The sequence below is a fragment of the Homarus americanus genome, unplaced genomic scaffold, assembly GCF_018991925.1.
Source record: "Homarus americanus isolate GMGI-L3 unplaced genomic scaffold, GMGI_Hamer_2.0 scaffold74, whole genome shotgun sequence".
NCBI lineage: Eukaryota > Metazoa > Arthropoda > Malacostraca > Decapoda > Nephropidae > Homarus > Homarus americanus.
This window is the reverse complement of record NW_024716951.1, coordinates 3,532,271-3,676,144: the sequence shown is the minus strand read 5'-3', so window position 1 is coordinate 3,676,144 and position 143,874 is coordinate 3,532,271. Positions and strand designations below refer to the sequence as shown.

General features: G+C 37.9%; 3 protein-coding genes across 7 annotated transcripts; 1 reads left to right on the top strand and 2 right to left on the bottom strand.

Annotated features, from left to right (window-relative positions):
- Positions 1-16,587: 16,587 nt before the first annotated feature.
- LOC121858645 (transducin beta-like protein 2) lies at positions 16,588-43,176 on the bottom strand. Of its 3 annotated transcripts, XM_042355182.1 has the most exons (9): positions 43,062-43,171; positions 42,302-42,506; positions 40,922-41,128; positions 28,837-29,060; positions 27,511-27,700; positions 26,792-26,977; positions 25,188-25,373; positions 21,464-21,573; positions 16,588-17,745 (listed from the first exon to the last, which is right to left on the bottom strand). In XM_042355182.1, exons 2-9 carry the CDS (start codon positions 42,438-42,440, stop codon positions 17,620-17,622), a joined length of 1,368 nt encoding a protein of 455 aa, XP_042211116.1. In that variant the 5' UTR covers positions 42,441-42,506; positions 43,062-43,171; the 3' UTR covers positions 16,588-17,619. The 3 variants fall into 3 exon arrangements, with proteins under 3 accessions (XP_042211116.1, XP_042211115.1, XP_042211114.1); XM_042355181.1 differs by lacking the exons at positions 16,588-17,745; positions 21,464-21,573; positions 25,188-25,373; ... (1 more) ...; positions 27,511-27,700; positions 28,837-29,060 and adding an exon at positions 33,172-36,465 and having other exon boundaries at positions 43,078-43,176; XM_042355180.1 differs by lacking the exons at positions 16,588-17,745; positions 21,464-21,573; positions 25,188-25,373; ... (1 more) ...; positions 27,511-27,700; positions 28,837-29,060 and adding an exon at positions 33,172-36,465 and having other exon boundaries at positions 43,062-43,173.
- Positions 43,177-76,419: 33,243 nt separating this feature from the next.
- LOC121858644 lies at positions 76,420-92,001 on the top strand. Its single transcript, XM_042355179.1, has 9 exons — positions 76,420-76,578; positions 81,143-81,316; positions 82,044-82,120; positions 84,057-84,179; positions 84,476-84,629; positions 85,380-85,488; positions 85,732-85,888; positions 87,545-87,760; positions 90,203-92,001. Exons 1-9 carry the CDS (start codon positions 76,542-76,544, stop codon positions 90,260-90,262), a joined length of 1,107 nt encoding a protein of 368 aa, XP_042211113.1. The 5' UTR covers positions 76,420-76,541; the 3' UTR covers positions 90,263-92,001.
- Positions 92,002-100,361: 8,360 nt separating this feature from the next.
- LOC121858643 (nuclear valosin-containing protein-like) lies at positions 100,362-132,921 on the bottom strand. Of its 3 annotated transcripts, none has more exons than XM_042355178.1 (17): positions 132,821-132,921; positions 127,692-127,806; positions 126,962-127,086; positions 122,902-122,981; positions 121,175-121,241; positions 120,266-120,406; positions 117,985-118,107; positions 117,299-117,515; positions 116,536-116,684; positions 115,752-115,873; positions 112,853-113,003; positions 112,525-112,635; positions 110,798-110,965; positions 108,732-108,854; positions 107,165-107,371; positions 104,206-104,463; positions 100,362-100,526 (listed from the first exon to the last, which is right to left on the bottom strand). In XM_042355178.1, the coding sequence occupies exons 2-17, from the start codon at positions 127,768-127,770 to the stop codon at positions 100,377-100,379; spliced, it is 2,271 nt and encodes a 756-aa protein (XP_042211112.1). In that variant the 5' UTR covers positions 127,771-127,806; positions 132,821-132,921; the 3' UTR covers positions 100,362-100,376. The 3 variants fall into 3 exon arrangements, with proteins under 3 accessions (XP_042211112.1, XP_042211111.1, XP_042211110.1); XM_042355177.1 differs by lacking the exon at positions 132,821-132,921 and adding an exon at positions 129,928-130,067; XM_042355176.1 differs by lacking the exon at positions 132,821-132,921 and adding an exon at positions 129,493-129,643.
- Positions 132,922-143,874: the final 10,953 nt, after the last annotated feature.

Sequence of the window (143,874 nt, the reverse complement as noted above, 5' to 3'; positions counted from 1 at the left end):
GAATTTTGAAATATTACCTAATTTTGCAGTAGATTATCATAAAACAGGAAATTTGTATCATAAAAATGGAAATATCTGCTTTCGGGAAAGTTGGTTATCTGCCCGAAAGTGAATAGATTTTTCTTTCGGGAAAAGTAGATTATCGACTTTCAGAATGATTTTTCGAATTTGGAAATATTACCTAATTTTTGCGAAGTAGATTATCATAGAAAACGAAATTTGTATCATAAAAATTGAAATATCTGCTTCGGGAAGTTGGTTATCTACTTTCGAAAAGTAGATGAATCTACTTTCAGGAAAGTATGTTATCGACTTTCGGAAGTAGATTTTCGAATTTTGGGAAATATTACCTAATTTTGCAGTAGATTATCATAGAAACGAAATTTGTATCATAAAAAGGAAATATCTACTTTCCGGGAAAGTTGATTTATCTACTTTCGGAAAGTAGATGAATTTTCTACTTTTTCGAAAGTAGATTATCGACTTTCGGGAAGTAGATTTTCGAATTTTGGGGAAATATTACCTAATTTTGCGAAATGTATCATGAAAACGGGAAATTTGTATCATAAAAAATGGGAAATATCTACTTTCCGGGAAGGATTGGTTATCTACTTTCGGAAGAATGAATATATTCTACTTTTCGGGAAAGTGAATTATCGACTTTCGGGGGAAGTAGATTTTCGAATTACAGAAATATTACCTAATTTTGCAGAAGTAGATTATCATAGAAAACGGGAAATTTGTATCATAAAAATAGGGAAATATCTACTTTCGAGAAAGTTGGTTATCTACTTTCCCGAAAAATGAACAAATATCTACTTTTCAGGGAAGTAGATTATCGACTTTTTCGAGAGTAGATTTTCGAATTTTGGAAATATTACCTAATTTTGCAGTAGATTATCATAGAAAACAGGAAATTTGTATCCATAAAAATTGGAAATATCTACTTTCGGGAAAGTTGGTTATCTCTTTCTGAAAAATGAATTAACCACTAGGAAGTGATTTTTTTTCGGTAAAATATTACCTAATTTTGCAAGTAGATTATCATAGAAAACGGGAAATTTGTATCATAAAACTGGAAATATCTACTTTCCGGGAAGTTGAGTTATCTACCGGAAAGTAGATGATTTCTACTTTAAGAGAAGTAGATTATCGACTTTTCGAGTAGATTTTCGAATTTTGAAATATTACTGAATTTGCAGGTAGATTATCGAAAACAGGAAATTTGTATCATAAAAAAATGGAAATATCTACTTTCGGGAAAGTTGGTTATCTACTTTCCCGGAAAATGGGCTTCTACTTTCGGGAAATAGATTATCGACTTTCGGGAAGTAGATTTTCGAATTACAGGAAATATACCTAATTTTTGCGAGTAGATTATCATAGAACGGAAATTTGTATCATAAAATAGGAAATATCTACTTTCCGGAAAGTTGGTTATCTACTTTGGAAAATGAATAGGCTTATTACTTTTCGAAAGTAGATTATCGACTTTTCGGAAATGAATTTTCTAAAATTTGGAAATATAATTTGCAAGTAGTTATCATAGAAAACGGAAATTTGTATCATAAATGGGAAATATACCTTCGGGAAAGTTGGTTATCTACTTTCAGAATCAAACAGACCTACTTTTCGGGAAGTAGATTATCGACTTTTGAAGTAGATTTTCGAATTTTGGGGAAATATTACCTAATTTTGCAGAAGAATTATCATAGAAAACGGAAATTTGTATCATAAATGGGAAATATCTGCTTTCCGGGAAAGTTGGTTATCTACTTTCGAAAGTGAATAGATTTTCTACTTTTCGGAAGTAGATTTTTTCTGGGAATTTTGGAAATATTACCTAATTTTGAAGTAGATTATCATAGAAAACGGAAATTTGTATCATAAAACTGAAATATCTACTTTCGGGAAAGTTGGTTATCTACTTTCGGAAAATGATAAACTCTACTTCTTGGAAAAGTAGATTATCGACTTTTCAGGGAAGTAGATTTTCTAATTTTGCGAAGTGAATTATCATAGAAGCAGGAAATTTGTATCATAAAAACTTTAGAAATATCTACTTTCCGGGAAAGTTGGTTATCTACTTTCGGAAGAAATGAAGTAGATTTTCTACTAAAAGTGATTATTATATAGAAGTGATTTTTAAATTTAGGAAATATTATAATTTTGCGAAGTAAGTGTATCATAGAAAACAGGAAATTTGTATCGCAAAAATGGGAAATATCTTCCGGGAAAGTTGGTTATCTACTTTCTAGTGAATAGACCTACTGAATAGATTATCAAACTTTCAGGAAGTAATTTTGGTGAAATATTTAGTAGATTCATCATGGCAATTTAATGGGAAATATCTACTTTCCGGAAGGTGGTTATATAGAAAAGTGATGATTTTCTCACTTTTTAGGAAAGTAATTGTCAGGCTTTCAGGGAAGCAGATTTTCAATTGCAGGAAATATTACTAATTTTGCAGTAAGTTATATATGAAAACAGGAAATTTTATCATAAAAACGGGAAATATCACTTTCCGGGGGTGGTGCCATCTACTTTCCCGAAAAAGTGAATAGATTTTCTGCTTTTTCGGAAGTAGATTATCGACTTTCGGGGAAGCTGCGTTTTTAATTTGAAATATTACTATATTTTTGCGAAGTAGAAATATTACCTAATTTTGCGAAGTAGATTATCATAGAAAACGGGAAATTTGTATCATAAAAAATGGGAAATATCTACTTTCCGGGAAAGTTGGTTATCTACTTTCCCGAAAAGTAGATAGATTTTCTACTTTTCGGGAAAGTAGATTATCGACTTTTCGGGGAAGCTGATTTTCGAATTTGGGGGGAAATATTACCTAATTTTGCGAAGTAGATTATCATAGAAAACGGGAAATTTGTATCATAAAAAATGGGAAATATCTACTTTCCGGGAAAGTTGGTTATCTACTTTCCCGAAAAGTAGATTATCTACTTTTCAGGAAAGTAGATTATCGATTTTTTGGAGAACTAGATTATCGACTTTTTGAGAAATATTACCTAATTTTCAGAAGTAGATCATAAAAGAAAACGGGAACTTTGTATCACTGAAAATGGGAAATATCTACTTTCTGGGAAAGTTGGTTATCTACTTATCATAGAAAACGGGAAATTTGAATTATAGAAAATGGGAAATAATCTACTTTCCGGGAAAGTTGGTTATCTACTTTCCCGAAAAGTAGATTATCTACTTTTCGGGAAAGTAGATTATCGACTTTTTGGGGAAGTAGATTATCGACTGTTTGAGAAATATAACCTAATTTTCAGAAGTAGATCATCATAGAAAACGGGAAATTGTATCACTGAAAATGGGAAATATCTACTTTCTGGGAAAGTTGGTTATCTACTTATCATAGAAAGCGGGAAATTTGAATTATAGAAAATGGGAAATAATCTACTTTCCAGGAAAGTTGGTTATCTACTTTCCCGAAAAGTAGATTATCTACTTTTCAGGAAAGTAGATTATCGATTTTTTGGAGAACTAGATTATCGACTTTTTGAGAAATATTACCTAATTTTCAGAAGTAGATCATCATAGAAAACGGGAAATTTGTATCACTGAAAATGGGAAATATCTACTTTCTGAGAAAGTTGGTTATCTACTTATCAAAGAAAACTGGAAATTTTAATCATAGAAAATGGGAAATAATCTACTCTCCTGGAAAGAAGATTTCCTAATTTTCGGGAAAGTAGATTATCGACTTTTTGGGAAGCATTGTGGGGTATGGGATGTTTGTGTTCACACTCAGGATGGGATGGAGAAAGGAAACTCACAATGTGCTCTCGGTATACATATTGTATTGGATGTACAGTGCAGCTTGGTGCTGGGAAGTGGCAGCGTGGTTACAAGCGTGATGTAGAGAGAACTGGTTGGTGAGGATGCTCAGAGGAGGACAGTTTGTGGGTTGCCATGCTCGCCGGCGGGAGCGAGGGCCGCCAGGCAGCGGCGGAGGAGGAGGTGTAGCTTGCTGCGGCTGTAGCTAGAAGAAGAGAGAGCTGGTTGGTGAGGATGCTCAGAGGAGGACCAGCTTGTGGGTCGCCATGCTCTCCGGCGGGAGCGAGGACCGCCAGGCAGGCGGAGGAGGAGGAGGAGGAGGTGTTGCTGGCTGGTTGGTGTAGGTAGAAAGAGAGAGATCACCACGAGGTCAGGTCTTAAATAGCAGGGGGTAGGCGTGGCTTAGTAGTTGACCTCCGTGATGTATGGCGGCGCTGATTGACCCAGACCACGAGGCATACACTGGGGAATTCACAGGGTCGACTAATCAGCGACAAACGGCGTTTGTAGGGGAGAAATCCACTACAGTATTACCTAATTTTGTGAAGTAGATTAGCATAGAAAACGGGAAATTTGTATCACAGATAGACATTTCCCATTTTCTGTGATACAAATTTCCCATTTTCTATAATAAGTATTTTTTGCCAAAAATCCTGTAAGGGGTAAGCCTTACAATTTTTGGCATTTCGTCCATAAAAATAGATTTTTTCAAAATCTCAGTATAGATACTCCTGAACATGCTGCTTAAGGATCTGTTAACCAAAATTTGATATCTGGATTATTGATTGTTCAAATGATTTTTAGAAAATTTTAATTACTTTTGCAATGCTAATTACTCGCCACTTATGGGTTTTCGAGGTCATTTCTTGGTGCTTGTGTATTATTCTGGATGCACTTAAATAGTTAGGCACATTAAATTTTAGTTCTGATAGAAAAAGTATTTTTGGCCAAAAATCCTGTAAGGGGTAAGCCTTACAATTTTGGTCATTTCGTCCAAAAAATCTAAGCTTAGGTACTCCTAAAGATGCTGCTTAAGGATCTGTTAACCAAAATTTGATATCTGGATTATTGCTTGTTCAAATGATTTTTAGAAAATTGTAATTACTTTGGCAATGCTAATTACTCGCCACTTATGGGTTTTCGAGAATCCTACCGTATTTTGGAAGGAATCCTATCCTATTCTGGGGTGGAATCCTACCCTATTCTGGGGCAGAATCTTACCTTATTCTGGAGCAATAACCTACCGTCTCCTTGGGCAGAATCCTAGCTTATTCTGTGACGGAATCCTACCCTATTCTGGGACGGAATCCTACCCTATTCTGGGGCGGAATCCTACCCTATTCTGGGGCGGAATCCTACCTTCTTCTGGGGTGGGATCCTACCGTATTCTGGGACAGTTGCTACTGTCTTCTGGGGCGGATTCCTTCCATCTTCTAGGGCGAAATCCTACCGTATTCTGGCGGAGAATCCTACCGTCTTTTGGGGCAGATTCCGACTGTATTCTGGGGCACAATCCTTCCATCTTCTATGGCGAACTACTACCGTTTTCTCGGGCGGAATTCTACTGTCTTTGGGGACGAAATCCTATCGTCTTCTCGGCGGATTCCAACTGTCTTCTGGGGCGAAATCCTACCGTTTTAGGGGTGCTGCTGTATAGGGCGAAATCATACCGTATTAAGGCGCAGAATCCTACCGTCTTCTGGCGCAGAATCCTACCGTCTTCTGGGGTGGAATCATACCTTATTCTCATGCGGAATCCTACAGTATCCTGTGACAGATTCCTACCATACTTTAGGCAGAATTCTACCTTATTCTGGGGCGGAATTCTACCCTATTCTGGGACGGAATCCTACCGTATTTTGGGCGGAATCATATCCAATTCTGGTGCGGAATCCTAACCTATTCTGGGGCGGAATCCTACCCTATTCTGGGGCAGAATCCTACCGTCTTCTGGGGAGGATTCCTACCATCTTCGAGGGTGGAATCCTACCGTATTCTGGCGCAGAATCCTACCTTATTCAAGGGCAGAATTCTACCGTATTCTGGAGCGGTTTCCATCCGTATTGTGAGCGGAATCCGACCATTTTCTGGGGCACAATCTTACCGTCTTTGGGGACAGAATCCTAGCGTGTGCTGGAGCAGAATCCTACCGTTTTCTGGAGCGATATCCTACCGTCTCCTTGGACAGAACCCTTGCGTATTCTGGGGCTGAATCCTACCTTTTTCTGAGGCGGAATCTTCCTGTTTCTTGGGGCAGAATCCTACCGTATTTTGGGCGGAATCCTACCCTATTATGGGGCAGGATCCTACCGTATTCTGGGGCAGAATCTTACCATCTTCTGGGGCGCATTTCTTCCATATTCTAGGGCGGAATCCTACCGTATTCTGGCGCAGAATCCTACCGTATTCTGGGGCAGAATTCTACCGTATTCTGGAGCAGAATCCTACTTTATTGTGGGTGGAATTTGACCGTTTTCTGGGGTATAATCTTACTGTCTTTGGGGACAGAATACTATCGTTATCTGGAGCGATATCCTACTGTCTCCTTTCATGTCCCTTTTCTGCTACCCTTTCCCATAGACATAAGAGAGGTCAGGAAGTTAACGGAGGACATCGTACCAGGTGGGTGGGGAGTCCAGGGGGAAAGCTGCTTCCCGAACTTCTCTCTGCTTGAGGCTAATTTGGGTCCTTAGCTGTAAAAGTGTTCGAGGAACAACGTAGTCAGGTGTGGCCTTGTTACAGCCAGTCTTGGCAAGGCCATCTGCTGCCTCATTCCCCAAGATACCGACATGATAGGTATCCATAGGAATGTCACAGGACGGCCTGAATCCTGACGTGTGGATGTTAACCCTCGTATTCGGAGGATGAGGTCCTTATTTTCCTCTGATCCAAATGCGATCCCGTCGAGAGCAGACCTGGAATCGCAGCAGACAAGCAAGGGGCAGAAACTATCGGCTTCTTCCTCAGCGAGAAGGGCTATCAGTTCAGCCAAAGTGGAGGATGCCCCGTCAAAAACTCTGAGAGAAAGTTTGATAGGCTCATGGGCATCAGGATGGGAGATGTAGACACCAGGCTATATAAGATTTCTAGGAGAGATGGTTGGTGATAGTTCCATACAGCAGGAGTGAGGTGCTCAAGTAAATTTTTCCTCTCATTTCATTGACAATCTTGCTACCATTTTTAGTATAATTAAGTACAGGTACCACATTTGAGATAATGACTTTACATATTACACTATTACAGGGTTCTTTGGTAATTTGAAAGGGAACAGAAAACACGATGTGGACACTCCCCCAACTGACGCAAGCATGTGCATGCACACACGCATGCATGCACACACACACAGAGTTTAAGTGTTACTTTGGGAGTTTGCTCTACATTCCAATTGGTAAAATTGGTTCAAGTAAACTATATAAATATTTGGAGAAGTAAAAATGTTTCACACGAGGATAGGAAGAAAACATGTTACCTCTAAAGTAAAAAATATATAGCTAGACAGTGGTCCCTCGGTTAACGAAAACAATTCGTTCCAGAAGGTCGTTCGTTAACCGAAACCATTGTTTCACTGGGATTTTGGGTAATTAGTTCCAGCTCACCGAAAATTACATACAAAGTAAAAAAAAATGCAGTTAAGTACACTTACTTTGAGGTGTGTATATAGAAGGCTCCTGGTTGATGATGATGATGATGATGATGGGAATTAGAAGTGGGGGTGGAGGAGAAGGGAGAAGAGAAGGAAGTGGGGGTCGAAGAGAAATCACCCCATGCTTCATGCCGTCATTTCACCAATAAAATTTTAAGTTCACTTGGTGTAATTCAAGATTATTTTCTTTAAATCAACACTGTACTGCACTATATATTGTCAATATGTTAATTAATTTCAGAAAGACCAATAATTGTACTGTAAAAGCGCAAAAATGCTCTGTGTTCAAGAGATCCACAAGCAAGATGTTTCCTCTACTGAACAGAGACAAACTGAGGCCTTGGTGGGTGAGTGAAGTGGCTGATGGGTGCACCAAAAACTAGTTCCCTGTACTGCAATTATGTTAAATAAGTGTTAAAATGACTAAAAATTTTAATATAAAACTTGGAAAATTATTGAATAGTACAACCTTCTTGATATTTACTCCAATTTTAATAAATGTAAGCCCTAGAACAGATTTCTGTATTGGCGGACTAATCTTCCAGCTGGTGAACAAGCCAAAGCATGTCTAAACATTTTCGTACGAATTTCATTTAACCGAATTTTTGTTCGTTAACCGAAATGAAGATTCTTATGGAAGGTAATTCGTCAACCGAAATTTCTTTAACCGACGGACCACTGTATATTAATAACACAAACAGAAGGAAAAACATATTATCTTCGCCAACTCGACCACACTGTTGAGATTGATCCAGCCCCACACATTTACGGTGACATGGCTGCTCCTGGTTTCTTGACAAACATACTGCCAGTTGTGAAGGCGGCCATAGTTGCCCAGAAGTCCAGGTCCTCTCCCACATACTGCTCAGGGAACTGTAGTCCCCCAACCCGGTGTTGTTCTTCAAACCTTTCCTTGATAGCAGAGACCCTGTGGTGGATCCCAATTCCATGGAGTCATCACCTAACCGTCCTATAGCCGAGATCTCCAAGTGCAGCAGCTCCATCATGGCCACCGCATTGGTGAAAGGATGGTTGCGAATGTCTGCCACAATATTCGCGTTGTCTGCTGCGCTGGTCAGTCTAGGCCGTCTTGATCTGGGAAGATCTGTTAAATTACCAGACTCTTCAACCACTGTAACCAACACCGCATTGTCGATCTCAAAATTTCCATCTGCCTTGTGATCTTGCTGATACTTAACCCAGCGTTACGCACGCCGATGAATTTCCCTCTCTGGGAGATATAGTGGTGTTGGTCTCCCATGGTTGTAGTTGGTGGAATGACCGAACGGTTGCTGTATGACCAAGTCATAACCTCGGATAAGTTAAAGGTTGTGGTAAATGGAATAAATTATCCCTAGAATCGTCATTTCCATATTAAAACAATCTATCAAGTGCAATGAGACTGGCATCATTAATAACATCAGTAAAAGCAATAAGAGAGGGATAATATACCCACCACCAGTCTCCATTATGATCCTCTCTACCATGAATATAGTGTTTCATAAAATATCTGTTCTCCTGGCACTCACATAAGAGAAATATTATCAGTGGTGAAGTTCAAAGTGGAGGAGCACATAAACACACTCTAAAATGGATTGTTTCCATAATTCAGGTGTCTAGCAGAAAAAGTGTGTTTGTAACATAAGAAATAAATTTTTCCTCAAACATAATATTTTATATTCCTATTATCATACTGTCCTTATGTAATATGACATGAAACAGTAAGAGTTCACCGCAAACATTTCATGTCCTTTCTTTATGCACGGCAGCATGGGTGTCTTACGTGGTTACAAGTTTTACATTAAAACTCGAAGTATGGTGTGGTAGACATGAGTGGCCAATATCACTGATAATGTTATATTAAAAATAATACAGTATAAAATATACTACCATTTTACCATTGATCATCAGTAAATTGTGTAGTTCATAAACGATTGCCATACAGTATACTGGATTGTTCACATATTCAGGATTTCTGGCACACGCCATGTGTGTGTGTTCGTGCGTGCGTGTCTCTGACCGGGTTAGCCAAAACTGGCTAGCACAAGGCTTTTGGCTGGGACTGTACAGTCAACCCTCGCTTTACGCGGTCCCACATTCCGCGTTTCCACGTTTACGTGGTACCCTGCCGAAACAGGAATGCTCACATTCCGCGGTGCGTGTACCCCTTTACGTGGAGAGCGGCTGGCGAGCCGCGCCATTTTTGGATCCAAACCTCCCGCCATGTTGTGTAAGCGGCGCGAGCAGGGTGCGCACACGGTCGCCCAGTCATCAAAACATTACCGAGTTCTTCACCCGCCACCCACCACAGCCGGCCCAAGTCAGTGATAGTGATAATTATAGTGAGGATATGGACTTATATGGACTTTGAGGGGTTTGACAAAGAGGCCCTGCAAGCCTCTGTGGTGGATAGTGATACAATTGATACAAGTGATACAGGCGAGGGCCAATAATCTGCCCTCTGCCTCGGAACCAACCCCCCATCCCCGTGTGCCCAGCCATCTTTTCTACTGATGTAAGTGTTAAAAAAACTAATATTATTGATATTTCTCTTAATTATTAATTGTGTGTGCATACCATCATAAAGTTAAGATAATATTTTTACTACAACATAGTTGTGTGTCGTCAAAACGTGGAGTTTGGGGGTCGGCCCGGTCTCTATTTCAATTAATCCCATATGTTATGTTGTTCACTTTACGCGTTTCTCACTTTCCGCGGTACCCTGTGGGTTGTTTAACCGCGTAAAGTGAGGGTTGACTGTACATACAAAAAATCTTTTCATATCATTGTACTTTTACCATCTTCAGTGTGTTTTACAATCCAAAGCTTAAAACTTCTGTACTGTATACATTATTACAGTACAGTACACGATTACTGTCTTCCTGACTTGGAATTTTACCTTAAAACAAACACGTTATTTAAAGCATTTATTCTCCTTGAGAAATGGTGTCTCTCCATACAATACCAGAGGAAAATTCTGTAGATGAGCCAGTAAAGCAGTTTGCATGTGTAATACTCCCACAATCAAACAAATATATTTTGTGAGCATCAATGAACAACAATCACTACAAAGAACACCCACAGTATGAGCTGAATGCCAGCAATCACACTAACACTGGCTCATTACCACCATAACCAGTATCATTTTACAAACAATATTTAATACAATAGTCTCATTTAGTCATAGTACCTAGGGCGATGTACTGTACATTATGGATATTAATAATACTACGTTAATTTCATTATTCCTACTGACACAGTATACAGTACTGTACTGTACTATCATCCACTTTGCTCAAGAGTTGCTGACACCCTTTTCTTTGCAATCTTGACCACCTTCCTGCGCAGCAAAAAATATGTCAAACTGTTTCCAAAATATCAATGACTTATTCCAAATTATTAAACAGAACAATAAATTCCTCATTGGCTATGTGATTATTTCTACTTAAATGTCATCAGAAAAGATCCATCATTCACAATAAATGAGATACTATGTATGTTCCTTCATTCATTTATAGATATGATTTGTTGCTGAAATCCCATTTAAGAGGCCAACATGGACTGGGCAAGTCAAATACATGTATACTGTGTCACTAAGCTTGTGGACTGCCTCTCCAAGGTTTCCAGGAAACATTTCACCTGTGTAACTTGGCTACACTTCAGAAATCTAGTAAAAATATAGGAAACTATAAACAGAATCTTTACTGACTCACCAGTAACTCCAGAAGGAGAAGGTAGCACTGGTGAGTCAGTTGCCCGAAGGAGAGAGACAAGAATCTAACTGAGGAGGGGTTTCTACACATGCACTCCACATCCACACAGGTCCCATGCTAAACTAGATTTCAATTGTCAGTTGCTCCTTCTCTTAATTACTTTGCCTCTCCTTTTATATGGTGGGACGTGTATTTGAAGATATACTTTAAATACAGTCCCAGGTGTTAATATTATACATAAATGTACAGTATTTATCATGTAACAAAAGCCTTCATTTTTGTTGAATGACTTCGTTGGTAGTTAGCTAACAGGCAAACAATTGGATGTCTGCACTACCCAGTGTTGTTGTCAACTGGGTTTGTTTTTACCAGTCCAAGGATCTGGTGTAAGATTCTAAGAGGATTTTCTAGTTCCCTCAGGTTTCCTGAAATGGAGAGCAAGAAAACTTCCGTATTGAGAGTACACTACCCCTGTAAATTACAAACTTGTCAAATTACCCAGTGTCCAAATATGGTTGGTGAATTTGGACAATTTGTCAACTCAAGTGAATAACTTGCACAGTACAAAAAAGCAAACCCAACTATGATTTTAATTTTTTTTTTTTAGTCTGATGTGTTGGAGGGGGGCTTATTCATAATATTGCCACTTCACCTATTTTGGTTTTTAGGGTACCTATGATAATAACTTTTTTATAATGGTAGTTGTATTCAAATACATATAAATAATATAAAAATACGATTGTTATACTGTATAGCTAAATACAAATAAAATAAAAATAATTTTTTTTTAATTTCCTTGGTATGAATACAGGGACAATTAGTATGTATATACAGTGCCTGTCTACTGTATAACAAATAGAACACTCCATTTACCAATGTTATGTATAGATTTATACAGTAATGTACAGTATTGAGATATCTTATTGTCTGGTAGGTATGTACCCAAATAAGTAATTTATGAAATACAGATATGTACCAATAGTTTTCTAATAAAATGTGCTTAGAGGGCATAGTAGTACTGTACTTTACGTGTAACTTATGGGCTATGCCTGAGGCAATGTTCTGCTGCACAGGACCACAAGTTTCAACTTATTGGACACTTGGGTAAATTTGACAAGTGCTGTGTAATATGGACATTTGGATCTCAATGTCAAAAGCTTGCTCAGTAATTCAACTTAACTAAAAATATCTGAATTAACACAAAGTCCAAAGTAAAGAAGAGTGAATTAGAGGGCTCTGTATGTATATACAGTAATCCCAACTATGGGCAAGTCATTACCGGATATGATAACTCTCGTCATGAAATTATTCTGTGCTCCTTTGAGATTAATCATAAAAATTATAGGAATCCTTCAGAGGACTAATAGCTGGTTAACTTTGACTGGGTGGTTCAGTGGGAACAATAGTGTTGATTCAACCAATTTCCTGATAAATTTTAAGTTACCCATCACTAACACTGTCTGTTTCAACTGTCAGCTAGGTAGAAAAATTTATTCCCAAGTAAGTCACCAATGAAGGATTCATTGTAGCTGGTTTCTCATTCATTTATATATATATATATATATATATATATATATATATATATATATATATATATATATATATATATATATATATATATATATATATATATATATATATATATATATATATATAGGCAGACAACCTGGTTTTTACTAAGTACAGTACTATAAATGAAACTACAAAATCTAGAGTATCCCAAAATTATGACATGCAGTTTATAATCATTATTAATCACAAAGAATTTGTACCTATTGTTGGCTCTACCTGAGTGTATTTTAGGTACCTGTACTGTATATTCAAAGTAAATATACAAGAAGAAATACCTTGTATTCATGGGAATGTTAACTACTAAAGACTGGAATCGAGGCTTAAACATTTCATATTAAGTGTCAAATATTATTCAGACGAGGATGTTTACTTTTGTCAATACTATAAATATGAAAAATACAAATATACTTAAGGAACACAACCACTGAATGCATTTTTATAAGAATTCAATGCTCACAAAACACTGTAGGTTGGTAGGAAGAAGACATTTTGAGCGCTAACTTCATAGTCGGTATTACATTATTTAGCTGCACTACTTCCTATCATTTCTAAACCCAATATCATGTTACAACCAAACAAAAGCTATAAAGCTGTTCTATCTTTGTTAGTCTCTATACTGCCGTCTTTGTTAGTCTCTATACTGCCTGTCATTGTTAGTCATTATACTGCCTGTCTTGTTATTCTCTATACTGCCGTCTTTGTTAGTCTCTATACTGCCTGTCTTTGTTTGTCATTATACTGCCTGTCTTTGTTAGTCATTATACTGCCTGTCTTTGTTTGTCATTATACTGCCTGTCTTTGTTAGTCATTATACTGCCTGTCTTGTTATTCTCTATACTGCCTGTCTTTGTTAGTCATTATACTGCCTGTTATTGTATAGTGTCTGCAAAAGATATTGATCCCTGTCACATTTTTTATGACTTTTAACAAAAATACAAATTATATTATGGATAAATAAGATACAATAATTCCCATGCAAACTTTTATATTACATTCCAGTATTTAATATTTTGTCATGTTTCCCACTGACTTAAGCACCAGTTGAAATTGATTTGGTATGGGTTCAGCGGATGTTTGAAAATAATCGCAACCCATATCCATTGTCCTGATCCGTTTGGTGTTCTCCTACAAGCGAGGTACTGATGATTTGTTTCATGTTGACAACTTGTGTTTCATCCGATTCCATGTATTCTGTATCAGGTTTAGGTCCGGTGAGTTTCTAGGCCACTCCAGCACTTGAATATTCTTGCATACGCTTTGTAAGGAGTGGTTTTTTGATGGCAAGACAGTGTTGAATCATTTGTTTTGACATCTTAAAGGAGGATGTGGTGGGCTTTCTTTGTTTCTGTTGAAGATTTTGTCCTATAAACATGTCAGTGGCCTTAGAAGACAATTTCTGAGATGAAACAGAATTGTATGTCTAATTCAATATGATCAGTAGTAACCATGCTCTAATTTTAGTGTAGATATGCCTCTAATTAAGTACTGTACTGTACATAACTGGGATCACCTTTTTTTTTTTGCCACTTCATATCAGGTCATTTTAAGTCTTCTACAATGCCTGTCATTACTCGTTTTTTATACTGCTTGTTATTATATACAATTATTTCCGAGCTACACCCAGAGCGGCCTTGAGCCAGGTAACTAACTGGTGACTTTATATAAGTCTTATATGCTTTACTGTACTCTGTGACATTGTAAATGTTTTTTATTGTCTTAAATAATCCCTACATTCAATATATATATATATATATATATATATATATATATATATATATATATATATATATATATATATATATATATATATATTTATATTTATATATATATATATATATATATATATATATATATATATATATATATATATATATATATATATATATACAAGGAAGAGAAAACCTAGTTCCCAAAGCTAATACGCTGATTTAAAGATTAGTAGGTCATTACCTATCCTGACCATGTGGACCTGGTCTCACCTCCTCTGTATAAATACACCTTGTACTCTAACATTCTGTACTCACCCTGAAGATGTGAATTACGAAAGCATTTGGGAACTAGGTCTTCTTTTCCTTGTGGTTATATATATATATATATATATATATATATATATATATATATATATATATATATATATGATTATATAAGATATATATATATATATATATATATATATATATATATATATATATATATATATATATATATATAAATCACACAGAAAAGGAAACAACGGGCACCTTAGCTTTCCGTCTTTATTCAGAATCTTCCAGCAACCTAGATTACATGGACAGAGAGCAAATATACAGTGACATCAAAAACATGAAGCGGTCATAATGATGTGTCCACTAATACTCACACCAACACACACGTGAGGAGCTTAAGAAGGGGGTGTGTGTTGGTGTGAGGATAGTGGATGTGACCTCCAATTGCCTAATTGTTCCTTTTCCGTGCAGTTTGTGTACGTTTTCACATTGTGGATATATATATATATGTATGTATATATATATATATATATATATATATATATATATATATATACATACAGTATATATATATATATATATATATATATATATATATATATATATATATATATATATATATATATATATATATATATATATATATATACACACACACACACACACACACACACACACACAGTGGTCCCTCGGTAAACGAACACAATTCGTTCCAGAAGGTCGTTCGTTAACTGAAAATTTTGTTAACCGAAACCATTGTTTCAATGGGATTTTGGGTAATTGGTTCCAGCTCACCGAAAATTACATACAAACTAAAAATAAATGCAGTAAAGTACACTTACTTTGAGGTGTGCATGTACAAGGCTCCTGGTTGATGATGATGGGAATTAGAAGTGGGGGTGGAGGAGAAGGGAGAAGAGAAGGCAGTAGAGGTGGAAGAGAAGTCACCCCATGCTTCATGCCGTCATTTCACCTATAAAATTTTAAGTTCACTAGGTGTAATTCAAGATTATTTTCTTTAAATCAACACTGCACGGCACTATATATTGTCAATATGTAAAATAAATTTCAGAATGACCAATAATTGTACTGTAAAAAAACGTAAAAATAGTTTAAGTTCAAGAGTCTCAAGCAAGATGCTTCCTCCACTGAACAGAGACACAAACTGACGCCACTCTGGGTGAGTCAAGTGGCTGTTTGGCGTGCTAAAAACTAGTTCCCTGTAACTCAATTATGTTAAATAATTGTTAAAATTACTAAAAAATTTAATATAAGACTTGGAAAATTATTAAATAGTACAACCTTCTTGATATTTACTCAAATGGTAACGAATTTAAGCCCTAAAACCGATTACTGTATTGGCAGACTAATACTACAGCTGGTGAGCAGGCGAAAACATGTTGGGAAAAATTCGTAAGGAATTCGTTAACCGAATTGAATATTCTTATGGAAGGTAATTCGTTAACCGAGGCGTTCGTTAACAGAGGGATCACTGTGTGTATATATATATATATATATATATATATATATATATATATATATATATATATATATATATATATATATATATATATATATATATATATATATATATATATATATATATATATATATATATATATATATATATATATATATATATATATATATATATATATATATATATATATATATATATATATATATATATACACAGTTACCTCCTTGTGAATACACAAGGAAGGAATTAGATGCGATGAGACAAGAAGACTGCAAAAGAAAGATACAATGAAGAACAATAATAATAAAAAAAAGTAATTTCCAGTTACAATGCTCACCTCCACCATGGGTGCAGATGTAAAATTTAACCTGAGTGTGGATAAGGACACTAATGTTGACACCAACATCTTGGGGTGGTAGATTATCTGTCTATTTGCAGAGGCACAAGAAAACGGTAATTCATTATCAAAGGATAACACTACAGTACTCTGAACACACGTGACAGACCACAAACTGATTCTACAGTATTCTCCCTGTATGTCATCCTTCAACAGGCAACTGAGGTCAACTGATAATGCTTAAGAAAATATTTCCTGGCAGAAGAAAGAAAAAATAAAGAACAAGAGCTTATTCACAATACTTCCACAAATAAAACCCAAAATATTACAGACAGTCATACCCAAGGAGACATTACATCCCCTACTAAACAAAAAGAAACGAGGTAAATAAAATATAACAGGATGACCCATAACCATTCAGTGCTTAGCACATGACAGGTAAAAATATCTAGCACAAGTAATCAACAAAAACATACCTGTTTTTATCTGGCTTGATTCAGTAGGAAAACCTGCACTCTTTATCATACAGTTGATAAAGTGAAATGCTACCAAAAAAAATTCTCATCTTTAACCTTCCTCATCAGTGCACCATATTCATTTCATTGCAGTAATTAGCTTCACTATACTTAGCATCAATAATAATCACAACTGGCTATTTTTTAATATTCATGCACCTTGTTCCAGCTCTCACAGGGTAATATGAGAGTTGCCAGAGAGAGCATCCCAAGCAACCAAATGTTCTATAGTTATACAGTACATATTGTCTATAATGTGTGTTTCCATTATAATGCTTGGAGAGATAATGATTAATTAAACCACATTGACAAGAAAATGAATAAAAGAGACTATTGTTTTTCTCAGAATTCATATAGGCATCTGGTTAATTCTTACTAAACATGAAGAAGTACCTGGCAGTGCTTGGCTTCAACTTAGCAAATCTTAAAAAAATATGACTGCCAAATGCTGGAATGACAATGAACAAAACAAAATGGTAACTTATGAAATTTTAAGAACCTCTAGTGTTGTAAAATGTTGTACATGGTCAGGCATTGCACAGTATATGAAACAGTTGCTGCTGCTGCAATGTTTCACTTGGTTTTCTGGTTAGTAACTTTCTTGATATTTTCCAATGCTTTTTTTGCATCCTTGATCTGTTGAGTGATGCGCTCCCTCATGGTTGAGTTTGTTGCTTTACGTTGACTCTGCTCAAGATCCTGGAAATTAAAAGATTATTTACTGCCCAAACCATTTCCTGTGTCTTCTATGAGAAAACACAACACAGTAAGCTCTAAGGCTATAATTAATATTAATTAGACTTTAGAGTAGCTGATGTAAAAATGACTCAGGTTGATCAAAAGTTAAACCATGCTATTTGTCACTCACTTTTTCCAATGACTTGTAATACCACTTGGTAGTTATTGTAAATAAATTATTTTTATATCCAAATTGCTCAGCTGTTTCTGACCATTAATAATGAAAGTTCACTGCTCACACTATCCCTTCAAGACAATCAACTGTGTGGACCATTATATACCACAGTAAAACCATATTATCCAAGCCTATTGCAGTAATTACCCACACCAAAGGATTAAGGGCATGTATCAGGCATTTACTGCCATCAGTCTATCTGTATCTGTGTGTCTGCACAATAACCTAACCTAACCTAACCTAACCTAACCTAACCAAATCCGCACTAAATTTTAATTTAAAGCGAATCTTTCCTATTTTGCGCAGTCAATCTGGCGCACCATATTTAAAATTTTGAGCCTAATGTTTCTCTGGGCACGCTACACTGTCCTAAGGGCAAAGCTGTACTGTACATGTACTCAAAATAATGTACTAAATGATTACTAAAATTTTTGTCTTGTGCAAACTATAGCTTGATTACATTTAAATTAATCACTATCTTATAAGAATTCCAGCAATGTAAATTATATTCTCCCCGGTCACTTCTGTGACATTTTATAAGCATAAAACATAAACCCAAGCTAAAGGACATAAATAAACAAATAAATACTTCACTAGACCTTGGCACCAACTGTCAAACATGTCACTGTCACTTCCCTCCCTACCCCCCTCTTCCTACCCAGGGTTTGGTGGTTATAGACTTACAGTTTTTATCTTATATAATGTCCCAGACTAAAGTTAGGAGAATATAATTTGTATTGCTGGAATCCTTGCAAGACAGCGTATAATTTGAATATAAACGTCATATATTTTGCACAAAAGAAACAATTTTGCTCTTTGTAATAAAATTATTAAATTAAAACTAAAATTTGTATGTCTAATGCGAGCTATTGCATGTTTACATTCAAATTAATCACTATCTTATAAGAATTACAGCAATGTTAATTATATTCTCCCATGTCAGTTCAGTGACATTTTATAAGAGAAAAACTTAAAGTCACTCTTAAGGATAGATAAATAAATAAGCACTAGACCTTGGCATCAATTGTCAAACATATCACCCCACCTCCCTCCCTCCCCCCCATCTTCCCAGCCAGTAAACAGACCATTTTGCATCCCTTAATTTTAGCTGTGATGATTTATGAGTGTTTGTTTTAACACAATACTGTACTACAAAAAACAATGTTTTGTTTATTCTAGGAGATGGGCTGAGGTGAATCTGGGTAGACTCTCAGTCTTTTTAGTATTTTGTGTTTCTCTCAAGTACCAAACTAAATTATTCCATTTAAACAACACTTTGATTTAGTGCGAATTCGGTTTAAAACGACCTCTCTTGGAACGTATTGTTATAGCGACGTTCTACTGTATTAAATTCCTAGTTCTTTGTTGACAAAGTTGGTGTATTCTTTGATATATTATGCATAATGTTTAGTGGTTATTAAAGCAGTTTTGAAACAGTTATGGGTATTTCTTGGCCTCTGGAAAAACTAATTATTTCCATTTAAATTAATTAAACTGTAATTTTCGAATTGTTAATTCTCAATGTCTGCTGGTACCAAACCCACAATTTATCAAGCTACAATAAACTTTTAATGTGTCATCATTCTCCAACAATCATATAACTTACTCCTCAAACTCACACAGTCCCTCGGTTAGTTGCCCGATTGTCTAATTTCTCCTCTTATATTCTCATGTGATGTGTGGAAAATCAAATAAAAGAAAATTTTTCTATACAGTAAACCTGTTACTCACGGGTTTATCATTCACGGTTTCAACTATCCGCGATAATGAGATAGTGCCTAGCTCACAAGCCTCTGCTGGAGCACTGTGAGTCACCCCCAGACACCTACTGCATCTCCTTTCCTTTGTTTGTGCTCAACCATTGTCTGTGCTGCAGGATCTCTCATGTTGTGCTCAAAATTTTAGTGTTTTTAGTGCAAAATGGACCCTAAAAGACTGCCTAGTGAAACATAAAAGGCAAAAGTCAGTGATGACCCTTACCAAGGAAGTTAAATTATTAGATAAGTTAAAAGAAGGAATGAGCGCTGCCATGGTTGGCCAGTTGTTTTGGTGTGAGTGAATCCACGGTGCGTTACATTACCAAGAACAAGTGATTCATGACTGTTGCAGTGAGTGCTCCTACAAGTGCTAAAGTGGTGCAGACTGTTTGTGATAAAAACACAGAGAAAACAGGAAGGCATTTAACATTTGGATTGAAGACGAGCACCACAAAAATGTGCTGATCAACAACAACAATCAAGTTCCAAATTTCCACAAACGAATGTAAATAGTATGGATGACTTAAGTTTCTCATACAGTAGTATACTATAGTAGCACAAGTTGCTATTAGCACCATTCCTTGGAACCTAACCCCTGCAAATACCAAGGGTTACTGCATTCTTAAATTTCATATGCTAACTAAGTAGGATAACGGTGTAGTGTTATAAAGGAAAGAGTGGAATTTGGAAGCAAATAAAAGCTTGAAGGTGTGGAAACTGCTGACAACACACAACAGATGACACAATATCTCATCAGGAGTCAAGTGTGGGAGAACACAGAATGAACATCTAGACTGCTCAAATTTTCCATAAGATGGATTATTTCCCAAAGTAGATTTTCAGTGGACAGATACTTTACTGTAATACCTATATGTAAATGTAAGAGATCACTTTTTACTAGCAACGAGATTTTTTACTGACTGCCTAAGGTCAAGCAAAGTTCATCAAAATTTACCATGCTCTGGCATCAACAATTCTGATCTGATCTTCATCTCAATTTTACAGTTAGTCAATAAGCTAACACAAGTTACTTACTGGGGGCCTAGCATCGACATTCTGTCCCCCATAATGCAAGCTGATGTGAATGATCAAGACATTTGTTTATGCCAGTCATCCCTCCCTCCTTTTCATTTTGTTCATCTCAAATTAGGAAGCTAAGTCTGTCAAATAAGCAAATCCCACACTAAGGATCCAAACCAACTCTAGGATTCAGGACTAATCCTCGCCCACTTCACAACTCCACTCCAGCTGACTAATCCACTAACTCAAGGTAGGAGGGAAGTATCCAATCTATGAGACTGGCAGCCCTGTTGGTTTATTCTGAGTTCTCAAGATAACATCCCGAATATGCATTGCTATTGGATGAAGAACATATGGCTGAAACTTTGTAAAATCCTTACCTGAAGTTGTCTGAACATGGATTATTCAATGCCAGCAATTTAAGCTCTGGCTTTCCACCTGCCAGCAACCCCTACAGGAGGTACAACTTGGCTTATAACCAGGAGTTGGTGTCAAGGTTTGCAAGTTGTGAATCCGTCAAGCAGTACCTGACAGTGCAGGATGATGCTCACTTTCAGAAACTATATTCCAGGTAGGAAACCTTCTTCCAGGAAACAATTAGATGGGAAAATTGCAGCATCACCTATTGGTCTGTATACAATACCATCCCACTTTATGAGTGATATGCATTCTTGAAAAATTACTGAAAAGGTTAAATAAATACTAATAAAACAAAAGTTTAACCAACCTGAATGGTGGCTGTGTAGCCGGCCACATTATGAAACACTCTCACATGCTTATCTCCCAGTGTAAGCACTAGTTTGTTGCTCGGATCAAAAATGGCATCTTTAATGTTACCTGAAAAAAAAAATCATGTTTGATCATGTTTTTATTATATTAACTTTAATTATTTAATCTACTACTCTCAGAAATAATTGTTTCTCAACAATCATACTTTGTTTTACTTATATAACTAGGCAAGAATAACTTGTCATGACTTTAGATCACCCAAAATTTTTCTTATAAAATTCAAATAAGAAAACTTGAGACATTTAACAAAATACAGTAAACCCTCAAGTTTATATCGAGTTGTATTCCCAAAGGGGTCATGCTGTCACTAAATCACACTTTTGTGAAACCACTGAATAATTAAATGAGAAAATAAGGGTTAGGAAGTAGAAACCACTAATATTATATATCCATTACTGCAGCTCTTTTAATATCACATACTGTAAGGTCTCACTTAATGAGTGATGTGTGTTCTTGAAAAAGTGTTCATTAGGTTAATTTTCACTAAACAGGACTTGTTTTCCCATAGAAGCCCATGTTAAAAGTTGAGATGCACTCTAACTCTCAAATTTTGAACCCCAAAATGCTATACTGTTCAGTATATGAACCAAGATGCGCTCCAACCCAAAGAATTTTTACCCCAAAACACCCTTTGTTGTTTAACGATCTGCAATTTTCAGTTTAGCAATCTTCAACTCACTGGGAAAAATTCGGGAGGAAAGTTGGGAACTGGGGATTGTCTGCTCCAAGTGTGCATATCTATTGTCATTTGTTTACACTACCCGCACACCACCCATGCTGTGTACTACTAGTGTTTACCACCTGTCGTTTGATCGTTGTCTTTCATGTTTCGCTGTTATCGATGAGTACATTATTGATCGATGTGCATCGCTGTTATTGTTGAGACCTTTATGGGTTACCAAGTACTGTACAGACTGTTCATATACCCTGTACTATTGTGATATTGTGTAAAGTGAGTGAACTTTGTGATAACGTCGGGTGCCCATCACCAAGTTCTTCAAGCGAAAGCAAGAGTCAATGACGGCACAGCCATTACTCTCGCACCCAGCACCTTCCACCTTGGGCGTCACCCACTTCAGCCTAAAGCTCTCATCCTGCCACCCAACCATGAGAGTGCAGACTATTCCAGCCTCGTTTTCCAACTCTGAGTGATGTCTTCCAGCCACGGAGAAGAAACATGATGACTTTGCTTCTGACATGGACTTGGCGAATGTTAATTAACTGTATTGTACTGTAGTTCATTATTACAGTATTTTCTTGATTTAATGAACTAATTCGAGCCAACCCCATTCATTAAATCAAAATTTCCACTGAATCAAGGTTTTAAAACAGGAGGAGGAGCCACCCGCCGGGTCTCAGTGACTCACCACCCTCCCCCTCCACTCCACTACCCACCACACACTCACTCCACCACCTCCGTCCATCAGTGAGTACAATACAAAATGATTTAGTTTATATATACCGTATATATATATTATATATACTATTTTCTATAAAAATGTCATTTAATTTCTGTATATGTAATGTATTTCATGGGGTAAAGGGAGACTCAGGAACGTAATTCCAGTATTTTATCTATTTCTTATGGGGAAAATTGATACGCTTAACGTTGTTTCGTATAATGTTGCATTTTCAGGAACGTAACCCCGATGTTAAGCGAGGACTTACTGTATTCAATAAATGTGGTCTATTGTCATGGTCACATTGCACGGCAAGTTTTCATTTCAACAGTTACTGTATTCATATTATGCTCCGACGTCCACAAAATATGTGTGAAACTAATGAGTTGCCCCTCGAGAGAGACTTGTTTCCTCTAGTGAGATGTACCGTCCATTTTCTTTTGTTTCCTGAAGAGCTCTCTGTAGTGTAAATTTTAATGTACATTCCTCTGCACTAGTGTGTTTACAGGGGCTCGTCAGGTTTTGTGCAGTATGGCAGAGCTGTGATTGTTTACATTCAACAGAAGGAAACTCGCAATAGTAAGCATACCATGGAATCAAATTAAAACAAAAAACAAATATCTGAAACATAATATGTGGAATGTTTATATGACGAGCCCCTGTAAAAACACTAGCGAAGGGGACTGTACCTGTAACCTCTATGAGTAGCCATAAGACAGATATACCTACTGTAACCTGAAGCATTCAAGATGTATTGAGTATATGTTGAAGACTTCATCTATCTTTGTGTGTAATGTAAATAGTATTAAGACGATATGTTTTGAGTGCCACACCAACATCTGTTATCAGTGTTGTGTCTCTCGTGAAGTTATGAGATAACAATTCAAGACTGAAGTTGTATTTTCTTGATTTACAGACCCCAAGAAATCCAATGAGTGTATTGAAATTAGTGTCAGTTTTGTATTAAAGAATCTCATTAATCTTGAGGGCAGAAACTATCTAACCTCTAAAGTGTAACACATGTACAATACAGGTACAGTAGAACGTCGATTTAAAGCGATTCAATTTAAGATTATTGATTTAAAGCGACACCCACAATTGGGGACAATATTTTAATTTAAAGTGAATCTTTCCAATTTTGCGCGAGTCAATCTGGCGCATCATATTTAAAATTTTGCACCTAATGTTTCCCATCAGAGGCGTCTCTGGGCACGCTACAAGGCTACCCATCACCCTCCCACATCCTCAGTTCTCACACTGACGCTCAAGTGAACAGACATATTGTGTGACACTATCTCCTCCTACCACGTGCATCAACCATCGCCACTATGTCCAAGAGACCAGCCACTATATCATTAACTACCCCAAAGACCAAGAAATCAAGGCATGCAATTACACTGTAGCATAAAAACAAGGTGCTGGAAGCGCTGCAGCGTGGAAATGGTGTTCCCCACGTGTCAGATGCGTCCACAGCCACAGCACTAGACAGTGATGTGGATGATGAGCTGGTCGAGTTGGGCTCTGCATCTTCAGAGGATGAATTGCCTAACTAAAGTTGAGTGAAAATCTATTTTTGATAGCATAAAGTAATTAAATAATAAGTTGAGAGGAAAGTGAGTGCTGGGTGAGTCAGGCGGGTGGTGAGTGGCCCCAGCATGACCACCCTCTCACATCAGCTGATCGCTAGTAAACAGACCATTTCACATCCCTTAATTTTAGCTGTGTTGATTTATGAGTGTTTGTTTTAACATAATACTACAAAAAACAATGTTTAGTTTATTCTAAGAGATGGGCTGAGGTGCATCTGGGGAGACTCAGTCTTTTTAGTATTTTGTGTTTCTCTCAAGTACCAAACTAAATTATTCTATTGAAACAACACTTTGATTAGTGCGAATTTGGTTTAAAGCGACCTCTCTTGGAACGTATCTCGTGTTATATCGACGTTCTACTGTAAAAGAAATAATTGTCCTCAGGGCAAACACATAAAAATAATATGCATTTCTTTGCACACGAGTAAAAATGTACCCCCACCCCCGTCAGCAAATGATATTCGCGGATTTGGCTATTCACCGCCATTTTCAGACCCAAACCCTCATGAAATATAAGGGCACGTTGTACTTTGAGAAGTTGAAGTAGAAAATAAAACATAGAAACAAATATAAAGAAATAAAGAAAAGAAAGAATAAAAAAATAAGAATTAAAGAAAAGTAAAATAAATAACACCCTCCCCTACAATGATGTACAAGGCACGGACACTATTACCTGCATAAATGTCTTCAATGGTGTTGAGCTTATCTCCAGTTATGGCTGAGAAGAATGTTAATGTTGCCATAGAAGCTATCACAACAGTTCTTCCATCAGGGGAGAGCTTGATCTTTCCAGGATAGTCCTTCTTATCATAAATTCCTGTGTGTAGCAAGTATACTAGTTGTCCCTTCTCATATTCAACTGAAAGGGAAGAAATTTTTTTTAATTTTACTCAAAAGCTTTTAAAGTGTCAATTATGAGGCAATGAAAGATTAACAGTCTGCAGTCTTGCCATAACAAGTGCCAGCTAAGATCAAACCATAACAAATAATGCCCATTAATTTTCTGTTGTCTAACCTGCTTCCTTTTTTGACACAATGGTATCCACTAAGCTGAGTGAGGACCTTCACTAAAGATCCTCCCTACTATATTTAAAAGCATAATGAACTAGTTTTCTTCTTGTACATAAACTTCCTTCTGTCCTTTCACATTTTTGCCGTTCTTTACATCTGCTCACAATACCTCATACAGATAAATTCCTATTATCATGCCTTATTTATTCATTCTCTGTAGCTAAGCAGCAACACCCATTCTAAGAAATCAACGTCCTACATCTAGATTTTTACTACATATTAAGGCAGCATGCCATTATTCAAACACATTTCTATAGAATCCACTTTCAATGCATTTCTTATAAAGAAGACCTCATACCTAACCGAAACTAAATTAATTTTTTCACTTATCTTTCACTATAATGACACACACACACACGCATGCACGCAGGTGTGTATGTAGAAGGCTCCTGGTTGATGATGATGATGATGGGAATTAGATGTGGGGGTAGAGGAGAAGGGAGAAGAGAAGGAAGTGGGGGTGGAAGAGAAATCACCCCATGCTTCATGCCGTCATTTCACCCATAAAATTTTAAGTTCACTAGGTGTAATTCAAGATTATTTTCTTTAAATCAACACTGCAATGCACTATATATTGTCAATATGTAAAATAAATTTCAGAATGACCAATAATTGTACTGTAAAAATAGATTATGTTCAAGAGAGTCTCAAGCAAGATGTTACCTCTACTGACCAGAGATACAAACTGACGCCTGTTTGGCGCACTAAAACTAGTTTCCTGTACTTCAATTATGTTAAATAATTGTTAAAAAGACTAAAAAAGTTAATAAAAAACTTGGAAAATTATTGAATAGTACAACCTTGATATTTACTCAAATGGGAACGAATTTAAGCCCTAGAACCGATTACTGTATTGGCGGACTAATATTCCAGCTGGTGAGCAAGCGAAAACATGTTGAGAGGAATTCGTTAACCGAATTGAATATTCTTATGGAAGGTAATTCGTTAACCGAAATTTCGTTAACCGAGGGACCACTGTACTGTAATTAGTTTATATTTAATGTTTTGTTAATTCTATTACTGGTATACAGTACTTTATATGTATACTTTTTCTGTGAGTTGGAACCAATTACCCAATATCCCACTGAAACGATAGATTCGGTTAACAAAATTTTCGTTTAACGAACGACTCTGTGGAACGAATTGTGTTCGTTAACCAAAGGACCACTGTATATAGAAAATATTTTGGAAAAAAAAAAGACTTACTGTTGGTGTCAAAGAGCTTCCAGGTACCATCTTTGGAGACAGAAACCATACGGGTGGAATCACTATTGATGCTACAGTTGTAAATACCAGCCTTGTGACCTGTCAGGTCATATGCCCGCTTCACTCCCTCAAAATTGCTAGTCTTGCTAAACTTGACTTCCCACACCTTCACATCAGGTGTAAATCCTGGAAATAGTATTTTTTTTATAATTTTGTACCATTTACTCATATACATACCAGTACAGAATTAACCACATATCCATGTACAGTAATCCTATAATATAACAGTGTTGTATTCAAGTGAACAATGTGTCCGAGAAAAACCATGTCCTATCGAGATATAAAACAGAAAAACACATATTTCTTTATAACTTGTTGTTTAGTAAAATTACAAAAAATAATAGGCATCATTTAAAGTAGTTTTCATCAACATCTAAAATATATAATAAAAGAAATTCATCTACAACAGCCATTTATATATAAATCAACACTGTTGTTCATAACGGAAGATAAATTATACCTAAATATATAGTAAAGATTACTGATAATATATGACTAAAGGCAAACATCCATATACGTATTGATGGTAGTGATCAAGCTGCCCAAAATAGTTTAGTACAGTATGTACTGGTTATATACATAAAAAACAAAAAACAAACCCTGTATGCAGTTTTATTTACAAAATGAAAGTAAGAAAGTAATATTAATACTGTACATACCAGTAGTGGCAATAAAGCGTCCACATGGAGACAGAGTGGCTGAGTAAGTGTCACCATGGCGAGTATCAATGGTCTCTAATATATCTCCCTTTAGGCTCCATATAAGAAGTTGGTTTTTGTTGTTGCACGTCATGATGAATTTACCTGACACAGCCACTTCCATTGCGAGTATATCTGCTACTTCATTATGCTGGAAAAAAAAAAAACTGTCACCAGATATAAGAAAACATGTTGGCAAAAGATTTACTCTACATGGTATACACTGTATCAAAGTTAAGGATATGAGCAAAGCAAATTTAATCACTCATAAAATTGTCCCAGTTAGGCTGAATGGAAGGAATCTTACCATAATCATAAAACTGGAACAATAATTAATTTGAAAGCTACCAAATCAAGACCTACACAATTCATCAATTACCTGAATAATGACAAGATTGGTGTCTCCACAACAAGGAATACAGAAGTACATCCTTTACTGGAATAATTATTGCAGAGGATGATCCAGAAAAATGCAAGTTTTAAACCCAAACAGAGGTTTTGCTTCAGCAGTCCACACCCAGGACACTATAACCTTGTATGTACTGTACACTGAACTAAAGAAACAGACATGTTTAAAAACCAAACAAAAGTTCACCAACCTGCAAATGATATATCTGTTTAGTAGAAGTTTTATCCAGTGATACACAACTGTTAACTTCAATTTCCTGACAATAATCAAATACGGTATTTGTTATACAGGTACAGTACTGTATGTAAATACCACAAATCATTTACCAAAATAATATATGAAGATTATAAACATAAAAAAAAACCCTCCCCCACAAAAAAAAAAAAAAATTGATGTACTGGTGATTCCACCTACCTTCACCTAACTTATATACGCTAATAATCTTTAAATATTTTTCTGGCAAGGTGATTATTCGTGCAACTTTTGTAAGAAAATTCTACTTGATAGATGTGCAACAATAGAGTGAACATGTATAGACCCAGAGCTACTGCATTATAACCTCTCAGGCTAAAGGGAGACACCAGCCATTAAGCTTACATTATTTTTATTGTACTGTAGTGGTAATAAGAATATTACAGCATTACCACACTCACTAGTCTGGTCTTGTAACATTCCAAAAGGAGTATAAGTGTCAGATAATTGAACTTATTGCTGTATTAATGTAATTTTATCTCATTTTGGGGGGATCAAACTCTTGCAGCAATTACTAGTAATTTTGATAGGTTATATTTCCCGAGATAACAAGACATCTCCCTACACATTAATGTCGATAATATGACCCAACAGAGATACTGTATAAACATTGAAAGTCATCTTACCTGTGGGAATGTAAGAGCCACCTGTGAATTTCCTAAAGTACCATCAGGTCTTTTTGTCACCTTGTACACCTCCATGGCATTAGCAAGGGCCTTGTGCACAATGAAAGCCTTGCCATCTGGGCTCCAGCACACCCTAGTTGCATAGTCAAACTCAATATTTCCTCTTACACTCTTGTGCTCCTTTTGGCTAAAATCTTTGGTAGACCAAATCAACACTGTTCGATCTGTGGAAAATATTTGATGTTATTTACTCATTAACAACACTCATATACAGTACATTACTGTACAGTACTGTAAAACTTAGAAAAATTCAAATTTTAAAAAATAGTATACAGTGTGTGTTGTATCTAAACTTCTAGAGAGAGCAGTGTACAGTACAGCTGCTCCCCGACTTACGACGAAGTTAGGGACCCAAATCCAGGTCGTAAGTCGGAAATGCAAAAAATAATACATATAAAATCTAAAATGAAATACAGTACCGTAAAAGTAATAAATAATGAAGAATGGATACAGTGTTACTGTGCACTTACCTTTAATGTAGTCGGCTGAATGCACACGATGCCCCCATAATTTTCTATTTACAGGTATACAAGGAGACTATATTAATTGGATGAAGCAGAGGAGACAGGGCTGGGTGGGTCATCAATGTAGCTTTATTCAGATAGGTTTATGTACAGGGGAAACTTGCTGGTTGAAGGTATTGAATCATCTTTAGGGAGTGACGAGGCAGCAATGGGGGACTTCTTAAAATAGATGTCCTATTTAGACTGCACAGTTTGCTTTTTCTTTTCGTTATAAATCTCCCTGTAGCAAGCAAGTGCATCTTGGACCATTCTGTCAACTTTGGCAAAACGCTCAACATTTTGATCCATTCCGTCAAACATTTGCATCCCCTTATTAATTGTAGAAAATGCCTCTGCCATTTGTTCCACTGAAAATTTTTGGGGGGTGCAGGTTCTTCTTCTACATTTAGACTCTCTTCTTCCTCAGCATTTTTCTGTGCTTCCAGTTCGATAAGATCTTCGTTACTTAGCTCTTCTGCAACACTTTCAACCAACTGTTCAACATCTTCATTATAAATTTCTAACTCAAGCTGTTTACCCAACTCCACTATTTTGTTACTAATCTCAGCAATTACTTCATCTTCATTAAATCCTCTGAAACTGTTCACATATCTTTTCAGGACTTTCTTCCATATTCCATTCATGCACTATCCTGTAACCTCATCCCATGCTGCACTAATGTTCTTTATACATTTCAAAATGTTCTAGTCCTTCCAAAACTCTGGGCATTTTCTCACCTTCAGTAGCAGCAACATCCTGAGCGAAGGTCGCACATCATCCATCATCACTACAATCGGTAAAGTAGTTTCCGAGATTCTCGTGCGGACACACAAACAAATAAACAAACAGACAGACTTCTTTGTTTTATATACATATAGATTACATTCCCCAGCCCTGATGTACAGGTCAGTAACCTGTGCCTGGGTGGGCTAATCCCCACAAAAAAAAAGAAAAAAAAAGCACTGGATCTGTCAGAAATATCTCCTCATACCAGGCAAGATTTACTGTGGTGCTTGGTAGGTTACCAGGTTAACCAATGGTACTTGTACAGTATACCTGTTGAGGAGTCTTTCCTTGCATTAGCCTTGGTTTTACAATATAAACTGGACTGTACAGTATTGTAATTGCAGTTTGGTGACCATTATGCCAAAAAAGAGCATAAATGAGTGAAGCCATACTGTTCACAAGCAGCTAAGTGAAAGTTTTTGTGGCAACATTATGTTCTCATGAATGGATAAAATGAATTTTCCTCATAGGACAGTTTCATTTCATTCATTATGTTGGTTATGCCGCATTTCCCTGAGAATTTAGGTTTCTCGGTACCTCAAAACCCTGATACTCAATAATTATCATAGTTGATTTGTTACATATGAAAACAACGTGAAGTGCAAATCATTAAAAAAATGTGATCAAACCTAGTGTTAAGTGTACTTTTTGTGGGAATATTTGTTTTATGGCCCCAAGATACCCAGTACAGTAGCCTATAAAGACAGCTTATTTCAGCACATGGTATATCAGTAGTTTAAATTGACAGGGTAAAATTGTGAGTGGAGTTTTTGGATTATACAAAGTATTTTGTTGAGACAATGTGAAGAGTTTATGGTTTGTGAGGGAGGGCACTGGTTGGTCTCATTGACCTGGCACATTATTAATTTTTTCTCATCATTTAATGGAATCATAGCATAACTGCTAGAACTGATGTCAAATGTTTACCTCTTGCCATTGTGCATTCAAGTTGTTTAGCATGAATCTCATAAGTTTTTGCCATTTCAGGGAGTGTTTAACTTCCACCTTTGGATACTTCATTCTTTTAGCTTAAATCATGGACTTTGATCAAATACTGATTGGGTAACTAGCAGTCTTGATTTATGCAAAGAACTGTTTCTACAGGCAATGAAGAATTAAAATCATCAGGGAATTTTCAAATGTTTATCACATTGAAAGAAAGGGGGAGTGGGCATAATACAAATGTGTCACTAACATCATTTTAAGTTACCAGAAATCACTTGGTTCCTCATTCCTAAAGTCTGATTTGTCATTAGATGAAGGCGAGTCTCACCCTCAATGCCATTTTAGGTTATCAGGCACAAACAGGTCAGATTACAATCTTGCTAAAACATGCACAGATCCTTTGACACAAAGGATTAGTTGTTATTTCATCTCAAGGATTGGGTCTGGGTATCCTGAGTCTTATTATTACTGTACAGTACTAGGAAGACTTGGAAGCACCAAAAAGTTCCTTCGCAGTACATTTAGACCATCTATTTCAAGATGTTAAGAGTACATACACATGCTCATACCCATGATCAATTGATTGATTAATTTATGGAATTTAGTCTGAAAGTTAAGCACTGGAGCCAATAGGCCATTCAGTGCTGTATGACAACTCGGGAATATCCCTTATATATATAAAAAAAAACCACATCCAATTAAAACCAGCTGATGCTTCACCCCTTCCGACAAACGGATTAAAAAACTTGGCTCAGTTTGCACCATCGGACCACTGGGCACAGGAGCAAGCAAGGCTACATAGCACATGCCTTTGATTAAAACTATTTCCATATTACAATTTGTAATATAACTGAATTTATTAAAAAAAAATTAACAACCTTAATCTCATCTCCATCATTTAAAATTTTGGTAAGGAATTTGTTTAACCCTTAGGCCCCGGGTGATGTTCCAGAACGTCAGCCTATTTTCTTTAACTATTTTTTGGAACAGTAAATTTTTTTCTCGATTTATCCCCAGGGAGGGGAGGGTGGTTACTGCCAGCAGCACCCTAACCCGGGGCTTAAGGAAGTCTCTCCTTTGAAGATCAAGATTAAAAGACCTGCAGTCAACTAGGATATGGTTAGGTGTCAGGTCAGTGTGACAGTAATTGCAGCGAGGAGCCTGTAAACATTAAACAAAGTACAGTATATAACTCGACTAATAGAACAATATTCCCTCTCGACCCTTACGCCCCGGATGACGTTCCAGAACGCGCACCTTGTCCTGCCACTGTTTAAATGCCCAGCGCAGGTTATCAGCTTCGTGTGACTATTTGCCTGTCACGCCACACCTCAGCCACAGGGAAGCTTCCTGAATGTAATTACCTACTTTTGTTTGTTTCATTTTCATTGTTTGTCCATTTTATCATGTTGTATCAAAGTAATATTGCTAATTGTAGTGTACTGTAGTTGTATTGTAGTGTAGTATTACTGGAAATTAATGTTATGATTATGTTATAAATGTATTTATTTGTGGAATTATTATAATTTTAAGCATTATAGTACTTGCTCTACCAAACACAAATATTCAAAATGAATTATTTATAGGAAATAAGTATTATGATTAGTAAATAGATGCATTACTGGCCATCCCAGACACAAAGGCAGGCAGAAAATGGCCGCCAAGTGCGTAGTGACCACGAGCGTCAGCCGTCAAAACAACACTGTCCCCTTATCTCCCTCGCCACCGCTGCAACAGGGAAGTTTCTAAAGAGTCAACATATAGTGTTTCTTACTTCTTCTTGATTGTTTTATCAGTTAAAAAGGTTAAAATTATTTTTGGTAAAATCGATTTTTCTCGATTTACCCCGTGTGGGGGATATGGCCAGCGGCACACTAGCCCAGGGAGTAGGGTTAAACCTGAGCCAGATACAAATACATCCCCTAAAATTGTGTTCCAAGGAGAAGAAGACATCAGTCTGCCACCTAGCATAGAACTGATTTCTTATACCTGTACTGTATATTAACTAAAATTAAAGTAAAAAGGATCCAATAAATATTCGAGGAATTAAAACTTTATTAACGGCAATACTGTATATAATGTTTACTTCAAAGGAATTCACCGAGTCATAGTAATCTAAGTATTATCTTATGCATAACAATTTTTTAATTTTCAGTTTTTGTTTCTAAATAGCTGCAGAGACATTGTTTAGTGACTGACTATAAATGTTCAAATTACCCTAAATTAATGACTGAAACATTAAACCTGTTTAATAAAAGCTAACTGATTGAAGAACATGATGAGATGGGACTATTCTCATGCATTTAGACCTATTAAAAGATGTATAATTTTGTCCCATAAAAGGAAAGATTAAAAGTGAAGAGATTAAGTAGAGAAAGATGATAAAAATAAAAATACAATTCAAGTTCATCCAAACCATTGCCTAGCCTTCAAACAGTGTACACTTCTCCACCTTTAGGCCACCATAAACAAAAAGAAAATTAATGATACAGTATAAAAATATAGAAACTGCGCCTATGTTGCCACGTCCGACACCAAATCCACCGAATAACCAATAGAAATTTTATGATACAATAATTAATCTATTTACTGACAAAATAGAAAAGACAATTATGATTTAAACTACGAGATCAAGAAATATAAAAAAAAAATTTCTAGGACAATACAAGTTCAAGTTACAAAGTGTCGTTTCCAAAATAAAAATTAGCTTCAAACCATCACAACACTACAGAAATTGTCAGGTAATCACATTCAACTAAAATTAAACTTACATCACATTAAAAACAAACCAAGGGAATTCCATTTTGAATGCTATTAAAACAAAAGGCGCACACAGTACTACTCGAAGTAAGTGTAGAGCATTTTGATAACTACTGAATAGAGAAATACAGCAGTCATTGATGGCTACACGCTCAGCTGGCTTGGAGTAACTTTTAATACTTTAACTAAGAAATCCACATGAAAGCCAAGTACAGTAACTGGCCATTCCATGCATTTTCTGGCACTAAAATATGTTAAGTTGATAAGCCAGACAAAGTAGACAGGCCATGCCCACACCTCAGCCACCTGATTTGCACACACAAGTCCAATTGGCATGGAACAGCATTTTCAATAAATCCTCCAAAACTGGAATGCTAATTATCACAGCTATAACTACATGTTCAACAGCTATGCCTGTTGCCAAGACACTGTCTCTGCTTAAACACAATTAGTATCAAAATGTAGCAAACTATACACTATAAAAGACTAACCACTACCTACCTATCTTCACAAATCACAACCACTTAAAAAAAAAATATCTACCAGTAACCCTAAATATAAAAGCTGCCACATGGTCCTATCCTATGTAAGATAAATAACTAAAATTATGAGTTTCACACTATTACACCATTCATTCCATCTCACACTTTGGTTAAAAAACGAAATAACTTATTTCCAATTGTACCAACCTTTGTTCCACATTACAAGTACAATTTTTTTCCTGTTAGGAATATATTACAGTAAATGCCTTTTAAAACTGCTATGCACTCAATGCATTCATAAACTAATAAAAATTAAGAAAAAAGCTTTGAGCAAAAACAGAGCATTCAACATGTATTAAGCAAACAAAATCCCAACAGGCAACTTTTGAGTACATAATTAAGGCACAATATGTGATATGATCAATTACATGATTCCCAGAGCATAAACACTCATCTGTATGAAAAGTACAGTACTGTACTGTATGCTAAAATTAAAAAACTTATACACGAATCACATCACATATTCTGAAGTGCAACTGGTAACGGTGCAACTTTAAAAACTTTACGAGATTCAATAAAACGATTAAGAACTAAATCCAAGACAGCAGAAGCATCCTCTAGACTGTCATGGCCCTTACTACCACCTTTCTGAATATCCCGAGAAAGATGCCTCTTGGCCAATGACTTTAATGATTGCTTATTTACTACCGACTGAGAATTTTGGGGGGCCTTTAAGAGTAAGGCAGTATCTATAACAATGCGATGAACCATTCGAAGTGATGAAAGGTCACCCTCTAAGCTGTGACCAATAAGGATGGTGGAACTTGACACCACACTCAATACCCTTTCCCGGGCTTCATTGAATGAAATGGCTTGATTCATGTGTCCAGCAGTAATGCCTGAGAACTGTGTGTTGTAATCAAACACTCGTCCATTGGGCTTTACATAGAGATCAAGCAATACTTTCCCAGTAATACTGACTATAGTCACTCTTGCTAATTCAAAACCCTCTGTAGTGAAGACCATCTCACAATCTAAACCCAGGATTCTCAATCCTCCTCCTCTGGTGGCAATAAAACCCTCTAATGGCCCATTGACACCAGATTTTAGATTGTGATATACATGCATTGGTACTGTGGTGCATCCCTGTACACCTTTCATTTTGTTACAACACTGATATCGTAGCTGATCATCCTTCCTCATCGTCACTTTCTTTGGGTGATAGTGACATGCTCTCCTTCCATTATCATTTACATCAAAATTTTGTTTACATCTCTTACATTTTTCAATTAACTGAAAACTGCTAAGTTTCTTTTCTTCGTATATGAGACTGGAATCAAAATTAGAGCAATTATTAACATCCAAATCACTGGCGTAAGTACCCTCATAATCACATTCACTATCTTTGCTGTCAGAGCTAATACCAGAGGAGGTTTCCTGGCAGTCATCGTGATAGCTATCACTCGTACTCACATCTTCAAGAGATTCTGGCTCAGAATAATCAGAACTGTTATCTTCAACACTGTCCATGTCATGAATACTTGTTTGTTGCTTGTTATTCATCTCTGCATCCACTAGTTCACAACCACTCAAAACCCCCGCCAATGTAGTGAATCCAGAGGTTCTAAATACAAATACGCCAAGATTACTAACATATGGGTAACCATTAAGCACTCTCTCCTCTGTCCCACAACAAAGTGGAAAAAACATATCATATAGCTGTTCCTCTGTTTTGCCAAGGGTGTCAAAAAGTAGTTTTGTACTTTGACTCACAACCCTTGATGTCCCACCTTGACTGGTTGACAAACTTCCCCGACATTTATTTTTCTTGTTCTTGTTCTTACGTTGTCTGCGAGACATTTTCGAAATATTTGAAGCCATCATACAGTCTTCTGTGTCAGATGGGGCGTTGCTGGTAGCAACGTGGCTGCTGCTGCTGACCGACGAACTATCAATCTCTTCCAGGCTGCTGCTACTGCCACCCACAGAGATGCAGGAGAGGTCCAGGGTGTCGTCCAGAGCGAAATTGTTCTTATTAGGGATCATCTTGTCAACCCTTCTTCCGCCAGGATCAAAACGTCCACCACTTCCAACTGCAGGAAATACAGTGAACTCTGCTTAATGAAGGGTTAAGAAAAAAGAAAACTTAATACTGTCATAAGCGTGTAAAACTACTTAAGGGTTATCTAAATGAAGAATAACTTCATTAAGCAGAGTGCACTGTATTAACCCTGCTATAAAACACATCAAAACACTTAAGACTAAAAAACACAATGGGATACAATGAGCTGGGAGGGTCCGGGGAAACATCTACCCGGAAGTTTTTACCATATTTAACTTAATTTATTACACTGTTACCCATTTCATGAGTGCCTAATAGTTAAAATACACAGCACCCAAAATCAAACATGTATGTTTATTGCAACAATATTTTTTGTGCATAGAGTCTTAATAATTCCTTCACAAATTATAGTTGTTACTAAATTTGAATTTGTTTAATATTTTTAATTGTGCACAATTATTAAGATAAGATAAACTAAAAAGTAAGTTTTTTTTGCACTGTATTGTGTGAGAATTCAAAATTTAATACTAACCAAAGGGATTTATCTTTAATGCACCAGCAACTGGGGTTTCAATAGCATATATAGTACTAAAATAAGAAAAATAAACATTTATATATAGATATATATATATATATATATATATATATATATATATATATATATATATATATATATATATATATATATATATATATATATATAGTACTCCCCCTCTCACCAAACATAAACAATTACCCCCCCTCCCTCCCTCTCCACCTCTCACGAGTATAAGTAAAAGAAAGAAGTAAGAATAAGTAAAGAAGTAAATAAACATAAAATATGTTACATTAAATAAAAGAGACAAAAGCATTTATTTGTTACACAGGGGGTTAAACAATCATACTCAATGGGTTAAACCATCATACTCAATGGGTTAAACCATCATACTCTAGGGGTTGAACCATCATACTCAGTGGGTTAAACCATCATACTCAATGGGTTAAACCATCATACTCCAGGGGTTAAACCATCATACACAAGAGGGTTAAGGAGAAGAAAATGGTAAAAGTGTCAATAGTAATAACGAATGACGAAAGAAAGGGGCGGGCAGACAAATATCAAAAATAATATACTATCCAGAAATACCTCGATACACCAGACTAATAGGGGCAGACCACAGTCCGGAAAATGTAAATTTATGAGGGGGGGAGGGGAAAAGTCTGGCCATAGCACTGCTCATAGGGGCTGTTTCAAGAAAATTTGTTGTTACACCGTATAAAGTTATTACTGCACTTCAACATCTAAGGTCTTTAAGTGCATCACAAAGTTAGTAAAACACTATTACATCATCTCTCTGGAATGCATGTTTCATACTGTAAAGTGTAATATGCAAGTAACCACAGGATTTGTTTTATGAATATTGGTAAAGAGAAAACTAGACCATGTGTACTGAACTGTACTTTAAAGATAAAAATAAACAATAACAGTATAAAGGTATACAGTGTGATCTGTGAGCATAGGTGGCATGGCTCCCACCCTCCCTTTCCCATGTCTTTATACAATTTCACCATAATTCTCATATAATTTAGGTTCATTTGGTGTCGAATTGATAAAATATCATAAAATAATAATCTTTCCCCCCAAAAAGAATCCCACACTCAACACCATAAGCCATTACATGTATTAAATTCCCATTCATTTGTTTACAAAGCACCAACAGCTGATCATCCAAGCTCACTCACCAGCACTCTTCATCGCAACACTTGTCTTCAGCACTTAGTAAATAGTACTGTATTTATCAGCACTTAATAAATACCCTGTAATGTTATGGAGTATTTATCAGAAGTTAGTAAATAATATTGTATCATGTTTTATGTATTTGCATACTCCCTGGTTTATTCATTCATCAGCTGTCAAAGTGTACAAGTAACCAAATCGAGCCATCATATATAACTCAAAAGTAATGAATAGCGCTGTTAGGAAGGTATATCCATATCAAATACTAGTGTGTTAGAGTGACCCTGTTGAAAGCTGATTTGCTGAAATGTCTCACAGGAACACATCCTGAGTGAATACCTTCCAATACAGATTATCCTTTTATTTTCAAGTCAAATTACAAATAATATAATGTAATTTTTTCTATTTTTGAAGATGTTATATTAATCATGATGAATCATACTCCATAAGAGGCTGATCATACGAGAATATAATACTGAAACAATAAATAAACCTAGTGATGTAGCAGCACCCAGCCCCACCACCCACTACATATGCAGTGTGTTAGCTCTTGTTCAGCCTACAGTCAATTTGATTAGACCATTGTATTCAGTGAGCAAGTGTTTTTCTTTTCATAAAATATTTTTTTAATATTACCCATTTCATAAAATACAAATGGCACTCTATATTATTTCCCCCATAAAAAGTTTACGTAAACTAGTGTAGGTAGCAAGATACGGCACGTTGATACAATACACATAAAGGCAAGACCCCAACTGAGACGCATGCTGCGCGACACCCACGCACAGATGTTCAACTGCACCTACGAACACACAGACCGTTCAGAATGATCCAGGATTTTCCGGACTTTTTAATATATTTCTTAAGGTCCATGCAGGCAGATTCTTTTATTTCACATTCTACTGAAGGATCTTTCCACGAAACACATGAAGTGGCTGAAATTTATGTCAAGACACAACATTATTGTGTTGGAACTTATGACATAATACTGTACTTGTTTGTTTATGTTACAAGAGGCAGATTGACCAGAACCAATGTGTCAGGTGATGTCGGCAAAACTGCCTCAGTCGTATTTTGATAACTTTACCAGTGACAAGTGCCATGCCTAATATCTAAGAAGCAACCACAGTAGTGCAACATCCCAAACTTGTGAAGTTAGAGCAACATCTCTTCGTATTTAGCTACATGGCAGTTATATAGAGATTTTAAGGAAAGCCTACTGACAAACTTGGTGAATTGATTAGCTGGGCAATTGGATAAACTTAACACTGGAAACAGTTAAAATCATATTACTGCTTTTCTGGTTTGTCCGAATTTGTGGAGGGGAGAGGGGGGCATCTCCCGGTCCTATGTATAATCACTACAAGATTTACCATGCCCACAAACATTACGTCTCCATAGGTCCATGTGGAGAGTGGTTTCTAACCCCCTAAACCCTCCTCTTTTTTTAAAGTTAATTTATTAATCTGGAGATATTTCCTATAAAGTTAAACATTATTCTAAATTTCAACTAGATAAATTAATAAGTCAATAACAAAAGATCCCAACACTGATGTAAACACTAGCAACATGAAAACAACTTACAAATATTTGCTTTCCTTGTAATACTAACTCTTTGGGACAGTGTGTATTCTTCCTACACACTAACTTTTGAAAAGTGCACAGAAAATGAGTCAATATGCACTTAGTTCCTCGGAGATGTAGCCAGCAGAAGGCAGTTTCTCAATTCAGAAAAGCAACTTAAACTAAAGATGAATCCTGCAATGACTCAAGTCACAACTTGTCTTGTCCCAATGTTATGATTGCTTTCAAATATCCCATTTTAAGAAATATGGCTGCAACCTGGATAATTTTCATCCAGGCATTAGGGTACATTTGTAACTTGAGGAATTATTTTATTCAGGCAAGGCATCAAAACCAACATGACTAAGAAAATGGTCATCACTCGCCAAACAAAGTCCAGAGTTGGAGGGTGGTATACATGGACAATGTTCATTCATATATACGTGTGTATACAAAATACTTCTCTTATGCTGATCACTATAATGGCCATGAGTGTTATGGTCACTTTAGAATGCTTTAATTAATGCCCAGTTGTTATGCCATACAGTACCTTTATAGAGAAAGAAAGGTATTAAGACTACTGTGGCATGACTGGCATACATTTCTCTGTTCAAAAACACTTTACCATAATAATAAATTAAAATCGGTCTTTATTAAACCAATATTGCATCAAATCCTAGACTAGTTGCCATTGCTTCTGAATTATGACAAGCTTATCTGCACTTATTACCTAGCTAAAGTGAACATTATATTTTGTTGTTGGCAACTGGTTTAACAATCAGTTGCTCATCTATTCCCCAACACCACACCTGGAATCTTGGAGGCCAGTTGACACTTGATGAAAATCCCCATATCTGTAGCCTGAGATTTAATGTCAGTTGATGGCTTCCTTCCATTATTGCTCCATTCCACAATGTCTTTTCCTCAGTTTCACATCTTTTACAAGACTGTACTTTCTGTCAATGCATTAAAATCTAACACAGCAATCAGGCTTTGTTCTAGAATCACTGCCACTGCTGACGGTACTTCCTTGCATGAATTACATACTACTGTACTGTACTAATAGAATATTAAAGTTGAGAAATCCTTTTAGTAAAATATTTAAAGAATATTAGCAGCAGAATGACCTTTGTAAATGCAAAGGATCTTCACATTGAATACATTAATTTGTTTATAACCATCTATGAAACTTATCCCTCAGACTCACCATCAGCCGTAGAGATGAAATGTTTGCCATTTGCCGAGAAGCCGCCACCTGTGATTGATCCCGAGTGTCCTTTCAATGATGTCAACAGCTCAGAGTGTGTAAAGTGCACGGTGTTCCCAGATTTACGCCTAGTTACTGGCTTTTTCTTTGATGACTTGTGGCTGGCATTCTTTGAGGATGCGGACTCTGTCCCTCTTTTCTTTTTACCTGTGGATTCATGTTATGTTAGTTATAGTTCCTCACCTCATGAATTTAGAAGTGATAATTATAACAACTATCTAAATTTCCACCAACCTAACTTTTATAAAATTCTACCATACATTTTAAATAAGTATTTTTCAGTTACAGGTGAAGCCATGATGATTTTAACTGTCATTACAAAGAGCTAACATGGATTTTGAATAATATTTTGTAAGAATATTACGGACTGCAAAAACTTTACTTCTAACGGGTACAGGTTAAGGTGAAATTCTGAGAGATAAAGTGGTAATGATTATACTTTACCACAAGAGGTAGTGGATTGATATATTTCAATTAAAAAAAAAAATTATATATATATATATATATATATATATATATATATATATATATATATATATATATATATATATATATATATATATATATATATATATATATATATATATATATATATATATGTATCAGAATTATTTACAAACAAAATTATTAAAAACACTTGACCAAAAATGTTTACCAGTACCGAGGATCAAATTGACAAATTTCTTGACTTCCTTGTCATTTCCTCTATCACTGTATTGGGGTTAAAATTACCCTTTTACCACATTATAAATGTTCTCGATGTTAAATACACTGCAGTTATTACGTACCATCAACAGGGCTGGACACATGTATCCGAAGATTGTATTGTATAAGCCTAAGTTAATGACCTAGTGTAGACCAGGTACTGTTAGTTGACACACAAACATTGCAGCCCCTTTACCAGTCATAACACCAAACATACGCCCCGAGTCGCCCTGTCACCAAGAAATAAGACTGGCATGCACAATTTACGCCCCAAGAGGCCCACATTAGCCAGAACAGCGATAAAACGGGAATGTGCGGGTCGAGTTTCCCGCGGATGAACAGAGTTGGAATGCAGGAAGTGCAAACCCGGTTCCTGGCCTAACTTTCCCGCTATGTGTTCCCATTTCGATAAAGCAGGTATTTTTATCACATTATGAAAATTCTTATGAAAACTGAATCACTGCCGAATGCGACTCAACAGATACAATTGTGATATATACTACTGTGAGGTACACTCGGGAAAATATTGCAAGGCAAATCGTGGTAACCTCCCCTCCACCACCTAGAGGAAACTTCAATACAACTTGATTGCGTCTTATTTATGAGAGTACTTACTGCTTCCTTCACTCGTTTCACTGCTGCTGTCTTTCATGCGCCACTTGAGCCATATTAAAACAATTACAGTGGCTCCAACAACAAAAGAAATGAAAAACATGGTGAGATCGTTGGCGGCGTGTATCTCCGAGCCCGCCATAATGTCTCCTGACGTCACAGCCACGTGTTGGCCAATCACCGCGTGACCACCTCAGTATGGCGGCCGCTGCGGGCAAAACAATAACAAAAATAAAAATCAATAGTTTTCTGTCTTAATCTCCACTTTTGTACTTATTTGCACGTTTGGTGTCGTATGAAAGGAAGGGACATAAAAAAGTTATTGTTAAAATGTAATATTCATATTGTTATTTGTTACATTAGAATATATAAGCTCGTTACTGGGGCACTTAACTGTTAATGCTAAAATAATAACAGTACTTTAAAGCCCCCGATCGTGCTAGCTCCCATACATTAAACTTCTAAAGTGGACACAATAGTGTACTAAATACAACCTCCTGCAATGTGTATATAAAAGTAATGATTATTAATTCATATAAAATGTAATAGCTCTCACCAGTACTGGGTTGGGTATTGGATTTATATACGTACAATATATTAGTGCTTGCATACGTATATGCATTTGTTTGTGATAGCTGTTAGTTAACATGAATATGTAAAAAAAATATGCATGTTACAAGTATACATAGCATCGGTGTATTCACAAAATAAAACCCATTGCCCCAAGCAACTGACACGCTGACAAGTGGCGAAGATGATTTACCTTAAATTTAACTAACCTCTCGTTAGTCATCCGCTTGTATGTGTATATCATCAAGACCCAACCTCTTCTGATTGACAAATGACAACGCCACCAGTCCACCACCCTTCCTTTACTGTTTTACCCCTCTGTTATCACTCGTGCATTCCCCACACGCAACGTCACTTACCCAGATGATGAAACTCTTTCTATGAATGTGTTCATCTTCATATCTCTTCTGCCTCCTGTATGTTAACGAGTCTGTCTCTCTCTCTTTCAGTTACCTTTGTTGATGTAGCAAAAAAAAAAAAAACTTCCGTAATGGAGTAATATAATATTGTATTACATTGATTAGATAGGAATGGTAATACACTTTATGGTGCTACTATAGCGTGCGGTCTACAAAGGTAACTTTAGTCTAACCTAACCTATCATAACCTAACCTGACCTAATATAACCTAACCTGACCCAACTTGACCTAATAAACCTAACCTGACCTAACCTAACTTAATCTAAATATCTTGTAGACCGCACGCTATAGTAGCACCCACTTTATTGTGCGGTTTGTACGTTATTAAAACATAGCCCATAAAGTTTCTAGTAAACGTGCAGTAGATGGGCTTACTTTATTTATCTAATGACCACCCAAATTAGAGGTGGCCTGTGCAGCATCCCATCACTGTTCTTGATACTCTTTTCGAGGGCTATTTTGAAGCCCAGTTTTCAGTACTGTTCTCCATTCCACAGTTCTTGATATACTCAACGCTGTGGCTCATAATAGCTCAGCGTGTCGGGTAATAATTACGTTAGAACAGAACGCACATACTGTACATCATTTTGGATAAAGTTTTAATTAGACTATGTACAGTAAGTACTATGGTGGACGGACACGTATGCATATTTCACCTACAAACTTTGTGGCTATGCTAAACAAGTAAACGCACCATTATTGGCAATTTGTTTCGAGTTAGAAACGCACATTTCCCGTAGACTTAAAAGTCAGGCTAGGGCAATTAATCCTATAGCAGTCTTCCGGAACCCTGTAACCCAAACCACCTACAAGTATTACCCAGCAAACTACTGTGACCGCGCGCAAGTACTGGGCATGCACCAGCTTGTGAATGCACCTGAACCCGCTCCATTCTTGATCAAGTCTGGTCTTGAAAGAGCTCACACTCGGTGCCGTCACAATGTGTTGAACCTCTTCCTTCAAGGGCCAGGCCAGGATGTGTTCAATTCGAGTGACAAAATTGAGGCATTCAAATTGAAAATTTCTGAGTGGAAGAAAAGAGTTGAAAGAAGGGAATTTTCAGATCTCAATGATCTTGAAAAGGTGATTGCAGAGTCCAAGGATGAAGTCATCGACGACAAAATGATGGCGGTCGTTTCCCAACACCCCTGTTCTCCAGCCAAATTTTGGTCGTTATTTTCGCTCCCCGAACAAGGAAGAAGGAAAGAAGAAGAGCTGGATAAGAAACCCGTTCATTATCTCAAATATGAAAGACAGCAATCTGCCTACTCAAGAACAAGAGACATTGATCCAACTTCATCGTGACTCAGAAATGAAGGACATTTCAACAGCCGCAACCGTGCCCACGACTGTTGGGTAGCAGTGAACCTGAAGGAAACATGAGACGATTGCTGGACGCTGGTGAAGCACTTCAAGTTCTGGCGGCATTCCACAGTACGTACTCTTCCGAGAGAGGGTTCTCAGATCTCCTCACCATCAAGAGAAAGAAGAGACAGAGGCTAGGAGAGATGATGTCTGCGTGCATGAGAGTGGCGGCGAACCAAAATATCGTCCCACGATTCAACTTGCTTGCTGCAAGTGTTCAGCAACAAAAAGCACACTGAAAATATCACTTGAGTCTTGACATATATAGTTTGTGATGAGGACTGACTGCACGAGTGTATGTGTTAATTGTTTTGTACTACCGTACGTAGTTACTGTAATTATTACTGTAATATACTTGTATAACCACATTGTCTGTTTCTGTCCTTATGCTGGACATACCGGTACCTCTCGTCACAAATTTGTCAAATTTGCGAATGCTACAACTGCCAGGTCTCTCTGCATTTCTCAGTTCTTCTAGATCAGAGTTCATGATTTTAACTTGAATGTTTTTAAATACAGCATTAGACAGGCCAAGGTCACGGTCAACCATTGGCCAGTCTATTAGCACGGTCAAGACACCTAATATTCCAACATGGGACGGAATCCACACAAATTCGATACGAGAATTGTTCTCATTGGCAGTTATCACAATTCTTTTAATATCACATACAACTTTAGACATAGAACCTGACGGGTTGTTCAATGATTTCAAAGCACTTTGAGAGTCACAGAATATCACCCCACCACCACTTTCTCTAAGGTAGTCTGTAGAATCCAGGTAGTCCAGTTTGTGTTGTGCTGGCCCAGTTGTTCAGCCTTTACTTGTTTGACACTACCATCTCTTTTTCTTTATATGTTACAATTGCACAACCTGTTCTACTTGTGTTTGTCTACACAGAACCATCAGTAAAAGCATAACATTCACTTGATTTAATACTCTCTATGTCTGTTAATAGTTTCTAGTGTGACACATCTCATTACGTCGGTGTTTTACATTTGCTTACTACCAACAGGAGTGTAATTAATAGGATCTCCTACATGTACGCATGTATGTGAGCCTAACAAAGAGAAAATAGACAACTGGCCACATACACTACGCTACAGTCTAATGGTAGTCCCTGCTGCCATATGGCATCACAAATACGACCAAGTCCCAGGTAGCTGATCTGACTTTCTGCCTCATTTACACATAATTACAGGGTTTCAATTGTTTCTCTTACTATTGACAACACAACATACATAATATATTGTTTTCACCATTGATCTTTTTTTTATATGTCTTTATTATTATTATTATTATTATTTTATTATTTTTATTTTATATTTATATTATGAATTTTATTTATGATTCATTATTATTATTATATTTTCGCCCCCCAGGCCCCGATGTGGGTCAGTGACCTGTGCCCAAGTGGGCGAATCTCAGTAAAAAAAAATAATAATAATAAATAAATAAATTGACCCACAATATCTTTACATGAGATCAGATTCCTCCCTTTGAACAGAAAAGATATGCTGCACATGCAGTCTTCCAAACCTTATGAATTTAATTAGTTCTGAGCGACGTCTTAGAGAGTACGTTGACTTTCACACTTATGTAGGTTATTTCTGAACGCAGGTTCAGATCTGCAGTCCTGATTTGTATTCAATGGCCGAAGCGGTACTTATTTCTTGTTTTTCCAGTATATGTTTGTCATTTTTTTTTCGGTTTGCTTATATTGTGCGTGTCTTTCAGTAAACTCAGGCTGTGTCCAGAACTGGACACACCAACAGTGATTGTTATTAGCTATTCTGTACCTTCCCTTTTTATAAGGGTGTGGTGGTCCTGACTTCTGAAGTTCTTCAACGTTGGTTCGAGGAAGTGTTGGTTATCTCTGAGTCAGGTGCTATCGTGAAGACACTTGAGAAGATCAAGAAAGATTGCCCTGGTGTGTGTTAACCTCACTTACTCATTTCCTTCCTTCTAACTCCCGAGTCTCTGTGGTCTGCTAGTTATGTCAGTATTTATGTTCAGTTTAATCCTTACAAATTTTCATAATTTCTTGGAAGTTGACAGATTTTAGTTAGGTAATTTTACTGCACCTTTCTGTGCCGTATTTTTCTTGTTAATTTCCAGTTTGTTTCTTTGCATTGCGAAGTATTTTTACTTTTCTAGGTTTCTCATTTCAATATATCTCTTCCAGCATCAGTTCATCTATCCGAGGCTTGGAATGTCTATCTCGTTGGCTAATGCATTTCTTTCTAATTGTAGAGTTAATGATAAGAGGGTAAGTCCAGTACAATATTGTAGATCCCCGCATTATACACACACACGACACACACCTCATTTATTGCCTATAAACGTTCATGTAAAGCTATTTAGGATTTTGCTATAAAAATATATATAAATGTCCCCTTCAAGATAGCTTACCTTCTTTATTTATTGTTTGGGTTTTAGTGAACCAGTTAAGTTTTTTCGACAAGCTGCATGACGAGTAAATTATAACACCGCAACTACCAGCTGTACTGGATACTGTGGGGTACGAGATGTTGGCTCACACTCAGGATGGGATGGAGAAAGGAAACTCACAATGTGCTCTCTGTATACATGTTGTATTGGATGTACAGTGCAGCTTGGTGCTGGGAAGTGGCAGCGTGGTTACAAGAGTGATGTAGAGAGAGCTGGTTGGTGAGGATGCTCAGAGGAGGACCAGCTTGTAGGTCGCCATGCTCGCCGGTGGGAGCGAGGACCGCCAGGCAGGAGTGGAGGAGGAGGTGTTGCTTGCTGGTTGGTGTAGGTCGAAAGAGAGGTAGGTCACCACGAGGTCAGGTCTTATATAGCGGAGGTAGGCGTGGCTTAATACTTGATCTCCGTCATGTAAGGCGGCGCTGGTTGACCTAGACCACGAGGCATACACTGGGGAATTCGCGGGGTCGGCTACTCAGCGACAAACAGCGTTTGTAGGGGAGGAATCCACTACAATACCACCTTGACAGTACTCCCTGGGACCACTAGATTGTCTGTCCACACACACACACACCTTTCTAATCATTGAACCGTAATAGGAAGTGTTTGGTTTAAGTCCCATGTAACAAATCAGGTTAATGCTTGATCATTTCATACCCAGGTGCGTTAGGTTAAGTTAAGTTAAGGTAGGTTAGATTAGGTTAGGGTAGGTTAAGGTTTGGTGAAGGATATGTTAATTAAGGTTATATTAGCTTACTTCAGGGTAGTTTAGGGGTAGGTTAAGCGAGGTCAGGCAACGTTAGGTTAGGTTAGGTTACGGTATACTGTATAAGAGTCTGGGCCGAAATTAATTCCAGTTTTGAGATTAATTATTGCACTTGACTTAATATGTCTAGCAGCCACTACAAATACCAGTAGTGACCCGAAAGATAGTCTTCTCCGGGGCTACCTTTCCTCCCCTCAGTACTTTTTTCGCTTCCACGGCTTCAGCTGGTTGATGGTACCGCATATACAGGTACATACGTTACCACTCTCTGTACTTCCTCATCTTCGTTCAACATGGCAACTTGGCGAGCTTGAAACCATGACCTCTTGTGGTTGGTGGAGATGGACTACTAAGGAGGCCGACACGTTGTCACAATACTTACATCTGTACATTAAGAGTTTAGACACAACAGCCTTGGGCCCTGCATGAGCGAGGGTTATTGAGTAAGTTTATTGGTGTGTTTGTTATACATACACAATGGTGCAAGAAGAGACAGCTCAGTAACAGTGATGGCCAGCTCATGGTAATAGTCAACACTGATGCCTCACACTGAGTCATCATTAGGTAAAATTCATTACACACAATACAGGTGTCTCCAAAAATATTTACACACTAACTGTTTGACAGATTTTCGTGGATACCTCGTGAATAATTGTACTGTATTACATGAGCAACATTGTCCTCACTTGCTGATGTGCGAGGTTTCCTACAAGTGAGGACAATGTTGCTGCTATAATACAAACATTCCGCGATCTCTATAAAAATTTGTAAGGCAATGTGTAAACATTTTCCCGAGACACTCTGTAGATAACAAGACGAGGGAGGAATTCAAAGACGGAAGTTTCTGAGATTACAACGATGCGACGTGTAAGGGCAAGAAGACCTTGGTAAGATACAACAGGGGGCTAGAAACGAAATCAGGGGAGGACACTAGTATAAAAGGGCAGAGAACAGATATAAAAAGACAAGGAGCTGGTACAAAAGGACCGAACTTAGGAGAAGAGGCAGGGGGATAGTAAAAAGGGGACAGAAAACATAAAATAACAAGCAACTGGTAAAAAAATCAGAGAACTTGTCAAAGGAGTAGATCACTGGTAAAAAAAAAACGGGCAAGGGACCTGTAACAGTGCAGGAAACTGGTACATTATAGATCAGGGCTAAAGAAAAAATATTTCTCTTAAATGACAGAGTACCATTAAGAATTAGAAGACTCTGTTATATAAAAAAGGGCAGTCAGTATTATAATGGATTCTGTCATAAAGGTCACAATTCTAAAGACCAACTGAGTCGTTCTATCAAGCAGAAGTGATACTGTATTTAGGGCCAGTTTAAGGAGAATAACGTCATGTTTAAGAGTAGAAGAAGTGATTTAAAGGGAAAGCAACTCTCTTAACGGCCAGGGATCTGATTTAAAGGGAATGACGTTATATTTTAGGGAGTAAAACGGGTTTAAAGAGAATGTGGTCATCTTTAAGGGCAGAACTTATTTAAAAGCAATGACGTCATATTTAAGGGTAGAAAAACTGGTTTGAGGAGAATAACGTCATATTTAAAGACAAGATAATTGGTTTAAAGGGAATGTCGTTAGCTTAAAGGCCAGGGGGGTCTGGTTTAAAGGGAATGACGTCAGATTAAAGGGCAAGAGTTTGGTTTAAAGGGAATGGGACAAGGGGGTTTAGTTTAAGGTCTATACAGAACTTAACTACGTAGTGGAGTTGTTCAGTAAGGGGATGTCACCATTGAGAATATATCCCTCTTTTCTGATATGTCATTCCCAGCGTCTTCCTCGGCTTGTTATTGTGACAGGTGTGGCTGAGTGTATTTTTACGCCGGATAAGTGGATAATTTGGCAATGAGGATGAGAACAGCTGGGCGGGTGTTCTACTGACCGTACCCAGCCTTCATCTCTATCCTCTCTCGTGTGTGTGTGTGTAATCTGTCTGTATTTAGGGCACCGAGGACATCTTTTACTGTGTGTGCGTGCGTGCGTGCGTGCGTGCGTGCGTGTGTGTGTGTGTGTGTGTGTTAGATACAACAAACATATGTGTACTTCCCATATGTACGTGTGTGTGTTGTGGCACCGTGTGTGCGGGTACCTGCATGGGACTGACGGCATTAGCATGTGTGTGTGTGTGTGTTTATATGTGTATGACTGAACTACTGTGTACAAGTGTATGTATATGTGCGTTTACAAATACATGGATAAATATATAAATAAGTGTGTGTGTGTGTTTATAGCCTTATGTGTTTGTGTGCGTACACTTGTGTAGGGCAGCACACACACACACACACTGTCTCACTCACCAAGGTTAGTAAGGAAGGCCAAGGCAAGACACAGGTAAAGCGACGATGACTCCTCTTGTCCCCTGTGATTCCTGTTCATAAAGTTTCTCCCTTTAGTTATGATCTGGTGGTTTAGATCTATACGTATATATTTATGTATAAATTATTGGATCACGTGAAGATTAGACACCCCAGCGTATTTCACATGAAGATTAAACCCTAACACTATACAGCAAGGGTTATGTTATGTTATCGATTAGGTGTTTGCCATAAGGCCAAATTATTATATATTTTGGGTAGAGTCGCCCGATAAAGGTACGTAAACATAAACATGGTATCTGTGCCAGCTCTCAATACTCGCCCACAGACTATCGCTTACCTCTTCTGGACAAGATACTGTTCCTACTCAAGTTACGTATTAGTGTTTTGAAAGTTATGCGTTGCAGAAACTAACACCTGGTGAACGATGCTTAATTTTCCAGGCAACTGAAGTAGCTACATCAATAAAACAACAGCAACCAGTATTGTATTGTGTAGCTCTATTAACTTTCTGCACGATTTTGCTTAAATTGGAACGAGCAGTATTGATCGGTACAGAAGTCACGGAATAGTTTTAACAGTTTAAATTTTTTGATCTCTGAAGAAATTATTGGTAACAGTTGGGGGGGTTCAAATCTGACAGTAACTTGTCCTTTGGATATCAAATTCGCAGTTGTTAGAACAATAATTTATCCCAGGTTGACGTGGGCAGTGTGCGAACATTAGACCGCCGGCCGCAGTGTGCGACACAGGTTGAGTTATGGGTCTACAACAGGCCAGTGTAACCTTTACAATACAGTGGAACAATTGATGTGCAAAGACAGCAACAGAGCTGCGTCTCGCAACAGCTTTAGCCAATGAGCTTCAAGGTGTTTGTGTTCTCATCCAATCAGCTTCCAAAACGAGTCCGGGAAAGCGTCAGCGTCCGTGATTTGATTTTCACTACCAAGGTTGTCCATGTTTCACACTCTAAAAAGCCTCGTCTCTGCGCCTGAGATGAGGACGTGAACCACCACGAGAGGCTTCAGTTTTACTTGAATGTAGGTCGTTCTAATTCTGGAGTATCAATTAAACTCTTCAATGATTGATTACTGATTATGCATATGATACGCAAATGATAAGTGGACAAAGTCTTCTCACATCGAAACATTAAGGAGTTATATCTATCAGAGATTAGGCTGATGTGTCGTAATAGCGCACACTTTTGTGTCAGTGTGCCACTGCATGACCATAAGCGTTGACCTATAAACAAGAGAGAAGTGACAGATGTGACGCGCAGGCTGTATAGGCGTGTAGCTCGCTCCTGCATCTTTATTGCACACAGTAGAATGTTGGGAAACATTTCCGCACATTAAGATAACTATTTGAGAAATATATGAGGGGAACAAACACAATGATAAATTTCTTTATTCTCTACTTTTCTCCCTCTCTCCTTCTCCCTCCTTTACTCTCTCTTTCCTCACACTGGCAGGTGGCTGGGCAGCAGCAGCAGCTCGTGCTACTGCATGTATACGAGTAAATAACCGGTTTATTGTTTAATATAATGGAACTTAGAGATGATAGATCGAACTTCTTTCAGATGATAACATGGTCTTCTAAAGAGGGCAGAGAGATCAGGACGCAACCAAAAAAGGCAGAGGAAATTGCAAGATGGATGAGTCAGTGATCACAGGAAGGGTTAGGCGAGAGCGAATACGAACGATACTCACAGCGGCACTTCCCGTCTGTCTGCCAGGGAATGTACACATACGACGTCCCACTTTTCCGTAACACCTAACATCCTGTATAACGTTTACCGATGTTTGTAAATGAGATGAGAGAAGTACCTAATAGCTCTGTAGTTCCATGTGTTCAGCATTATCCCTAGAAATTATAACAAAAAAACAAAAAACATCATCGGTCGTTCTTTTAGAGGAGCCTTTTTACTTTTCCTGCTACTACGGCTAATACTACAGTACTATTAATAATCTACTGTTACAACTACTACTACAACTACTGGTACTAATATGATTACAAAAATAATCTAAATAGCATTCAGAAACTTATCACTACTAATAATCATATAACGCAGGCTCAAGCTTAGTACACCTTAGGAGTAAACTCACTAACCTAACCTAACCTACCCCCAAGGTTTGGTCATTCTCGGAATCGAGTATGACGATCATCCCGCTATGATACAATGGTATGAGTTATTAATGATGTCACCTTCGTTGGTGAGCTGAGGTGACTAGAGAGGCCTATGCGGGACCAGTAATGCCGTCCACAGATGTTGCACGTGTGGAGGGCTACATCTCGTGTGGGAGGGGCGGCAGCAGCGTCATTCCAGCGCGTGTCTGCCTAGGTCTGCAGTCAGACTAACTTGAAAGTTTTTAGTCCAACTCGCGTGGTGCTCCTCCAAGCGTTAAGGTGTGGAGTGATCGTCCCCAGGTGAAGGGGTCGATTTGGCATTTTTTCAGGTTTGTTTTAAGAATATTCTTATACCCTTTCTGTTGCCCGCCAGTGTTATGTTTACCATTCGTTAGGTGACTGTCATTCAGGCTGGTAACATGGCCAGTCCAACATAGTTGTTCATGGATAATGGTAGCCTCAATGCTCCTACAGTTGGTGTCAGCCATAATACTGGCATTTGTTCTTTTGTCTTCCCAGCAAACTTGGAGGATGGAACGTAGACTACGTTGGTGAAAGTTTTCAAGTGCCTTGAAGTGCTTCCTGTATGTGACCCATGTCTCGCTGCCATATAGCAGGGTGGGGAGGGCCACTGATCGATATACGCACAGCTTTGTAGATAATTTCAGCTCCGACAGATGAAGACACCGGTATGGAGTTTTGCCAAAGGCTTGCGATGCATATCTGATCTGATGTTGAATTAATTCGTCGATGTCTGCGGTGGTGGACAGGTGGGAGCCAAGGTACTGGAAGTGGGTAACATTAGAGAGGGTAGTACTGTTAACCTGGATGGATGGTGTAGGTACCAAAACGACTGAAGGTCCGCCATAGGGCTTCCCTGTTGACCGAGTCGAAGGCTTTAGTAAGGTCAGTGAAGGCCATGTGCAAGTCACGGCACTGTTCTCTGCACCTTTCCTGCATCTGGCGGACAGCAAAGATCATGTCAGGGGTGCCACGTGATGGTCTAAGGCCACATAGGGATTCTGGGAGGAAGTTTTCTGCCTCAGGAAGATGTCTGTTTAGGAGGACTTGAGCAATAATCTTGCCAGCTATGGACAGCAGTGAGATCCCGCAGTAGTTGCCACAGTTTGACCGGTCTCCCTTGTTCTTATAAATATTCACAATCGAGGCATCTTTAAGATCTTAGGAAATTTGTCCTGTGCCCATAAATTTTCCAGTGGAGATTGGAAACGGCTCGTCCTCCTGCTTTATACACCTCGGCTGGGATTCCAACAGGCCCTGTGGCTTTGTTATTTTTCATCTACTTGATTGCAGAAGCTACCTTATCACGGGATGGAGGATAGCTGAGGTGGGTCATCTCCAGGTGCTGAGGAACCTACTGGGAACTGGGTAGTCAGAACATCCACATCGGTATCTGATTGAGCATGGAATTATAGTGCGCTTTCCAGTGCTGACGGATGCCTTCTTCATCTTTTAATAGGGTTTTACCGTCAGATGAGCGGAAGGGGGCCGGCGCCATGAGTTGTTGGGCAATACACTGCTTTAGTCGGAATGAAAAATTTATGCATCTTGTGTTGATCCGCAAATTCTTGCATTTCACCGTTTTTTTCTTTTTTTTCTTCACCAAACGTCCTTTAGATTGCGAAGTTAGCGCTGGGCCGCCGCTTTCTTCTGGCGGAAGGTATCATCTTTTGTCCGAGACTGAGGGTTCTTTTACCTGTCAGTGAGAGCAGCACGTTTACCATTGATGAGAACGTTGATTTCCTGGTTATTTTCATCAAACCAGTTCTGGTGTTTTCTTTCGATCTGGCCGAGGGTCTCTGCAGGTTTTTGTGATGACAGCATCTAGGACACCCCATTCGGCACTCGAATTTAGGTGTTTCAAGAGACAACAGTACTGCGTAAATTGTCTCAGCACAAATTCTTGGACAGGATTGTGAGTCGGTGTTCACCAGTGCGAGCAGAAGGCTAAGAGAGAGAGGGAGGGGTTCATACCTAAGATGAACCTGGACCTTAAGGTTCTCCCTGTACTCCACGGAAAGACAGAGGCAGATAGACGAAAGACGACACCAATGCTTAATCGTTGGCCTGATAAGTGGTACAGGTCGCTGCCCAATAATCTAATGAGAACGGCAAGTGAAGTGTGTTACAGTCCGACAATACAACTTTGAACTCGATCTAAAAGACAAGCCTATAAAACTCTTACGTATAATTTTTGTATATTGTTACTGTAACTTTTCTGTATCTTCAATAAGTTATATTACTGTCTACACTGGTATACTTGCTATATGCATTAACAACCTTGTGAATAGGAGATTGTCTTACACAAATGTAAACACTCTAAAAGTTGTTCTAACTATTATGAGATAGCATTATAATCAGTAAAAGTGGAGCAGTAGCGCTTATACGTCGTGTAAACTCTGCCCGAGCACAATAATGGTGACGGTGTTAAATTTAAGGAGTAGTGTGGTGTTCAGGTATTTTATTGAGGATAACGCGAGACGATTTTATTCAGCTGAGAGAAACCCCTATATACCACTCTTTGGGTTAAAGGAGCCTCGTTCAGTTAGATCACCTCCTACACTCTTATAGGCTTTTTTCAGCGTTGTTTTGTGTATTAGATTCTAGATACTCAGTTTTAGTACTTAAACGTTTCAATGAGGTAATCTAATCATGTAAAACTGTGACATTTCTATCGAAACTCTTTTAGCGTCTTAAAACAGACTGCGCCATGCAAATTCAAAAGCAAATTGTTGTTGAGTAATTAACCTGAGGACTACTGAAAATATGACACAAGAGAAACTATTATTGTACAGTATTTTAAAAGTACCTCATCACTACAGAAAAAAATATAGCATGCAAATCTTCCCCAAGTAAGAGAATGCAGGCAAGTGTCCTCAGCCTCCCACACACACACAAACACGCGCGCACAGCGTAGAATATGTTATTTGTCGCTCCAGCAAAACACCTTCAGGAAACACACAGTGGCCCTGGCAGCCTCCCACACCTACAACCCCCACACACAACCCTAACAGCGGCAGAGTAATAATTACTCTGCCAAATATCAACAATAAATTACTCTATAAACCACACCCGCTCCATTTTATTTAGTTATTTAAGGTGCACAGAAATTAAAATATCTTACACTTCCAAGGGAATTCTTTTTTTTACTCCTGTATATATTAAGTATAATACGGTACGATAAGATTGTGAACTAGCAACATTGATTGAGTATTGGTTCACATGGGCGGCGCCTTTCACGGTCTGATAAGACACGGCCTTGGGACGACTGAGGCACAGAATAGGTAGTGTGTAGTCTCTTGCTGGCTTAGACGGCACTATATGGGAGGATGGTGTAGTGTATAAACGGTGACACACATTACCGTCCCGAGAACTCAATACAGCACTTAAAATTGACAGCCGAATCCTCGGCTTTTTCTACTCATTAGAATACATTATACATACCTATAAGAGAAGAATGTTCCCCTCGTGAATTATCTTATCACACACACACACACACACACACTCTTTAGTTATCAACTTAGTGTATAAACTGTATAATTACTTAAATGTTCCACGTGATCGCCAGTACTATGAGCCTGTTCTGCGTGACCTGGTGGTAACTGAACTGCCTTATGTTACCGGACTGTTGTGGTGTTGGCAGCGATAACACCGCTAAGGTGAACGCTGACCACATTGTTTGGACCCTTGTTGTGGCGGACACCTATTTTGTGTATATACTGTACAGAGCATAGCAGCGCGTAGTGTTGCTAAATGTTCATAAAACACACACACACACACACACACACACACACACACACACACACACACACACACACACACACACACACACATTGTGTGGTGTGTGCCAATAGGCAACTGATATTGTACGAACTAGTCAAAATGGATATAGGAGGTCGGCTGTTACACTGGATAAGTGGTTACCTAACCAACAGAAGGGCTGCTGCACTGTTTCAGGGTTACAAAAGTGAAGTTAAAGATATGCAACTTGGTACCCCTCAAGATGGAGTACTTAGCCCCACTTTGTTCAATGTTCTTATGAATGCATTATTAAATTTAATACCAGACAACCCCAGCAATATCTCAGTCAGCTATGCTGATGATATTCTTATACATACTAAAACTCATCGTGAAATGCAAACCTCCTTGAACCGTGTACACGCAGCCTGTGAGAACCTCGGTCTTATTATCTCCACTGAGAAAACTAAGGTGTTCAATTAACAAGTTGGTAACCGCAAACGCGGCCCCGCCAAGTTCAAGATAGGTAACAACACTATTGACTATGTTTCTTCTTTTAAATATCTTGGTGTCTCCGTCCCTTGTACCCTACCTGCCATACAACAACTAACCCGCCAATGTACTGACAGACTGAAACCTCTTAGAAGTGTAGCGGGGTACAGTTAGTTATTGCAAACTTTGGTTAATACTTCATCATAAATTTTAATGTACAGTTCTCCAATCACGAAAGACTAATGTCTCCTAAGTTCTAACATGGAGTCCTAAATTTATAAAAAAAATTATAATGGAAATATTCTCAAGTAAGTATCCCAAATCAATCAACACACTGCAATAATCATCAAATATAAGTATTCTATTCAGAACAGGAACACTGGTAGAAATCTTGCAGAGAACATCCCAGATCACCATGAGGAATTTAGAGCCTACCTGCAAAACAGACAGGAAAATGAGCTGTTCTTATCCCCTGTCACAGCAGATGAATTACAGGACATCATAAAAATGTCCAAAGATGCAGCAGCAGGCGAAGACAATATACCACTGAGCATCATTAAGAAAGTAGCCCACTTATTACTACCTGTTTTCCTACACATTTGTAACTCCTCCTTCACTAGTGGTGTCTTTCCGGATAAACTGAAAATTGCTAAAGTTCACCCGGCATATGAAAAAATCTGGGGACAAAGTCACAAAGATCTCTTCAAGAATTACCGCCCCATATCAGTCCTCCCGGCCTTGAGTAAGATACTGGAAAAGCTAGCATGCAATGCCAATAAAATTTTTACAGATTCCCAGTTTGGATTTAGAGCTAGAAGGTCGACTGAGAGTGCTCTGCTATCCTTTACTAATGACATCTTAAATTACTTTGATGACAGCCAGTTCACAGTCGGTATATTCATGGACCTCTCTAAAGCCTTCGATACTGTCGACCATACCATCCTCCTTTCAAAACTTGAACATTACGACGTTAGGGGCCTGTCCCACTATTGGTTTACCTCATATCTGTCCAACAGGATGCAGTATGTCTGCTATAATAATCACCAATCTGACTCCTCGCCAATCTTGTAAGGAGTCCCCAAGGTTCCATTCTCGGTCCAGTACTGTTTTTGTTGTACATAAACGGCATAGTCCACGCCAGCTCACTCATAAAATACAACTTATTTGCAGATGATAGTAATCTCTATGCCAGCAACTCAGACCTCCATTCCTTGATGAGAACTATGAACACTGAATTAACTAAAGTCAGGACCTGGGTAATACGTAATAAACTGACCTTAAACCTTGAGAAAACCCACTACACGATCTTTCACAGAAGGAAAAACTTACCCCCAGACTTGGACCCCCTGTACCTTGGTAATACAGTCCCCAAACGCGAACAAAATACTAAATTCCTCGGAGTTATTGTTTATGATAAACTTAACTGGAGAAACCACATACAAGCCATTCACAGTAAAGTCAATAAACAGTGCGGTATCGTGTATCACACTCGACAGTTACTCACTCTCACAGCAATGAAATAAATCTATCATGATCTTGTTTACCAACACCTGATACACTGTCACACACTATGGGGGGCCTCTGGTACTTCAAAAACACAATCTCTGGTTACTGCACAAAAGAGAGTTGTACGGACAATGACCTACTTGAAAAAAAAAACAGATCACACAAAGGAATAATTTGCTATATTTAAAATTGTAAAATTCGAAGATATTAACACCTACTGCTGTGCCCTCTTTGTTTACAAATCTATCAATCACTTGCTTGACAATAATTATTTCCAGTTCCGGATTAATCAGAGATACAACTTAAGGCACCCAGAGCTACTAAGACCACCCCCCATGCGCTCCTCTCAATCCCAGACCTCCATAAAATATCACGGTATGGTGTGGAACAACTTACCCCCATCCATCCGAGCAAACACTACGCTCCCTTCCTTTAAATCAACTCTTAAAAAATATCTATGGTGTAAGTATTAATATTTCTTGTAACGCCTACTATATTTACAGTACCTGCTTTTATTGTACCATCAAAACCGTTTTATCGGAAATTATCATGTAAATAGATAAGTAATTACCATTGCAATAAACATAATTGCCAACTAGACATAATCCTGACAGCTCTGTCCTCTTGTTCAACCTTATTACTGTACAACCCAGGTTGTAGTTGTACTGCTCCCCCATTATACTTCATTATACTTATGTTTTTCAATTCCACTATATATATATATATATATATATATATATATATATATATATATATATATATATATATATATATATATATATATATATATATATATATATATATATATTTATATATATATGCTAAATAAATAAATAAAATTAATAAATATTGAAGTGATAACCGTGGTAACATTATGAGATGTTCTTATTACCATCATGCTATTGTACTATTCCAGATGATACTAAATGTTACATAATACTTCCTTGAGATAAATGTATAGTATATATTAGGTGCCTAAAAGAGAGCTCAGGTTCTCAACTGGCTCAGCCATGTTAATATTGTTATTATTATCCACTCTGTATCTGTGTTTTTCTGGCTAAATAAACTGTTTTAATTAAATTCAATTCAATTCGCTGAACAAACACACGCACACACAAATACACATACACATTCGATACGTAATTATTGACACGCGTGTCTCCAAACCAAGGATTCACAGTGCTGACAAATATTAACTGCTGAATAAACAGTACCGCCATGCAGGTAGAGAAAGGCTTGATGCACCTGTATTTGATGGTGAAAGTGGGAGAGGGAGTGAGTGAAAGCAGGTGTGTGTGTGTGTGTGTGTGTGTGGAGGCCTGAGGACCCGCCTGGCTACTGACACCGTGTAAAAACTGGTTCATGGAGTGAGTCGCTCTCTCCCTTGGCTATACTTCCCGCCTATATACCTGGGGTGTGGCGCCTGCTACTGCTGCTGGCTATTAAGGTTACGAGTGACAATAAATAATGGCTCATTGAGAAGTAGAGCAGCCGTAAGATGAAAGTAAACGGAAGACAAGAGACAAACACATACCATACAGTGAAATAAAGTAGGGGGTCGTTTAATAAAAGTTGTCAGCGCAGATACAGAGCAAAATATAATTAATGGTAACAATAACAATAAAAACTTGGTATCCATTATCACAGTATTGTGCCTTGTTCTAACGCACCGAGCTCGTAGCACCACCAACATCAAGTGGATGATTGTTACTAGGTTGGTTCTGTTGTGTACTGTATATGTAACAATGTCATCATCTGATTTAAAACCTTCATATCCTGATTGTACGTCATTGTGACTATAGGAAACTGGTTTTTAACAGGGATATGGTGTGTGTCAGGGGGCTCGGACCTTCATACTAATATACAACATTAATACACGCTCATTATGACGAGTTCTCACAGTTTCTGATGGATATGATAAAACATAATTATAATCATTGCCATTATTGCCAATGGCAGTAATAATCGCCGTATACCATTGTTTTCACACCTGCAGTCTACATACATGAACTAATATTAACTTGCGTGAAAATTTCAATGAATGAATACATAGCTATACGTAATTAAGAGAAAAGTGTCAGCCTCCCAGGTGTTCATTGTTGATATCTAGTGTATAAGACTCTTTTAGACAGATGGGAGTGTGGTAGGAAGACACACTCGTACACGTTAGAAATTCTTCACTTGATAATGAATTTCTCACTTTCAGACTCCCACAGTCTTCTGAAGAAGACTGTAAGGTCAAAACAAGTGCCAAACGGATGACTAGTGTATTTACTAATTTATAACACGTGCTTAAAGACGTTAGTTGTTGAAGTACAGTATACAGTACATCAATTCAATTTCAATTGTTTATTCCTTGATAGAGGAAGCGGGATCCTAGTGCTGTCACTAGGTACCCCTGTACAATAACACCAGAAGCATCTGGCAAGTGTGAAAAGTATATACAGTATAAATATTATAAAGGGGCTTACTAAAGCCTAAGGAAGGAAGGATATTCCTTTAACACATAATCAATATTATTTACAAAATATCTGGCCAGTATGGGGAGGATCATCGTGTCTCCGTCAGGGGGTCGTTGAGTGGTGGTCCAGCAGGCGTCACGGAAGCGTTGTGTGTGGAGACATCTTAGGAGGTAGTGGATAAGGGGTGCGGCTGTCGGGTCTTCTGCATAACGCACAAGAGCGTTGCTCAGGGGATGCGGGGATACCAATCTCCCAAGCAAAGTCATACCCAATACAGTACATCTATATACTTAATTCTTTCTCTCATTACCAAGGTCATTGTTTACTTTCCACGGACCCGTTTTTCACCTTTCCCGGATTTGTCTCGACTCGCCTCTCACGCATACAACCCACAGGATTTAGGAGGGTTTTTTGCTCTTGTATACAGGACCGAGTTTCTCCCCGTGCCTGCTGTCTTGTCTTCACCAATAACTCACGACTATAGGGTGTACGAGCAGACGATCTAATTATTATCCTGAGGAGTACTGTGTTTTTTTAGAATATGATTATCCAAACCATTGGAAGTCGCTGATTATAAAACCTTGTGCATGATAACTAGAGTGTGATGGGTAAGAAATTAAAACTTGAGAATAATGACTAGTTCTTTAGTACGATAACTAAAGTATGATAAATACGGCACGATGAATAATTCTTCAGAATGATGACTAACTATTAAGTACGATGACTACAGTATGATAACTACGGCACAATGAATAACTCTTCAAAATGATGACTAACTCTTCAGTACGATGACCACAGTACAGTATGATAACTACAGTACGATGAATAACTTTTCACTACCATGATTAACTCCTCAGTATGATGACTAACTTCAGTATGATGACTAAATTCAGTGCAATGACTAACTTCAATACGATAAATAACCTCAGCACGATGACTAACTTCAGTAATTTTTTTACGGGGACTAGCCCACACGAGCACAAGTAGATCAGTAATTGGTGGAAAATAGGTCTATGCAGTGAAACTTGGCCCTGATAGTGAAGAAAAATTCAAAGCTAAAGGCTATTCACAAGTTTACGATGTGGACTATCAAGAAACCTTCTCACCAACAGCTCGTGTTACATCAATAAGGATGTTACTGCAACGAGCAATACAAGACAACCTTATAGTTCACCAAATGGATGCTAAAACTGCTTATCTGAATGCTGTCATTAATATCTTGTAGATTATTGTGTGTATACCAGAATTGTATGCAAGATGAAGGTAATTATTATTATCTGGGTAGACTATATAATTATTGCAGCTAGTAATGGTGACGTACTTAGTGATGTAAGACTTTCCCTGTGTAATAAATTTAAAATGAAGGATTTAGGAAAATTGTCTTGGTTCTTAGGTATGGAGTTCAAATTTAAAGATGACTGTATTAAGATAAATCAAACTAAATATTTAGAGAAAATACATAATAGATTTAAAATGTCTGACTGCAACCCAAAGTCAATACCATGTGATTTAAGTGTAAGTAAAATCATTAGTAGTGACTCTAAAGGACTGTGTGATGCTAGATTGTACAGAAAAATTGTCGGCAGTTTGATCTATGTAATGACTGGTACAAGACCTGATCTATCTTATGTTTCAAAATTGTCGCAACATATGGCAAAGCCTACAAAAGCACTTTTTGAGTTAGCTAAACAGGTTTTGAAATATGTTAAAGGTACAATTCATTATAACTTAAAGTTCAGGAAATCAAACAATCCATTAAAATTGATTGGTTACTGTGATTCAGATTGGGGTGAATCGGAAGACAGGCGTAGTATTACAGGTTACAGTTATTAGTTAAATGAAGATGTTCCATTGATTTCTTGGAAATCTAAGAAACAGAACGTTGTAGCATTGTCCTCACGTGAAGCTGAATATATGGCTTTAACAGCAGCTATGCAAGAGGCTAATTTCTTAAAGCAGTTGTTAACTGGTATGCAAAATTCTAATAGAGAACCTGTAACATTGAATGCTGATACTGTAATCAGGGAGCTATTGCACTGGCTAAAAACCCTGTACATCATCAAAGGTCGAAACATATCGATATTAAGTACCATTTTATTAGATCAGAAGTAGAAGATGGTATTATTAATCTGCAGTATGTTCCATCAGAAAATAACATTGTTCACTAAACCAGTATCTAAAGAGAAACTAAAGAAGTCTGGTATTATAAGAGGTTTAAGAGGGGGTGTTAGATATAAACTAGGTTACCCCATATTTACTTGTAATTCATATTTTATTATAGTTAGTATTTAACTTTTCATTATTAGAAATTAATTGATTAGTATGTATTACTAATTAATTGATGTGGAATTTATGTGAATATATTCTATTGTGTTTTCTGTTAGTTGTGTAATAAAGCGCCACTTTGCTGCCCATGTTATGTCTATTTTTTTTTTACTAACAGTCCGAAAAATATATTAGAAACAGCTCATTGTCTGAGCCTCTCGTATCATATTTCGTTTTTATCCACCAAAATGAACACTGTAATATCAACAATAATATCACTCCAGTTGTGAGTGCTTTAAGGTGACTCCTGCTGGTATTGTGACGGTCCACTTTTGACTTCATCAGTCAAGTTTTTGCTAGTACTGGATTTAAACAAGTTTATGTACACTGTTTTTCGACAATGGAAATGTGCCATTTGACGCAAAAGTCATTGAGATAATGCCTACACTAATAAGGTGCATATACAGTACTGTATACTTTTTCATAAAATAGATTAACTTTAAATTATTTTATTTTATTATACCTAAGCACTTAAGGCTTTTTAGCCTGTTCATTTGTAACATTTCAAGAACAGTATCACAATATAATGATATCAATACTGTATCGGTAACCTAAACCAAATTAAAAAATGGTTATATTCTTTGGATTGTACAATTGTAGAGGCGATTTAGAAAGTATCGGTGTACCCTTACTTCCGGTCACGAGACACGGCTTGAGAGGGTGAGCTAAAAATGTTTCTGAACCCCCAACTTGTGTAAGACCGCAGGAACTTTTGTAGGCTTAACCCCCCCCCCTCTCCTATCTGCTTTGGTTTGTAAGAGTTCCTGTTTGACATGGAAACTAACAATTGTTTTTTCAAACCCCCTAGCTGTTGAATTACTAAAATTAATAATATTAGATTATAATATTGTTAAGTGTAGCCGCTGCAGCATAGGTTCGAGTTAGGTTAGGTAAACTCGCTCAATTTATGGCTGCAGCCATGATAATTTATGACCTTTTGGGAGGTTCTTTAGTGCAAGTTCTTAAACAAGGATATATTAGAGTAGAAGAATGTATTCATCATATTAGTAAAAAAAACTCCAGTCCTCATATTATATTTAAGGGATATTATAAAAATAAGGTATATCAAGTTTCCGTGCAAGGATTCTAACCTAAGCTAACCAGGTTTTAGTATAGATTTCCGGGTCTGACTGTGTCTGAGAAATAGAATTAACAGTAAATATGATTAACATTAACGATATAGTCTAACATGTTCTCAGAAGCCCCAAACTGCACTCATCCACAATCACTTATATCCAATCATTATTATCTCTTTAAATTATTAAGCTAACGGTAAGGTGTACATATATATACATACTGTACTAATTAAGGAAGTCAAATGAGGTATAAAAATGGTATGCAGAGTAGTAACGTTCGTGGTAGTCACGCCACTGTTATATGTTAAACTCAGAGCAACACAACACATAATTGTTCCTGGTGGTGTAAATCTACTGTTGCCTCTGGCTGACCTTTAACGCCACGAGGACGCCAGTCACTGCACTCACTTTTTTTTCAAGTAGCAGAGAATTGATTTACAAGTGTGTGGTCAGTTTGAGCCAGGACAGCTTGACTATATAATCAAGGCTGTCATATAAAGGAGAAAAAAAAAACATAAAATGACTGGATATTATTATTGATACAGTTTTTGTTTAATTAATGAAATTCCCATGTTGTACGCTTGTTGATAAATTTTGTATTAATATCTTTTTTCATTTTAGGATTTGAAATTTATGTCAGGTTGTAATGATGTACTGTATACCATGAAAATAAATTATATGTATTCATTCGTTCAGAGAAATTTTATTCATAAATAAGTGAATTCTGTGTGAAATAAATCGATGCATCCTGCACTGCGTGTCATGCCAAGCATTTGCAATTGAGGAATTCTGGCATCATCCTGCAGCTAGGTCAACTGGGAATTTTCACGTGAAGCTGCGGGTCGGGTCATGTTGCGTCTCTGTAACAGAGCGTGTTGGCATTCAGGCCTTCATTGATGAGCGGCAGAAATTGGACAGTGATTACATAAGAGCATGAAGATCGTCTTAGTGATATGAAATTAAAAATCGATGTAGGACTGTTAATGGTAGTCGCATTTGCATATTTGAAAATTCACTCTCCACCGAGTGAGGTGCAGCCGAGGTCGCTAGGTCGGGAGGCATACAACCATTGCCATGACAAGATTTTTAATTTTTTTTTGCAGTTGTGCTCATGGCTGTAACTGACCATCCAAAAGCCAACCAGAGAGTGTAGTATTGTACCTTTAGTTAAGGCAGTTCATAGCGACATCAGTGACCATGGAGGAGGTTGTAAAAAATTTGAAATAAAGAACAATTGGAGCAAGCAATTAAGGCACCACTGCCAGCAGTAACCAAGTCGTATTATTGGTGCCACAAAGAATTTTTCTTTCTTTTGTGTGTGAGTGCTTTCTCAAGGACTGAAATTGTGCCTATATTCGTTGATGAGAACTGGAAATGAAAATACAGGTATAAGTAAATAATAGTAAAAAACAAGCAAACAATACCAAAAACAAATGGTTTAGAACAAAGGTTAAGAGCAAGACACTGTTGACACGTTACACAAGGGTGTGCCCAGGGGAGCGCTTCCTGGTAAACACAGTATCGTTTATAGTTTCATCAACTGGAGATTTTTTAAGTTGCTGGGTTTTTTCTTTACAACCGTCCTCCTAACGCCAGTAAGGAGGGAATATAACCTTCGTTTCGTTCGTTCAAACATATTTTTTTATACGACAACCACAGAGAGGATCATTAAGCCAGGCAGATTTGCTAATAGGTTTCCCACGCTGGTGCCAGGACACCTCAGCCAACGGTGATGAGAGGTACTGCACTCTCATGCCGGGAGCTGGTCACTCTCACCTATATTCCTCACTTGATAGATTGATTGATAGATAAACAGTAAAATCTCCATTGATTTACCATATAGAGAGACCGAGAGATAAATAGTTAGATAGATGGATGTTAAGAGATAGATTGATTCACGATGTACATACAGTGCAGGTATACATACAATTACAGTGAATGCATAAAACGATGTATTCATAGACAATACATGTATACATAGAATTACATACAGTGAATGCATATATGATGAATATACGATGAATATATAGACAGTGAAGGCATAAAACGATGTATACATATACAGCGTTAATACTGTATAATTATAAAAAACGGTAAACCTTAAACCGATTCAGTCAAGGACTTGCCCGAATCCGTGTTTAGTTTAGCTTAAAACATTATATTCCTCAAACGTAAGATTTTAAAGAGATTATTATAGTTAAATTCAAAAGAGAAAAACTATATTTACAATATTAACAACAATAAACTAGATTTTTTAAACTTTAACCCCGAGAAAAACGTGATGATAATTGTGTGGTGTTGTTAGTGTCGAGTGGCTTAGCTATTTATCTCTCAGCTCAAGGTTAATATGAACTGCGGCTTGTATAAGGCAGGTTAAGTTATAACACGTGAATGAGGAAATATATCATTAAATGAAAATAATTTGTGAAATATATTACCAAACAATAGTCGCCTGTGCTTATTATAGATGTATATAATTATGTATACGAAGCTTTTTAATAACGATTAAAATTAAGCCCATGAGGCAAGGTTGTACTGCCTGTGCAATATATAACACGAGAGCTTGGCAACTCGTGTTATGGTCCGAAAACCCAGATTTTATTTATAACATCGATGACTGAACTCTGACGCCAGAATCAGTGAACAAATTCCTCTCGCGGTACAATCTTCAGTAACCTTCTTATTATATTCGCCACTTATCAGCTTACTAGCCGTTTGAGCGGTTTATCCAGTGTTGGTACAGGAGGAAACCGAGGACCGGGACACCTGTGGTGTTTGGTAGTGAGGGTCACACCAAGGTCAGTTTCCGAATTCTATGAACAGATAAAATGTCAAAGAAGGATAAAACATCCTGGGGTACATCAACTCTCTATCTCAGACCACAAGTGTTTTGAAGCAGTCTTTCCCCTCCTTAAGACTGTTCCTATGTACAGCCTTAAATACGTCTCTCATAATGGTTAATAGACTATCAGAAGGAACATACAGTTCACCTCTGCTTATTTCTTCTGTCCATGTTTTGGTCATGAATGTGCACTCGTTGACTTTCTGGCCTAAGTGAGGGTATTTCCCCCAAAACCTTCTTACAATATAGCCACCAACGTACCTAAGAGCTTCCTCTTCTATGACTAAATATATTGCTTTACCTGTCATATTTGTAGTCACATTCCTTAAAGTGTATTGAGCACACCACTGCACTGTCTGCATTGGTGTCATCGGCTCGGCAACAGGAATAAACCCACCGGTCTAATTTTTTTTCCTCTGGAAAGCGGAAATAGTTAATGCTTGATACTGCTTTTTTTCTTGTGTTATTGCATCCATATACAGTATTGAGCAATTGCTCGGCATATTTGCAGCATTGAGGCCAGCTCAATGAAAATGTACCACGTCACAAAATATTATATTGATTGCCTCAGACAGTGGTGTGTACACACAAATGGCCCGGGTCAGACTGAATTGAATTGAATTGAAACAGTTTATTTAGCCAGAAAAACACAGATACAGGGTGGATAATAATAACATGGCTGAGCCAGTTGAGAACCTGAGCTCTCTTTTAGGCACCTGATATACAGTATACAATTGATTTATCTCAAGGAAGCATTATGTACATTTAGTAACATCTGGAATAGTACAATAGCATGGTGGTAATGAGAACATCTCATAACGTTACCACGCAGGCAGGGTGGATCAGCTGACGTAATCACTCCCGCCCGACTCGTACCTCACCTGCGCGCTGTCCGAGGTCACACTGGATAAAACCCTTCTCACGTGTGTCCGGCCGAGGCTCGAACCCTTGACATATTGAGAGTTATGCGCGTCACCACTGTACCACCAACACCTTGTTTTAGCATCTCTTATATTGCATTGCGTAATGACGGAGGCATCACTTCAGGTTAGTGCTCTGTGTCTCCTTGAATATCCTCACTTTTATACTAGATTATTGTGTGTCAACCCAGCGGGGTTATTGTGTTTCACTAACTGCCCTAGAATGAAATCTCATTTCATTGATTCCTGGCCCCCACGTGTCGTCACCCACAGCCCTGCATTTATATCAGGATTTGTGTAGCATGTGGCATCAGGCTCACGTGGTTGACGCCACACGTGGCTTGACTGTAGTAACTGCCAACTAGATCAAAATGCACGTCCCCAGGGCACAGGAGAGCCACGCGACACTAACATTAGAAGTCACGAAATCTACCACGTCAATAAAATAAACTCGTTAACCAGAAGATAAAATACTGAATAAATAAGAGAACTTATTTCACAATAGTATAGCGTATGGAAGGGAATGTGTTGGGGGGAGAGGTGGGGAGGAAGTAGGAGTACCCAACCGCGCAGGAAGGTCTGGCCCAGCACGGGTCGTACTGGCCACTACTTACACAAATCTTTACCGACCCAGTTTTCACTTTCACATCACCACCTTCTCCTGATAGACATTCAATATTGTTTACCTTTTTGTGTCATTTGTTTCATGGTCCTGCTGCACTATATACCTTATAACCAGAGATATGCAGGTGTACCTCTTATTGTTTAATTGTTGATGACTAGTGAATAGAGATAGATAGATAGACAGATAGATAGATAGATAGTAAAACAGTCGTACAAGTTCACATTGATTCAACGTGTATAGTATATAGACGGAGACGGAACAGGGATACAGTGTACTCGATCCAAAAAGTATCTACGTGTAGGTATAGAAACAATGATAAACAGTGAATCGATTCGACTAAGTGCATTTACTGATCTAGAATGTGTACTGTGGTCAATGAGACGGTAGTAATGTTGTTGAAGAGTAGTTATACGTTATAACATCGTGCTATATGCCATTGTTTATTCCCGTCTGTAAATAATGTAAATATACTGTATAATTATGATCAACTGTCAAGCATTTGTCTCAGGGACCAGACGGGGTGATACAATTTCTCCAAACAAGGAAGCGCCTCAATTTTGAAGAACGGTTTTAGGGCTGGACCTTTTAGGTATGTTACAATCTTGAGTGTGATTCAACCATCCAATTTGACAATAACGAAAACCAACCAGTCTAAAAAGGCAAGACAAATAAATATTTTGTTGTCTAAAACAAAACAAGAATACCTTATCGTACACAGTATGTGGACAATTAACATCAAGAGCATAGTGTGGTTACCCCAGAACTGACAACAAAGTCTCAGTTCTCAACAGTTTACACCAGTGTTTATTTGCGGAACAAACAGTTATCTGGTTTTATCTAAGTTGAATGATACCTTGATGTGGGTGAGGGTGTGAGGCTGACTCTCTCTTGTACTGCTGTTGGCGTGTTGACTTTCCCTGCTCCCTCACAAGTGTACACAGGTCGATAAAAACAGTGGTGGTGTGCTCCGCTACCACAGCCACCTGACACCCAAGCCCCAGGTTAATGCAACACACATAGAGAACAGTATGCAACATACATAGAGAACAGTATGCAACATACATAGAGAACAGTATGCAACATACATAGAGAACAGTATGCAACATACATAGAGAACAGTATGCAACATACATAGAGAGCAGTATGCAACATACATAGAGAACAGTATGCAACATACATAGAGAACAGTATGAAACATACATAGAGAACAGTATGCAACATACATAGAGAACAGTATGCAACATACATAGAGAACAGTATGAAACATACATAGAGAACAGTATGCAACATACATAGAGAACAGTATGCAACATACATAGAGAGTACATACATAGAAAAGTATACACAACACACATACAACAGTGCAGGTATACATACAACACACATGAACAGTGCAGGTATACATACAACACACATGAACAGTGCAGGTATACATACAACACACATGAACAGTGCAGGTATACACAAAACATATATAAGCAGTGTAGGTATACAAAGGCAATGGAGGACACACAATGTTGCACGTTGTAACATAAGAATAATGAGTGAAAAACAATATATATAAACCATTCCTAAACAACACATCGAACAACGAATTATAAATAAAGGCAACTTAGGTAGTGTGAGTTGGAAATATTAGGTTAACCCGCACAAACGAGCCAAGCCCGGTGTGGGAGGGTGCGTGGGTGAGTGAGTGAGTCAGATGTACAGTACTTCCCCTAGCTTGGTGGGTGAGGCAGTCTCTTGTTCCTGGAGATGATGACGAGGGTACCGGATGTTTTCTTGCCACGTGTGTGTGTGTGTGTGTGTGTGTGTGTGTGTGTGTGTGTGTGTGTGTGTGTGTGTGTGTGCTTGTGTGTGATTATGAATGTTTCTTTAAATGATTGTATAATGTGTATGTACTGTGAATGGGTTTGTGTTTTTATTTGTGTATTTGTGTGTGCACACGTATATTTTCGACCGGAATTTAAAATCCTCATCTGCACACACACACACACACACACACACACACACACACACACACACACACACACACACACACAAACTAAATAAATCCTCTCCAGTCAAATCTTACCGAAACATAAGTTAACAAAATGGGCAACTCCTGAAAATTGGCCCCCAGCTTACATCACCTATGAACGCTGTATATCTGTACTGTCTACGAACATGTTGAATCAATATGAACTTGTATGACGAATTCACTGAAGAAAAATCTACCTATTATTCTGTTTATCCTTTGAAAATATATCACCATCTAATATTTCCTGCTTATATATTTCAATTTTCAATATAGTGACAACTGTGGCATTATCGGAGGGCAAGCTGGCAATCCTTGCGAGAATTCTTCTCCGACTTTCCTTGGGATGAATGTTGCTTTTCCACTCGAGACGCCTTGGTATGTGCTGACAACATTGCTGGGGTTATACAGGGTGGTATGAGTGCATTTATCCCATCTTCTACCAAAGCTTTCACTTTACAATCATGGTTTGATCGCTCCTGTTCTCTTGCATGTAGGGAGAGAGATAGGGCATATAAAGTTAGGAAACTATCTTTTCCTATTACCTATTCCTCTTTCATTACTTCTAGGAATCGTTGTAAGGCCATTCTTCGTAGGGCCAAGAGGAATTTTATAAAAAGAAAGACCGCTGTCATGGCTAACTCTTCTAGTAAATCCTTCTGGTCCTTAACCAAACACATCTGTAAAAACTTCTGCACTCCCTCTTTTCCTCCTCTCTTCCGACCTGATAACTCTATAGCCAACTCTACCCCTGATAAACCCAATCTCTTTGGCACCTTATTCTCCTCTAACTCCACTTTAGACGATTCCAACTCTATCCCTCCTACCCCTGCTCCTCTTACTGAACCTATGCACTATTCCATAATCTCCACTCGCAGGGTTGCTGGTGTGTCATCCAGGTTGGATGTGAGTAGGGCGCATGGACCGGACGGAATACCCCCTCGCGTTCTGAGGGAGTGTATTGAAGTTTTGGCCCCTGTGCTTGCTCGCCTCTTTCACCTTTGCCTCAAAAACAGTAGCGATCAATTTTGTCACTTAAAGATCATCACATTGTTTTTATATTTAATTATATAATGGGTATATTTTTTAACTTTTCCTAATATAGATAACAAATAGGGTTAATCTCACCACAAACATTATATATATGATGATTTAGAATGTATTAATTGTAACCCAGGTGTAGGTTCTGCAGGAACAGCCATAACAAGTTTTAACATTAAAATGACGTTTGACCCCAGTTGGTCAATAAACTAGTTAGTTTAAAAGATGTATGGACCAGTTCTCTTCACTCTTACTGTTTTACAAAGTTTCATCGCAATACAGGCAATGGTTTGTGAGATATACTGTACTTGTTAGAAAAAAAATATGATCAGTCGAGGATATGAAGACTTCGTAATACCCATTCACATCTTTCTTTCACATAACATTTCTCTTTTGTGAATAAAGCAACACGGGCTAGAGCCTACAGGTCTGCCGATACCTCCACTCAACGCCCGAGCCTGAAATATTGAGATGACAACGTAGAGCAAGAACCGTGGCCCCTGGCGTCACGTTCCCACACACACGCACACTTGGTCGGATACAGAGGTCTTCTCCAGGGGCAGCTCTACCACTAGTCTTTAAGAGGTCACTACCAGATTTTCACTGCTAAATACACCATTGAGTTTCTAAAAAAGGGCGTCAATGAGCAATAATTTGTCACTTTTATTCCTTTGTGTTTTTTAAGCGAGTTAAAAAGCATGGTTCTATGTGCACCATGAACCTGCATTGTCTACACACAGGCTGAACTGTATGTCTACTTTGTCTATATACTTGTTCAACCGTATACCTGCATTGTTTATATACATACGGAACCAACTGTAAACTTGTAGGGTGATTTGACTGAATATCCATCTTTCTGTCTACAGGTGTAAAAATGTGAGAGCAAACTCAGGATATTAGCCCCTCCCCTACCGTTCAACGCACATACATACATACATACATACATACATACATACATACATACATACATACATACATACATACATACATTTGTCCTCAGCTACTGTACCATTCGTGTGTTACCTTCCCTCACTCCATCCTCCCATCTCTTTCTCGGCCTTCCCCACTCTATCCTGCCTTTCACTTTTCACTTATCACCCTCCATCCTTCCACCCCACCCCACCCCCCCCATCTCTCTCTCTCCTTATCCTCCGTATCCTCCCATCCTCTTTTCAGTTACACACTCATTTATCTTGTTTCGCTTTCCATTCTCTCGCTCTGTTCATTCCACCTGTCCATTCTACCTATCTATTCCACAAACCTATTCATCTGCCAGTCCGACAACCCTCTCACTTCCTTATTTTGTTCTTGCTTGTTATTTTCTTCATTTTGACCACTTTACAGTTTTTGTCATAATGTATTACTGTGCTTTAATAACTAAGGTCTTGAAGCGCGTATTTGATGTTAGCAAATACTATAGCCATCAACAATAAATTATACTTCCTTTATTCTGTATCCACACAAAACAACTTTCACTATCCCTGTATCTTCATTTACCACTTACTTACATCAATTTTTATTTTTATTTATATTCTCAGATAATTTATCCCTTCTATACGCTCTTTCAAACTCATTCATTAATATTTGGAACTATTCTCCTGGACAATATACGCTATATATAAACAAAGGTTGGCTCACTTTCCACTGCCTTTACGTATCTACCTTTTCTACTTAATTTTTGTTTACATTCAAAGATAATTATTTCCTGTTACGAGCATTTCTAGACACATTTACTATTATTCGGCGTGTATAAAAAAACAGTTAATTCGCTTTCTATTGACATCTCTTATCCCTGTGACCCAAACGTACTGTACTTGTGAGTGTCTCCCAAGCTTTCACACTTACTATCCACGACCTAAGACCTAAGTGAAAGAGTTCATCTCTCACCGTAAACCAGTTCCTCTCTTGACACACTCCTCTCCTGACACACTCTAACACCTGCTTCAGTCTCCCTATAAAAACTTGCAACAAAATTTAGATCACCTGAACATTAGACATCCCAGCTTATTTCACCTGAAGATTAACCACCCTAACACTTCTTGTGGGTTATGTTAGGTTTGGTTAGTATGGATTAGGTTAGTGTTAGGGTGATTAATCTTCAGATAAAAACAAGGTGTCTAATCTTCAGGTGACCTCAAATTCAAAAGATTCACGAATATCCATGTACACAAATCTTATGATACAATGTAGGGCTGCTGACGAACAGAGGGAGAGAAATACACCCCTTTTGTGGGAGGAAGGGATATGCCGTTTTGGCTCCAAAGCCCATCTTTAAATCCCTTACTTAAGTATACACATTCGATTAGCGACCCAATAACCCATTAAGTGGTAGAGCAGGGGTTCTCAACCAGGGGGGAATTTTCCCCCTCAGGTTTTCAGGGGGGGGGGAACTGATACTAATATGGAAAAAATAAAGGATTTTCAGTATTATATGCATATTATTTGGAATGCACTTTTTGAGGCAGACAATCTTGGAAAGGACGGGGGAATGACATTCTGACATATGGTGAAAGGGGTGCATGGGGCAAACAAGGTTGAGAACCACTGTGGTAGAGGTTTCTCTTAGCCATTATGATGATGCCTTAGGCCTACATATACAGTGCCTGCCAACAGTGTGTAACGGAGAGCCCATACAAGGGCGGATCCAGGGAGGGGGGGATCCTGGGGGTCCAGACCCCCCTTTTCATCAGAAAATTCCAGTAGTTTTTCTTTAATGCAGTATTGTACTCAGGCATTATTGTAAAGTAAAATGTATTTACCATTGACTTCAGAATATCCCTTAATATCAAGTGCGCATGACATTAATCAGATCCGCCCCTGCCATACATGTCCAATTCTTGTCAACAGTGTGAAACAAAAATTTACCTCTCTTCCTTCCAGTTGTTAGCAAGCTGACAAGTGGTGAGGAGGGTAAAGTAAAGTCATTTATGAATGGTCCTGAAGCCGATTATATTTCAGAAGTTCTTTAGTTACACCTGCCCAATACCGCTTGTCTTTTGAATTGTGTAATTATTCTGTGGCATTATTTATTGTTGATAGATGGTTGTGACCTGAAGGGACGTAGGGAAAATTGCCCAAATAAAAACCTTAATTAGGGAAAGTTACCAGATTATAGCTGTTAGTTAAAGTTACCAGAATAGAGGTTTTAGTTAGGAAGAGTTATTAGAATATGGGTTTTAGTTAGAGAAAGTTACCAGAGTATAGTTGTTAGTTAGAGAAAGTAACCAGAATATAGGTTTTAGTGAGGGAAAGTTACCGAGACCTTAAAGAAAGTTGCAATAACAAAGGACACAGGGAAAGTTGCCAAGATATAACTTTTAGTTAGGAAAAGTTACCATTTTATAGGTTTGAGTCTGGGAAACTTGCAACACTATAGGTTTTTTGGTACTTCTCACGAGACGAGATTGCGTATCGAATGCTCACCATACATTAACAAGCTAGTACAGTACATTTCATCTTTAGTTCAAGGGCGATTTACATAGAGTGTTCAAGGGTAAACTATTTTAAGCACCTGACAGCTTTGTTGGCTATCCTTGGTCAAGTTGCTTCACTGTTTGCCATTGTCATTTACCTGCACTGTCTCGGCACACAGTTATTGTTATGATGTTATTACAGCGCTTCAACTAACTACTAAAGTTCTTTAAGCACGTAACAAGGTTAAGAATTACACTATTCAAGCAACACTTGAAAAAATGTGAGATAAAACTGTTGGTTTCCTAGGCACACAGGATACTGTGCGTCGTATACTTCCACTGCCTACGTGCACCGCGAACTGTATAACTACATAGTTTATGAACATGTACATACAATAATGAACCTGTATGATAACTTAACTGAATAAATATTATTTATATTACTAATTATTAATTTATCATTGGAGTGGTGTGGACAGTCTAAATTTTAATCAGCTTACTAGCCAGTCAATATTGGGTGCTACTGTAGTATGCGGTCTACCGAGCTGGAGTTGTGTCTACCGGGATATTTACACTGTAGCATCCATTAATCTAACCTAACCTAAACTAGGTTAGGTTAGGGTAGGTTAAGTTAGGTTAATATATATTAGATTAAGTTAGGTTGGGTTAGTAGACGCTAATGTAAATATTCCGGTAGACCAACTCCAGCTCAGTAGACCGCATACTATAATACCAGCACGGTAGACCGCATACTATTGTAGCACCAGCACGGTAGACCGCATACTATAGTGGCACCAGCTTGGTAGACCGCATACTATAGTGGCACCAGCTTGGTAGACCGCATACTATAGTGGCACCAGCTTGGTAGACACTATAGTAGCACCAGCTCGGTAGACCGCATACTATAGTGGCACCTAATATTGTCTCTATGTTTCGTTCAACCAGTCAGTTATCTCATAGAACGAGAGCCTAAGTATTCAATCTTACCACTTATAGTTGGGGTGAAGTGTTATCTGTTGCTGTATCCGCTACTCATTGTTCATCCATGACTGTCATTCACACTCCATCATGGCGCTAGTACTGTACAGGACACGAACTCAACTAAATATCACATGATAGTCAGGTAGACAATGAATTTTGACTGTATAAATTCTGTTTTATGAATTGTGGATGTTTTCTGTATTTAGGATGAAAGATTTAGGGGTTGAATACGTAAAAAGTGAAATAAGAGATTAAGTACATTAGTTAATTCATCATCATGGGTTTATCATTATTCATTTGCAAATACATCTAAAAAATAATGATCTTAACAATTTTTTTCACATTTTTTATCGTAACAAAAATAGTCTTGTGATATTCTTTTCTCTTGTAATAGCGATAAAGATGAACTTATTCTAAATATATTTTAAATTTAGCGCCAATTATCGCCCCACATTAATAACTAGTGGGCAACTCTTTGTCGTCTGTTTATTCCTATACCTGTTATTTTACCCAATAATATAGACACATTAAAACTTTGATACACGTTTTCATATTCAATTTAATATCTTATACACCTTAAAGTATCAATAGGCAATATTTGATGTATTATAAGGAATAAAATAAGCCTTAGAGGGCGTGGATGGCAAGCTGTTATCAGAGTCGCAGGAAGCAGCAGGTTCGGTTTCCTCTGCTACGGCTACCTCCTCAAACTCCACGAATATTCTGCCTTAGAGACTACCCTAGCGTCATATAACCGAATTCATCACACATGGCAACAGAGAAGCCCAAAATCTTGGTTCTGGGAGGTAATTATTGAAATCTGTTATAGCTTTTTACACGGGATTTGAGAGAAGTAAAGGTACTGGTCATGCTGGATGTTGATCTTAGTAAGTTAATATACTCTACAGTACTCGATATCATTTGTTATTGCCATTAAGCTTATGACTTACTTAGGAGCTACCTTGACAATGGTGCCAAGCTGATATTGAAAAGAAATTAGTAGGAGCATGTGATGTGTTGTTCACGTTGTGGTGTACTGTACAGCTCACACGATATGACAGTACTTGTTATTACACACTATTATCATATAGTTACTGAGAGACACAGTGATATACCAGCTAGTAGAGACACCTACCACGCTAATATATTCCTCCAAGAAGTCTTATAATGTGGTAGTCCTCCATCAGTTACCGGTATGGATTTTCTGTTAGGATTTTTTTTATTTGCTAAATTGTTCTTTTTGTATCAAGGTTAACGAGAATTTAAGCTGATAGGTCAGTTAATTGCTGTAGTACTTTGGTGAAATATTAAAAGAAACTTGAAATTACACTTGTTAGGTGTTGGTGATCTGCAAGTGATGACTTTGATGAGTGTTTAACATGAGTTTCTTGGTGCTTAACCCAATTTATTCTTAATTAAAGTTATGAGCCATACCTGATGGATTTGCCATATAACATAAGAAGTCTTTCACCTAGGATAGTATAAGTGTTAGTATATACTAATGTCAAACTTAGCAGGATCAGTCATATCATGACCTAAGCTAACTGATGTCTCCAGGTGTAACATGCCCTAACCAGTTGTGTAAGTTTAACCAGGCTGATGTACTGCCACTCACTTTGTGGCATATTGTCAAATTTTGAATTCGGCTTACCTCTTGAAGAAATTTTATTTAACCTAAAAGGCTATGAATGGTCAAAGTGTAACCTAACGTCATAACTAATGTATACTGTACCTGTATTGTGCAGGATGGTCCATATTTACAGAATTAAGGTGTGTATCTGTGTAGAAGCATCTCTTCATATATGAAAGTGTTCTGCTCCTGAAAACCATCTTAAATCAAAGTTTCGCAAATTGAATGTATTTTATTACTAACTTCCATTATATAATTGGAGATCTATTCAGTTCTACAAAAAATGATGTGGCCCCAAAATTTACTTATAATGACTTTTGACACATTTTTAAGAACATATTTCATGCATGAGAAACAAGATTTGTATTCTAATCTAGTAAAGAATATAACCACATACCATTTTTATTTACTAAAAATTAAATGGAAAACTTTAATATGTGGTGATGCTGCAGTGGGATGTACTGTACTCTACACATATTCATTTAACATTTTTGATCTTGGAGAATCTCCACCCAGCTTATTTCACCTAAAGATTAACCATCTTAACACTAACCTAACCTCATCCCCCTCTAGTGTTTGGGTGGTTAATATTTACATGAAATAAGCTGGGGTGGAGATTCTCCAGGTGTTCCAACATTTTATATTGTATGTAGGTATATTTATTTGGTATATACAGTATTGTCCTTCAGCACCAGATAACACTTGGAGAATATATACATCAGTGTTCCCACAGCCAAGATCTTTACTTTATCCTCTTTGCCACTGATCGGCTTGTTAGCCTCTTGGGTGGTTGGTTATGTCTCTGTTACCCACTGTTGGCAAGTACTGTACTGGGCATGTACTGGCTCCAGAATGTATCTGTACCTGCACCAGTGTTGGTCAAGTCTGGTCTTGAATGAGCTCACATTCAGCGCTGCCACAATGCCTTCTGCCAGATAGTTCCACTGTGCCAGTTTGTGAGCTATGATGACTATGATTTATGTTTAATTAAGTATTGAAGGTTACTCAGGAAAGAAAAGATTTTTCTCTGTTCCTACTAGATTTTGTAAAAATTAAGTCAAAATGAAATCTTCCTTTGTAAATTGGAAAATATGTACCGTGTAGATCTTAAGTTTACACAATTCATACCAGTAATCATGTTTTCACAAATTGATCCTTCGTAAATCTAAGGATGCCTGTACAGTACAGTACAGTATTTAATTCAGGTGTGTTGCTACTTATTTGATTTTTTTATGAAACCTCAAATGATATTTTCATTTGAATACAGGTACCTGTACTGTACATACAGTATAATGCAGATCCAGCAGGGAAATGAGAAAAACTGTGTGTTTGAACCTTCAAAAATTACATTTATATATTGATACAAAATGTCTAGGTTTGTCAACAAAAATGTTACACCAACCTAACACCTTAACATTAATCTACCATAACCTAACTGTTCAGTGCTGTGTTGGACATTGTCAACTCTAACTAAGTCTTTATTGTTATGTTCGATATAATTTTTGGTATACCATAACCTAACATAACCTGACCTGGCCAGGAGTTAGAATTAAACTTAGATGTCAGACGTAGCTGGAGAATCAGACATCCGTAACTGAACACTGCCGCGGTGTGTACGGTGACAGAACTTGAACTATCCAAACCTAACAAATAAGAACGTGAGATCATTTAGTTTGGTTTGAGTGGTTCTATCTGTGCTCATAAGAACTTAACACTTTACAAGGAAACATACGTTTTTCAAATTTACATATGAGTTGTTATTATTATTTTTATTATTTTTGGTACTCTGCCATACTGTATTTACATTATACAGTACATGTATTTATCAAATCAACGGACGATCTTGTCAAACTACTGTACTGTACTGTTTATTAAATTTTACTTATTGCAAATTTTAGTTGAATCTTGTAATGTACCGTACTTACACAGTTTTTCTTCCAGTCTAATATTCTGTTGGAGTAATTGCTTACTTGATAAGAAATATGCAATTTTGTCCGTTTTTCTTTTACTATTTTTTTGAGGACTACAATAGAAATAAGTGGACTATTGCACACTTTTTTTTTTTTATTCCTGACAAGGTTTGAATATGTTGTTCTGTACTGTAGCTCTATGTTTTATATGTATGATTATTGCCCAGTCAAGTCTGTACACTACACTACTGCATTGATTGTGGGTTTCAGTTATAAGGCAGCATAATGGTTCACTTCCTGAACCATGTAGTGTACAGTATCGTTCTCTTTTTAGACGTGGAATCCAAATACTTATTAATATTCTAAATAATGGTGTTTTGGTCAATGTAATGGCTGCCATAGAATTTTGATTTAACACATCATATTAATTGTACATAATTTACACATGTTATATGCACTAATTCCTCCCTTGGTGTTCTCTTTTGGTTGGAATAATAATTTTGATCATTATTTTACACTTTTGGGAGGATAAGTATGTAGCCAGTGAGATAACACTTCTGGATGTGCATTTTCTTCCTGCTCAATACAGTATTTAGATTAAAAGCATTAATGCACTTTGGTCTTTTGAATTACTTTTAGTGATATACTTCAGAAAACATACAGTAAATTCCATCTTTCTGCTCTAAGTTGGCTGAGATGTTGCTCTGAACAAAATTCAGTAGAAGTGTATTCTCCCTTGATCAACAATTAAAATTTTTGCATGACCAATGTCCTGTTTTCACCCATGAAAAAAAAGAAAATAATAATTTACCCTGACAAGAAGTGGCTTTATACAGCATTACTTGGCTGATCAAGACAACCGTTTTGTCAACTGGTGCAGTAGTCTAGGTAAACTATTTGTACTGTACTTCACTTAGAATGCCAAACTTTTAACAAAAAAATTTTTTTGTTTGAATGAAAAATATGAAAATTTCAGAAATTATCTTCAAATTTGAGGAACATTTTGACCAACTTTGATTGATTTTTTTTATTTATTTTTTTACTATTATTAACCAAACAAAAAACAAATAAAAATGTAAATACCAAAAATGATGTTAAACATCAAATCTATAGCTCTAGTGTACAGTATACCTGTACAGTATGTATTGTACACTTGAACAGTATGTACAGTACAGTATAGGGCTTTAGGTATGTGTCTCTGGGATCACTTCCCTGAACCTTTATTAGACCCGGCCCTTGGTGACTGTAACCCCCTACAGTTAGTGAGGAATTACTGTAACCACTAATTGAGATTTTGGTTTAATGACCCGAATGTTTTAAGTTGTGGGAATTCAATTAATGAACTTGTATTTAATTTAGCAAGCTAAATTAGAATGAGAGACTCTCGTGTGCTTTTAATTTACTCCTGGTACTTTTATTATCTAATCATTTTAAAATTAAACAGAACTTTAAACTGTAGTTAAATTATATTTCATGTGAATTACAGTAGGTCTAAGAGGGAATAATAACCAAATAACATTATAGTAGGTTTGTGATTGTCTTGTCCTCTACAGTATGCATACAAATGCAGACCTGTTACCCACAAACTTGGATGGTTACACTAATTGCTGCATTTAGTTACAATATTAAAGATTACTTGAGCAAAATAATGATTACAGGATTTTAAAAACTGTTTTAAAGTACAGTATATGTACACAACTAAACCGGCAATACCTGTTTGTGGAGGGAAGTGATTGTGTTAACAGATGTGAGAGAATTTCACTGCTAAAATATAGTTAATGTTTTATCTATAGGATTAGACGTGCAGTTAATGGATGTACTTTTTTTCAGGATGTGGATTTATTGGGCGACACATTGTATCTGAGTTTGTGTCCAAAGATGTAGCCTCGAGTATTTGCGTAGTGGACAAAGTGCCTCCTCAGATTGCATGGCTTAATGAGCAGCAGACAAAAATCTTTGAAGATGATGTTGTTACATTCAGGAGTGCTAATCTAATTAACCCAGGTGAGTCCACAGGTATTTCATCAGATTACTGTAGTGGTTAAACAGATTTTTTCTGTGTTACAGTACAGTACTCAAGTTTGGATTCCTGTAGTGTGACAACACTTTATGTTTACCAGTTAATGTCAGTCTCCTGACTGTTTATTTATTAATCCATGAGACTTGCATCTGAGTTTACAAGTAGTTAACCCAGCTGCTTGTCCTGTGACTAAGCTTCTTGGGTATACAGGGATCCCCCGGGTTACGGAAGGGTTCCGCTCCTGAAAATCTTTCTGCATCGCGAAATTCTGTATCACGAAACCATTTTTCCCATTGACTCCCATTATATGAGTTGAGATGTGGTCCTATGGATTATTTTTTTTGCGGCCTAAAAACATAACATAAGCACATACAGTATATGTGCTTGTGTAGTAGAGTGTACAGTAAACTTTTATTTATTTTAAATTTATTTACAAATGTAAACAGATGTGAAATCTATGTTTACAGGTCAGTAGAAGTCCATATTAGCACTAGATGAATCTTACATTAATAAATGCTGTGTTTTCAGATCTAAATCATTTCAGTATTTGAGACAAAAAAATAGGTCCCTCAGAACAACACTCCTGTAGCCACAAAACTGGTGATCATTTTAATTTGTGTCCTATGTTTTGAATTCCCTTATTATTATTTTAGGCAAGAAAAACTACACAAGACAAATACATTTAAGCTTTAAAACGTTTTTCTCTTACAGCATCATGTGCTGCAGCATTTGGGGAGGAGGAGTGGGACTGGGTCATAAATGCTGCTGGAGAGGCAAAAACTGGACAGGTAGGAATTTTAGTGATTGTCTGGAAATTGTACTCTTGGCTGATCAAACAACAATGAAGTGTAAGTGATGGAAAGTTATCCATTGGTGTCCTGTGTCTTTCTTTCTAAAGGCCCAGCATATTATGGATCTGATGGTCCCTTCAATTCTGTTTCAGATTTTCATAATACAGTACTAGCTGGTAGGTGGCTAGTGTTTGATTACCTCAGGGAGTTGTGATCCTACCCTGCCAACTGTTTCTACCTTGTGGCTTGGCAATAAGATAGGAAGGGCATCCAGCCATAAAACTACCCCAGCATGCCTGATGGCAAATGGGGATACCAGAGCTGTGTTCATTCCCTGGTCCCTGTTGAATTTTCTAGGCCTGTACAGAGGGTACCGGGTGAGTTTCACAGGCCGGTGCTTCCACTTGACAGTACTAGAACCTAAACTCGGGTAGCACCCTGAGAGGCTGCTTCATCATCAAGTGAATAATGCCGTGGCCAGCTTTAGTGTCATGTTGCGCATGATAGGGTGTCCCTGAAGCTGGATGTGATGGATCACTCTGAGGCCACTGTAATGTATTTTTGCTATGGCATCGGGGTTGTCTTCGTGCCATTACCCAGGTTTGCATGAGGGAAAGTCTTATCTGGGGTTAAAGAACAGAAATAAACCTAAACTAACAGAACCTAGCCAGGTTACTATGCCCTGCATTGATTCATCTTGCTTTGGTTATGAATATTGACACCTGTCCCAGGTTATATCTACAATTTGTATGTAATTGTTCTTCCTATATGAATTTCTTTGTTATCATATAACAACACAGCCACGTTGTAACACAGTACCATAAATCATTATAATTTGATTGTAATTATAGTAACAAAAGTAACTTATGATATGCAAGGAGAGATTTCTCCTCCTTCGTAAAAACTCGACGAGTCGTAGTTGCCACCATGATCTTGTAAACATTACTCTTGATGGTGATTGGCTGTCGTAATGGTGTAACTGAAGCGTGATTGGCTGGAATTTTGGCGTTCGAATCCTTGCTCGTGATTGAAGAAAATGCAAAGATTACCCGATCCGGGGTTCAAGCTGATGTTCTGAATATGGGTAATTCACTGCAGGAAATCTTGGATTGAGGAATCCCAATTTGCATGCCTGAGATGAGCTCAAATCCCAGGCTCAAACCACTGTTCTGAATTTGGACCTTAGTGTCTGGCCTAGGGCTTCGAAGAAGTTATCCCACTGTTTTGCTGGGGAGAATTTGGAAAGGTAATGTTATGAAAGTTTGATCTCGTTTTTCTATAAATTTACTCATGCAGTGTTTCCTGCCCTGGGGTTTATTAGATATTCTTAGCTAATATCCCCCCCCCCCCGTCCTCCCTGGTCAGTAAATGTTATTTGCGGATTTGGCGATTCACAGCCATATTGAGAACCGAATACCCGCAAATTTGGAGGGCCCCTGTACTTAAATAATCTTAGGCTGGCCTGAGGATTTAAATATAGTTTAAATTTTGGAAATCCCATTTAAAAGTGTCTCAGGACAAAAAGACTCGGATTCTCTTCCTCCTGCCAATGGGTTTTATCATGGAGTTCAGCTGGGCTTAGGCTTGTGACTGGAATTCCAATACAGGTATAGCCAATGACTGCAAGGGAAGGCTGGGTTATGCAGCACTTTGATTCCAAATGCAGTATCTCTCTTTAAAGGGTGGTAGTTGCCATAGGAAGGTGTCACAATTTTTTTTATAATTACCAGCCATTAATGTCAGGGTTGTTCACCTGGGTTATTAACCCTTAGACATGATGGTACTGTACAATACTCAAGTCTCTTAGTTTGGACTCCATTATGCAGCAGAATTTCCAATATTAGGCCAACACTTAAGGGACCTTGACAAAACTGTAATTTAAAAGTGTTATATTTTTGGAACCAATTGTTTTATAAGATATTTTCCTCTGCAGGTAGAAGCAGTGTATCGTGAAGGAATAGTTCGATTGTCAACTAACTGTGCTAATGAGGCAGCAAAGAGGAAAGTTAAGATTTACGTGGAGATATCAGCTGGGAGTATGGCCTCCAATGAAAAGGTATGAATAAACCTCCACATTATAAGAAAATGTTGCCGTCAGTTTACTAAACACGACACTATCTTTAATCAGCATATGTACTGGTATAAGGAGGTCTGCTGGTAGTTATAGGTGATGGAAATGTTATCATACAAGACTAAAACATCCAACATTTCATCATACAAGACTAAAACATCCAACATTTCATTATACAAGACTAAAACATCCAACATTTCATTATACAAGACTAAAACATGGAACATTTCATCATACTGTACTGTACAAGTGCACCATAACCCCCCAGTGTGTGTTTGCAGGTTCCACACAAAGAGAGTGCTGATTGTAATCCCTGGACAGTTACATCCAAGTGCAAGTATCAGGTGGAAAAGGAGATCAAGAGTCTACCGGATCTGAATTGGATTATTGTGCGACCCGCCACAGTCTATGGATTATCTGACAAAACTGGCCTTAGTAAGTTTATTTGTCTCAAGATATGGAAGATTTTATCAGTTAAGGACTTTAGATTACCAGTATATTATTGGCCTTAGTAACTTTTTATTCATGATACCAAAGATACTATTGAATAAGTTAAACATTAGATAAGACTTATGTTGAGCATTTTAAAGTGTACAATGTAAGATTGTCTTAGTGTCATTTTGTATGCTGTACTGAACTGTATATAAATTTCAGTGCAGCAGACACAATGAAGACACAAATATTTAAGAATACCTGTCAATGGATTCTTGAGAATGTGTGATGTGTCATTGAATTTTACAGGTTGTGGGTCAAATCAGGATCTTTGAGGGTTCACAGTAATCATAAAATAAGGGTCCTCATCTATTACTCTTTCAAGCATGTAAACCTAAGATAATATAGTGGAAAAAAATTTATGTCCATCCTTTCCTTCCATTGTTCATGAACTTCCTGGTTTTTTCAATTCCCTCCCTCTCTGATGAGCAACTTACATCGCACACTCCTCCCCTGCCCTTCAAACTGCCCTCCCCCAATTCGACCACTCCCCCTCTCCACCCACATGACTTATCAGGCAGAAAGGACCCGGCCAGGTGCAGGGTTTAGGTGGTGGAGTGGATGATTACTTTTGACTGCGACTATACCTGTCTTCTTTCTATCATGAATGTCAGTTCTTCCATAGACACCATTATTCATGTTCTACCTCTCTGCTTTCACAAGTCACCTCTTCTAAAATATATTATGTTGCAGCTCCACGACTTGTGTTTGGAGCGGTTTACCGCCATCTCGGTGAGACGATGAAGATGTTATGGGATGAGAAGCTTTGCATCAATACTGTTCATGTGACTGATGTTGCTAGGTGAGCTACTATGATGTAGTATAGTACAGAAATGGTGAAAACTTGGGCAAGGACTGTCAACACTGTCATTGATTTGTTATTATGGTACAGTACAGTCTTCATTGTTCAGTCTCAAGATGAGATTAAGGGTCATTCGTTCATTATTGTTAATAATATTGAACTTGCTTAAACTTGTAATTAATTATTTATATTATTATTATTATTATTAGTATTATTATTTCTATTAAGTATTATTATTTTTAGGGCCATTTCGTGGTTGTGCCAACGTGGGAAAACAGGCCAAATTTATAACGTTGTGGATGATGCCAACACCAAGCAGGGTGACATAGGGAGTATTGTGTGTGACATCTACAAGATCAATCATGACTATTGGGGGAATACACTCTCAACAGTTGCCAAGGTAAGGAAACTAAAGTATGGTTAACCAGCATGAGAATTAATAACTACTTAAAATAGAATAAACAGTACAGCTTGACCCTAAAATTCACATGGGGGTTTGGGTCTCAAAATGGCCATGAATAGCAAAATTTGCGAATATCATTTGCTGACCGGGGGGTGGGGGGGGGGTACATTTTTACTCGTGTGTAAAGAAATGTGTATTCCCTTTGCGTTTGCCCTTAGGACAATTAATTCTTTTACCTCTATTATACATGTGTGTGTGTGGCATCCCCCCCCCCCACACACACACATGTAAGGGGGGGATAATTTTATTTATTTTTTCTTAGTGCATATATGTGCAAGAGATATTTTTGTTCAATCCAGAATGCGAAGTCTAGCTTCTTCTTGCGCTGTAAATGTGCAGAAAGAAGGCTCCGCTAATTTGTGTTGTAATAGCTGAAATATTAAGTGCCACAAGGATTTTACTTTTGGTATTTATACATCTTAGCACGGTGAGAAAATTGAGTGACTTTAATTTTGATTATGTCTCTCATATATTGTGTTTGGGGCAATTTTTTATATGGTCTGGTCAAGCATGGCGAACGCGGCTCATCTTCTATTTATGAAAACAGTCGATCTTTAGTGACTAATATCCTCTGCTTTCAAGTCACTTAGTGAATGACGTTGTTTTTCGCCCTCCAGGACTCGTCTTCACTGAAAAAACCCAAATAATATATATATATATATATATATATATATATATATATATATATATATATATATATATATATATATATATATATATATATATATATATATATATATATATATATATATATTTTTTTTTTTTATTTATTTTTTTTTTATTTTTTTATTTTTATTTATTTTTTTTTTTCTTTTGTCCCAATTATACACATGCAAGTAATGAATACCATGATATATGTGGCCATCCCTCTCCCTCTTCTCATGCTATTACCGGTAAGTTTTTTGGTGACTTGCAAGATCACTTGCTCAAACAAGCACCTGGCAGAGCTCACCTCTTCCAAGAAGTACATGCATTCTGAAACAGGGATACTGTCCAATGAGAATCATTGCAAATGTTTTAAATTGCCACTTGCCCATCTGAAACAGTTTTATCAAGAGCCAGCAAGTTAACAAGTGCAGGATCGACTATGTCACTTGACTTAAACATTTCATTCATGAATTGAGTCTCAGGACCCTTCATTAGGTTTGGAGTTGTTTAAGGATGTTCATGGAAAGGGTAAGACTAAGGGTAGTACATAAGAGAAGCAGTGGTTAGGAACTCCCTCCAGTCAACCCAGCTGCAGGATGGGAAGTGAAGGCAGCAGATTACAGTACCAGATGTACTGGCTCTTTGGGTTCCAACTATTTCCAAACAGTTTGACTCACTTTTGTGTTTGGGTTATTAGATGGAGACAAGTACTGATTTAGGTGAGAGACATAGGTCTCCTTCCTCTTTTTGGAACACTGTTTATTGTTGAAATGAATTTTAGGGTTATAATTTGGAATGAGAAATGTTACTCCGTTCCCATTGGTGCCAAAGGTTTACAATTTGTAATACTGTATTATTTTGTCATGTTTCTCATATATTTAGTAGTAAACTGTATTGATAATATTGAAAGTGCTAATAAGTGACAAAAGCTTAATACATATTCAGACAGACGCAGCTGGACTCGTTAATGAAATCAATGAGAAGCATCTAATCCCTTGGGCTGGCCTCTGCTCTGCTGGTGGTTTGGACAACACCCCACTGACTCCTTATATTGACCAAGACTCGGTGCACCACAACCATCTAAACCTGGATGGATCCAAGCTTCGAGCAGAAGGCTTTACATATTCTGTGCCAAGACCTACTCGGGAGAATCTTCTACAGGTAAGTGAAATAAAATAAGAGAAAAATTGCAGTTTTCATACATAATATGTTCAAATTGAGTTAAAAGTAACAATTTGAGAATATGCCGTTTTGTTTTGTTTGTTTTTTATTACTGGGATTAGCCCACCCGGGCACAGGTCGCTGACCCACATCGGGGCCTGGGGGGCAAAAATATTATAATAATAATTCTTAATAAATAAAAAATTAATAAAAATTAAATATAAAATTAATACAATTATAATAACAATAATAAAAAAAAAAAAAAAAAAAAAGATCGAGTGAGAAACAATGTATCTGCATGCATGTATGTTGTGTTGTCAATAGTAAGAGAAGCAATTGAGACCCTGCAATTGAGTGTAAATGAGGCAGAAAGTCAGATCAGCAACCTGGGACTTGGTCACAATTTTTGTAATGCCATATGGCAGCAGGGTCTACTATTAGACAACACATTATGCTTCCAATATCTTCCCAGGCGGTAGTACCTCCCTGTTTAATAGCGGCCTACTACCAACTACGTACCTATGGTATTGTTCAGTTTCTGAAGTTGAATCCTTTGGCATTTAGAGCTTTTGAATGGCTCAAGGTGAAGAAAAGCTCATTTTAATTCAATCATGAATGGGAAAACTTAAGATACCCAACATGATTGTGTGTCAGTATTTGATATTTTTATTGTGGTTGCTTGGCCCTGAATATTGCCACAGTAGTCTCCCCACCTGGCATAAACCCAATCTGCACTTTATTTCTGACCTTTTCTCTCCTTTACCAATTTCTCGATCACTTTCCACATATTTCAGAACATGATCTAGCAGTTTCAGACCCCTTAGTTCCCGCATTCTGGTGCATTGCCTTTAGCTTTTTAAGTATTCATAACGGGGGCAGATCCATGAATATCAAAGGTGGGGGGGGGGTGGGGGTTCAGAGAAGTTGTGGGTGGGCCAGCTGGAAGATTTGGGCATGTGCTGTAGACACCCCAGAATTTTTTTTTTTTTTTTTTTTAATTTGACCACTATTATGGGTATTTTGAGGCCATTTTAAAGCCATGTGCACTTGATATTAGGTGATATTCTGAGGTCAATAGAAAATACTTTTTACTATACAAAAATGCCTGAGTACAATACTGCATTAAATAAAAAGTACAGTATTAGAATTTTCTGAGGAAAAGGGGGGTGCAGACCCACAGGACCCCTTCCTCCCCCCTGGATCCACTTCTGCATAATCCAACTCTTCTGCCAGTTGTCTGTAATAATACCTCCCACCATCATTGCATTAGTCAATTTGGTCACCATTGACACCCTTACATCACTTAATACTTTCAGCATTTCTGTAACTATTTTAGAGCTTCCAGCTTCCACCGTTTCTCTGTGAATGTCGGTCACACTAGAATAACCTGTTATAGTATATCCTTCTTTCCTCACACAACCAAACTGTGGAATGCTCTGCCTTTTTCTGTGTTTCCATACTCATACAATGTACGACACAAAAAAATGAGGCATGCTGAAACTCGTTTAATTAACCATATTAAGAAAATCAACTGTGACCGCCTTGAAAGTACAGTAGTTCCCTTCTGAGTTGACACACAGCTGCATACAATGCTGCCACAGTTCAAAGCAATTCTGCAGATCATGCTCTGTAAGGCTGTTGAGGAGCTCCGTCGTTTTTGCTTTCACTTCTTTTACTGACAAAAAATTGGTTCCTTTGAGCTCGGACTTGATCTTTGGGAAGAGGTAGAAGTCGCAGGGAGCCAGGACTGGCGAATAGGGTGGGTGCTCAAGCACAGTGATGTTTTTATTGGCTAAAAATGGCTTCACAGACAAAGCGTGGGCTGGCGTATTGTTCATCTGACTGCATTTTTTTTAACCATTTTTGCACAAACCTATGTAGGATGGATTGGCAAATGGCAAAGATAACTCCAAAAATGTGGTTCCTCTCCGCAGCAGGCTTACCTTTTCAGAAAAAAGGTATAGACAGACCTCTGTTCTCTGAGTCGACTCTTATCTGGGAGCCTGGACTCACTAATGGTTGCTATGTCGATGTTATTCCTAGACAGTTTTTTTTTGCCACAAGGGCGGTTCTTCTTTCAGGACACTCATTTGTGCCAGTACCCAGAAGGGTCCTGATATTCCATGCAGTGACCATTAGAAGTTGCTTAGTTTGTTTTAGTTTTGATCTGTGATTATGATTATGTTTTCGACCGCATAAGGATGACCTTATTGGGTGCGGTTACCCATTTAGTTTTTTTTTTTCAGACTATGTTTAGGGCACCTTTCCTAGCTTCTCTCTCTCTCTCATTCATTAATTTATTTTTACTGCTGTAATAAATGTGGTCTTAGGGTCTCGCAACAAGTCCCAAATATCTATATGGTTTACCTTTGTTACAAAAATCACTCGGTGGTGCACACTCCAGTCATTCATGTTGTAACCCCATTATCTCTTGTATTTCAGGTGTTGAAGGATTTCGTGGTTATGAAGATCTTCCCAGGCAGTGCTCTTCCATCACAGTAACTAGGTGATATAGCTGCTGTGTAATTATAGAAAAAGTAATCTTTGCCCGGGCTGCAATAAATAAAACCTAGCTATAACAACACATATTTTATGAGGGATATTAGTGTTTGTCTGTACATACAGTAGTATCATTAATAATTTTTTACTTGTAAAAAAAAAAATGACCAAATAAATGTACAATGAGTAATGGTTTGTTGGAAAAAATATTGAGACCAAATGATAACACATCATAATATGGTCTGTTGTCAGTAGTTGTTTAACAGTAAAAGACATTGATGGTACCTTTGAAAGATAATAACAGTTCTAGGAATAAATCACATTTTCTCTGTTCTTTTCATGGTATTTTGTATAATGTGGAGCAGTAACTTTTAGAGTTGTTAGTAGGAATTTCAAGTACAAGATATCAATTCCTGGAATAAATGGCATATGTTTGATTTGCTAAAACCATAATATGATTTGACATTGTATGCCAATGATGAACCAAACCACCCAGCCTCATCAATTTTTCAGAAGTTAAAAGTTTACAAGCCTATGTCATCTTCAGTAATCACATGATCTAAATATAAAAAATGAAATAGATTTTTTTTAATCTAAGGTAAATAAATTACACCAAAGGAAATGGAAGCTTTTGTCAAGAGAAACAGTGAATTGACTCTCTTCATTGGACAAACTAAACACCTTAAACTTTTGAGCATTATCTCTTATCTTCAAGAAAGCTGCTTCTGGTGTTCAGTAAGTGCATTATTATCTAAGTATGGTAAACTTGATACACTTCACTGTTCCTGGCAAAGCCTAATGGTGCTCGGCAGGATTCTTTTAACTGTAATAATGACATTCACTCTACTTCATTTTAATTGTGCTGCCTTCCAATGCCTTGTCCTAGAAATACTATATATAGTTATGAGAGCAAGAGCCAGTAATGGCCACAATTGCTTCAGTGATGTAACTTATTTTTATAAAGACATGGATAAACAAGGTATCTTATAAATAATAGTAAGGATTTGTTATCTAGAGATTGCTACACTTGCTCAAGGCTTTTAAGATAATTCACCAATGTTGTGAACTGTCCAGAATGAAGGGTCTCCTGAAGGAAGCATTGTCAGCATAAAGCTTTCCAGTAGTGTTACCAAAATTGAGCTTTTCAGTGATGTCGCCTACAAGAAGCTTTAGTTGGTGACCTCATCCTATTTAAACCTAGTGACACTTCACTCTGGAGAGCTTCTTACCGGTGATCCTTCACTGGAGAGCTTCTTACTGGTGATCCTTCACTGGGGAGCTTCTTATTGGTGATCCTTTACTGGGGAGCTTCTTACTGGTGATCCTTCACTCTGGAGAGCTTACTGGTGATCCTTCACTGGAGAGCTTCTTACTGGTGATCCTTCACTGGAGAGCTTCTTACTGGTGATCCTTCACTGGAGAGCTTCTTACTGGTGACCCTTCACTCTGGAGAGCTTCCTGCTGGTGACCCTTCACTCTGGAGAGCTTCCTAACATGCTGGTAATGTTTCTTTTTGAGTTTTGTATTGGTGATGGACATTTTTTGTGGGGACACATTGGTATGGAGAGCTTCCATCAGGCTACATGATTTCTGTCAGTGAACTTTCTGGTACATTGCTCTTCTGCCCTGAATGTATACATGCATCACTTTACTGTTATTCCTGCTGGCATCCAAGCTGCAGTTCAGTTAAAAGTCTTAAACCAGAATAAAGAGTATAAAATTATCCCCTCCAGTTTCATGATTACATCTCCACTCATATGTCATCAGTGCCCAATTCCTCCCCAGAAAATTAAGGGGTAACCTCGTAAAGAAGACCTCTAAATTGAAACCGCCTATTTTATACTGGATGTAGGTAGTTCATGTAAAACTTCAAATAAAATTTGGTAATTAAGCTTCTTCAGTCATGGAACTTAAGGGCATCATTTATTTGTTGTTCATCGCTTTCTGGCCTTCGGTTTCAATGTTGTTCTGTTTCTTTCTTTTTTTCTAATCAAGGGAAGGTTTTCAAGTGTCTGCTATAAATGTGGCAACCGGCATATTGGGCATGGATGTCTCTTGCAAGTAAACCTTTAACAGGTGCAGTCTGGATACAGTGGTACAGTAATACATTTGGTTACATAGTGCAATACTAACTTGAGTGTCTTCCAGGAGAGTGAAATTAAAGTGGATATGAACTTGTTGAGGGAAGTGATGTATGCAGTGAAATTGCTATATAACGGACTTCTTTCTCCAAATAATCCATTAGATGAGGGTTTTTAAGTTTAATGGAACCCTCAGTATACAGTAATGGACTTTTATCTCATTATAATTAGTTATGGGAAGTTTTACATCTAACGGACCCTCGATATGATGGATTTTCCTCTATATATAGTCCGCTAAATAGAGGTTTCAATGTTTGTTTATTTATTTACTTTTTTGTGTTTCTTTTTGTTTTGCACAATTGTAAATATTTCTCACTTCCCTGATGTTGGTTATGATTTTTGAACAAAGATAAAAGTTAGAGGAGAATAAAGGGTTACATGTTGATTATTAAGAAATAAAGTTTATTTTCCTGTGTTTTCATGTAATAGATTTAATGTAACTTAAGTTAAATAATTTATTGAATTGTGGGATGCTTGTTTATCATTGCCATACAACTTAAGATATAATTTTTTTTTCCCCACACGTCATTTCTAGTATCATACACACTTGTAGGGAGATGTATTCCTGGAAAATTAGGGGTTAGTGTACTGTACCATAGTTCAGATAACGCTATTACCTAGTTAACTTTGATGACAATATTTTGGCATAAAGTTTACTTATTAATAATTTTGGGTTTCTGGAGGTACTACATGTAGAAATTAGTTACCCTAGGTACTTATGGTACAGGAGTTACCCCTAGGTACTTATATGTTACAGGAGTTACCCCTAGGTACTTATATGTTACAGGAATTAGCCATTTACTTGTATGGTACATGGGTAACTTAGTTAATTTAATGGTACATAAGTTACTGTCCTTAGTTAATTTAATGGTACAGTACACGAGTTACTTAGTTACTTGTATGGTACAGGAGTTTGACAGTTACTTCTATGGTACAGGAGTTACTTCATTAATTTAATGGTACATGAGTTACTGTTCTTAGTTAATTTAATGGTACAGTACACGAGTTACTTAGTTATATTTAATGTACTTCACCAAAGATTGCAGTAGAACCTGAATGGGTGTCTTAGTGGTGTTACTGTGGATCTCTGTTAGCAGTGACCTGGTTCTGTGTTGGTGTTCTTCTTATAAAGGGGAACTTGTCATTGCTGCTTTCTTATAATGTACAGTGAAACCACCATATAATGCACCCTCGATATAATGGACTTTCTCTTCATATACCGGTAGTCCATTAAATAGAGGTTTCACTTTAGTATATTATAAATGAAAAAGGCCTCATCCATAATACAGTTCAGCAAATGTTTTCTATGGTTTATAAAGAAACAATTATTGATAGTATTTATAAAGCTGTTTTAGTATTATTTTAAATCTTTTCAATTACAGTACTGTACAGTACTTGGTTTATGTAAACATCAGTATATAAGTACACGATAAATATTCTTTGTCTTATAAAAATTTTTTTTTTTTTTTGTGGACAAATTATAGTTACAGTACCTAACTATGTAATTATAAGACACTTGATTCAAATATATTTATTTATTTTATTATTTTTTGGGGGTGGAGTAGTGTTGACAAGTATTTTGACTGATTTACTGTAAGGGATTACATTCAGAGTTAAAAGTTAGCACAGTAATGATTTTGGAATATTTTGTGAATTTTATTTATACAGGGTATGCGGTATAAAGAAGGCAAACAAGTCACATAGGAATGATTGTACACTCACTCCAAATAAGTATCTTTATGATTTTGTGTGAGACAATATGACACAAGAGAAGAAGGGTTTTGACAACAGGAGTCACGGTGTTTATTTTGAAATTCATCGGAGCCCTCCGTAGAGGTCCCTTTCGGAGCCAGTGTACATGTGTAAGTTCAGAGTTGGTCCGACACTGGCTTTTAACCCAAGATGCACTATGTATAGATAGTTTTATATGCAGAGACTCCCTGCTATTCTCCAACATCATGATGTCACTATAATATTTTTCCATTTACTATACTGTACTTTCGTATTGCTTCTTTCACTTCATTGATATCGGGTCTCATGCCACCACATAAATACATCCTGATCTTCCTCAATGCCATTTAAGTTCATCTACTGTCTCTCACCTTTGTCTCTTGCCCAAACTAATGTAACTTTACTCTTTTATTAACAGTTTAACTGATGATTGTCCAGGTCTTGCCCTCATATCTGCATTTCTTACAGACTCTTCAGTAATCATATTTTAAAGGCATTTAGTCTTCCTTCTTCATTGACTGGCAGCAGCCATGTTGATGCTCCATTACAGCACAACTGTCGGCAGTACCACCTTAAGTAATTTGTTTGAACTTTGTCTTCTAACTTACTTCTGTCCTTGTCCTAAGTTCCTTGTGAGTAACTTAATGCCCTATAACACCAGCCATACATCTGCCAGTTAACACAGCATCATCTGCATAATCAAGGTCCGTAAAGGCATCTGTTCCCACTCCCCCAGCCCCTCTCTACTTTCCATTGCATACCTCAATACATTTGTGGTTTGTGTAAATACTGAAGAGACATGATATGAGTACACACCCATCTCACTGTGCTTTCCTCTTTAAACTTTCCCTGCTTCCTCTTCCACCTCTTTTACCTTTTCACCCTATAAAGCATTCTGATTCTGCTCGAACCTAGTAGTAGTTTTTGCATAGCTCTGTTCTCTGTCCTTCTACACCAGTTGTGTGGTTTCTTCATATTCTATTCTTGTTCCTGGTTTCTACGTTTCTTTCCTCAGCTTTTTGTTTAAGGGCTTATAATTAAAAGCTTTGTCTTCTCCTTTACATTATTCCTCATGCCTAAGCTGTGTAATACCCAAGCCTCTTCATCACTTCCTGTTAATGCTTCAAACTATCTTCCAATTCCTACCTGCTCTTGCTCCTCTTTGTGTGTATCAGTTTTCCATAAATTCTATAAGCACTAGCATGTCAAGTGTCTTCACTTTTTGCTGTGTTCTTCTTCAATGTTTATTGAGGTTGTTCTTTCTGCCTCCCCACTTCCTAGTGCTTGTATATACTATACACATGAAGGTTTCAAAGACAATGTTGTGCCATCTTTAGACTCCTAATTTGACTCCTTAAAGGCATGTATGCTGTCCTCCTGTACAGTGGAGATTAGTAAAGTTGAATGAAGTTCTTGTAATATTTATATTGTTTGTCGTAAGCAAAAGATTAATTGTACTCACTTCCCCTTCTGCTCTATACAGAAGAAACAAGTTATTTCTGATGACATTAATCTTGTCTTTTCTTACCTTGCTTTGTTGGGTGAACAAAGATCTCACTTGATTAAAGAGCATTGTTACATTAAGGATTTTTAACAATCAATCCATTTACAAAGAAATTAAATATCTATTTATGTAGATTTCAGTAACCAAAAACTTAATATGGATCTGCAGATTAAAAAATAATACTTGCTGGAATAGGGATCTGGATTTTTATGAAATATATAACTTATTCAAAGTAGATCTGACAGTTGTAGTGTTTGTATGTTGTTGGTGAATTTTTTCTCGGGCCACAGGAATTTAATGCCATTATCATCTGAATAGCTGATGAATGTGTAACCAATTTAAGAGCCCCTTGTTATTTTGCTAATGTTATTGATGCCTCTATTATAAAGCTGTGCATTCTAATGTATAATATTTTTTTTTTTTTTTTTTTTTAGGCATTTTAATGTTGGATGGATTCCTGCCTGGTGTTAGATTACATTCCATTGTTGAATTGTGTGAGGAGTGATATTACCAAAAGCTAAATGTGTGATAACATGTGCCATAGAAAATAATAATGACATTCCTTTATCGTGATAATTTGCTGTGCCTTTGTGCTCATGTCGTCATATTATGCTATCTGTTTGTAAGATCACTATGAAGATGTATATGTTGGACAGATCTTTAGCTATTGATGGTTGATGTAATTGTTTTGATGTACTTAATCCACGCTTTAATATTTTTTGCTTCATGCTCAACTTTCAGAAGGTTTTTGTGTGCTTAGTGTATTAGTGATGGTGTCCCTGGATGGTTAGTCATCAATCTGAAATTGTAAGCTTAATTTTATGTCAAAAAGTTGAATCTCAGTAATGCCTGTAGTATGTTGTTATATGCATTACCAAGTAAGGAACTGATTGACAGTGCTTGACAAATGTTTAAAGTTGTCCATTCCTGCCCACATCCCTCATTCAGATATCAGTTGTAAAATAGATTTTTAATGAATGGAAAGTTGAGGTAAAATTTGTATGTTTAATTATAGATATTTGGTGAATATTTTAATTCAAGCATTTGTTTTTAATTGAACATAGCTTTATTACAATAAAAGTCCAGACACACAAATGGGTTATAGAGATTTACAACTGACATGCTGTATATGTGCACGTGGAATTATTGTTGTTCATATTTTGAATTTTATATGTTGCACACTTATGTAGAATGAGCAGTGTAAAGTTATAGTAATTTAAGATTAGTAATCTACTAAAAGAATCCATAGTTGAACACCTGCATTATGCCATCTATCTCTCCTTCATCCATAAGTGGTGAAGTTTCTTTGATATAGAATGTGTCCTACCGATGCCTGTGATCCCATATCGTTATCATGTTTTATTTAGATAAACCACCATGATATATATATATATACAGTGGGGTATGCTATAACGAACGTAATTGGTTCCAGAACCTCGTTCGTTATAGGATTAATCCGTTCCAGGCCCCCAAATACAACCGCTTAACACTGAAAAAATTCTGTGGAAAATGTAAAAAATACGGTACTTTATCTTACCTTAGTGTTATTCAGCATGCAGGTACCCCTAAACACTGGCACATCACTATCACTTCCACTGGGAGTCTTGGCTTTAAGGTCCTCAAACAATTGTTTAGCCTTCTCACAAATTATAGCTTCACTAATGTTACCACCTGCCATTTCTTTCTCCTTTATCCACACTAAGAGTAAATTTTCCATCTCTTCAATCACATTACACCTTGCTTTGCTAAGTCTAAAGATTCCCTTAGCCACTTGCACAGTTTTTAACTCCTCTTTATTCTTCAAAATCGTACATATAGTCGATTTAGCCATCCCATATTCATCACTAAGTTTCGCAATGCTTCTTCCATTCTCACGTTTCTTTATAATTTCTTTCTTAGTTTCAAGGGTTATTAGCTTTCTCACTCGCTTTGGACGACTCATTGTTACAATTGTATACTTGTATAACAAAATACTTATACAAATAACGCGAATTTCCACATCAAAAGACGAAATTTCAACAATAACAGTGGTGCACTGGCTACACAATGAGACAAAGATGGCGCCTGACGCTCTTGTTGTGGGTCGCGGTACAACCATATTCATGCGCCAGGTGAAGTAGTCCCGTATTCATCCGCGTTCGTTGTAGGAGTTGCGTTCGTTATAGCATTCTCAATTTTATAGGTAAAACCGTTCGTTATAGGGATATTCGTAGTAGGATCCGTTCGTTATAGCATACCCCACTGTATATATATATATATATATATATATTGCCAAATTTTTGCATGCCACTGCCCCCAGCCAATCAAATCTTGATGTCCTAAGTTGTGCTATTGTAAATGATTGATGTTTTAAGTATGTGATGGGGCAGTATTTATACTAAATCTAAGTGAGCATTATGTAACAAGCCACCAAGGATTGAGTGGCCCATGAGCATGTGGCCTTGTAGTAGACTCGTAATTTACAAAGGAGATTTGATGTTTTGTCATTTAAAGCTTAATGATTATGTTGTCATGAAATGTAGTAAATTTCAGTGTTAGCTTATAGAAGGAAATAGCCAGTTTTGTAGGGAATATGTTTATTCTGAAAATGAAGAGGGTTTTTTTTGCTACATTGATTTAATTGGTATTTGATTATTGTATATTTATGTTGTAGCTGAATTTGTCTCAGTGTAATGCCAAATAGTAAAATTGATAATTGAACTATAAATAGAAATGCAAAAGGTCTTTGTGTTTATCTCTGCACATTAATTGTTCAGTATGATTTCAACTATTTATGTATGTTATGTAAGGCCATCAGTTGGACTTTTTTCAAGTACTAGAAGGGATCCAAGAGTAATCAGTAGCTACAGGTTTGTAGAAAATTTTTACTTTACTTGTGTATTCAAAATTGTGTGTATTTAAGATAACTCCTTTGTATACATTCTAAGTCTCTAGTCTTAAGTGATAGCATTGCAGTTTAAATAAACTATGGTTGTAAATGAAGGTTTTCCATTTCCTCATTTTCCACACTTGTGTAGGTTAGCCAGTATCACCTGAAGGCATGGTGTCCCAGTTGCCATCAAGCAAATTTAAGCAGATTTTACAGCTGAATGCCTTTACTATTGCCAGTACACTTTTACAGATTGAGAATTAAAAATTTGATTAAACCTGAAGTGATCCACTAATTGTATCTTAAAGTCTCAAATAATAGAGGCCATTTGGCTGGATGAAGAGATTTTGTACTTGTCAATGTTGGTTTGTCTTGTGGGGTCAATTCATTTCTGGTAGCAAAAGGCTCTTGTTCCTCTAAAGTTTCCCCTTGTTTAAGTATATTAGTTTAATGGTGTGGCATGATCTGCACAGGCAACCCAAGGCCTTGGTTCCTCTGATTCTCTTAAGGTCGTCCGCTTTGAATAAATTTCAAAATTGCACTTAGCTAGCTAGCATAGTAAGAAAAAAACAAAAACAAAAACACATACCTTTATTCTGGGAGAAAATTCCATCTTTCTGTTTTTCCTCTTCTCCGTTCCCGAAGGATAATCCTTTGGGATGCCATGATAAGATGTTTCATGGAATAAATCGCCAAGTCTAGCAACCCTGCACTGACTAAGTACTGTACCCTTCTTGTCAATACAGTATGTGTTACAGCCAATATTCTTCTGTTTACAGTTCTGAGTATTGTAAAACAATGTTTGAAACAGTTACAACCAATAACCATTTACATAATTATACTGTAATTAAATATAATCCCCCAAAAATTTGATATTAAAATACATGCTTCACAAAGCCAGGGGAATTTATGATCAGAAAAGAGAAAGTGAATAAGGGGCCACAAGGATAATACAGTACAGCAAACCCTTGAAGATCTGGACCTGGTAAATCCGGATTTCGGAAGATTCGGACAAAAAATTTGGGGGTTCTGGGCTAAGAAACCTCCCTATGAAGCATTCCCAAAACAGGGTGAAGGTAGTTTTAGTCTTAAAGTTTTTATCTTACAAAATGTCACAGACAAAACTTAGCAGATTATAACTTGCATTGCTGGAATCCTTGCAAGATAGTAAATAATTTGAATATAAACATCATGTACAGGTAGTTTGCAAAAGAGATAAAAATTTTAGTCCTTTAGTGTAGTTCATTTGAGTACAATGTGAGTACAGTAATATGTTGCTCAAAATTATGGCTTTTTCATGGGAAAAAGTATGTATATCTAACCCCAGTGGTCAGGATATTATGTACTGTATTTTTGGTGTTTTTTATATCAATATTTATCGTTTTTATACATTTAGTACATTTGCCGGAAGATTCAGATAATCATCTTTTTTTGGACAAGTGGTCCCACGTTTTAGTCCAGATCTTTGAGGGTTCACAGTATAGCAATTATTTACATTAGGATTGCAAGGGTGTTCCCTAGGGCTCTTGAGGCCCTGTTAAAACCCACTATAGGTACAGTCTCGTTCAAGATTCTTCGAACACTGCTGGAGACGGCTGGCAACTCAAGGCCGTTTGTTTACTATAGTACGTAGTAAAAATTATGAATAAATGTAAATGTGATCGGTGATTGGTTACTTAGTTCCCCGTTACTTAATTAATGGCAGGGCTTTGCTGTTTCGTATTATATTATATTACGTATTATAGTAAACAAACGACCTTGCATTGCCAGCTGTTTCCAGCAGTGTTCGAAGAATCTTGAACGAGACTGTACATTCACACCAGCACTATTATTATGGTTAAGTAGTAAAAAATGCTATATTTGAAGGAAAATTTATATCTTTTGGTTTGCTACATCCAATGGCTGAGACTGTTCTTCTAAATTTTCAGTTAGAGAACTAATATCTTCTGGGAACCCTGGGAGCTCTCCTCGCACTCTGGACACCTCCATTTTGCTATAGAGCTTCTTGTACCGTCTCTGTTCCTGTAGGATGACATTTAAGGTATTAAAATTTTTAATAAAAAAATAAAATATAAAGCCAATTTACATTGGGATGCCCATTTTAACTGTTACTTTTCTACAATGGACTCATAAACATCATGAATAAATATTTGATAATCATATGAATCAAAATCAAGTGGGCTAACATATTATTTTCCTGAAACCGCTAACAGATTGTAGCGACAGAAGAATAATATAATGTAATGTAATACAGTAGTATAATGTAATGTGATGTAATATAGTTAACAATGACTATAATTGTTGTAACTAGTCATCATATATAAAGTCATCAGTCAGCCGGTATATATAGTAGTGGGCGGCCCCGGAACGGCCACTCACTCTCGCTCCGTGCTAGAGCACAGTTCTCCTAGCAACACCAATAAACTGATAACCTGAGTTCTGATGTAGGCAAGTACAGTAGTCCCTTGCCAACCGCAGGGTTTAGGTTAATGAAAAACCCCATGGTTGGCAAATCCACGGTTGGCAAGACTAAAGGCTTATGGCCGTGGATAATACTCATTAAAGCCTAACTAAGTTGCTTGTTCCTTCACTAAACAATACTGTACCTGTATTGTACATTTAAGTAAATTTGAGCCAAATACATATAAAATAGTTTAATATAAATTAATTGAGAAATATAAATTTTACAGTACAGTATATACAGTATATAGTGGTCCCTCGGTTAACGAGTACAATCCGTTCTAGAAGGTTGCTCGTTAACCGAAAAACTCGTTAACCGAAACCATTGTTTCAATGGGTTTTTGGGTAATTGGTTCCAGCTCACCGAAAATTGCCTAAATTCAACAAAAAAGGTAGAAAAGTACACTTACTTTGAGGTGTATATGTAGAAGGCTCCTGGATGATGATGGGAATTAGAATGGGGGTGGAGGAGAAGGGAGAAGAGAAGGCATTGGGGTGGAAGAAAAGTCACCCCATGGCACCATTTCACCCATAAAATTTTAGTTCTCTTGGTATAATTCAAGATTATTTTCTTTAAATCAACACTGCACTGCATTATATATTGTCAATATGTAAAATAAATTTCAAAATGACCAATAATTTGCTTGCAAACACAGAAAAAAAGTGTTTAGTTGAAGAGTCTCAAGCAAGATGTTACCTCCACTGAAAAGACACAAAGACTGACGCCTGTATGCTGTGTTGGCAGGCTGGATGGCGTGCCACAAACTAGTGACCCTACCTTCAATTATGTTCAATAATAGTTAAAATGACTAAAAAATTTAATATTAAACTTTTAAAATTATTGAATAGTATAAACTTCTTGATATTTAGTAAAAGTGTAAGGAATTTAAGCCCTAGAACCGATTACTGTATTGGCGGACTAATACTACAGCTGGTGGACTGCCAAATGCAAGCTAAAACATGTGGAGGTCGGCTCGTAAGAAACTCGTTAATCGAGGGATTGCTCGTTAACCGAAATTAAGAATCTTATGGAAGGTAACTCGTTAACCGAAATCTCGTTAACCGAGGGACCACTGTATGTAAAACCTCAATAAATCGGACTTCAATATATTGGAATTCGCTTTTTTCGGAGTCTGAGATGCTCTGGTCAGAACAAAAAAAAAAAAAAAAGTTTTCAGAAATGAGGAAGATTAATAAAAAAAATCTTATGAAAAGGACCACAGTTACTGAATACTTTATAGTTGTCTAATCAGACTTGCTATAGGCCTACTGAGAACTAAGTCACTTGAGTATGTAAGTAGGCTGGGGCTGATCCGGTGTTGCTGCATTCGTCAGGTTTATTTATCGATTCAGTATTATTTTCTCTTATGGTTTATGGTTCATGATTAATATAATATCTTCAGCATGTAATTTGTAATATGACTTGAAAATAAAAGGATAAGCTGTATCAGAAGGTTATTTACTCAAGATGAGTCCGTGTGAGAGTTTTCAGTAGATCAGCTTACAACAGGTGGTCACCATAACACACTGTATAGTATCTGATATGAAGATAACTTCTTAAAAACTTAATTTACTACCTTTGAGTGTTATATGATGACACTACACTACAATAGTCTTTATTAAGTAGTGATAAATACACTACAATAGTATTTAAGTGGTGATAAATACACTGCAATAGTATTTATTAAGAGATGATAAATAGACTACAATAGTATTTAAGTGATGATAAATGCACTGTACTGTACTAATTTACTGTGTTGAAGACAGACGTTGTGGTAAGCCAATAAGCTGCTTGCCCTTTGTATATAAATTACTCATTGTGTTCAGTGTGGGATTCTTTTTTCATGAAAGCTGATTCTTTTAGGATAATATTTTATCAACTTGTTACCAAATGAACCTAAATTATATGAGAATTATGGTGAAAATGCATAAAGAAGTTAAAGGAATCTTGAGGGAGGGATGGGGAGGGAACAACCCAGCCATGCTATCCCCCCTCCCCTCTGCCAGCTGCTCCCAGTAAACACTCGTCTTCCACATACAATATACTCCTACACTTATTTGTAAGTTAAAATACAGTATTCTGTTGTTTTTATTTATTATTGTACAGTATACTGTACAGTACAGTACTGTATTTAGTTTATATTTAATATTTTGTTAATTCTATTGCTGGTATACAGTAATTTGGATGTACCCACGCCTCCACCGGCCTTCTCTCCAACGTTATTACCACCTGTAACATTGCTTGGAAGATAATCCTAATTCCACCTTCAACAGAGTAAGTCCCAAAAAAGTGAATTCTGATATATTGAAGTCCGATTTATCGAGGTTTTTATATAAACTGCATAGTAGGATCTATTTCGAGTTCTATAAAACGCAATTCTCAACCTTGCCATGGAAAGCATTATTCCGGGTGATACTTTAACCTTTAAAGCCTGGGTGACGTTCCTCAACATTCTTAATTTTCGCTGCATAATTTGAATGTCCAGGTAGGACAAAATCCTTTGTATTGGATATTTGTATAATTGGCAACTCACTCATGTGTAATATTTATCTCAAGACTCATGCGTCGTGGTCAGTTACCGGTAACTATCATGATGGATGCACATCCCTCGACCTCTGTTAAATATTTTATAGTTCTTTTGAGGTAAATATAAATATTTTGTGTTTTGTAGTCACATTAAGATATAAATATGATATAAAAGAGCCTCCAAGTAAGAATTGTGTATTGCAAGTGCATGTCAACATCACTTCCCACTCATTGTGGGCTGTGCACAGTATAGTTTCAAACAAGACAACTTTCATCACTTCACACTATGCTACAATAAATGTTGAATCTAACAGTACAGAGCATTCTTCTGTTTGTTAGTTTTTCTTATATTATTAACCCATTTATAAGATGACAATGGATTTTTTGAAAAAGTGGTGTTTGCCGAGATATGCCCACGCAGGGGTTTGGTGGGTTTTACATCACCTGGGCTTTTAGGGTTAAACAACCTTGCCGAACCAAGTGTGAATTTATTCTCTACTGACTTGCATTTTCAGGTGAAATTCCTAGGCAACCAATCTAAGTCTACTTTGAGTCTGGCATTGAGAACTGTACAGTACGTACTTGGTAATTTAGTCTTGCAGGAGTGTTCTGACATGTTTTGCCCAATTTTGTTTGTTAATACAGTTTTAATATAAAGTGGTAGTATTTAATGATAAAATGATAGTTAACAATAATGCCCTCCATCATACATACCTCTAACGTAATAGATGGTTTAATTTTCTTAAGTGCAGCAGAAAAATGTCTCTTAGCCACAAGACGCTTTACATCAGGAGTGTTAGACACTGGTGTTGGGGAGGTGGTGGTGGTGCTGCTGCTATGGATCACCTCCCTGATGGCTTCTTTGCTTGCTAAGTACACCAACTGGTCACAATCTGCACCCGAGAAGCTGCTACACAGCAAAGACACTTCTTCAAAGTTGACATCAGAAGCGAGGTGAGGACATGTCCCATTCTGTAACACAATAGCCATGTTATCTTCATATATTACTGTACTGAAAATAAAACAAGAAATATATTTTGACTCAAAAAAGGATATCCAAGTTAAAGTTATTGGAAGCCACTCATTATTAACTCTCTTGGGGTTTTCCAGTATGAGGTGTTGTAAAAACTCAGGTCCGCTCGCTTACTAGGCGAGGATGCTGACCATTACACCACAGGTCACCGAGGGCGGGGTGAAACTATGGGCAAGCTGCTTTACGCCATTTGTCTCTGTCTACCCAGCAGTAATTGGGAACCTGTATGTTAATCGATTTGTGGATCGTATTCCGGGGTAATGGTTAGCCAGTGCAGGCGAGCTGTCCAATCTTCTCTGACTATTCCTTGACACTGGGTCATACAGCTCGTTAACTTGGGGTGTGGTTGTTGTGTTGGCGACAGCTTCTTCACCTTAACAAATTCACGCCTAGGAGGCCCTTGGGCCGGCCATCCTCGATTTCGAGGGGCTTCCATTTTTGTTAAAATTTTTTAAAATTTGGGCTTTCATTCGTGTCGGTTTTGAATATAACTTAGGTTTATACACATTATATGCCCGACAGTGGGGAATGTGATGCACTCTGTTAGACCAGGCAGTGTGCCAGGACCTCGAGAAAGTTAATGATAAGAGCAGGGACAAGATATGAATGGATTACAGTACTGTAAATAAAATACTTATAAAATAGAATTGTAAAATTCAAAGAAGACCAAAGATGAAAGAAGAAAAAAATTAAACTACATAGGTTATTGTTGTGTATGGACATATTATGTAAATATACTCTTACAAATATAACCTAACCTAACCAGAATTAAGAGAAACATAAATTTATCCCCCAACCCCCCTGCCTTTTACCTTTCCTTCCACAACAAAGCTCCTGGATATCCATCTGGTTTACTCCATTCACTTCGTACAAGACCAGCATCACATATCAGCCAAAACTTTATCCCCCCCCCCCTCAATAAATCAATTGACACCACATTTACATGTCATGATCAAACAGTACACAACTCTTTCCTGAGTGTCTGTTCAATACCTCCACCACACCATTATTATTATACTCTTTTTACCAAACTTCCACATCCTACACTCCATATATCACTAGTGTCAGTTTCTTTTCTCTGTCCCTCTGAATGAAGTCAATCACCATCATCAGACACCTCACTCAGGCCGTCCAAATCAACACTGTGTCAGTAACTCCACATAATGAAGGGTATCTAGTGCCACATTGTTTGTACTGTCCTCTGTGACTTCTTAATCAAAACTGTTCTGCAGAGAGAGTATATATAGGAACCAGTGTTTACTAAGACTGTGTGGGTGGTAATCAACTTCGTAAAATTTTAGTACCCTAAACATTTAGTAAAGGTACAGTACAGGTTTGCACTTAGGTCATTTATTTCTTTTAGTACGGTGTGTGCATGTAAATGAATAAAAATAAATGAAGAAATTTATGTAAATCTACCCCAAAATATAGTTGAAAAATTTGTACATTAAAAAATGTACTACAGTACACTAATGTACTAAAATTTTAATCTCTTGTGCAAAATATATGATGTCTAGATTCAGATTATTCACTGTCTTGCAAGGATTCCAGCAAAGCAAATTATATTCTCCTAACTTTAGTCTGTGATATTATATAAGATAAAAACTGTAAGCCTAAAACCACCAAACCCTGGAGGGGGAAGGAAGGGAGGGTAGGTGACAGTGACATGTTGGACAGTTGGTGCTGAAGGTCTAGTGAAGTATTTATTTTTTTTAATTATGTCCTTTAGATTGAGTTTTTGTTTTTTGCTTATAAAATGTCACAGAAGTGACCGGGGAGAATATAATTTACATTGCTAGAATTCTTATAAGATAGTGATTAATTTGAATATAATCATGGTATAGTTTGCACTAGACAAAAATCTTAGTAATTATTTTGTACATTATTTTGAGTACATGTACAGTACAGCTTTGCCCTTAGGACAGTGTGTGCATGTAAATGAGTAAAAATAAATGAATAAAATTACATATATTGAGCCAAAAATATTAGTTAATAAACTTTATGTAGACAGAGCTTAGACGACTAAATTTTAGAATGACCAATAATTTTAATATAAAAAATGCAAAAATATTCAAGAATACAACTTTCTTGATATTTACTCCACTGGAAATGAATGTAAACATAGAACCGATTACTGTATTGGCAGACTAGCTGATCAGCTGATGCACACAACAAAGAGTATTTCTCGTAAGGCTTTCGTTAATCGAATTTTTGTTCTTTAATGGAACTGAAAATCCTTATGGGAGCTAATTCATTAACCGAAATTTTGTTAATTGAGGGACCACTGTATATGCAAATTAGATAACTTTCCATTACCTTTATTTCTCTCTACGTTTTATATGTCGTTCAGCTAGAAGTGCCAAGCAAGTAAAAAAAAATTATTTCTGTTGCAATTTGTTCCAACTCAAACCACAGATTGACGAGACTTATATATGTAACTTGCTGACAAAACCCGTAGCCCTTCAGGTACATTGTCAGAACCATAGATACCTAAAGAGTAGTAATGTTATAACATAACAACATTATACAGTATGACATTGTGTGTTGACTTCTATACTCACTTCCTTTGGATGAATCTATACCAAAAAATTTATTCAGCTACAGGTATTCTAAATCTTTTATATCACGTAATGATCTTACCTTTGTTCGTGCTTGAAAAATAGATACTCTTCCCAGATGGTTTGGCACATCAACATAAAGAAGAGTATCAAATCTTCCAGGCCGTGTTACTGCTGGGTCGAGGATGTCGGGACGGTTGGTGGCTGCTATAACATAAACATCCTCTCGTTTGGTAAAGCCATTCATCTCCGTCAGTAATGTGTTCACTATGGTGGTTTTACTGCCGCTCTATCAAAACAAATTTATTAAATTATGATAGGATTTATATGTTTTACTTGGAATTATACTGTTTATACTTGAAGGTCATAAAATTAATCTATAAAGAACAGCCAGATGACCACTTGGACTTGGTTGCCAATGGATCGACTTAAATATTGTAAACTTCTGTACATTTTTTGAACAATTCAATATAGAAGATTGATCTTGACTTTTTTTTTTTAGTAGTCCTTAGTGAGGTTGTTTATATAATACAGTACCAAGTCACTTACAGGGGGCCATTGAGGCCAATAAACAACACCTCCCAACATAAGCCTGAGTTAATTTGTTAAAACCTTTCAAAAACCAATTGTAACTCCCCCATGACATACATCTCAAATGGCAGATTATGTTACAGCAGTTATTCTGAGGAGTTGAATCTCTATTACAGCCATGAGCATCCAGCTCCTTTATACAGGTGTGCCCCGATAACCGACGCATATAGGGCCCAGAAAAGTTGTTGGTTGATGAATAAGTGACAAAAAGACAAATTCAGTGGATTAGGGACCGGCCACCCTCCAAAAACTCCCATCTACCCTTGATATATCTCTGTACTGCACACTGTCAAGCAAGAAAATAAAGCATGCATAATTAATAAGCCTTAAATAAGCAATGTAAAGCATAAATTGAGACTGTTATTTACCTGTGTTGAGGAGGGTAGATACAGTTTAGGGTGGCAAGTTCAAGTCTCTACCAATCTTTGCTGGTCCATCACCACTCTTATTATGCCTTATCACAAAACATCAAGTTGCCCAGCAAAAGAGGAACTATTACTGGGGCATTAAGACATGATTGAGTAACAAACTAAGTCGGAAATGACGAAAAAGCACAAAGTCAGAGAAACACAGTAAGTGTAAACAAAAGTAAAGATAATGGGAATGAGTCAGGGCAGTGCAGAGAGCCCTTTGGTGGCAATAATTCACACCATTCCACTGTCTGCCAAATTCAAAACAGCTCTGCCAATCATTTGATCGCCGGGGTATCAACGAAACTTGCAGGGTATTTTCCCTATATGTCATTGTCGATTATGCGAACCAACAGTCAATGGAACATCGTTTTTTGGAGCACACATATCAACATCTCTGTCTTTATATATTTTCCATTTGTTTTCCTGTCCATATTTATTTGTTTAAGTGAATTACGGTACTTTTTCATATACTCTTGTTTCTTAAAACAAGTGCAAAATTCTTCCCATACAACAACAGTGCTTGAGTATTATTTAAAAGAAATGTTTCCAGTCAACACCACTGGGTTAAAATAGTTGAAAATTCATATTAAGGGAAAAGCTTGGTAAAGAGTCTGTAAGCAAGGAAGAAGATAAAATTCTACTCACCTCTGCTCCTTTACTTCTGACAGGGCAAAGCGAGTCAAACTCATCAAAAAAGATTACACATGGTGAAACGTTGCGTGCACGTTTGAATACTTCTCGCACAGCTCTCTCACTTTCACCCTGATACTGTAAAGAGGATAACAGAACACCCATAAGGACATTACCCAAGCAGTATTACAAACCTTTATACATTACACCAAAATCATAAGAAAACATTGGTCAGCTGAATTTTCAAAGATAATGAGTGCAGATCTGCAGTAGCTGTTGCTCAAGATTAAATATGATGTAAATATAGGAACAAGAATACCACAAATTACAAATGAATCCAAAGCAGAGACTCCTCTTCTTACCCTAAAGGCAAGATATTGGAGCAATATCACATTCATAGGTGCATGAAAGTTTAGATTAAGTTTTAGCAATAATAACCTTGGCCTTCGACCCAGTAATCCCAACATTCACATATACTTTCCTCTCACTAGGGCTAAGGTATTCTATATTCACTGGTTAATGGAATCCATAAATGATGGACTTATCCTAACACTCTTGGGGTTTTCATCCGTAACATTTGCTTATGATATAATTCATCGTTTTAGGGTTTTCATATGCAAATTTGCATATGAAGTCATAAATTAAAATAAATAATTTCATGTTCTCAAATGCAAGATACACATTTGGCAATTATAATTATGTAGACCACACTCCAAGGTTACCACACCAGTATCCCTTTTGTGTTTAAAGGACCCACATTTCCCACTCATTTTTTCACGACTTATGCTGATCTCTTGTGTATCAGTGATTTAATTTATTCATAACAGTGTTGGGAGAGTCTTGAACCATGCCTCGTGTTGTTGGCGAGGGTGGAGGGGTAAGAAAACGTAAAAGTGCAAGGAGATTACACCATGTATTGATAGTGTGGTGCCCCCTGATGCCTCTCCCAGCATCCCTGGCCCTTCTAATGCAAGTGATAGTTTGCCTGGCCCTTCAACATGCAGTCCTAGTGCAAAAGACCTGCCCAGCATGTCATTGTGGATAAAAAGAAAGAAAAAAGTGTTGCTCATGTGGCGTCTCAGTCATCCCTGGGTGCCTTACCTCGCCTACCCGACCCCTCACCATCCTCATGTGTGCACTACCCGTACCCTCACTAAAACTAGATTCAATTGCCTTGTTCATGCTAAGTGTGGTACTGTGAGACTGGGAAATGACCCACAACTAATGATGACAGTATTTGATGATTATGATCATGTGATTGCGAGTGATGTTGATAGTGAAATGCAAAGCAAAATATAAATTTTTTCACATTTCTTCTGTAAGTATTATTTGTTTAATGCTGTATTTAGGCTTTATTGTGGAAGAAGTTTCATATTGCAATCACAGAAAATAACAAAGGTATAAAGTGATGCATAAACATTTTCATTAAGAGTAAAAAAACTTTGTGTTCTACTCGCGCTTAAGCACGAAAATAATTATTTTATCGTGTTTACTCATATAAAACTGTTTGTATATAATTCATTTACAATGCTAATGCACCAAATAACATTATCTCTCGTATGGTACAGTCTAGTGTGTTGATACTGACCTACCCAAAGACAAGAGTGCTAATATCCCTATTCTGGCAGAGCTTATAACTAAGAAGCTTCTCACAATAAAGGCTGGCAATTGGCATTCTTTGTCCTAGGACTCCTAGACCCATATAATGAGTCTAGGAGTTGTATACAGGTAATCCTTGATATACGATATCCCAAGAAGCGATATTCCGTTTTAATGATGGTCATAAATTTGCTATATACGATCAAATTACCTCACTTTAATGATATCCATCTAATAGCCGTGGATATCCATTAGTTAGATTTTTTATCTCTAGTGCCAACTATGGTTGTATGTATATATATATATATATATATATATATATATATATATATATATATATATATATATATATATATATATATATATATATATATATATATATATATATATATATATATATATATATATATATATATATATATATATATACATATATATATAATTTAGTGAAATACTTGATTTGTTTCTCTACTTGTACTCACCATATTTAAGAGCTCTGGGCCCATTACAGGCAACAAGTTAATCCCAGCCTCGTTGGCAACAGCTTTAGCCAGCAAAGTCTTGCCACACCCTGGAGGACCCCACATCAAGATACCATTGGGTCGACTTGCCCCAAACTCTTCATGCAGTTTAGCAAACTGGATAGGCTCCTGTTGACCCAAAGTTGAAAAATAATTTCTCCACTTAATATTATACAAGATATGTAAACATACACAACACAAGCCGCAGTAGGTAGATGGCAGCTATCAAACAGGGAGGTACTACCGCCTGGGAAGATATTGGAAGCATAATGCGTTGTCTAATGGTAGACCCTGCTGCCATGTGGCATCACAAAAATTGTGACCAAGTCCCCTTATGTGAAAACCTTTGGGCCAGATGTGTTAGGTTAGGTTATTTTTTTTTTTTTACAGGGCTCAGCCCACCCGGGCACAGGTCAATGACCCACATTGGGTCCTGTATGAATACTGTATACTTCGGCGGATAAAACGACACTTGAATCATCAAAAAACCACCCCAAAACCAGGGGTCGTCTTATAGGCCAGATACAGAATTAAAAATACAAAAAGTGAGAGTTGTAGAATTGTAAAGAAAAAAATCTCACGTATTTAAAATCCATCAAATTCAACAGCTTCATCATCTGAAGGAAGGAGCTCGTCACACACACCCTGAGTCTCGTTGTTTACGTTGTCGTCGTAGGGGTCCCAGTCCAAATCTGGTGCGTCCGCTTTGTCGTCAGTGTCTTACAACAAATCATCCTCCGTATCTTCCATTGCATTAGAGATACCGCACTTTTTGAAAGATTTTATTAGTCTCTACTTTCACTTTATCCAATGCTTTTATCACATAATCACACAACCGAGTAAAGGTTGACTGCGTCACTATGACACCTAGGTATGTAAACAATAGGGTGATCGACCTTAACGTACCACTACCAAACACAGGTTACACAAGGTAATTTATATCCCTCTCTGATAACTTAAGTCATTTCACTTACTGGTAATACATTAAACATTCAAAGTATTTAATACGTACATTAAACGTATCACCATATTGGTGGTTTGGTGGTAGCTGACCTAAACTTTACCGCAAGTGGTTTGGTAGTTTGGGAAGTCGTTTTATAACACAGATATGAGCTAAAACCATGAAATTTAGACTGAAATTTGGACCTAGTCTTATCCGAAGGTTGCCTAATCCGCTGTAATATATGGTAACTCTAAAACCTACACAGATAATTAATGTATATTTATAATTTACAAGCACTATCAAAATTGATGTGTCAATATAGAGGCTGATATTTCTCACTGGAATACTTCATGTGAGACAAGAATAGAGAAACTCAACATCATCATGACATTATTCAAATCCTGGCATTTTATGATAGTTTGTCAGAAAACTACCATACATATGCACACTCAAGCTTTTAAATTTGTGTTCAGTTCACTCCTGGGCCAGAGTGAATGGTGGTAAACTCATGTGACAACAGTAACTAAAAAAGATATTACCATACACTCTTACGTTGTCAATGCTAGTATGGCATTACTGTATGTCGATTAAGTTTTTAACCAGATATCACCTTCATAGGTAATTTCATTTAAATTTATCATATCAAAATATTTATGAGAAAATATCTCAGTCTGCTTATCCTAATCATTTTGGTCACTTTAATACAAATAAGATTTTTCTATAATCTAAAAATATATAAACTCACAAGAATCTTCTCTCTAAGTTCCCTCTTGATGTCTTCAAGGCCACCAATATCCTGCCAAGTAACATCAGGCACCGTGGGGAAGCCCTCTCTCTTCAGTACTGGAGTGATGTGCTGTGGATAAGGTAAATCATTATGTCTGACAATACAGTATGATTTTTTCACTTTTGTGAGCTCTTTCCTGGGGGACACCGTAACAGAACATATTCGTTACAGTAAAAAAATATGCAATTAATATCATCTATCATTACTATAGGAAAAAGGTGATGGCCAACTAATTAAAATAGGAACATGCACATATACAACCCAAGCACAAATGTTACTGTCTTACCATCAAGGCTTCCATGAAGTCCTCCATGTTAATGGTGACCATGGTGTTCACTTCCTCTGCTTCACACATCTCCTCAAACTGGTTCATGAAACTCCTCAGTTGCTCCATGAGAGACATCCCCTCAGTCTTCCCATATAAGGAGTCCTTTTTTCTGCCAAAATTTTTTCCCATTACTATATACAGCTGTATATACAGTACAGTAGTGTCACTATATTCTGAGGGCGCGTAAAGGCAAAACTGCGTATAGTCAAAATTACCCTTGAAAATCCCTTAAATCACCCATAAAGAACATAATTATATATATACCTGTAATATAATGTAGTTTAGAAATAAAGAAAATATAATATAAAACTATAAAACAAGAAAAAATGAAGAGCATGGGTGTGTGTGTTGGGGGAGAGGAGAGGATCAGGTGGGGAGGTGAGATGGAGAGGAGAGGATCAGGTGGGGAGATGAAAGGGGGAGAAGAGAACCAGGTAAGGAGGTGAGGGGAGAGAGGATATTTAAGAAAAATGGGAAGCAACAAGGGGAGAGAGTAGGGAAAGAGATGTTGAGAATGAGATAAGGAGAAAAGAGGGGAAATAGAGGAGAGAGGGGGAGGGTGAGGAGAAAAGTAGAAGGGAATGAGGGAGATGGAGAAGAGGGGGGAGATATATGGGAATGCAAAAGAGGTAGATTGATTGATTGTAGTACAGTAATTATATCCCTGGCCAATGCAACAGCTTAGGTCATATGTTGCCAAATTAAAATATACTTAAAAAAAACTAAAATCAAATAATAAGGTAAAAAAAACAAACATAAGTAACAATTAACATAGAACTTTCATAAAAAATTAAAAACATTTTAACATTAAGAGATAAAACTCAAAGCTTGAGTAGAAGGCCAGCTTCCTCCACGAAGGAAAGGATGTCTCTTCCCACAAGACCCACTCCCCCCGCCAGCACCAAAGAGAGACGGTAAGACCCATCTCCCCCTGGCACTGGGAGAGGTGCTTACTATGAAGATATCTGAGCCTGGGGCACACCACCAGGTGTCGTCGAACAGTCAATAGGACCAGGCAGTTATCACAATGGGGAGGAAGCGCCCTCTCCATTAAAAAACCATGAGTCAGCGTGTGTGGCCAGTACGGAGGCAGGCCAAAGCAGTCTCCCAGCGGTGCGACAGTTCCTGATATTCCCAGACACCCAATGCAGGAGCTTGTTTGCTCCGACAGCCTCCCACCTGCATTGCCAACTTGAGCGGATAGCGGCTCTTATTACTGGCTTGATATCAGAGGCAGGTAAAAAGGAATGATGTGCCACAGGGCGAAAAGCAGCTACTTTCACCACAGCATCAGCACGTTCATTCCCCAGAGCACCAAGAGAACGCTAATAAATGTAAAATCGCGATGAGGTTGGGTAAAAATAATCTAGAGGGCAAGTAAAATACCTGACAGCTCTGCAGTAAAAATAGATGCCATTGTGTGGAGACTACCATCCCAACAGAACTCACCCCTGCATCTGACTTAGAGCCGTCAGTATAAACAGGGATAGTCCCTCTGTGAGAGGAAGTATGCTCCAAAAAAAGAGAATGAACCACACAGGGAGGGAGTAAGTCCTTCCTATTATTAAAATACTGACAAACTTGAACTTCGGGGAGAATCCACAGAGCAGCACTAGGGAATCAGATGGGGCATATCTGAACAGGAGGAAGGCAAAGAATACTCACAACTTCCCTTACACTGAAGCTGAAAGGTTCTGGGAGGCATGGATGCTGAGTGTAGTGTGGGGACATAGTCTTGTCAACCACACAAGTGTTGGTTACAGACTGCAGAAGGTGGTGGAGTGAAACCAACACTAGACCTGGAGATATTGGCATCGAAGATCAAGGGGTGGCTCATCAGCATCAACTAGTAGACTTGTGATTGGTGAAGACCTGAAGGCACTGAATAAAGTTCAGTGTATTGAGTCTAGCTGCAGTGGTTGAGAAGTACACCTTACACCCCTAATCCAGTTTGGGCCTAACTAGCATGTGGTTAAGGTGTAGCATAGTTCCTAGGTCACCACCCCAAGACTCTCAATAACTTGAGAGAAAGCTGGCAAGACTCTTTGAGGTAACGAATATGTGGCTGCCACGTAAGCCGGTTGTCGAAGAGAATGCTCAGGAAACGAGTCTCTGTGACACATCACACACGACGACCATAAAGCTGTAGATTGAGATATGGGTGAACACCTCGAAGGCAACAGAAATGCATGACAATGGTCTTCATGGGAGAAAGTTTGAAACCATGCTCTGTGGTCCAACAGGAAACCTTGTCTAGTGCAAGTTACATGTGAGGTAGAGAGGAGGGACGAAAAGTGGAGGAAGAATAGAAGGAAGAGGAGAAAGAAAGGAGGTAGTGAGTAGGAGGAGGAAATGGGGAGAGAGTGAATATGGAGGAGGAGGAGGAGGAAAGAGAAGAGTAGGTGGAAGGGTAGGGGGACAAGGAGGGGGAGGATGAGTAGATAGAGGGGATGGGGGAGAGAGTGAGAGGGGTACCCATGGAGGTATAATAGGGTGGAGGCGACATGAGTGATGTAGAGCGTTCAAGTGAGTGAAGCCTGTTAGCCACCCGGCCATCTTTTGATTGGCAAGAGCTCGCTGCCAGCTGCCACTCCTCACAGTACTCTAAGCTCACATTGTGCTAATTTTTATTAATAAATGTATCATTTATTAATCACACACTGTGTCTACACAGTGCATCCAGAAAAATTTACATCAATACCCCAACAAATCAACACAACTAATCAACATATAAAAATGTTCATGTGTGATGTGAGATACCCCATTATTGTTACTGTTAAAATGAACATAATAAATATTTTGTTCCTATTGCAACATGATTGCTATTTTCCCACCAGAAATTGAAAAGCACTTTTACCTCTTCCAAGCTAAACTCTGGGCTTTCTCCAACAGCTTCTTGAGGTCTCCCGCAACATAACCTGGGGTTCTATGGGCCAACTCTTCAAAATCTCCAGCAAATGATGTTCCTTCACAAAGTAGCTGCGGGAAAAAATAATGTTGAAACTTTTCAATAAGAATCACCTTAGAATGGAAAAAATTAGAATTAGATAATAAATTGAAACATAATACAAAGGAAGGAAAATATTATACAGGGTAACTGGAAAAAATTCCGGGGATAAGGGATTTTTCCAGGTTTGAGAAAGTTGTCTGGTTAGTCGGAAATCTCTCATTCCCGGAAGTGCTCTGCACCAATTGTTCAGTGTATCTCCATTAGCCGGAATCCTTCAAACCCGGATTTGAAATTTGCTTGGAAATTTTCTGGAAAATTGTTTTCATTGCATTGGGCACGCACCAAAAAAATTCCCAGTGACAAACACGCCTCCTTGTTTTACTGGCCAGGCTGTGTTGGTCCAGCTGCTTTTACCCTGCCCCAAGATTAGTGTTTTTGACTGTACATACACACAAACCGTCCGGACTGCAACTGGATTTTCTGGACATTTTAAAATATTTCTGGTGAACAGATGGGTGGTCTGAAGCACCTTAAAAAATAAATAAATAAACAAATAAAATAAATTTATCAAAGTCTAGTATCTAGAGGTTTTACTGTAGTTAAGTCAATAAAATAAACTCTTGGATCTTTTAATTATAGTGTAAAGTGAGAGTATCTATAACAATAATTTCAAACAACAACATACACACACCTGCAGTATCTGTGCACGGGTAGCCTCTGTGGGAATAGCCATGAATATCTCTCCATCAAAGCTACTTCGAAGGTCCCAGTCTAAATTCTCTGGGCGGCTAGTTTCTCCCATCACTATTACTTGCTTGTCTTTGTGCTTAATTTTCATATCTGAAACACATAATAGAAGATTGATTCACAAACTAGATTCCTTGGTGGCTCCTGTTCATGCACAAAACAATTATGGAATGTAAGACAGCAGACGACACCCATCCTTCCCTCCCCCTGACTAATTGATTCTAAAATTAAGATAGAGGTTGAAGCTGGTGTAATGTGTGTACAGGCAAGGTAAACACAGCTGTCTTTTAGACTGCCTACCTCTAGAGGGCAACCCTTGTAGCCAATTCACCCTCGTAATGGAGATACTATAGTACAGTAGTTGTAAAAGGGAGGGACTGACCTTTGGAAGACCAGCCTTCAGCTGCTTGTTGTCATTAAGGTTTATGGTTCTAGACCTCTCAAAATGGCTTGTCCATTGACAGGAGCCACCTGGAGAATGATTTAATGCAACAAAAATATTGCATAATCAAGCTACAAGCTGTATACAGTACTGTTACCAAGTTCTAGGCCAGGTTGTTCAAAATTGTTTTCCAAATATACTGGTTACTAAACTTCAATCCTTTTAACTTAAAAGTCAATGGTAACACAGTAACTATTGTGCCACACCAAGAAATCATTTTACAATGCTTTATGAATAAATAACTACAAATACTCAGATGACATACTACTTAAGCAGGAGGACATTTGGGTTCCAATTCTTTTCTCCAAGCTCTTGGTGTTTCCTTCTTTTGGGGCAATAACATCTATTTTTTCAATCAGAAGAACACAAGGGGCAAGTGAGGCTGCTTGATCAAATATTTCATTAATCCTTTCTTCGCTCTCTCCAGAAACGCCTCCCACTAATTCTGTTGCAGTAACTCGAAGAATGGGTGACTCTACAGTCTGTAACATGTAAAACAATATATTTAAAATCACTTTTATCATCAGCTGTACTATATTAAGTTTCTCAAATCTGTCTAAAAACAGCAAAAGATAGTTGAGTAATACGTACATAAAGTGCACAAATCTATGGTTAAAAATCTTTCTCTCTAATGTGGTTTAGGTTTACAGCAACTCTTATTAATGCCCTTTGCTAATTTCAAAGTAATGTGGCTGTGAGACAAACTTTCCCTCTTATACAATAATCACCAAATACCTCATGAATCACGAAGCTGATAAAATAAAAATAAACAAAAGCACAAGATATAAATGACAACAGGTAATACAATGGAACATAATAAGCAAGAGGAAGTCATCTTGAGAGCTTTGGGAGAGAGATTAAGAAGTATCCTAAAGGGTAAGACAAAGGTAAAATAGAAGTTGAAGAAATAATAATCAATGGTAATACTGTAGTGGACAACACGACACTCACTCCAGCCAAAGCCTTAGCAAAAGCTGTTTTGCCACTGCCAGATGGTCCTGTTATCAGAACAGACTTCTGAAGGGGTTGGAGAATCCCAGGCCATCGTAGATTGGCAACAAGGTCACATATTTTCTGTTGGAAGAATAATATTGAATCAATAAATATTGCATTTGTTCTATTATCCACATCTAATACTTCATTTGGACAGTGTTCTTTTTTTTATATACGGGTATTAGCCCACCCAGGAACAGGTCACTGACCCACATCGGGGCCTGGGGGGCAAAAATGTAGTAATAGTAATAGTGTAATTGTAGTAATAATAATAATAATAATAATAATAATAAATAAAAATAATGAAATAATAATGATAATAGTAATAATAATAATAATAATAATACAGGGCTGCCTCACTTATTGCAAAGGTTACAGGCATGAAACTTGTTGCGAATATCGAAATTGCTAATAGCGGAGCAATTTCTCCCAAAAGAAATAATGTAAATAGGGGGGACACGGGCATCGCGGTGGTCACGGCCGTCAGATTTTAACACTTGTCTTACTTAATACATTCAGAACATAAAATAGATAAAGAAACAAGGGCATAATATAAAATAAAAATCAATAACAAAAACTTTTGAGTTTATTAAGCATATATATATTTACATGTACAGTACAGTGGTCCCTCGGTTAACGAACGGTTCGATTAATGAAATTTCGGTTTACGAATTACCTCCAATAAGGATCTTCAATTCGGTTAACGAGCAAAACTTCAATTAATGAAATCCTTACGAACAACACGTTTTGTTGTGAGCATCAGCTGATGGGCTAGTCTGCCAATTCAGTAATCTGTTCTATGTTTAAATAGAATTTAATTGCACTTAACGGAGTTGTAGACTTTCTTTAATTTTTTCTCCATTTCTACAGATAGTTTTCACGGTTGATTCCGGCATCCCCAAAGCACGCGGAATATCCACACCCCTCTCACCTTTTTCATATCGTTTAACACATCTAGTTTCTTGGCTAAGCTTATTCACTTTCTTTTAGCTTTTGAACCAGCACTACCATCACTTGCTCTTCTTTTTTTTACAGTAATTTTTTTCTTTTATAAAACATATTGGGATTTAGTTATTATCTATATGAAAATGTAATTTTATTTTATTTATATTATATTTTGGTCGTAAATACGAATGAAATAAGGACATAAATTGAATTGGGTCCTTAATTAACTAGGGTCTTAAATATGAAAAGTTGTTGGTGGAACCGTTGTTATAAGAGGCTTTACTCTGACCTACCCTCTACTAGTACCCCTTGTTGGCCCCAGTGGAGGAGGAATAAAGATAATAAACATTGATACATAGTTGACAGGTATACTACACTCATCAGTTGAGCAGTGGAACATGATTCACTTTCTGGTATGATATAATTACTACCTTCACAACTTATGGCAGCACTAGTCTACATTTCTTCACTTCTGTTTCAGGAATCTTCTTCACCAGTCTATCACATAAGGGGTGATCTTTGGTTCACAAATGTTGCCTGAGAGGGAGTAATAACAACCTAATAAGGTAGCTGGGGATGGGTAGAGTCATTCGGTCTTACATAAGCTTATGATTGTCTTGTACCATATGTGTGTGTCTTAACACACACACAAATGTACCTATAGCCCACAAACTTCTATCATTATCCTGATCACAGCTCGGTTTTTAGCTACAATATTAATGAAAACAATCAAGATCATGTCTTAAAAGTACATAAACATAACTAGTCCAGTCTGTGGCCAGTACCAATGGGGTTGGCGAGTGTGAGAGAATCTCACTGATGGAGGTTACTGAAGTTTTATTTACAATGCTACAACTGTAGGTCTTTGTGTCTGGCCTGGATAACAGTAACAGATAAAAGTGAAACATGGAACACCTGGGAGTCAGTTAAGTGATTGTGTTGTATATAAACATATAAAATGGAAACTATCAGTCTTGTGGGCTTTCTGCTCTGAATAACAATATTCATATCATTAACATATACTTTTTTTACAAATGATGGATCCAGATATATGCCAGAGATAACTAAATCACCAACTCAACTCCTGTGACCAGTACAGTATAATAAGATGGCAAAGTTAAAGACAGATTGAGTTCGCATTCATATGTAGGCAATGTGTGTAATCTCAATCATAAAATCTCATATCGATTCTGATAAAAACACTATCTTGAGTGTATGTTATATTCATCAGTTGAACTCAAAAGAGTTATAAAATAAAAAAGTCAAGGAATCAATGTTTAACCTAAAAACTTACATCTTTCAGAGACTCAATTCCTGCCATATGTGCAAATGTAATAGTTGATTCCTCTGGCAGCAACTGTTTCTTCTTCTTCTTTTTAATTATATCTTCTATTTCACCTTCCCTGTCTTTCTTCCGTTTCTTCTTAATACTATTCTGTCACGGTAGAAATAAGAAACTGAGAATAACACTTGATTAGAACTGGCACATTTAACATTTACCTATTTCAGTCTAGATTTGCATTATACTGTACTCTTCTTCTAAATGATCAGCACCATGTGTCTTATAGTTTCAGAAAATAAACACATTAGTTCAATCTACACAGACCCTTACCAGTAATTTTGCAGGATACTGTAGCTGACATCAAAAGCAATCAACAACTTTCTCATTATTTGAGGTCATCTCCTTAGCAGAATCTTTCCCATGAACTACAGGTATAGGTCCTTCGTTTGGTGTCATGTTTTCCTATCAATAATCTACATGTTGACCCCCATCTCCTGAATCTCCCCTCTTCTTCCCATCATCAACCTCTGAATTCTCCTACCAACCTTTTTCATCTTATTCCCCCAATGGTCCATACTATCTCAAGATATTATGGTCAAGCCTTTGTCCAACACTAATTTCATACCACATCTCCTAATTTCTGGTTTTCTTATTTGATGCATCCTATTCACCCCACATATTGCCCTCTGTGGCTCATAGCCTATATTTCCCTCTTCCAGCCATATTCCACACTTTAACAACCATGTAATACTGTAGAGGTGATTCAATAATTCCCCTACACATCACCATCTTTGTCTCATTTGATAATAAATTAAATTATCAGTTATAGTATAAATATTTTCATCATAACAGAGTACAAACTTGAGTTGTTATAATTTAAAAAATACTGTTAAAAAAAAAAGGAAAAAAATGGCCACCAACCTCAGGAGTCCTGGCACCGTTGACTTGATCACCCTCGTTGTCCAGCACAAAGAAGTCTCTACCTTTCCTGATGTAAAAAATATATAAATAAATAAATGCCTTAATTAAAGTTGATCAAATTAACCACAACCTAACAAGTTAACACTACACATCCCCATGGTCTGTGACTCATCTTCTGAAGAACTTGTCCATTCTAATCTAATTTTAACATTATCAGAAACACTAATCATATATTTAGAAGAATGACCTACAGGTCACTTATGTTTATGAATGCCTCGCAAGGACCGAATTTGTACTTCCATGATTTACTTCTTTCTGCCAAATTTCTATTCAGTATACTATAGTCTGGGCTAAGTGTGACAGAGTGGGGAGGTACTGTACTGCAACCTCTGAGTGGCTATATACTCTATAATGTACTAATTTTAAACACAATACAGAGTGGTGTGTGTACTTGAGAACATAATAAGAATAACCCAGAACTGACCTATTTCCTGAACTCTACATACTTTTAACATCTTTAGTGTTCATCACAATCTACAGAAATTGACTGGCTGCTGTTGCTAAGTCAGTGAATTTACAACCATTTTTTCTTTTCTACAGTAGGGTATGCTATAACAAACGGATTCTACTACGAATATTCCTATAACGAACGGTTTTACCTATAAAATTGAGAATGCTATAAAGAACAGTATTTTTTTGTACTAATTTATTATTTTTTATTACAAGTATTAATGATATTCTTTATTTCAGGAGTCTAAATGCATATTTATGCACTTTTTAAAATTTTTACAATTTTATATTATATTTTTCATTGTTAAGTGGTTGTATTTGGGGGCCTAGAACGGATTACCCCTATAACGAACGAGGTTCTAGAACCAATTAGATTCGTTATAGCATACCCCACACGAGTATTTATCATATAATATAATCTTTCTAGGCGCAAACACTGTGTTATTATGCTGTATTAAGCACCAAAGAGAAGGCATTGTCATTCTGTTTACTGAAAGTGAGGCAGGACTCAGCATGTCAAGGTTAATAAAAGTGGGAGAAGCTTAGTCTACAGGTTCACTGGTCAAAAACCTCTTTCAGTGGTACAGGTTGACAATCCCTTATCCGAAAACCGAAAACCTCTGAAACCCAAAGTTTTTTTGTGGAGCAATATTTTTTTTTTTTTTACATCGGGGCCTGGGGGCAAAAATGTAATAATAATAATAATAATAATAATAATAATAATGATAATAATAATAATAATAATAATAATAATAATAATAAAGAACCATAAAGAAATATAAAAAAGTTCAAAAGTGAGAAATAATATATGTAAGTTGTTTTGTCAATAGTATGAGAAACAATTGAGACCCTGCAATCGTGTGTAAATGAGGCAGAAAGTCAGATCAGCAACATGGGATCTGGTCACAACTTTTGTGATGCCATATTGCAGCAGGGTCTACCATTAGACAATACATTATGCTTCCAATATTTTTCCAGGCGGTAGTACCTACGTTTGGTAGCTGCCTACTACCTATGGTAATGCAATAATAAAGTATGCACATTAATTAGACAATGAGAAGACATAAATAATTCACATGAAGCAAAAAGAATACACAGTAATATATTGCATAATGGCTAAGGTATTTCCCACAGCAAGATCATATACTGTATAACCTTTCAACACTAGTACAGTATTTATACATCAATCCCTTGGGCAAAAACAGACAAAATCTTACAGAGTTTTTGGTGCTGAGGAGGGGCAGGAGGGTGCTGGTGACTTGTACATCTTCTTTAGAATTGTGTTCAGGCATTTAGCCTGTAAGTAGAAATTTTAAATTAATGTAAAGAGCAATTACTGTGGAATAAAACACATGTAAATATAATTTATTGCAGTATTTCCACGCTGACCTGGACCATAAGCCACACCCCTCTTCTATACTAATAGCTGATTGATTCAAAGAAAATTCAAACTAAATGTGTTCACAATTGGTAAGCAGACCTGTTATTATCTATAATAATGTTAAATATCTGGACTATTAAAATTCAAATGATTTCAAGGCATTAGCCCTTCAGAGATGGTGCTAAATTTTTTAAATATTTATCATGAAAGGTGATATAAATACGCACTTATATACGTATAGTCCAGGGGCAGGAAAATGCTCAGGGGAACCAATCAGCTATTTGTAGCCATAGACGAGGTGTGTGGCTTACAGGCCAGGTCAGTGTGGAAAAGTAAACTCATGTAGGATGTCTCATAGATCGGGCACCATACTGTACAGGACGTGTTATAGGTCGGGCACCATACTGTACAGGACGTGTTATAGGTCGGGCACCATACTGTACAGGACGTGTTATAGGTCGGGCACCATACTGTACAGGACGTGTTTTAGGTCGGGCACCATACTGTACAGGACGTGTTATAGGTCGGGCACAATAGGAAAATTAACAGTCTTCTCTTTTTATTCTCTGTTTATAGAGGAAGTAACAAATCAATGAACATGGTTGTGAAATTAACACTATAAGAAAGACTCAGTTTAATAATGATGCAGGTAGAGCCAGATGCTACACACCTTTCAGTTGTATAAGAATTTAATTAATAACACCCAATCAAATTATTTAGTAAAGTGTTCAGTGTCAGGGGTAGAAATTTGCCCTTTTTTACAGGTAGCTAGCCAGGCTAATACAGAACCAAATACATAGTTACAAGCCCTTCCCAAAGCTTATTAGCCCTTCTAAAATTTTACAAGACATAGCAAAAGGTAAATTATAATCAAATTGTAAACACTGGCATGAACAACATATTATTATAATTTGGATAATCAGTTTCCTTGTTTACTTTATATAATTACAGGTAGCTGAAATTTATAAACAATTTTAGATCCTCCTAAGAAACTACTGTATTCTATGTATGTGTAACTGCAAGTAACTGAGGGCTTTCTTCTTCACTGTATTTGGTCAATTAGTTTCTGTATATGCTCCTCATCCAATTGTTCAATATCATCCAGCACTTCCTCTGTGCTGCAGCCATCTGTGTGGTTATACCCATCAACACGGCAGCCCCAGTTGTTAAAAATTTGTTGATGGCTTGCTCTGGATTGAAGTTGCTAGCACATTCTAACTGCATCTAGACCACTATGAGATCAAGTGGTCATCGGTGAGCAATTGCGCCAGTCTGCCATGAAACTTGATGAGTTTGACCTGACTCAAGCCATGTTCAGCATCATCAGAACCGATTGGAATGGACAGCAGAAGGTCAACTAAATAGAGCAAGGAGCCACACTTTTCTCTGTATGATTCATTTATTTGCTGCCAGGACACTTTTGTAACAGGTGATATCTTACCCATGTTGTCATGCTCATATCATAAAGATTTTTAATTTTCAAATATATTTATTTTACTAAACTTTTTGAAAAACTATTCTGGATTATTTTAGTAAAGAAATGGAGTTTCTAACTTCATTAGAACTACACTTACGGACTCCGGTAGTTTAGACTCAAGGAAAACATCCCCAGCACCCAGAAACATTCTGGGGAAGTGGGCTAGTGTCTGTGTGTGCAAGAGGTCTAGTTTAGACACTCGGAAACTTTTCCAGTAACCCGAAAATATTACGGGGATATGGAATTTTTCCAGGTTTGAGAAAGTCGTCTGGTTAACCGGAAATCTCTCATCCCAGGAAGTGCTCAGCACCAATTGTTCCGGCTAATGGGGATATCACCGTAATATTAATTGCTGAGACTTACTTTATGCCGTAAAAGATCACTGTAATATCCCTCCTTAACCTGAATCCCTCAAACCTGGATCTCTCCAATAGCCGGAATTGAAATTTTCTTGGAAAATCATTCCCAAAGCAGGAATTGTCCAGAAAATTCCGGCTTTGGGAACGATTTTTCAAGGGGCACATTTTCGGGAAAGTTTTGAGAACATTTACCTGGTATCCGGAAAATAAAAAAAAATTCCGGAGATGAGGGATTTTTTTCTGGGTTTGAGAGATGAAATAATGCATCATTCTAAAACCTTTGAGAACATTTTTTAGTTACCCGGAAAATTTCGTGGATGAGGGATTTTTTCTGGCTTCGAGAGTCGTCTCGTTGCCCGGAAACCTCTCATTCCCAGAAGTGCTCTGCACCAATTGTTCCGGCTAATTGGAGATATCTCTGTATTACATAAAAGATATCTCCATTAGCCTGACCAATTTGTGCAGAGCAATTCCGGTAACGAGAGATTTCCGGGTAACGAGACGACTCTCTCAAAGCCGGAAAAAATATTCCTCATCCCCGGGATTTTCCGGGTAACGGATGATGGCAGACACCACCAGCCAACAAATTATGGTAACTAGACTCAGTTTCAAAGATGCAGGAAAAGTATATTTAAAATACTTTGTAGTACCTGTACATGAATGACCAGAGACAGTAACATCGGCGATGACGTACTTGAACGTTAATTACCAGTTATGGGTTGAGAGGACGATTTAGAAGGTATAGAAGGTGCTATTGTTTTTGCTGTATTGTTTTCATGGCATACAGTATATTCATTATTAAAATTATCTACCCCAAGCAGCTGCCTCTGCCTGCCCAGGAGTTTAGCCGAAGACACCATCTTCACATATAGGACATGGAGTGAATTTTTTTTTGCCATTTTGAGACCCAAAAGTGTCTTATACAGTATGCTGTAAAATATGGTAATAAAACAATAGAACAAGCCTAAGAAAACAAGTAGCATCATCCCGCACACACTTAGTCCTATCTTCAATTTGCATACAGCATACAAAGTGCATCCTTAATCTTCATATTAATCTAAGGCTTGCAAAATATTAGCTTTTTTTAAATAAGGATTGAGAAGTAATATAAAGTTGTAAAATACTTGAATACAAAAATGCTGTACTGTAAGCTTTAAAACAACACAGAAGGACACCAAGGCTATGAAGAGTTATCTCCACATTACACCACCTTGATTCTGTGTGCACACTACAGTTCAGTCAATACTTCACTTTAATGAATACTTGGTACCATGAAAACGGTCGTTAGAATGAAAATCGTTAATGTGGTGAGTATAGTTTACATGGTAAATGGGTCAACTGCTACCAGCCCTCAGACACTTTCACCCCCTATACCCCCACAAAAAATTACAATAAATTAGTCATACACATCAATACTGCAGGTGTAGTTAATAACTAATAATAACTAACCTTTTAACACTTATTGAACTGCTTAATGAGACTGTTTAGTGTCATCTGAGGCAGGGGAGTGGTGTTAGTGCCCCCTGGCTCCACACTGTGCTGCTTCACCACCAACTGATATTTCAGTCTCAAAGTCAGTGAAGTCTAGTGGTAAATCATCTAACAGATCACACGCAGGTAGAGAGGTTATGCAACGCTGTCACATAACTGAGTAGGTTACACCACACCTCTCGTTCACACGCTCTGATCAAAACAAACCACCCTACTCACTGATGTCATCAAGATGGCCGCCCAGAGTGACTATAAATTTGGGTTACTGATCGTTATTGTGTTACTTTTACTTTTTTTTACTTTTATCCTCTTCGCCACTGATCGGCTTGTTAGCCGCTTGGGCGATCGGTCACGTCTCTTTTCATTTATATTCTTCACCAAAAGATCGGCTCGCTAGCCGCCTGGGCGATCGGTCACGTCTCTGTCACGCACTGTTGGCAAATACTGGGCATGCACCGGCTCCTGAATGTACCTGAACCCGCATATTATTACTGTCGCTACTGTGATGAATCGTTAATGTGAAACTCATTAAATTGAAGTAGGTACAGTACACTGTGTGAAAAACTAACCTTTACTGGAGACTCAGGTTCATTGATTTCCATGATATCTGCACCACCTCCATCACTGTCCACTAAGTCCACACAATCAGTGTCTTCTTCAGTCTGTTGATGACAGTACACCTGCCACTCATAGGCTGTGCAAAATAAAGGGAAGAATCATAACAAATTAGTTTTCTTCTCTTCTCAATACAGTATACTCAGAGTAACAGCTACATGATACTGTAGTGTATTTTAAAATTTACCCACAAAACCCTAACTTTTTTTTTACTTACACATATTTTGTACACTAAATCTCTAAAATCGCTTTAAGAGTGAAGTGTTCTGGCACAAGAATCCCCCCACTCAGAAAAATATAAAAAAAAAATGGTAAAATGTATTAAGGTTCAATACTCCTATTTGTGAACCACTAACACTTCTTACTGGAGAAATAAAATGGTATGGGGACATTTGCAAGGGGCAAGTGTCCTAGAACATAAACTAACAACTTGCTTTTGGTAAAAACCAAGAAAGGATTCTTATGGACCAAGAAACCCACACAAAAATCAAGTCAGTAGGCTGAAGTTATTCGAGATATAAATCTAAGCCACCACACTGGCCCAACCAAGAAACATGTGAACAGCAATACAGTAGTGACTGGAGCACACAGGTGGAGAGATACTGTACAATACTGAGAACCCTGGGAAGTCAGCCCACAAGCTAATGATGATGTATATGTATCACTTAATTAACACAATCTTACCTCTCTCAACGCTCTTCATAAATGCCTTTTTGTTTTTCCCTCGAAATTCACGATAATTGTTTATTAAGTATTCTGTCATGTCCTCCACATCAACATAGTTGTTCTCAGATATATACTGTAAGGTAAATATAAAAAATTATTAATCGTAAATCATGCATGTTTACATGCATAAACAACAGCTTTAAGTAAAAAAAAAAATGAAATTTATGAAAAATTGGGAGGTGAAGGAATCCAATGTTGAGAAAATTAAACTAAACACCGGGATTTTATAAGGAAATGGTTAAAAAAATTTTTTACTTCTTACTAATTTTTGTGTCAGTACAAAGATTCTAAACATATCTGGTACCTCTGTACAGTATTGTATATTGAAATTTGATTTCGATGTGATAAACAAATGAAATTACATAAATAAGTACAGGGTACAAAGACTCCAGCAAACACAAGACCCTCAAACTGTAACATACCATATCAACCTATGGGTATGTTAGGTCAGATTCTATTAGATTCTATGCATTATCGTGTTAATTTATGTGTTAAACAACTTACGGTACCTTAATATTGAGGCTGATATACATCAGCAATGGCGAGGAGAAATAAGTGGAAGCATATTTAGTTAACATCTGTTGATGAGGGATTCAGCGAGGTAAACAATAAAAATGGCGCCGGGAGGAGAATTGTGAAGCGGGATAGAATAAATATAAATATTGTCAGGTTCTATTAGATCTTATGCACTGTCGTTTCCATTTTTGTGTTCAATATCATGATATTAATGTGTATAAAAAAATTCATCCAATTCAGACAATTCCTTCTGGTGGTCACCCTCTTCTACACCTTTACCATTTCCATGCACAACAGAATTATGGTTAGATATATTTATTGCTACATAACGATCATATCAAGATAGGTTAAATAAACTAAACTTGCATTCCCTAGAAAGACAAAGAGTGCGGGGAGATAGAAGTATTTAAGTGGGCGAAAGGAATCAATAAAGGAGATATAGATAAAGTTCTTAAAGTATCCGAACAAGATAGGACTTGTAGCAACGGATTTAAGTTGGATAAGTTTAGGTTTAGGAGGGAGATAGGAAGAAACTGGTTCACAAATAGGGTGATTGACGAGTGGAACAAGCTTAGCAACTTTGTAGCAAGTGCTGGAACTCTGGAAAGTTTCAAAAGGAGGCTAGATAGATTCATGGATGATAGAGCGTGGTAGTAACTCTCGAAAGGAGCTGCCATGCACAGGTCAACCGGCCTATTGCAGACTCCTTATTTTCTGATGTTCTTATGTAAGTAAATGCCAAATGCTGCCAGTCACGGTCAAATATAGTCGTCGCGTTGTTCCAGGTTATCATTTTTTACTTTTCTTTTATCCTCTTCACCACTGATCGGCTCTTTAGCCGCTTGGGCGATCGGTCACGTCTCTGTCACGCACTGTTGGCAAGTACTGGGCATGCACCGGCTCCTGAATGTACCTGAACCTGCTCCAGTGTTGGTTAAGTCTGGTCTTGAAAGAGCTCACACTCGGTGCCGTCACAACACTCTCTGGTAGATTGTTCCAAGAGTTCACAACTCTCACTCCGAAAAAGTTTGCCCTCACATGAACAATTAGCCAATGAGAGCGAACTCACGGTAAAACAGCGCTAGTAGGAGTTAAGCCAATCACTGCAAAATATCCACTGCCTAAAATCATAGCACCAAACATCTAATTTCCTCTCAGTAAGTGACTTTCGATGAGTCTCGTCTACGTGAGCATGCTTCAGCGTCCTGTTCAGGGAGTTCAGATTATGATTTAACCCACATACCTTTTCAACCCTGTCAGGCAAGGTTCTCTCTTGGAAATATGGTCTTTTCATTTTGGAGTGAAGGACTAATGTATAAGTTTAGTCCAAGTCTTGAGCCCTGTTGACCCTCTGCTGCTGGCCTAGTAAACACCAGCCTCATCAGTGTTGCCATCTACAAGTTTACATCCCGCTACATGAGACTCCAAACACCGCTAGATTTGACCCCTAACCTGCTAGATTGTAACTGCAGATAATAGCATGTTACTCTCCTTATATACACCGTATATAGATATATAGACAATTAAACTGATTAATATATATATATATATAAATAGATAGAATGATAAATATAGAAAGTATAGTACATAGAAGTATAGCTAATTAACACACCGGTGGGCATGTTGTAGTGGATACTCTCCCCTACAATTGCCGACTGATCACCTGCCGTTCGCTTACCAGTCAATCAGCTTACAGGTAGTAGAAGCCCCAGCGACATCAAGACTAGTCTCAGGTGCGGACGCAGGAGTACTACTGCTCACTGATTTCTGGCCTTCCCAAGCAGCGACGAGCTCAGCAGGCCTCTCTCGTGAACTGCACGGTGATTGGCCCCGCACATTTCACACCTCACTTCCTTGAGCCAGACCAACCGTATAAATACGCGGTTTATTTTTCACTATATGTAACTGGATGAATATCCTTTCTACTTCAGCATTAGAGTGGGGTATGACGAGAACTGATAAAGCAAACTCTGCCAACTCCTTGAATGGATTACAATATGATGCGTACATGTAGTTATGTACTTCATTCCAAAACAGGAAAGTTTTTGAAACTTCATTCCACTTCACAAGAGTGAGATCCTTCCACTGACTGTCTATACTTATGCAAGTATAATTATATAACTAAGACCGCTAGAAATCCGCCAGACATCAGTTAAATCTGCCCCAAAAATGCTAGCAGCTAGACAGCAAATTTACCCGCTAGATGATGGGTCAAAACATCTAGATTCAGCGAGAAAATCGCTAAGATGGCAACACTTTTTACCGTGAGGGATCCTAACGATAATTATTTATACCATGTGTTCGCATATATATATATATATATATATATATATATATATATATATATATATATATATATATATATATATATATATATATATATATATATATATATATATATATATATATATATATATGCGAACACATGGTAGGTAGAGGTCAACTATACAGTACAGATAGATACAAGTTCTGAGTGGGTGTCGTGGTTTTGTTACATAAGTCTGACTGAATCAGCAGCAACTCTCACCTGATGATATCTTCATCTGAATATCCCAGCAGGTGTATCAGCGTTATCAGGTCAAACTCCCCCTCCCTACACAGCCGCAGGTGTAGCCAGGATAACAGTGTACATAGCAGAAGTAGCCAAGATAACAATGCACACACCAGCAGGTGTAGCCAAGACAGTAGCAGAGGTGAAATATAATGAATAATAAGTGGAATACTTAAAAAATGAATAAAATTTCTGTTCAGTGTTTCAAATGAATGAAGTTAAGCTCTGTCATCTGAATATTAATAAGACGTCGTGTTAATTGATATGACATTATTGTTAATTGTTCCCGTGAGTAAATTTAGACTAATTTCTGTAATTTACTAATTTACGCATAACAACTGTTCCTGTGAGTAAATTTAAGATAATTCTGTGTAACTAAATAATTTATTCATTACTACATCTTCTGTGGGTACCTAATTGTTCTTATTTATTATATTAAAGAACAGCGGTAAAGTTAAGTAATTCCTTGGCTTACCTTTCATGGACGTATTCCTTGAAATGTTTACTTTTACTTTTATCCTCTTCACCACTGATCGCCTCTGTTAATAATAATGATGGTTAAGAATTGATAAGAGTACAACCAGGGAAATTTCTATTGATTTTGTATATATTCGAGTACACTTTAAAGAGTTTTAATTTTGCGGAATGTTATTAACTTCACCTGCACGTGATAGCCAATCAGTGGAAGTCTCTTTTAAATGGTCAGTGACTCAGTGACGTTAAGTCTTCCTTGCTAATGGGATGTGCGGTCTCGGAAGTGCAAACCATTTAACATATTTTTTTGACAACGTTCCCACTATTGTCATTTTCTAGGGCCATGGTATTCTGCAAACTTCCGTAGTGTCCCAAGTGTGGTGGAGATTGGCACTATTGTTTCGTGATCCACCAAACGTGTTTATTATCACGAGTCGTGAAGGTAAACAACGTCTGATTTTTCACAAAACAACGCTAATGACGTCATGTACGACAGTGTATTTTGGTACAAATCTTTATATTTATTATAATCAGGTGACTAAACTGAAAGAGAACTTGGAGTTGTACCAAGAAAAAAAAATCAACTCGTAATAACTTAGTGAGACGTGACCGAGCGCCCAAGTGGCTACCGAGCCGATCAGTGGTGAAGAAGATGAAGGTAAAAGTAAAAAGATGGGCCGAGCAGTGTTGGGTGTGCGCCAGGGAGAGAGAGAGAGCCTACTATATTTAGAAAATGTCTCATTTCCAAACTAGGAAAAAAATATAAGGGTATAAAGGTGAAACGTTGCTGTAGAACAAAATTAATATGAAGAATGCAGTGATATATATATTTTTTTTAGTGGTGAACAGAAAATATAGGAATTATTGTGTTGTGGTCTAGCTATCCGATATAAATCTACTACCACTTACCAGCGACTCAAGGATTTCTGATGCTGAAAGGAGTCTTCAACAATAAAGGTTAGTGTGATTTAGTTTAGTACTGTATATATATATATATATATATATATATATATATATATATATATATATATATATATATATATATATATATATATATATATATATATATATATATATATATATATATATATATTAGCTCCAGCTCGGTATACTGCATATTATAATAGCACCGATGCTTTACTTTTATCCTTTTCATCACTGATTGGTTTGTTAGCCGCTTGGGCGATCGGTCACGTCTCTGTTACACACTGTTGGCAATTTTGAGGAAAAGGATGTTTAAATGTTAGGTATGGCCAGGACTAAGATGTAGCGAAAAAGAAAAATAAGACATTTTGGTCATATAATTAGGGACGAGGGGATAATAACAGAAATATTAATGGGCAAAGTTGATGGTAGGAGGGCCAGGGGAAGGCTTCCCAGAGAGATGCAAAATCTTGGAGGATTAGTAAAGGCAGCCCGAACACGTTTAGAGTGGAGGACTGTGGTCTCCAACCCTTAGATATAAGGATAGTACTTTAAATGATTGATTGATCCTTATGTCATCTCTTCGTTTCTCATGATGAATCACCCAGATGGATTTAAATACCTTTCACCTCCTGCACAAGTCGTTTTCCCTCGGCCACTCCAGTGAGGTTGTGTTGAGGGACTGCCATACTCACACTCACCGCCACTAGCATCGTCACTACCACCATCACCCGCATCTGTGGTTGGAGACAATGGTAGGCGTGAATAACATGGTAGGAGATAATGATTATGGTAGGAGACGTTTTGGAAGGAGGTAACACTTATGATAGGTAAGTAAAATATGATACAGTGCTCCTGGGGTAGAATTCAACGCGGAACAAAGTCCTGTTCTTGTGGTAACATGAGTGAGCCTTATGGAGAGATGGCGGTAGTGGTAGCAGATGTTGTCGTTGTCATGCCGGTCGTGTCAAATATATTATACTGTATTTTCATTGACTATCACTACCTCAGATACGATAATACAGGTAATGTGTATACACCTTTAATTAACAGGTATACCTACACAGATTTTATTAATTATAGTAAAACAAGATAGATACAGGTGTGATATTGATGGTGGTGATAGTGGTGGTGATGAAGGAGGTTGTGGTGAAATAGGTGTGGGTGGTGTTAGTGGTGGTGGTGGCGTATGTGTGGGTGGTGGTGTAGGTGTTAGTGGTGGTGGTGGCGTAGGTGTGGGTGGTGGTGGTGGTGTAGGTGTTAGTGGTGGTGGCGTGGGTGTGGGTGGTGGTGTAGGTGTTAGTGGTGGTGGTGGCGTGGTGTGGTGGTGTAGGTGGTAGTGGTGGTGGTGGCGTAGGTGTGGGTGGTGGTGGTGGTGTAGGTGTTAGTGGTGGTGGTAGTGGTGGTGGTGGCGTGGGTGTTGGTTGGAGTAGGTGTTGGTGGAGTAGGTGGTGGTGATGTAGGTGGTGGTGGTGTAAGGTAGTGGAGTGTTGCGTTGGTAGGCATAAATGGGATCCTTCACCAACACTAACTGGTAATTTCTCCAGACAAACAGCAATTAAAGAAAACACTGTAGGAATGTATACTGACAACCGCTGACCTTCACACATGGCTTGTGGAAACAGGTAAGACCAGTTTTTTTTATCACAAATGCAACCCTTCAATCTTCACCCAAGGACACCCCACTCCCTCCAACTCACATCCCACTCCCTACAACTCACACCCCACTCCCTCCAACTCACACCCCACTCCCTCCCACTCACACCCCACTCCCTCCCACTCACACCCCACTCCCTCCCACTCACACCCCACTCCCTCCAACTCACACCCCACTCCCTCCAACTCACATCCCACTCCTCCAACTCACACCCCACTCCCTACAACTCACACCCCACTCCCTCCAACTCACATCCCACTCCCTACAACTCACACCCCACTCCCTCCCACACTTCCTCATTCCCTCTCATACCTCTCATTCGGTGTAACTCCTTCTCGTTCCCTCTCACCCTTCCGCGTTTCCCTCACAACCCAACCGCTAATGAGTGACCAACTGAATAAATACAAACCAAATGGAAACAAGAGCAGAGAGACAACAAGAAAATGAAGAAACAGAATGTATATGACAAAAAGACGCACATAAAATAGGAACTAATGAGATAAAAAGAGATCAAGATAGAATAAAGAAAAACAAAAACAACACAGGAAATTAAGAGGGAGAGAGAGAGAGAGAGAGAGAGAGAGAGAGAGAGAGAGAGAGAGAGAGGCTCCTATCTACGCTGTACGGGCCTCACGACTGGACGCTGAGAAGCCAAGGTGACCCTGAGAGAAACGCGAGGTCCTGGTGTGGTTCTGCCTGTCCTGGTGTTGTTCTGCCTGTCCTGGTGTTTGTTCTGCCTGTCCTGGTGTTGTTCCTGCCTGTCCTGGTGTGGTTATGCCTGTTCTGGTGTGGTTATGCCTGTTCTGGTGGTTATGCCTGTCCTGGTGTTGTTCTGCCTGTCCTGGTGTTGTTCTGCCTGTTCTGGTGTTGTTCTACCTTCCCTGGTGTTGTTCTGCCTGTTCTGGTGTGGTTATGCCTGTCCTGGTGTTGTTCTGCCTGTCCTGGTGTTGTTCTGCCTGTTCTGGTGTTGTTCTACCTTCCTGGTGTTGTCACCTGTTCTGGTGTTGTTCTGCCTGTTCTGGTGTTGTTCTACCTTCCTGGTGTTGTTCCCCACCTGGTACGGTGTTGTTCCACCTGTTCTGGTGTGGTTTCACCTGTTCTGTGTTCTCACCTGTTCTGGTGTGGTTCTGCCTGTTCTGGTGTTGTTCTACCGTACTGGTGTTGTCTCATGTCCTGGTGTTGTTCTACCCGTTCTGGTGTGGTTCTGCCTGTTCTGGTGTTGTTCTACCTCCTGGTGTTGTTCTGCCTGTCCTGGTGTTGTTCTGCCTGTTCTGGTGTTGTTCTACCTGTACTGTGTTGTTCACCTTCCTGGTGTTGTTCTACCTGTCCTGGTGTTGTTCACCTTCCTGGTGTTGTTCTACCTGTGCTGCGTTGTTCTCACCTTGGTGTTGTTCTGCCTGTCCTGGTGTTGTTGTGCCTGTCCTGGTGTGGTTCTGCCTGTCCTGTGTTGTTCTGCCTGTTCTGGTGTTGTTCCCACCTGTACTGGTGTTGTTCTACCTTCCTGGTGTTGTTCTACCTGTCCTGGTGTTGTTCTACCCTTCCTGGTGTTGTTCTACCTGTACTGGTGTTGTTCCCACCTTCCTGGTGTTGTTCTGCCTGTCCTGGTGTTGTTGTGCCTGTCCTGGTGTGGTTCTACCTTCCTGGTGTTGTTCTCACCTGTTCTGGTGTTGTTCTACCTTCCTGGTGTTGTTCTGCCTGTCCTGGTGTTGTTCTACCCGTACTGGTGTTGTTCTGCCTGTCCTGGTGTTATATCTGTCCTGGTGTTGTTCTACCTGTACTGGTGTTCACCTGTACTGGTGTTGTTCCCACCTGTCCTGGTGTTATATCTGTCCTGGTGTTGTTCTCACCTGTACTGGTGTTCTACCTGTACCGGTGTTCTACCTGTACTGGTGTTGTTCTACCTGTACTGGTGTTGTTCTACCTGTCCTGGTGTTGTTCTACCTGTCCTGGTGTTGTTGTGCCTGTCCTGGTGTGGTTCTGCCTGTCCTGGTGTTGTTGTGCCGTCCTGGTGTGGTTCACCTGTCCTGGTGTGGTTCTGCCTGTCCTGGTGTTGTTCTGCCTGTCCTGGTGTTGTTCTGCCTGTCCTGGTGGTTCTGCCTGTCCTGGTGTTGGCCTGCCTGTCTGTCCTGGTGTTGTTGCTGCCTGTCCTGGTGTTGTTCTGCCTGTCCTGGTGTTGTTCTGCCTGTCCTTGTTCTGCCTGTCCTGCCTGTCCTGGTGTTGTTCTGCCTGTCCTGTGTTGTCCTGGTCCTCTACCTTCCTGGTGTTGTTCTGTCCTGTCCTGGTGTTGTTCTGCCTGTCCTGTGTTGTTGCCTGTCCTGGTGTTGTTCTACCTTCCTGGTGTTGTTCTGCTCCCACCTTCCTGGTGTTGTTCTGCCTGTCCTGGTGTTGTTCGCCTGTCCTGGTGTTGTCCTGGTGTTGTTCTGCCTGTCCCGGTGTTGTTCTACCTTCCGGTGTTGTTCACCTGTTCTGGTGTTGTTCTACCTGTACTGGTGTTGTTCTACCTTCCTGTGTTGTTCTGCCTGTCCTGGTGTTGTTCTACCTTCCTGGTGTTGTTCTTACCTGTTCTGGTGTTGTTCTACCTGTTCTGGTGTTGTCTCACCTGTACTGGTGTTGTTCACACCTTCCTGTGTTGTCTGTTCTGCCTGTCCTGGTGTTGTTCTGCCTGTCCTGGTGTTGTTCTGCCTGTCCTGTCCTGTGTTGTTCTGCCTTCCGTCCTGGTGTTGTTCCCACCTTCCTGGTGTTGTTCTCTTGTTCTGGTGTTGTTCTCTACCACCCCCTTCCCTGGTGTTGTTCTGCCTGTCCTGGTGTTGTTCACCTTCCTGGTGTTGTTCTACCTGTCCTGGTGTTGTTCTCCTGTTCTGGTGTTGTCTCCCCTGTACTGGTGTTGTTCACCTTCCTGGTGTTGTTCTTGCCTGTCCTGGTGTTGTTCTACCTGTACTGGTGTTGTTCTGCCTGTCCTGGTGTTATATCTGTCCTGGTTCCTGTATGGTGTTCCCACCTGTACTGTGTTGTCCTGGTGTTGTGCCTCCTGTCCTGGTGTTGTTCTGCCTGTCCTGGTGTTGTTCTGCCTGTCCTGGTGTTGTTCTGCCTGTCCTGGTGTTGTTCTGCCTGTCCTGGTGTTGTTCTACCTTCCTGGTGTTGTTCTGCCTGTCCTGGTGTTGTTCTGCCTGTCCTGGTGTTGTTCTCTGCCTGTCCTGGCATTGTTTTACCTGTCCTGGTGTTGTTCACCTGTCCCTGGTGTTGTTCTACCTGTCCTGGTGTTATATCTGTCCTGGTGTTGTTTCACCTGTACTGGTGTTCTACCCGTACTGGTGTTGTTCTACTGGTACTGGTGTTGTTCTACCTGTACTGGTGTTCTACCTGTACTGGTGTTGTTCTGCCTGTCCTGGTGTTATATCTGTCCTGGTGTTGTTCTACCTGTACTGGTGTTCTACCTGTATTGGTGTTGTTCTACCGGTACTGGTGTTGTTCTACCTGTACTGGTGTTCTACCTGTACTGGTGTTATACCTGTCCCTGTCATTATTGGTTCTGGGAAAAAAGTGAGAGAATACCACGTGTGTGTGCATATTGTGGTGAAACTGGACCTGTACACACGCACACACACACACACACACACACACACACACACACACACACACACACACACATAAGATACTTTTTTCTGACCAAGTAGTAATGTTACTTTGTTAATCCCCCCCTCCCCCACCTCAAGTCCCTCTTGCCTCTCTTTCTGCTTCTGCTGCCGTGAGGAATTTGTCTGGGGATTTCCCCCATTTACAGTATAATAAAACCTAGGGTGCACATAACCCCGCCCCCCTCCTGTGCGGGATATATAAGCTACCGGGAAACAGCATTGGTGGGTTACAAGAGCACCTGACACACAGCAACATGAAGGTTCTCCTGACGCTGACGGTGTTGCTGGCCTCAAGCTTCCTCCTCGGCCTCTCCTACCATGTCCAGGCGGGTTCAGTTCCTTCTCCAATCCAGGTGGTGAAGCCTCCCTGTTATCGTCGCTGTTGGTACCAAAATTCGTCTACAACTTGTGCCTATGATGAAAGGTGTAATTCACCTGTCAGGCTAGCGTTTGGACCCAACGGACGCAGAGACTAGGCGGGGAGGAGTGGCCTGGGTGTGTCGTGTACTGCATATAGTGTTGTGTGAAGAGGTTCCCGCGGGCTGTGTAGAACTCCATCAACTTTCAACTGTTCCTCTTACCTGCTCTTTAAATCTACACAGTAATAATAGTAATTGATTTGGCATATGTATACACAACTCAGGTCTCCAATATGTTTATACTGTGCAGATATGCTATTTCTCCTGGGCCTAGAGCGTGAAGGTAACACATAACGGTACACAGTAAGACAAAGGGTAGCCTAGCCGCAGACGCGTATTAACAGTGAATATGGTGTTGTGAATATATCTCATATCTCTCAATGTTCTTCTTTAATTTTTTTTAATTTTGTCACACAAGAACCGTAAATACCGAAGAAGAAAATAGTGATAATTAAAGTATCGGGCCGTCATGTTGAAGAGAGAAGGGAGTACAAGTAAGCATGTTTCTTCCTTTAGTGGTCAGACTGGTCCTGGTGAGCGCCGAAGCAACAGCAAGATGAAGGTGATACCTCTCTCCCACACGTTCCTGCTGCTCCTTCTTGCCTCCATCATCGTCAGTCTCCCTTTATCCACGGGAAAACTGAGAGACCAAGGCAGTGTTTCCTGGAGGAGTCATAGAGATAAACGATCCTGTGGGGGCGGTAGTATCCGTGTTAAAGAGCAGACCAAGTATTTTATAAGAGACTGTCTCGGAGGTACGGTTAAGATTATATGGGACTCTTACGTGAATAATCCAAGTTTATTCGGGACTTCCACGGACCGAATTGCATGAAGATGAATAAGCTGTAACTATTTTTTAATGTTTTCGGTTACATTGACATACTTTTTACCATTGTTTGTGTACATGCTCTGTCTATGTAAATTATTTGTATACTTACACTCTGTTTATTGTAACAGAGACGTGACCGATCGCCCAGCGGCTAACGAGTCGATCATTTGGTGAAGAGGATAAAAGAAAAGGAAAAGTAACAGAGACGTGACCGATCGCCCAAGCAGCTTACGAGTCGATCAGTGGTGAAGGGGATAAAAGTATTGTTTACCTGTACTGTGTGTACACTCTCCTCAAAAAGTATCGGCCCCTTTCTCATCGATACAGTGTGTCACAGTGGACGAATATCTCCTATCACTAATTGTGATTCCTGCATTATGTTGCTAGGTCTGCCTTCCTAGTATCTGTGAGGCTGCCAATTATTGTTTCCTGCATTTGTGTTAATTATGGTGAATCACCTTGCTCCATCTTTCGTACAGTAATATAATAATATTAATATAGCAAAAATATATCAACGGCAGTCAAATAGTTGCTGTTTTTTGCTAGATATCTATGACCAGCACTAGTACCCGAGACTCAGTGGAAGACAGAGCTGGCACCGACAGATATCGTCTCGTAGTTTGTATCAGATACTGTTCAGTAGCCAGTACGAATCATGAGATGATATGTTGGGAGAGTGTACTGTACATAGCACACCTGTAATCTGTATGTCATATATTGTTCATATTGCTTCACTGTCTATGCCCATTGTTTGTTAGCCTGAAGATAATTATATTTGTCTAACTAATCAAACTAAACCTGACCCCCTGGTTGATTAGGTTAGTTTCCATAGATAGTTATGTCAGGTAGACTTTTGACCAAAATAATAACACTCACCTGTTATGTTGACGGAGGAAGGAAAAGAGAAGTATTAATTGATGTAAGGTGGAATATTTTCTTTTGTATTTTGTTGTATCTTACTTTGTAGTGTGTGTGTGTGTGTGTGTGTGTGTGTGTGTGTGTGTGTGTGTGTGTGTGTGTGTAGTGAGCAAATTGATTTAGCGTAGTTATACATAAAATATAATTTTCTGTAAGGTTTTCTGTAATATGTTCAGGGTAACTATGACAAATACAGCCGCCTTTTAATCTGTAGGGGATTGACAATATAAGAACCTTTGTAACCTTTAATATCCCGTAACAAATACAACAACTAATAAACAACGAAAATAAAACAACACAAAGTGGGTATTCATCCAGACTGATCTGTGCTTATTTCCGCTAGTTGTCCGGCATTTTTCATTGATACGAACCGAGAAAACAAAAAAACATTGCCTCAATAATACAATCTTGCCGTAGTTATAGTGAGGACGTGAGACATAGAAGAAGAGAGAATGGTGATAAAGAAGAAGAAGAAGAAGAAGAAGAAGAACAAGAACAAGAAGAAAACACCACACCGAGAATACGAAAATGTTACAGTAAAATTGTGTATATGGAGGAAATACAAACAAACAAAATTTTTTTTACACATATGCAAAAAAAAACTCACATACATACATACATACATACATACATACATACATATGTACATGCATACATACAGTACATACATACAGTACATACATGCATACATACACACACAAGAAAAAGCAAACCAACATTTTGCATTTTTATGTACACACCTATTCTCAAGCACACACACACACACACACATACACACACACATGCACACACGTTCCTTGCTTAAGGGTTAATTTTAAACTTATAATTTGTCATCAAAACTTATAATAGCCATCAGAGCTTCATCTAAGTTACTTAACATGAGGCGATGTGGCCCTCGACCGTGTGCCTTCACCCGTCAAGCACCTCATCCGTCAAGTACGTCACCCAAACAAAAACAGCCACCTGGTAAGAACACAGCCACCCAACAAACACACAGTCATCTGTCAAGCACAGTCATCCATCAAACACACAGTCACCCGTCAGTCACCTGTCAAACACAGTCACCCGTCAAACACAGTCACCCGTCAAACACAGTCATCCGTCAACCATCATGTTTATATAATGAATTTAAAAAGGCTTTCTGTTGTATACAAGGAATTTAGCATATCATGAAGAGAGAGAGAGAGAGAGAGAGAGAGAGAGAGAGAGAGAGAGAGAGAGAGAGAGAGAGAGAGAGAGAGAGAGAGAGAGAGAGGTCACTTCCTTATTATTATTGAATAAGTTTATCCCCTAAAAGTTGGCGGCAATTTTTTACCCCCGAGACCGGAAGAGTGTCGGAAATTATAAGATATTATCAATGTCCGGACCATAAAGATGAAATTTTGGCCACGAGTTTGCTAATTAAGAAGGTGAAATATTGTACAGGGGGTGAAGGTGAATTGTCGTGGATGTTAAGTTAAGTGCTTTTTGGCCCCTGTTTGTTAGTAATAATAATAATAATAATAATAATTAACTGTTTATTGAAAAAATTCTGCAGCCCGAAGGCTGAAAATATACATTGGACATAAATGACTTATTACATACATTGGTGGTTTAACAAAAGCCTTCATTAGAGAAAGGTAAAGGAAAATACAGTGAACATACAGATTAATGTAGGTGTTGAACAGCAAACTCGTAGTGTAGTAACTCCCTCCCAGATGGTGTTAGGAGGAACTCACGTGGTTTAGTAGTTCCCTCAGATGTTGTTATGAGGGACCTGGCGTGGTGTAGTAATTTCCTCGCTGATGGTGTTATGAGGGGCCTCACGTGGTGTAGTAATTCCCTCACAGATGGTATTATGAGGGACCTCACATGGTGTAGTAATTACCTCACAGATGGTGTTATGAGGGACCTCACGTGGTGTAGTAATTACCTCATAGATGGTGTTATGAGGGGCCTGACGTGGTGTAGTAATTCCCTCACATATGGTGTTATGAGGGACATGTGGTGTAGTAATTCCCTCACAGATGGTGTTATATGAGTGAGGTGTGGTCCCAGGCCTTCCTATCGTAGACGGATTAACACATCGCTGGTTGTTGTTGGGTCTCACGGGCCGTTATCATTGGGTACCTGGGACCTTACTGTGTGAAGGTTAACTTGGGTACGACTGTTACTGTTGAGTTGTTCTCACTGACTTAAGCACTGTTCACCACTGTTCACCTCTGTTTAACACTGGTTCCGTTCCTTTCCTAAAATGAAATTGTAACTTCTGGCGAACTTGTTGATATTCCGGTGGGGAGGAGGGTTCGTGGAGGGGGTTATATGGGCCATCCTATTGGCCTGGCTACCTGGAGAGGAGCGCCAGGCATTGCCTTGACCTCTTCGGTGGTCATGATGCAGTGTGTGTGTGTGTGTGTGTGTGTGTGTGTGGTTTGGTTGTTGTTGTAACTGTTCTATCTGTTTTTGTTCTTGTTATTAATAAGTTATTCTTTTTTTCTCTCTTCTCTCTCTCTTCTCTCTCTCTCTCTCTCTCTTCCACATCTCTCATCACTATTTTCTCTATTTCTTCTCCCTAGTGTAATTCTTATCTCCCCATCTTTCTACTCTCTTTTTTTTCTCCCCAGAGTTACCTCCCCACATGTAACAGCTGGTACTCCCACCCCTCTCCCTTGGGTAGGCTGTCGTCTCACTCTTACTCCCTTCCCTCTCCTAAGGGCCTCTCTCACTGCCACACCGCTCTTCCTCCCCTCCTCCTCCCCCTCCCTTTTATCTTACATACTCTTTCTTACCAATTTTCAGCAATTCTATATGTGCCCAAGTCTTTACTACATGAGAGAGAGAGAGAGAGGAGAGAGAGAGAGAGAGAGAGAGAGAGAGAGAGAGAGAGAGAGGAGAGAGAGAGAGAGAGAGAGATTCGGCCCACTCTCACCTCTAACCTGAGCCATGAGATAAGGTCATCTCCTCACCAAGATATCTGCTAAGTGTGTTTCCTGCACCAAGCTGATGCCTTTTGGCCCTGGTGACACTGGTTGGTGATAATGTGATAGAGGTGTGTTGAGGTGCTGCTGTTATCTCACACACACACACACACACACACACACACACACACACTCACGCACTCAAACCTACATCTCTCCCAACCTCGCTTGGATTAATTCCTGAAATATCGCCATGGGAACGGGGTAACTTATTCATGGATTTTCTGCCATATTTCAGTGGTGTGGAGGGAAGGAAGGAGGGGGGGGTAAAGGAGGGACGGAAGGAAGAAAAGAGAGAGAGAGGGAGGGAAAGAGGAAGGGAGGAAGGAAGGAGGGAGGAAGGAAGGAGGAAAAAAAATAAGGGATGGAAGAAGAAAATGAAGGAAGACGGGAGGGAAGAAAGGGAGGATGGAAATAAGGAAGGAAGGAAGGAATGAGGGCGGGAAGGAAGACGGGAAGGGAGGAAGGAAGACGGGAGAGTAGAAAGGAAGGATGAAAGGAAGGAAGGAGTGAGGGAAAGAAGGATGGACTGGTTATTTACTCTGTGTGAGCCACTGGTCATTGTGAAATCTCCAGGGTTCGAAATATTCCTGGAAAATGGCCCGCAAAGAGTGGATTCAAAATGGCCAGAGATAAAGGTGTAGTGGTCAGCAAGGTTTATGGATGTGCCGGAACGTTCGTATTCCTTGATAAATACAAAAAGAAGGCAAAGAGAAAGCCTAGATTGATGCTCAGCAGTAATATCGTTTATATCTTTAGGTTAATACTGAGAATAGATGAGTTACCCCATTTATATATTCCATTTTCTTCTTCGTAAATATCTCCCGTTTTCTTCTATGTGATAATTTTTTCCCCCGCTTATTAATTAATTATTTATGAATCATTCCCTCTTTATTGGTCTTAGTACTCTACTCTCCTTCTCCTCCATCTACCCGCCCCCCCTCTTCACACTTGAGTTCCTGAAGGGGGGAGAGGAGAGTCAAGTTGCACAAGTTGCACACTTCAACACAATCATCATCACCATAATTATGCAAATGAAGAGGTAGAGAAGTTACCCTACAGACTCGTTCATGTTCAGTGTCGTGCTGCCACTCTCTTACTTTCTCTTTCTGTTTTATTATTGTCATCTATTATTTCTTTTCTCATCCTTTCTCTTGTTATTATCTTCGTTTTATCACTTTGTCTTTCATCCATGCTTTTATATTGAGTTTTATTTTAACTTGCGAATAGAACCAGTGTGAATTTCTACGACGAATTTGGT

Bases quoted from the DNA above. Each gene is read 5' to 3' on its own strand.
- LOC121858645 (XM_042355181.1), bottom strand. From the start codon at position 42,440: ATGGCGGGCTCGGAGATACACGCCGCCAACGATCTCACCATGTTTTTC. The intron at 41,129-42,301 runs GTAAGTACTCTC...ATGAATCCACAG, and splicing joins TGAAACGAGTGAAGGAAGCA to GTAAAAAGAAAAGAGGGACA. The intron at 36,466-40,921 runs GTGAGTCTGAGG...TATTTCCTGCAG, and splicing joins TTTCATCTCTACGGCTGATG to TTGGAAGTGGTGGACGTTTT.
- LOC121858643 (XM_042355176.1), bottom strand. From the start codon at position 129,543: ATGAAAAGACCATATTTCCAAGAGAGAACCTTGCCTGACAGGGTTGAA. The intron at 113,004-115,751 runs GTAAAAGTGCTT...AAATTTTGGCAG, and splicing joins CAGAGTTTAGCTTGGAAGAG to AAAAAAGGACTCCTTATATG. The intron at 110,966-112,524 runs GTGAGTTTATAT...TTGGGTCAACAG, and splicing joins AACTTAGAGAGAAGATTCTT to GAGCCTATCCAGTTTGCTAA.
- LOC121858644 (XM_042355179.1), top strand. From the start codon at position 76,542: ATGGCAACAGAGAAGCCCAAAATCTTGGTTCTGGGAG. The intron at 82,121-84,056 runs GTAGGAATTTTA...TTTCCTCTGCAG, and splicing joins GAGAGGCAAAAACTGGACAG to GTAGAAGCAGTGTATCGTGA. The intron at 84,180-84,475 runs GTATGAATAAAC...GTGTGTTTGCAG, and splicing joins GTATGGCCTCCAATGAAAAG to GTTCCACACAAAGAGAGTGC.